At 41.8% G+C, this 144,179-nt stretch overlaps 2 protein-coding genes, 1 long non-coding RNA gene and 1 pseudogene across 6 annotated transcripts; 3 read left to right on the plus strand and 1 right to left on the minus strand.

The window, feature by feature from the left end:
* The first annotated feature begins 14,048 nt into the window (after positions 1-14,048).
* LOC147640586 (PH, RCC1 and FYVE domains-containing protein 1-like) lies at positions 14,049-65,299 on the plus strand. Of its 2 annotated transcripts, XM_086813236.1 has the most exons (6): positions 14,137-15,353; positions 16,681-16,778; positions 32,518-34,494; positions 34,929-35,066; positions 35,253-35,734; positions 64,354-65,299. In XM_086813236.1, exons 3-6 carry the CDS (start codon positions 32,551-32,553, stop codon positions 64,481-64,483), a joined length of 2,694 nt encoding a protein of 897 aa, XP_086669362.1. In that variant the 5' UTR covers positions 14,137-15,353; positions 16,681-16,778; positions 32,518-32,550; the 3' UTR covers positions 64,484-65,299. The 2 variants fall into 2 exon arrangements, with proteins under 2 accessions (XP_086669354.1, XP_086669362.1); XM_086813228.1 differs by lacking the exon at positions 16,681-16,778 and having other exon boundaries at positions 14,049-15,353.
* Positions 65,300-84,029: 18,730 nt separating this feature from the next.
* LOC147640587 (uncharacterized) lies at positions 84,030-87,695 on the plus strand (annotated as a pseudogene).
* Positions 87,696-119,057: 31,362 nt separating this feature from the next.
* Positions 119,058-123,077, plus strand: LOC147640588 (uncharacterized). Of its 3 annotated transcripts, none has more exons than XR_015268065.1 (8): positions 119,058-119,867; positions 120,147-121,218; positions 121,324-121,425; positions 121,532-121,597; positions 121,696-121,761; positions 121,872-122,286; positions 122,392-122,491; positions 122,581-122,693. XR_015268065.1 is itself a non-coding variant. In XM_086813261.1 (8 exons), the coding sequence occupies exons 1-7, from the start codon at positions 119,689-119,691 to the stop codon at positions 122,485-122,487; spliced, it is 1,926 nt and encodes a 641-aa protein (XP_086669387.1). In that variant the 5' UTR covers positions 119,058-119,688; the 3' UTR covers positions 122,488-122,491; positions 122,581-123,077. The 3 variants fall into 3 exon arrangements, 2 of the variants coding, with proteins under 2 accessions (XP_086669387.1, XP_086669375.1); XM_086813261.1 differs by having other exon boundaries at positions 121,872-122,216; positions 122,581-123,077; XM_086813249.1 differs by lacking the exon at positions 122,581-122,693 and having other exon boundaries at positions 122,392-122,571.
* A 2,987-nt stretch (positions 123,078-126,064) lies between these two features.
* Positions 126,065-126,820, minus strand: LOC147640589 (uncharacterized). Its single transcript, XR_015267368.1, has 2 exons — positions 126,635-126,820; positions 126,065-126,541 (listed from the first exon to the last, which is right to left on the minus strand). It is a non-coding gene; the product is annotated as an uncharacterized LOC147640589 (long non-coding RNA).
* Positions 126,821-144,179: the final 17,359 nt, after the last annotated feature.

Here is a 144,179-nt window from a genome sequence, read left to right on the forward strand (position 1 = left end):
TGTGTGACACACGCACTACTCATCACCTATTTCTATAAACATATCCCAATTAATTGACAATTAATCCCAATATGACATTTCTATAAACATATCCCAATTAATTGCCTTCTGTACAATTAATCCCAATATGAAACATTAATAGGCACAAACACAACATATATTCACCACTTGTTTCACTATGATGAGAGTATCATTATGTACACATCATCTAGCATGATGTGAGTTACCACTTGTTACACTCCAATGAGCATGGCGCATCAGTTGCATAAACCACTTGTTACACTTCGACCATGTGCAGTTGTCAAGCATAGTCCACTTGTTTCACTTTGACCACAATATAGTTGTCAAGGATGATACTACTTGTTACACTTTAACAACTTACACTTGTCAAGCATGGTCTCAAGCTATGCCAATACCACTAGGTAATCAGTATTTAATGTGGAGTCACCCACGATACCAATTCACTAGGATGGCACACTAGGATCCAGGCATCCCTGTACCGCTAAAGGATGGACATTATGTAACATCCCTCCTACTTAGGTAAGCAACTGACCTCAAATATTATTGTGAGCAAAGGAGATCAATTATCGTATACTATATAAATTCACGTATCTTCTCTAATTTATAACAAAAGACATTCAAGGACTTCTATGTGTAATAAATTCTAGTGTCCCATACCACCAGAAGTTATCCGGCACAAATCTAGAGATAACTATGCATTGGAATATTTCACACAGGATTAATCTCATGTCCCATACCACAAGACTAATTCATAGTGAAAAATTCATAAAGTATAGCTCAAAGTGGAAGGGCCAGCTCCTCCAAGAAGTTATACTTATGATGCATAAGAACTCTCCTTGAAATTTACAGAAAGTCTTAAATAAATTTATTATAAAGATAAACAAATGAATATGTTACCCTAAGAGTCGGAGTAGTAGTTGCGTTAGTCTTGTTCTTTATTATCATTGAGTCTAGGTGAGATAAGAAATATTAAATAAAACTTAATGATATAAAAATAAAATTCAAAAGTAAGAGAGTCTTACCTTGATGTATTATTGGTTACAAAATGGAAAAGTTCATAGAAATATAGAAATTATAACAATTTGTGAATAACTGAAAACATTATTATTTGGTAATTTGCATTTGAAGTTGAAATAACTTGAATAATAAATATGAAACTTAGCAATCAGAAGGTTAAGTCAAGCGTAAGAAGGTCTTACCTTACATATATTCGATTAAAATGATGTTCTACATTGAGACAAAATGAGAAAGTGATGCGAATGGATCAAATATAATTATTCTTCCAAACCTAACTAGGGTTATATTAAATTATGACCTTATAAGAAATAAAACTTATAGTAATATGGTTTGAAATTCCACGCATAAATATTTAAGCATGATCACTTTTGTAAGGATATAAATGAGAAGCTTGCTTGGAAAGTGTTCGAATCACTGTCTGAAAGATAAAGCATACATAGAAATATTAGAAGAATTATTTACTAACTTATAGAGGATAGAGGATAGCAACTTGCTTGCAAGTGTCGGATATCTTTATTACAAAATACATCATTAAAAGGACACAAATATCGCAAGCATATGTGACGTTTTAATTTGCCGATGATTAAAATTATGGAAAATGGAGAAACTTACTTGGGTTGGACTGCAAAATATCAATTAGAAGAAAACAAATAGACAACTAATAATTTTTATTTTATGCAAGTAATCAAATTACACAAGGTGAACACTTAACTGGTAAAATCATCGTAGATTTTGCATATACTAGTATGTAGGCTAGTTTGAATTCATAATATAATATCAATTTATAAAATTTAGGAAGTGTAGTTATTACTTAGCTTTCACCCAAAATTTATAAGAAGTTGGAAGCTCGTATGTCGAAGAATAAGTGGGAAGAATAATATTTGTTGATGTGGAAAAATCAACTAATAACCATGGATCCGAATATCTTCAAAAGCTCAAAAAATATTGCTAATGTAGAAAATAACTCCTTAACACCAAAATAAATCTAAGTAATAACTTGTTGAAGAGGCCATTAAAAGAGTTGAAAATTTGTCAAAGTAGATAAGCAAGGTAATAAATTCTTGATGCCAAGATAATACTAAATTTAAAGCCAATTGCAATGGAGTTGTGAAAATAAAATCACTCTTCAATAAATTTGCGGCTATTCGAACTTGGCATATAGATGAACTCTTCTTATGGGATTGATGATGTAAGAAACCTTAACTTTGTTGAATATGATTTGAGCTCACTGAAATCTTCAAAACTTATGGCCTCTTGGAAATTGAAAGCTTTAAGATTGTAAAAGCTTTAAGCTTACAATAAAGATAAAGACAATGCAATTTAATAATGCAAATAAATAAATGGAGACAGAAAACTTAGCTCTCAAAGCATTGAATTCGTCGTCCAATGGTTGGCTTAGATACCATCCTCCAAGAATTTTCCGAAAGCCGATACTTCTTTGATGCCGAAAATTTTATTATATGAGGCTTTCAATTTTCAAAAAAGATAAGAGAGCCTTTCTGAGAAAATTTTTTGCAGATCTTTAAAAAATATGAATTTGTTGAATTTTTCCCTTGAAGAGAGTCCCTTCTTCTTCCTTGAGATTCTTAGAAAACCTTTAAGTATAATCTTTGTAAGCTTATTTAAGCTTTTATAATCTTTATAACATAAAGCTTATTATAAATCAAGGCTTTTTATCACAATCAAAATTTAGCCCGTGTGCGGCTAGTGTAATAAGAAACATAAGATTCTATATATATATATATATATATATATATATATATATAGAGAGAGAGAGAGAGAGAGAGAGAGAGAGTTAGTATTAAGCTTTTTTTTTTAAGTCTACCCACGGTGTTGCACGCTTCATAAAGAAAAACGAAAAAAAACAGAAGAAAACTATCGTCTGTTTGAATTTATAGGAAGAGAGAAAGATTGGAGGAGGAAAATATATACATATGACTTTAATCTCCTCTTTTTTTTAAAAAAGTTAAAATTTTTTGGTTAAATATTTATAACAAAATCTTTGATAATCACCCACGGTTTGCACAGCACTAGGTGACTGGGAGAAAACCTTGCTTTAACCTTTGGGCAAAAGATTAATGGGAATTTGTTGTCCAATGGTTAACAACAAACCTTCTTTCAACCATAGAAAACCATAAACTTATTCTTCTTCAAATTAAGTTGAAAATTTACCAAAATCACTTTTACCTTTGTCTCTTTTACCTCTTTGTACACAAGTCTTTGACGGGCTTCAAGAAGCTTAAATTAATCCAAAGCTCTAATACCACTGTCCACTAGATCTTTTTGTACTTCTTGAAGAAATAATTAAAAGCACACAAATACAGCATTAAAAAAATTTAAGCAAAGACTTAAATCAAATTGATATCAAAGAGCATAGCATAGCATTAACAAGAGAGATAGAACAACATCACCATCAAGACAAGATTGGGTGTAATCTCCCCCCTCATGCGTGTAGCTCCACTTCCACGACATGAGTATTTTGAGAAATGTATTCCATAAAAATAGCCAAAGGAGCTAATAATAGTTGTGCGTACAATTTGGGCTTGCGTTTCCCACTTTTGGATTTTGTTTTACATATTATTAACCATATCAAAGTTCATAAGGTTTGTACATATCAAAACCTTTACCCAAATATAAATGCTAATGGGTCTTTACACAACATGAAATAACTTTGTGCACACTCGCACATATAATAACCTTGTGCACATTCGCACATTTAATAACCTTGTGCACATTCGCACATTCCATTAAGCTTATTTCTGCACACATTAAATCAAGCATATTTTTTTACGGTTATTAAGCATCGAAAATATGATAAAATATATACATGTAATAGCCACACAGTCATTGTTGATGCTCTTCAACCTCTCTGACTGGCCATCATGATGATTGACCTCTCAAGCCACCATCTCACCAGTGCTAATGTCCTCTAACCTCTCTAGCCACCATCACCACCGATGTCCTCTAACCTCTGCAGCCACCGTCATCACTGATGCCTTTTGACCTTCTTGGCCACCACCACCACGTCACTGACTTCTCTAACTACCATCATCACGATGCTCTTTAACCTTCCCAGCCACCATCACCATTGATGCTCTCTCACCTCCTTGGCCAACCACCACATTACCGCCTTCTCTGATGACTGCCATCCGGTCAAAGAAGTGAACCCCACCAACTTCTTCGACTGCCATCACATCTGATGCCCTCCGACCTCTTTGAAGGCCACTATCATTTTTAATGCCCACCGACTTCTTCTCCAACAGTCAACCTCTCCAACCATCAAGTCGAGTTAAATGTCACACTATAGAGTATACCATCTCCATGTAAGAGGATAGCCTAATTTGAGAAAATCAAAAGAACAACTTGAGGAAGTGATGACGACAGCAAGGGAAAGAGGTGAGAGTCAAGAGAACCAGCTTTGATACCAATTGTTAGGGTGGAGACAAAGGGAGCACAATAGACACAAATGATGCAGCAAGTAAGGAAAGATACAAAGAAGCACAATACTCAAAGTAGATTAATGAGAATGAGTGAAGTACAAGTGAAGTGACATGATAAGGTCACTTACACACTCACTCATAAGAGTGTGTACACATGCTTAGGGGGAAAAACCTCCTAAGGAGAGAAAAAGCGTCCGGCCCGTTATTAGCCTACATCCACATATCACTACCACATAAATGGCTACACCAACCTATTTTCCCTAGTGCCTCTTTCAAAGAAAACAAGCTTGAAGGTTTTAGCTCAAAAATTGGTAGCCCCCTCATGAAGGCCATAAAGAGAGGTGTTCAATCTAGCACTTTCCAATAATAGCATTATGACATACATTCTCATAAGCATAAAGGACATCTATCAATGTCTTCTTCTAGCAATTCCATATTCACCAAGAGCCATCTCATGTCAATATAAGGATACCATGCACTCGGGTGGCTACTCCTCATAATGGGGATTGTACAAACATAAGCTAGCAAGTGCCTAGATAATACAATTAATATGAGGGTGGAGGATTGATATCCAATCCCCCCCACGCACCCCCCCTTCAATGTCCACCTAAAGGTGGACTACCTATGTGATCAAATGCTGAGTCCATGAAGGTGAACCACCTTTCTATGTGATCCAATGTTGATTCAATGAAGGTGCCACTTTATCTATTCCCTGCTAAGGGCCTTTTTGAAGATGTCTACACAATTCTTTGTCATTGATCTTGATCTCCTTAAACATAATGAGCTCACACACAAAGTGATGCTAAATCTTGATGTGTTTTATGCAATCATGAGTGCAATCATGAAACGTAAGATTCTGAGTAATGTCCATGCAACTCTAGCCTCATCACATTTGGTTGTTGTCTTTAAGCTTCGTCTACACCACACCCATATCCTTTAGAATCCTCCTCGGTCACACAATGTCTTACATGATGTAAAGCAGGCAGCCAGCCTCTCTCAATGAGAGAGTAACTCCAAGAAATTCATCCTAAACTGTCAAAAAAACAATTCCATGTTTATTGAGCATATGGTGTCTAAATCATTGTCCAAATCATCCATCCAATTAGAGGCACAAAGGCCACTAATTTAATGTCTGGCCCTCAGCATATGTGATGCCATACTCCTAATGATTCTCTCGAGGCTTGTTTAAACTACTCAAAACACCAACAAAAATGTTGTCTAGTCTAGTATTACATAAGAAGATAAGATAACCAACCAACTTCTTATATAAGGTCTTGTCCAACACAAGGTGTAAAGTCTCTTTGACTTTAGATCAACCTTAGTCATGCCAAATACCATGAGTATTTCACCTATATATTTATACTGATAGATGAAAATGTTACTTGGCTTTTGCCAAACCTCAATCCCCAAATCATAATTGATAAACCAAAAATCACTCATCTCAAAAGCATGACTATGAGATGTTTTTCGTTGCTCAAAAGATAAAATTTTATATCTAAAGGGTGTAATAAATTAATACTCACAAAATCAGCATCAATCCTCTCATGGGGCCTATTTTAGCCTATATAGCGCCTTTCAAAACCTACTAACTTTTCTTTTAGAATTAAGAACCATAAGCCCTAGTGGCTCTTCACATATGACTCCTCCTTGAGGTTACCATTACGGAATCCCATTGAGGAAAGCTGATTTTACATCCATTTATGTAGCCACTCCTACATTGCTAATGCAAGGAGAGTGTAGATTGTGGTTATCCTAGCTATGTAATAAAAACCTTTAAGATGTGTACAACATTTATCAACTAGTCTTGTACTTTTTCAAAGTATTATCATACCTATATTCTTCCTTGTAAACCCACTTAGTGCTAATAACCTTGTGTCTCGGAGGGTGTTCCAAGCAAAACCTTCAACTTGTGCACAACCAGCCTTGTACTTTCCTAAAGTACTATCATACCTATATTTTTCCTTGTAAACCCACTAAGTGCTTATGTCTTAGAGGGTGGTCCCAAGTGTAGTTTTTGAGGAGGACAGTGATATTTCACTTACATTTACCATCCACTAATTCAAGACCCTTTGTACTTCAACAAAGATAATACGATCGTAAATCTTGAGTACATTTGACATGAAAGCATAGTTCACAAGATTCTTTTAAGCGTTGTTTTGTGGCTTTAACCTTCTCAATTTGTTAAGACACATCCTCATCTAGTTCTTCTATATACCACGCCGATTGGGTCATATGAGGCCAGTAGGCTAACTTGTAAAGCCTTAAACATGGCTCACATGCGAGTTAGGCCTTCTTCATGGATCCGGGTCTTAGCATGGTCCATAATTGTATATACAATGGTAGGAGGCTCTACAAATTGATCTGCATTCAAAATGATTTTCTCTACATTAGCCGTTGCACATAGATTCCATAATATTGCACACCATGCATGATAATTGGAGACCATTGGGTGAATTCTCTAATTGTATATATCTGTTGGCTGCTCCAAACATATGTCCCCTTTGAATATCATCATATTTACTAGGTGCATATAATTAGTTGTGGCACCTTTCTGCAAAGCTCTATAAGCATAAACAAGTTCAATGATGGCTAGTCCAAGGCATACCCTTGATATATATACATGAGTGACAAAGTGTGGCAAGCAAATGGAGGTATTGGTGGGTAGCATTGTGGTGCTGTAGCTCTAGATTAGGCAAGTGAGTTGCCACTTTGAAGATCAACTGATCCCTCTCTCCACATCCGCCCCCGACTAACTCTTCTAAGTCCCAACTTGTGAGCACTTGGGCACTTTTCTTTGCCAGCTCTTGCTACAAGCTTCTTATGTGATGATAGCATCTTTTTTGTTCATCTCAGCTACATACAAGGCATTGGTGGACCTTCTGTTGGCCTTGAGGTAGACGACCTCAACATGTTACTCTTGGAAAACTTACAAGGCCTTCTCTTTCTCAATCTAAAGTTCCACAATGTCTTTATCCTTTTTGTTCAAAATGACTTGGTTGGCCACCATGAGGTGGGTCATGACCCTATCTAGCTCTGCAAAAAACTTTAACGGTGCCTCTAAATGCATCCTTTCCATCTCCTCATGGTGGCAATTAATGCATCTTTGGATTTTAGGGTTTCCTAAATTTGAGCCTCTCGTAGTCCTATCTACTCTTGTAAAATGGGAATTTATTGTTTAGCTTCTATGGTCATCTATGCATGTGCTTTATGAAGTTGGCGTTGCTGAGCAGCAAAGTGCTAGATCAACTCGATACACCCTATTGCTTAGATGTCTAGTTGTCCAATTGTTACAATTAGAGCTTAGCTCTCAACAGGCTGGCATTTACATCCTTGGTAATCCATTCTGCTAGTTGCTCTTCATTGGGGAACAACAAACCCATGATTTGTTGTTCCACTGCTTGCACTCTCTCGAACTCTCCTTGGCCTTGTATTGTGCTTCTTATTGCCCCTATGCAGTGGTGATGGTTGCATGTGTGGTGTTGCAAAGGGGTCTTTTGTTTCCTTGCCCTTACCTTTTCATTGTGGTTGTGGTCTCAGGGATGGGGATCTCTCCATGTTAGAGTATCTCATTTTGATGTCATCACCAAATAAATTCCTCTAAATATGAGCTTCTTCGTCCTACCCTTTGATCCTAGAGACTCAACAATGTCTTGTGCTTCATCTTATTGATCATGGAGCCTTCTCAATAGTGTCTTGTGCTTCCTCTTCTACTCAGGCTTGCTTTGCCAGTGGGGGAGTGATTGTCTCGGTTTCTTTTCTCCCTTGTGATGCCTATGTGGAGGTCTACCCCTCTTAGGGTCTTTCTAGTGATGCAGGCAATCGTTGAAGTGCTTCTAACCCCAAATAAATAATTCTTCTCAAAAGGAGTCCTACCCCCAAGTATTTCCCTCCCAATGTTAATAATTTCTCATATTCTTATACTACTTCTATAAAATTTTGTACTGGCCTCTACATCTTGTTTAAAAGACCGCGGTGGTAGAGTTTAATAAGTACCCATGTGTCTACCTCTATAAAATGGTTAGGCTTGTAAAACAAGAAATATGTACAAATTTCCTAGCTGGTTGACGAGGTATGGTAGCCTAACATCAATCTAGTGAGGCATTGCCAACTTAGTGGGGCTAAATAAAGTTGTTCTTTCCACTGCTATGGCATTGTGTTTAATCCATGCATGGCTCCCTTTAGGCAACTTGCTCAGCCTCAAATAACCCTAAATTAATGCCTTAAACACCTCTAATCTCCTAATAAATAGAAGAAAAGTGAGAGAAGTTAATTGAAGCTTTAAACATATGTAAAAACATCCACTAATTAGGCTTTAAACTCCTAACCTAGCCACCATGGCTTCGATACCATGTGGAGAAAGCATGGATCTAGGCTAAGCTATGAAGGATCAAAGCTAATGAAATCCATTATTAAGAAGACTAATTAAAGATTAGGAGGAAAAACAAGACTTGTACAAAAAGAAGAAACTAATCACAAAATAGATAATGCAATGCTCTAATTAGAGATCCCAATTACATGATTTTATAGCTCTCAAAGAGATCCCAAACCACAAGTTATGTGCACCCTTGTGCCATCCATGTGTCAATAAATGTTCACACTCCATGTGCCACCTTGTGCTTTCCATGATTAGCATTGACTTCACCTTTTATAAATCAATCTTTGCATTAGGACCCTTAGTCTTTCTATTTCCTTTCTAATGTGCATGCTCTCCCCCATTGCTCTACACTTGCTGCACCCTCACACATTGCTATTTTGACACATTCCACATGATAGGGATCGAATTTAGAACCCTTTTTACCAAATAATCTCCCTTCATCACCTACAACCTTCAAAACAATAACTAACGATTGATTAGTTCCAAACCCAAGGATGGTTGGAGGCATATGATACACATAAGTACCTATTGGGACTACATGAAAGCACCTTATGTCATCCACATGACATATTAAAACTATGTCAAATAATCTATTAACATCTAGAGGCCATGTTAATATCACTACTTAATGATTTCACTATTGAGCAATCTTTCTATAGTAAATCAAACTGATATGGAGGATTTTGATCAATTCATGAGCACGACCAAGCCTCCACCACTACCACCTACACTTGGGGAGGAAGGAGAGGTAGTTCTCATAGATATTGCTATACATATACCCCCTACTAGACTATACATCCGCCACCCCCTAAAAAGAGTAACATAAATGTCGCTGACCATATCACTTCCTCCTATTCATTTTGAATTTCCCACTAACACTCTGCCCCAAGGAGTTACTGTCAATGGAGCTTATTGTGGACCCTTCAATTGAGGTGACATCCATTGCTTTATAAGATACACCTATGCTTTACGATCCTAATGATATTTAGTAAGCAATGCATGTGGCAAAATATGAAGAACTGATCTGCATAGGAAATCCAGTCCTAAAGAAATTTCAAAGTTTTGATGCACAGATCACACCTTTCAACCCCACAACAAGGAATGTGAGAGTGGGAAGAGCTGATGCCGTTATGGTAAGGACGGAGACCTTGTGGGAGAATATAGCATGGTGCACAAAGAAGGCCAACCCTAAACTACAAGATCTCTTAGAGATAAGGGTGGATCATCTACAACTACATATGATGGCATCGCCAACATCCAATTTAAACATGAGGGGGTTATTACATACTAGAGACAAATGATGATAACCCAAGGCTAGAAGATTTTGGACTACAACAAGACTGGCAGAAAGAATTATTAACCATACTAAAATATAATGAAGTGTACATGTATGCACCTCCACATATGCAAGTGATCTCGCCATACATGCCACTACGAAGAAGATTCAGTCGTGCAGCCTTTGTACAAGAGAAAAAGAGGGATTCCCACATGTGTTACAATTTTCCAATTTTTAATCGTGCAACTTTGATTTAGTAAGATCACAAAGGCAAAATTTGTTTCATCTCTATGTCAAAACTGGTAAAAGCGTGCTCTCAAAGTCGATGACCCTCATCAATGTGGATAGCCACCATGTCATTATATGGCATCTCTTTGGACACCCAAAGTGAAGTTATCATCACTACTTTGTACTCTCTTCCAAGCTGGAAAATAGTAATGCTTTTTTGTCATCTTCATCAATGTTGGCCCTTAAAGTAGTTAGTTGTTGGAGGAGGGAACATATGGTGCTAAGGTGCTCTTACAAGTTGGCCCCTTAACATATGGTGCTAAGGTGCTCTTACAAGTTGGCCCTTAAAGTAGTTAGTTGTTGGAGAAGGGAACGTATGGTGCTAAGGTGCTCTTACAAGCTGGAAAAGAGTACTGCTTTCTTGTCATCTTCATTAATGTTGGCCTTAGTTGTTGGAGGAGGGAACCTATGGTGCTAAGGTGCTCTTACGATGTGTGATATTCTTTCATTTTTAAACCATAATACTTTTGCTTTAGAAACACCTTTGAAGGAGGGAACCTATGGTGCTGGGGTGCTCTTACAATGTATGATGTTCTTTCATTTTTAAACCATAATACTTTTTCTTTAGAAACACCTTTGAATTGTTAATTTTGTTCGCAAATAGATTTTCAAGACTGTTTAGCAGTCTTGTCAAAGTCAACATGATGAGTAAGGTTGCCGGCAAGCCTTAGACCGATGTGTGCTAGTGCTTGGTCATTCTTCTCTATCCAGGCTCTCACTACATGCGCTCTACACCTTCACGCTTCTCTTCTATCCCATTGACAACACTCTAAACTCCATCTCTCATGAGCATGAGTCTGACTTTTGTTTGCCATGCTAGGAAATTGTTGCCAGAGAACTTCTCGAATGTGGTTGATCTAGGAAGGTCCATGGCTATGGACGGTGAGACTAAGTAAAATATACCATATTGAGGAGTGACTAAGCTAAGGAGCTGTCGGGAGAGGCTCAATTTGCAGAGCTGCACAGGTGGACGTAGCATCAGTAAGCATCATCAACATTAGTATTGGCAGCAAAGTTATGCAAAAACAAAGTGGTGTGAGGGCAAATGGGGCAGTATAGGCGGTAAACAAATGGCAACGGCAAGCAGTAGCACTGGAGCAAAGCGGCTGGTGGCGTTGGAGCAAAGCAGCAACAACATTGGTGTTAGTGGTTCAGTGCACACTCGTCGGTGTTAGTGGTTCAGTGCACACTCGTGTGCCCGAAAAATCTAACACGATGTCGTTGAGGGGCTTGACAGAGGGTGGTGCACCCAACACTAGTGCTACTTGAAAAAGTTGGTGGCAGCAGTGACAAGACGATAACTTTCAGGCTGCGTCAAGAAGGTGACAAGGCTCTAATACCATTTTTGATATCTTTAGGGTTAGCAGAGCAGATGCTATGGAGGTTGTAGGTGGAGAGCAGTTATATCTATAATGAGAGAAAGTAAGAGTGCAGTATTGGCTACTGTTAAAAGAAATTTATTACACATATAATGATGCTTTAATTAATGTTGTGTGTTAAGCAGCACTTTGGTACATGCTTTTATAAGCTATGAGCCTTATCTACCCTTTGGTACATGCTTTTATAGGTGTGAGGCTATAAAAGTGTTAATGAACACTTTGGTACATGCTTTTATAGGGTGTGAGCCTATAAAAGTGTTAATAAACACTTTGGTACATGCTTTTATGAGCTATGAGCCTTATCTTTCTCATCACACAAACTATGGGGCACTGACACATGTCTAACTAATGACATCACTGCTTACACACACAAACACTTATGTGGCTACAAGAGGTGGTTCAAATGTATTAACTCATTTACTCACATAAGTGAGTGTTCACACACATACACGTTGGACACACAAGGCAGGGACACATGCGACGGATGAGCACATAGGAGATGGACTTACAGGGTGGACACACACGAGATGGACATGCACACATACGACTTTGAATCCCAACAAGAAGATTACAAGACTCGATGAGAGGTAGTATGTGCATGTTAACCATAGGTGACACTACACTTGTCTCATATGAGTCGATGGTGGGATGAGCTGGTGGTGGACAAATTGGTGGATGGGTGAATCAACCAACAAATGAGTTGATGGATGGGATGAGTTGAGTTGGTGATGAGTGACTTGATGGATGGGATGAATGACTTGAGTCAGAGGTAGGTTAAGTTGATAACCAACTGACTAGGTGGTTGATTGAGTTGAGTTGGTAGAGTCAATTGAGTTAGTAGTGATGTGTTTCAATGGATGAGTGTGTTAGTGGATAGTCAAGTTGACAAAGATGGTTGAGTTGGGTGAGTAAGCAAGTAGGTGGGGGGTCTTTCTAGCCTATGTACACATATTTAGTGACACTATTCGACAAAAACAAGACTTTGAAGACACAATTGATCTTGAATAGGGCACTTCTTAGTTGGCAATTGAAATTCCTTTGCTCCTTGAGGGGAAACCAATTAATCATATCTAAACTGAGTCCCTTTTTTGGACAAGGTGCACATAATATAGAGCCATTCTCCTTTAAAATTGGTTATTTGATACTATAGTATATCACTTGGGCAACACCATTCTAGCGATGATTTGCTATGTCTTACATATGACCTTGAAGAGGAGAAGCGTTTACAAAAGGAAATGGTGCTTGTATGAGGAGCTCAAGCCAAGCACGAAGTGATGAATTGATTGAAACCTTATTTATACAGGTGTTGTGGGTGTAGTGTCATGTTACTCTTCAACATATTGTATTTTTAGTTATAGGGATTGTAATACAGTGCCACATTGAGCTTCACCATCAAAATTTGGCATGATATCTATCTATGGTTATTGAAATAGACAAAAATCATGTCTAACTAGGGATATATGATTTTACAACTGTAGCATTTGGGTTTCTCCCTTAAGTGATATGTGCTTTACAATTGTAGCATTCGAGTCTCTCCCTGAAGAAATGCATCCCAAAACTTGTTGGGTGAGTTTCATTGGATCTCCATGGAATAGATGGAGTTGATCAAGCGTGGAGTTACCACAATTGCACCGAATCAAGTGACTAGTTTACACATCACCCCTCTCACCTAAGGTGACTAGTTTACACATCACCCCTCTCACCTAAGGTGTTTGGATGTGCATAAGCAGTCATAAAGCATGGGGTTGAATTGATAGAGTTTACACACCTTGGACAACAGGCACAATGTGTGGGGTTGAATTGATAAGCTTGATCAAAGGAAATTGAATGATGGGGTTCGTGTGCTGCACATGTAATCAAGCTGACAGAGTTGGAAATATATATATATATTTTCTGGGTGAGGATTTGGTATTGAAATTAAGCCTTTTCAGCAACAATGGGTGCCCTTGGGTAGTGAGTTGACATGATTTGCCACTACACTACATAACCTGCAGGTTGAGTTAAAACTTCTTGGCCAGTTCTGGGCAGCATTCCTTGGTAATGCATTTGTTAAGCATGTCCTATAGTCAACATGTTGACTAGGATTGCAACATAAGTTTCTGAGCATGACTCATGAGATGTTTATAGAGAGATAGTGATCCAATGTCTCACATTTCATATTGGTGGCTTCCTGCTCGGGTGGGTGCCTCCATTTAAAAAAAAAAGAAAAATGCTTAGTGAGTTACCTTCCTTCGTAGAGTTTGACTAACGAGGAGGACTTGGGCGAACGGATCTCAAAAGAAATACAAAGCGGATTGAAACGGGGCTCGCTAAAATTCAGCGTCGCCCCTCTTATTTTTCTCGATTCTGACGCTCTGCAGAAAGACTAAAGGAGGGACAAACTTTTCTGTCTCCGCCATAGCCACAACAACAACAGAACCTCCGAAACAACAACAAGAAGTAGAAAGAAAGAGAGAGAGCTGTTACTGCCATATCCGCCGCCTCCTCTTTCGAAACAACGTTTCTTCTTTATGCTCTCGTCTTTTGTGCCCGTCTCGATCTTCACAGCAGGAGGAAAAATCGCCATATCCAGCCTTGGAGAATCCCCCACATCTCTCTCCATAGCTTCTCGCTTTCCAAGTCCAGAGCCATCATCATAGTTTCCGAAAAGCTTCCATCCATCAGTTCCCGTCCTTGGACTCTCCCCACCCTTCTTTCCCCTTTCCCCTTATCGTCTGCAGCCGCAGAAAGCAAGTGCTTCTCTTCTGCAGCATCGTGTCTTTTATAGGATCATATGCACAGCTGTTCTGCATCTAAAGCTCGGTAGATACCCGAACACTGTAGGAACCTGCAAGTGAAGAGGCGATTTGTCAAAGCTTATCAGGTAGTTTTGCAAGACAATACATCACGCTACAGCATCAGGTCGCCTTCATCGCCATTACAGAAGATCGCAGCAGGGAGGTGATCTGTAAGCAAGTTTTGGCGACTGAGCATGCCACAGGTTCTTGCCAGCTGGATAAAGATTAATTTGATGCATTTGCCTAGTTGTTTTTATGTCCCGCAACTAGAAATGCATAGATCTCGCGAGGTTCCATAGCTGCTGCAGATTGTCTCCTGCATCCAGCCTACATGTGATCTCATTAACTTGCATTTTACCTCTTTAATGTGATCCGTCTTCAAGCATGACCTTGAAAATCTTGGGATTCTGAAAGCATGCCCTTGAAGATCTCAAGACTCTGAAAAGAATTTTCTCTTTAACAGAGCCTCCCCTCTGCTACAGATCTTTTCAAACTGCTAGCCTTAGCATCCTCAGTGCAATGCGGGGCAACACATTTGCTGTATTCACCACACTGGTTTTAAGTCAATGACAGCTTGAACTAACAACTTTATTGTGGAAACCTGCACCTTCTGCAAAGAGGTCTCCTTTTAGAAATGCATTCCTTCTTTGTGCTGCAAACACCGATAAGATCAAGTCATATGATTGCTCAAGAGCGTGAAAACACGATCCAATCTGAGCCATCAAGTGGAGACAGTCCGTTTTGCTTCCTGGTGTACCGACTTCTACAAAAAATGAACAAGTGAGTAATCATCCAATCAACTTATTTTTCAAGCACTGTGATGTTAGTAGGGGCACTTGTAGATTGTGCAATTTCTGCTCCCCCCATGTCCATGTGTAGTTGCCTTTGAAGACATTGATAAAGACAACAATCCATTGTTGCCTTCGAAGACATCAACATGTTACCTTTGTAGACCGCTTGAACAAATCTTGCTTTCGAAAAAAAATTAGGCATTGTCATTTATGGAGTATACACACCGACTTGTAAAAGAGCTTCTTTGGAAAGTATTTCATGGTTTTGCATCAACAAAACTTTGTAGTGCCAGACATTTTTGGTGTTTCTTCTCTTTGTGAATATGGGCCCTTCTTGATACGGACATTTTGCCAAATATTGCTTTTGTTATGTTTTGGCTGGCCTCTGTATAATGTACCAACTAATGACATTTACTACAATCTGGTAAATGGGCATAGCGCTTAACAAAGTGTAAGATGAACACATGAGGCTGTCAAGTCTTGTTACATAAAAATGTTATGCATGTCAAATTATTATCTATGATGGGAATTCATATTGAAGGTGGTTGATGGGGTAGGAAGTAATCTGATTATGAATAATGCTCTAATCACAAGAGAATTGTTCTATGAATTCAAACTCGAAAGGTGAAGGTGAGCATGGTTTAATGGATGGTTGGGCATGACAGGAGTTGTTCCTTTTAAGTGTCCGTTCTCTGTAACTGGTCTGTCCCAACCTCCAACTTCCCTAAGCCTGATGCAACTGCATGAGAACTCTTACATATGGGCAATAACTCACAAAATGGTCTAGTCTAGAGCAGCAAGAAATCCATACAGATTTCAAACTCAAAGACGGATCCTACAAAGTTGTAAGGTTAGCAACTATCCACTGAAGCCTATACAAGGACTTGCTCCTTACAGGGCAAGATACCCTTCCTCTTTCTGCCATATGGTTCAGTTGTGGAAGTCTGAGGCTAAGTCTTATCAGTGCACTAAAACTAGCTAGGAGGTAGGGACCTTGGTGTTGGGATGCACATCACAGTTTGTTGCCTTCCCACTGTTTGAGACACGCTCCTCAGCATGTTGGCTTGCTTGTTTATATTCAGTTTTCTTTCAGCATAACAATAGGCAAGATGTGTTCATATGGTTAGTTTGTACATTGCTCACTATAAAGTTCATGTCTTGGCATTATCAATAGCATTTGTGCAACATTGGCGTCAGAGCAGATTGCTTTCCAATAAGTTCGGAAAAAGGGACACTGGGAACATCTTAAGAAAACAATCACATTTCATGCTATATTTCTCTATCTGGTACTGAAGGGGGAGCATTTTTATTTGTAGTGTTGCATGGGCTAGCGGAAGATGGATGATTAAGGATGCAATTGATTACTCTATTGAATTAACTTTTTGTAACATGCGGAAGCTTCATCGATGAATTGGTAACTTCAATGCTCAGAATTCAGCAATCATTCACGATGAATGTAACGCACAATACTGAAGGAGATGCGCAGAAAAGAGAGAGAGAGAGAGAGAGAGAGAGAGAGAGAGAGAGAGAGAGGTATTAACGTCTTCAAAAGGCCAAAATGACCTATGAGACCAAAAAGTTACATCATATCCATGAGGTACATCATCCTGTCAGAATACGCAGCGGAGATGATGACCAGATCTGGGAACACAAGAGCAAAAAACGCATGCAGAAAAACAGCACAAGAGAGAGAGAGATGTAGGCATGTAACTCTGCTCTGATATACACAAGAAGATCCCGAATATGATACAAATGTGGTATGGGGGCTGGGGGCCTATTTATATGCCCCCACATCAGCAGTCGGCCTGCTGTAGGCAGCCGACTGGACACAAGAAGCCTCACGACTGGATAAACACAGTCGGCCAGCATCAAGATGGGTCGGCCAGCAGCAGAAGAGTCCCACGACTCATGAGGTGCAATCGGCTATCTCACAGATGCAGTCGGCCAGGCTCAGGGTCCTCCTGCCACTACAGGGCTGCCTCCCAAGCCACAGAAAAAATGGGAAAAATAGGGGAAAAATGCGGAGAGTGGGGAAAAATGATAAAACACCTCATAAGGGCGGGCACACCCACAACAAAGGCCCTGGTGTATAAAACTGGACAGGAGATGACTTCTAACACCCCCTCTCAGCTCCTGGCTGTGAAACCAACCACAGGGAGCTGGGGTGCCGCCCGAGCAAGTCCTGAGAGAGCGACTTCGTGAAGAGGTCCACCGGACTGTCCTCCGTCGAACAGAACTCTAGCAAGATGTCATCAGCAACGATCTGTTCACGAACAAAGTGCCTCTGGATGACCATGGGTTCCTCCAGAGGAAGCCCAAACCTGCAGTGTAACCTCTGCATCCGCACCACCTCACAAGGAGCATGACAAGCAGCCCGATACTCTGCCTCTGTGCTCGACAAGGCAAAAGATGACTACTTCTCACTGCTCCATAAAACTGCTCCTGGGCCTGAAGTAGATCTCCTCGTGTCCGGATCTCCTCCCCAAACTGAGTCACTCCAACCGTGGAGTCTGACTCCATCCAACAATCCCCCGCCTGTGTACAAGAGTCCATGATCCTTCGCATGTCGCAGAAACCACAGGAAACGCAATCCTGCCTCCCAAAGAGTCATCTGCAACCATGAGCTCAACCGCCTCATCAGGAAGCTCCCGTCCAATCTGGTGTCCATCAACCAGATCAATGAACCATACAGCTTCTGAGTCAAAAAGGCATCATTCTGCTCACTAGGATCAACACCTGTTACGGTGCAAAAACAAGTCCCGGAAACCTGATGAAACCTGTCAACCACCCCCTCTGAATCCGGAACCACAAAGCCTGGAGAAACCACCTCCTTCTGCAAGTAAGCACGTGCCACCTGCCTGGCTTTCCGAAAGGTCCCCGTGGAAAGAACATCCTCAACTACCGGAGGTTCTTTGTCCCGAATATTACGAGACATCAGAGCATAAGTGTCCTGTTCAGCTTCCTCTGACTGACGAACACAAGAACTACCAACATCAGTACTGGAAAGTTCCTGCCAACTGCTGCCATCTACTGGCAAGCTATCCACCATCTGGTCCCGGAAAGCCCGCACCTGCAGTGTATCCACACTTAAGTGGCCATTACCAAACTGCCACTCATCACAAACCTGAGGACCTGGGTGAGAGAGTGCTGAAAGCTTGTAAACTCCATTCTCCACTCCGCCTTCCCAAACCACTTGGCCTGTTGCTTTGTCCCGGAGAGCAACAAAATGCTCATCAAACTCCACCCGTACGCGAGTCTTTGAAACCTGATGCACTGACAACAGATGAAAACCAAGTGCCGGAATATACAACACCTGGGAGGAATGCTTCCCCCCTCTGCCATCGGGAACTATCTCCATGCTGCCCTCACTGTGAACTGGGATAGTGGACGTATCCCCAGTAAGAATATGACCAGAAAGCCTGCAGAGATCCTGTAAACCGGAACGGGAAGGAGTCATGTGCCTGGAAGCACCACTATCGAGAATCCACTCCCGAGTATCCGTTGCGGAGAGTCCTCCAATCTCCTCCCTACCTGAAGAAAATGGAACATCGGTGTCCATCACCTCCAGGTGCACAAAAGCCGGAGTCTTCATGATTGCTGCTGAGTAATCTTCACCCTTGGTCTTCCGCTTGGGACACTGCCTCCAATAGTGGCCTTTCTCGCCACAATCATTACAGGTCCTCTTTGCCTTCAGTTTCTCGCGGTCAGCGTCGGACTTCTTCTCAGAAGACTTCTCCGACGAAGCCTTCCCTTTGCCCGAGTTACGGCCTTTCGACCGTTGGCCAGTTGAGGCCTCCGAACCTCCACCCTGAGGAGGGTTCGTGAATCGTTCCTCCTGGTCCAGGACCATGGGCACAAGCTCCTCCCACGTGATGGTGCTGAGCCTGCCACTGGTAATCAAAGACGAGTAAAATGCTGAGTGCGAAGAGGGCAAATGTGACAGCAACGTGATGGCCATGTCCTCTGACGATATCTGCTTCCCAGCCTGAAGAACTTCCTGCTGAAGAGCCTGCAGCTTGTTAATATGCTCCCGCATCGTCGACGACGTTTCAGGGCTCATAACCCGCATCTGTACTTCCAAGGAAATCCTCTTCATGGGCGATACCCTGTTGTAAAGTGAGGCCAAATGCTGCCATATACATCTGGCCAGCGTCATATGCTTTACATGATTGATTACCTGCGGTGTGCAGTTGAGAAAGATAAACGAATGGACCCTGGCGTTGACACGATCCCACATCTGTGTCTGAGCCTCCCGGTCCTTTCGGATCGACGGTAACTCCCCTTCCTCTACTTCCGGCCATGGAACACCAACAACGACGAAATCGGCAAGGTCGTAAGACTCCAGAACAGATTCCATCATCACCTTCCATATGCCGTAGTTGCTCCCGTCCAACTGACGGTCCACTGGGAACGTGGGGAGTGTAGGGATCTTCACATGTCTCTCAGCCATCTCAAACAGATATGCCATTGTGGGGATGTACTCTGAAAAGGGTGGGTGGGTGGCAACAAAGAAGAACTAAAACGTGCAAGTGGCTGTCCAGCAAATCAGCCCGCCTTCCTCTGGCTTCTCCTCTTCCCGAACAGTCCAAAACAGTCCACCAATCAGCCACAAAACAGTCCCCCTCTTGCTCACACAAATCCCAAGACCTATCTAGAGCCTAGGGCTCTGATACCATGTCAGAATACGCAGCGGAGATGATGACCAGATCTGGGAACACGAGAGCAAAAAACGCATGCAGAAAAACAGCACAAGAGAGAGAGAGAGATGTAGGCGTGTAACTCTGCTCTTATATACACAAGAAGATCCCGAATATGATACAAATGTGGTATGGGGGCCTATTTATATGCCCCCACATCAGCAGTCGGCCTGCTGTAGGCAGCCGACTGGACACAAGAAGCCTCACGACTGGATAAACACAGTCGGCCAGCATCAAGATGGATCGGCCAGCAGCAGAAGAGTCCCACGACTCATGAGGTGCAGTCGGCTATCTCACAGATGCAGTCGGCCAGGCTTAGGGTCCTCCTGCCACTACAGGGCTGCCTCCCAAGCCACAGAAAAAATGGGAAAAATGCAGAGAGTGGGGAAAAATGATAAAACACCTCATAAGGGCGGGCGCACCCACAACAAAGGCCCTGGTGTATAAAACTGGACAAGAGATGACTTCTAACACATCCTGGGTACAAAATAGTAATAAAGAAAGATAACAAAAAATCTAGAACTTTAAAATCTGATCTAGGTACATGAGCAGAGAGCTCTCATATCACCCTAATACATCCCTCATGGGTCGCTGTGACATGGTGCTCACGGTGGTAAAATTGAGCTGGCGTGAGAAGGTCTTGTGATGATGGCCCGGATCTTCTTGTGGTGGTGTGGCTGTGGGCGAGGGCCATGGGGTGTGGGGCATTGAGCTCTGCATAACTCAGTGGCTCTGTTGATTGTCACACCTCTCGGCCAAGCTCCTACACTAGCCTGTGGTCTGGGTATGATGGATGGATCGGCCCTCGGAGTGCTGGTATGGAAGAAGAGCCTACCTATTCTAGTATGTGACTGTCTGGAATAGAGCCTCTGTCACTATCGATGCAGCCCCCATCTCTGCCCGCACAATCTCATGTGGCACTGATGGTTTACTCCTAATCATGCGTGAGATCATCGCCAAGAGGACATTGTATTGGGTCGCAAATACCCTTTGTAGGGCCCCCACCACGAATGGTGTATTTGCTTTAAAATAAAGACTGAATCTTGACCTGCGCTTTTCACCTTGGTTGGAGCACTCCCCTTGGCTGTCCTGGCTGCAGCAACCCTTTGTGAATAATGAGATACCCAAAACTTAATTCATTGTTGGGTTTATATACCTCGTATTGATGCTGGTCGGCCAGCTCAACATAAGTTGGGCTGCTGAATATTCTCACGACTAGGTAAAAATGGCATTTAATGCACCTTTTTGCCATAGTTTCACACTGGACAGAGGCTGTCTAGGCTTGTGCATGGACTAGATGGTGTCCAGGCTGCTGGGCAGCCATGTGCAAACAGTGTGGGGCTGCCCCCGGCCCAGGGCCTTGTCGGCTGCCTGGCCAGGGCCCCTAGGGCCGGCTGACAGCCTGCCCAGCCCATGCTAGGGCTGGTGGGAACAGTATGGGGCCCTCGTGGCCCCTTGGGGTTGCCCCATGCCCACTACAGGAGTTCTAAGCTCTGTTCTGGGGTAGCCTTATAGGCTGGCCCCTTTCAACATGCAATCCTACATGCATCTATACAGATGTCCGGCATCCAATTGCAAACCAGATACACGGATCATCTGACATCATTCCAAAGGGAGACTCATAGTATGGATTGGCACTGCTTCATGTGCAGGACAATGACCTCGGACGCGTAGAGTGGAACCCTGGCTGACTTGTCTCGGATTGGGCTTACATGGGACTAGTTTCCACTCCAGGTCCTGCACCTTGTTCAGATATGTCTACGTGGCATCCAAGTGCAGGATGCACGTGACATCCCCTTCTGCTTAACTTGACGGAAGCTGCATAGCCTCCTAATAGTCTGTCAATAAAGCCGGATAGTCTTCAAAGAACTCTTTGTGAAGCCATAATACTTTGTGGGTCCCTTGGTCCAAAAACTTCGTGAGGAACTATCTTTGTCTTTGGCCTGAGCCATGCTTGAAGCAGTGCAAAAGAATATGTTTTGGAACCATTACTTTAGCTTCATCAACTATATCTGGTTTCGCTTCGTCTTTCACTTCTGAAGGGATTGGACCTGCATATGGTTTTAGCCAACTGACATGGAACACATCGTGCATAGTCCAACTCAGAGGTAGCTTCAACTTCATTGAAATCTCGTTAATTGTTCTTTGGATGGGAAAAGGCCCGAAGCTCTTGAACGATAACTTTGGGCATCGCTTGCCCACGTGTTTTAGTCTTTACTTCATGATCCGAAGATAAACCCAATCTCCTTCCGAGAACTTCACATTCCTTTGAGCTTTGTTGGCCTGTCAAGTGTAGGCCTCGTGCGCTTAAGCCAATCTGTCTTTCACCGACTCCAAAATTTCTTGGTAAGATTGTCATTCTGTTCGCTTCAGGTACTAAAGACGAGGTTCTGGTCAATAGTGACTAGAATGGTTTTCCACATGTTGCTTCATATGGAGTCTTGCCAATAGCTGAAGAAAATGAATCACTCAAAACAACTTGAACTAAAGGCAAATACGATTCCCACTTACCTTGCTGATCGTGGACATAACACTTTAGCACATCAAAGGCTAACTGGTTGTAGATCTTTGTCTGGCCATCAATGTGTGGGTGAAATACACTGGAAAAATTCAATTTAGCGTGAAAGTTATTAAACAATGCCCTTTAAAAATGACTAGTAAACTTAGTATCTCAAAGTAACACTATGGTCCTAGGGATCTTGCTAATTAGGTACTAATGCCGAATGAACAAATGGGCAACATCTTCGGTGGTCACATTGGCTCTGCATGGGATAAGCATAACAAATTTGCTAAATCTATCAACAAGTATTATACGTACTCGGATTGGGAGACAGATTCGTGACAAAGTCCATTGATATATCTTGGAAAGGTCCCTCGGGAAGTGGTAAAGGCTGTAGCAACCCTATCTTCTTCTTACGAGGAGCTTTCACTTTTTGACAAACGTCACACTGTTGCACGTGTAAATACATCTCGCCTAATTCTTGGCTAGTAATATTACCTTTCTAACTTCTCTAGGGTCGATTCATGCCCCGATGACCACCAGTGATGGCGTCATGGGCGTTGTGGAGAAGAGTTGTCCTGAACGACTTCATGACACAAAGCCGACCTTTGTAGAAAAGCCAACCATCGTGTATCAAAATTTGGCACGGTCCTGTGGCATCCAATGCTTGCTCCCACTGTGTACCGAATTTCTCGGTATCCGTGTATGTGTGCTTCATGTCGTCTAGTCTCGTACCAACAAGGTCGAGTCTAGTGGTCTAAATCAATGTTATCGTTCCCTTCCTGCTCAAAGCATTAGCCACTAGGTTGGCTTTTTCTGGAAGGTACTCGATCATACTACCAAATTGCTAGAAGATTAGGCTCTAGCGGTGCTAACGGTCACTCCATTCTGCACTTGGCATTGTTTGAATACAGCGTAATGCTTGATGGTCAGTGCGAACTTCAAAGTCACGGCCATAAAGGAAATGTTTCCAATGTTTCAAGGCCTGAATAATTGTTGAGCTCTTGATCGTAGACCGAGTAATTCTTTTGCACAGGCAGTACCTTACGAGACATGTAAGCTATTGGATGGCCATTTTGTTCTTACACACTTTCAATTGCGATGTTACTTGCATCAGTGATGATTACTTGGAACGGCTTGTCCCACGAGGCAAGCACTAGACAAGGCGCTTTTGACAAAGCCACCTTGAGATTCTTGAATGCCTCCAATGCTCGTGGAGTCATTCGGATCCGTTGCCTTCTACTCTTGACACCCTTTAGCAGATCGGTGAGATGTGCCGAGAGGTCACTATGTGGTACTTCCCAATTGACAATCTCGGCCACCTTGGTCGGATCAAGTCGGATGTCCTCGACATTGATAATGTATCTAAGGTAGTGAACCTCGAACAAATAAAATTCTGACTCCTCCTCATTGGCGTAGAGCTCGTTGCTTTCCAGCAACTTCAGGACTTTCTCCACATCAATGTCATGCAGCTCAACAGTAGTTGAAAATACGAGTATGTTGTCGAGAAATATGAACACACTTTCCTATTAAGTCCTTGAAAACACGTATCATCATGCGATTGAATGTGGCTGGGCGTTCGACAAGTCAAAAGGCATGACCACAAATTCATAGTGAGCCCATTCCTTACAGAAGCTGTCTTGGGAATGTCCCCCTCAACAATCCTCACCTGGTGGTACCCACTCTTTAAATCGAGTTTTGAGAACGCCTTGGCTTCATTCAACCTCTCGAGAATATAATCTATTCGAGGCATCGGGAACTTAAGTAACTTGATAGTCAACTTATTGAGTGCACGATAATCGACACAATCGAGAAGAACCATCCTTCTTCTTGACGAACCGGATCGGTGCTGCAAAGGCGACACACTGGGACGTATGAAGCCCGATAGTTCTTGGAGTTGGCGGTCCAACTCCGCTTCCATTGCCTTGGACAGGCTGTATGGAAACTTGTTCGGGGGATCCAAGCCTGGAAGGAGGTCTATCTTGTGGTCCTCGGGCTAGACAGGGGGAGTTGGGGAGGGAGATTAGCCCGAAGAAAGATCTTCTAGAACTTGTCATGGAGAGCTTGTTACTTCTCTGAAGCATTGGCCACCGTTTGGGCAGTCTTGATGTATATCATCGCACACTGTGCGCCTTTCTTGATTTCTTGTTTAGCCTGTAAGTGACTTATGAGAGGAAAGTTCGGCACACTTAATGGTCACTGGGGCTTTGGACACATTCCGGCTAATCTGGAAAGTGTGTCTGTTCCAATCGATATCTGGCTGGAACTTGTGAAACTAGTGAATTCCCAAAATTATGTCTGTCCCTCCTCCAAGAGGGGCAACCATAAAATCTTGCACCACAAACTCTATGCCCTGAATGACTAATTTAGCACCGTGAGCTTCAAACTTGATGCTCGTCGTCATGCCTGCACTAAAACCCTCAACTTTCTTGTCCACCGAAGTCGGGATGAAACGGGCTAACCGGGTGTCCGTGCTGCCACTGTCAAACAAGACAACGACTCTCTGGCCACCTGCGTAGCCAAAGGTCTCCAGCAATTCGTACGGTGAGGCGTCCCCTTACCTGGAACTACCACATTGGTTAGGCAAGCATGAAAACATCATGTAAATTCAATTGCAAGCAAGCACATAAAGATGCTATGCAATGCAGCTTTGGTATGGACAATCCTCGTTCATGAGACTATACCAAAATAGACGTGCTCCAGGCAAGTACACGAGGTACTAGACCCAATGGAACACCAATCCTCCAGGCATTTCTGGGCATGTACACATAGGCACAAGTCCCAACGGAAAGCCAAGTCCATAGTATCACATGAGTGGCATCAATCCCTGGCATATGCAACTGCCATGGACACCAGTCCAATGTGCATACATAATGAGAAAGCACGGACGGATCAATTGGGTGGCCAAATGGTGACACTAGGTTTATTGTCTTGTGGATGACTACCATAAGGTTATAAATTGCGCTGTCTTATAAGGTGAATTTAGGCATGTTCCTGGATTCATCTAGGTATATATATACACTCTACCACTGTTACAGGCTTCCCTAATGATGGCTACTCTCTTTCTCTCTTGAAGGTTGCCCATGAAGTATATTGGTTGTTGGGGACTGATTTGGAGACTTCCATCATGAAGAAATACTGAAGGCAAGGGTATTTAATCATTTTATTATGATTTCCAGTCCTTATACTTGTTGTACCAGCCCTTGTACCTACTGTACCAGCCATTGTACTTGCTGTACCTGTTGAACAGAGTGGTGTGCCTGCCCGAGTTAGGAGTAGTCTCCATTTTTCCTCATTTTTCCATTGTTTTCCCAGTTTTTGCTAGTCGTGGGGGACTTCTTGTGCCGGCTGACTGATCTGGTCCTCGTCGACCTATTTTCTCCTGGCCGACTGCCATGTTTTGCTGGCCGATTGGTTTTATTCAAGTTGTGGATATGTATGCAGCCTGTCAGCTGTTTTTGGGCTGGCCGACCAACAGCATAGGGTGGCACCCTTGCCCCCCACTTGTATTTTGTACCGGATCTTGTTTATATAGCAGAGTTTATACAGCTTCTCTCTCTCTCTACACTTCTGCATTTTCTTTCTCACAGTAGTTGTCTCATTTTCCGCTGTGCATTTCGACATGGTATCAGAGCCCTAGGTGGCTTGAAGCTTGGAGATAGTGAGAGCTTGAGGGTTTGCTGTTTTTTGGTGGTGAATGGAGAATTCTTGGGCTGTTCGGGACTTGGAGAACGGGCAGAAGGCGGCCATCACTGTTGGACAGCCACCTTGCATAGTGTTTGCAGCCTCTTCTTCATTTTTCCCCATCCGCCCTCCCTTAACAAGACATTGTGATCTCTTGAGATGGCAGATTTGATTGAGATGGTTGAGAAGCATGTGAAGATCCCCACTCTCCCGAGATTCTCGGTGGATCGACAGTTGGACGGGACTAACTATGGCATCTAGAAGGTAATGATGGAGTCTGTTTTGGAGTCCTATGACTTGGCTGATTTCATTATGGTTGGTGTTCCAAGCTCAGAGTTGGAGCATAGGGAGCTTTTACCTTCTACTAGGAAAGAACGGGAGGCTCAGGCACAGTTATGGGATTGTGTCAATGCTCGTGTGCGTTCTTTCATCTTCCTTAATTGCACACCCTAGGTGATTAATCATATCAAACACATGACGCTGGCCCGAGGGATTTGGTAGCACTTGGCTTCTCTGTATAACAAGGTATCACCCAAGAAGCGGATTTCCTTGGAAGTGTAGATGCGAGTGATGAATCTTGCAAAGTCTTCGACGATGCGGGAGCACATCAACAAACTCCAGGCTCTCCAGCAGGAGGTTCTTCAAGCTGGGAAGGAGATATCTTCAAAGGATATGGCCATGACTTTGCTGTCTCATTTGACCTCGCAGTATTCAACTTTCTATTCTTCTTTGATCACCAGTGGGACGCTCAACACCATCACGTGGGAGGAGCTTGTGCCTATGGTCGTGGACCAAGAAGAGCGGTTTACATCCATAGGGTGGAGGTTCTGAGGCCTTGATTGGCCAACGGTCGAAAGGATGCAACAACAAGAAGGACAAAGGGAAGTCTTCATCGGAGAAGTCTTCTGAGAAGAAGCCCGACTTAGAGCGTGATGCTTTGAAGGCCGAGTGGACTTGTAACCATTGTGGCTAGAAGGGTCACCATCGGAGGAAGTGTCCCTAGCGGAGTACTGAGAAGAGTGCTGATTCTTCAGCTGTAGCTGCAAAGACTCCAGCTTTTGTGCAGTTGGAGATTATGGACACAGATGCTTCATCTTCTTTGAGCAGGTAGGCAGTTGGTCTCACCGTCAGGGATACTCGGGAGTGGATTCTCGATAGTGGTGCTTCCGGGCACATGACTCCTTCCGAGAGTTATTACAAGATCTTCAAAGGCACACAGGTCACATCCTTATTGGTGACAAGTCCACTATTCCTATTCACAGTGAGGGTAGGTTGGAGATCGTTCTCGATGGCAGAGGGGGAAAGCATTCCTCCTAAGTTCTTTATGTCCCATTTCTTGGTTTTCATCTCTTGTCAGGGCATGAGGTTTGCAAGATTGGCATACGGGTGGAGTTTGATGAGCATTTTGTTGCTCTCTAGGACAAAGCAACAGGCCAGGTTGTTTGGGAAGGCGGAGTGGAGAATGGGATTTACAAACTCTCAGCACTCTCTCTTACAGGTTCTCAAGTTAGGTGATTTGTGGCAGTTTCGTCACGGCCACGGCCCACTTGACTGTGGATACGTTGCGGCGGGCTTTTCGGGACCGGATGGTGGATGGCTTGCCAGATGTTGGCAACAGGCAGGGACACTGTAGTTCTTGCATTCGTGGTAAGCAGCACAGTGAATCTTTTCCAAAGCAGGCTACTAGGCGGGCTTCAAAACCTTTGGAGTTGGTACACACTGACTTGTGTGGACCTATGCAGACCCCATCTTTGGGAGGTTCTTTGTATTTTATGCTGCATGTGGATGATTGTAGCAAGTTTACATGGGTTTATTTTCTTTCCTAGAAAGACCATGCCTTTGCTCGGTTTAAGGAGTGGCATGTTATGGTAGAGGAGGAGTCTGGATTGGAGGTGAAGGCTCTTCGGGCTGACAAAAGAGGGGAGTTCTCTTCTAATGCTTTTGTGCAGAACATGGCATCAAGCGGGAGCTGGCCAATACAGGTTTGCCTTCAGAGAATGGAGTAGTTGATAAGAACCGGATTGTGGTGGAGATGGCGAGGACGATGCTGGAGCATCGTGATCTTTCTCGTCCACTTTGGGGAGAGGCTGTGGCTACGACTGTCACCGTTCTCCCATGACTTTAGTACCTAAGATGACTCCATATGAGGCTTATTTTGGCAGGAAACCAGATGTCTCCCATTTCTGTGTGTTTGGGAGTGATGCCTATGTTCACATTCCAAAGAAGCAGAGGGGGAAGCTTGACTTGAATTCCCAGAAGCTTATATTTGTGGGATATAACTCTCTTTCCAAAGGCTACAGGCTATACGACCTAGAGCGGAACGAGGTTGTTGTCAGCAGGGATGTTGTCTTTGATGAGCATGTTCTAGCTTCCACTATTGATGAGCCACCACTTCTTGGAGAACCAAATGAGTCTGAGGATGATTCCTAGGCTATTGTTCCAACTAGCCAGCCTCAGTCAGTTGTAGAGGTGCTCGAGGCTGGAGATGAGTCGTAGCAGCAGGAGGCTCCGCATTCTGTTCAAGTACCAAAGTGGTTGTTGGATACCATTCGGGAGTCGGGTGTTACGGAGTATCCCTCCGAGTGGACCATAGAGGATGGACCTCGAAGATCGCACAGAGTTTTTGATAGAAGTCAATCAGAGGAGCTGCTACAGGTGAACTATGCTTTGATGTCTCGTTTCATTCAGGACAAAGAGCCCAGTTCCATTAAGGAAGCTCTTTGGAAAGCCATGCAAGTGGAACTTGAAGCCATTGAGAAGAATAACACTTGGGAGTTGGTTCCAAGGCCATCAAAACGGTCAGTCATTGGATGGCCGTGAGAGTGTTGTCATTGATCTCCCCTTCTTCCTTCTCGGTGTTCCTGACGGCTACGAGTTCCACTTTTAATGCACTCACCTCCTCCTTGAGTGCTATGTTCTCTTGTTCAAGGTCCGTGACCCGTGCTTCGAGGGCCATGATGTGCCGGTGTAGTTTGTTCTCCACCTCATTGAGGTTGGAATCGGATGTCTTCTTGTTCTCCTTGATTAGTGCCTTCATTGCCGTCTCGAGGGCCTCGAGTTTCTCTTAGAGACTCGGGGCCATTCCTCAAGATTACTATGCAGCCCTTCCCACAGGCAGGGAAGAGAGAGAGAGAGAGAGAGAGTTATGTTGCTGCCTTGGGGGCCTGAGGAAGGCTGGGTGGGAGGGGGAAGAGGGAGGCACAGGGGTTGTCGGGCGGCGTTGAAGGCTGGGTGGGAGGGGGAAGAGGGAGGCACAGGGGTTGTCGGGCGGCGTTGAAGGCTGGGTGGGAAGGGGAAGAGGGAGGCACAGGGGCTGTCGGGCGGCGAGGAAGGCTGGGTGGGAAGGGGAAGAGGGACAGGGAGAGAGAGAGAGAGAGAGAGGCGAACAATGAAGCGAAGGAAGAGAGAGAGAGAGAGAAGCGAAGAGAGAGGGCGGGTGGGGAGAGGGGGCGAAGAGAGAGGGCGAAGCGAACAGCAGAGAGACAAGCGAAGAGGGGCTACCGGACAGTAGCGAGAGAGAGATGCGGGAGAGAGGCGAACAGTGAAGCGAAGAGAGAGAGAGAGAGAGAGAGAGAGAGAGAGAGAGAGAGAGAGAGAGAGAGAGAGACGAACAACAGAGAGAGAAGCGAAGAGAGAGAGGGCGGGTGGGGAAGCGAAGCGAACAGCAGAGAGACAAGCCAGCAACGATCAAGGGGTTGTACAGCCAGCAGATGGGCTTCAAAACATATGCGTAAGAGAGAGAGAAAGAAAGAAAGAAAGTTGTATTAATGTCTTCAAAAGGCCAAAATGACCTATGAGACCAAAAGTTTACATCATATCCATGAGGTACATAATCCTGGGTACAAAATAGTAATAAAGAAAGATAACAAAAATCTAGAACTTTAAAATCTGATCTAGGTACATGAGCAGAGAGCTCTCATATCACCCTAATACATCCCTCATGGGCCGTTGTGACATGGTGCTCAAGGTGGTAAAATTGAGCTGGCGCGAGAAGGTCCTGCGATGATGGGAGATGATGGCCCGGATCTTCATGTGGTGGCGTGGCCGTGGGCGAGGGCCATGGGGTCTGGGGCATCGAGCTATGCATAACTCAGTGGCTTTGTCGAGTGTCGCACCTCTTGGCCAAGCTCCTACGCTAGCCTGTGGTCTGGGTATGATGGGTGGATCGGCCCTCGGAGTGCTGGTATGGAAGAAGTCAGTGAGAGCTCTCTGTGCTGGTCCTCGAGCAAGTACAGCTGATCTGGAAGAGAGAGAGAGTAAAGAAAGAAAGAAAGATATATTAAGTGTCTACTAAAGACCCAATGGGCCTATGAGACCAAAGTGATACAATAATGTCCATGGCATATCTCATCATGGAATGGAAATAAAACAGAAAGAAAACATAAACATAGCTTTCTCACTTAGGTGATACAAAACTGTCCATAGAAACTCATCAAAAGGCCCAAAGGGTCTAGGAGACCAAAATGATGTATATACAGTGTCCACGAAATCTCGTCGTGGATGAAAGAAAAAGCAACAGCAAACTAAAACTGAAAACTGAAAGTTAAGATCTCTTGCTCTAAGATTTACAAGATGAAAAATCTAGAGCATCCTATGCTAGATATAGGGTACAATAAGTGATGGGATATGGAGAGAGAGAGAGAGAGAGAGAGAGAGAGAGAGAGAGAGAGAATGCTAAACAGAGCTCAAGACAGATGATTGCACGACTCAACGATAGATTCTATTGATGTGATAGAAGTGATATTCACTCACCAAGTACAATGCTTTTGTAGGCTTGAAGCCTTATCTTTCGACCCATACAAATAACACACACTAATAAGTGTATGCCACTTGGCACACTTATCTTACCCACTCATGAGAGTGTGTTCGCACACTACTAGCACAATAAACCTTTAAGGGGGTTGTTCACACACACACACATACGGACACGCAATCAGGGGTTCACACATGAGGTGGGCACACTCGAGGCTCCGAATCCCAATATTTTCTGTGTACATAGATCCTAGCAAACATGGCCTCAAAAAGGTAACACCTTTGCCTATGACGTGTCCCTCAAACCTGATATTAGATGATTACAAAAGGGAATGAACTAGCCTTTTTATAGGCTCCCTAAATACTATATAGTCGGCCAGCTGGCCAACAGAGGACAAGCATAAAATGCAATATAATGCGAAACTGCTTAGAAATGCTCTCCATCTCCTTCTGACATCCTCCGGTAAAATATCTAGCTTTAAATTGGGTTATTTACTGCCTCAAAAGGTTCCTCATCACAATTTGAAACTGGGTATTAAGCATCTCCACAACATGTGACACATTTTCATTGAGAGCCCTTGTGAGTCACCGGTGGACTGCCAAGGGTTGTTAGCCTAGTTGTGCAAGTCTTGCACTATCAGGTCATGCCCGAACTTGAACCAATTGGCAATGTGTAATGAAGTATGGGGTGTTTACCAATGTCATAGACATCCGTCCATTGGTTGTGTGTGAACCCTGTGGTGCTGGGCACTAGCAACAACCATAGGAATGAGGGGATGTTGTGTAGGGGCATTTAGGTCCCATAATCCCCATCTTAGTCATTCAGGCTTGTTACCCCCTGCATTAATAGGCTGCGGCCTGCCTGTACCAATTCAGCGCATTCCATCTTTGGAAAATGCAGGTCTGTTCAGTCCTTGTCTTTGGGTAGATTCAACCCCAAACAGTTGTATTCATCACATATTTCAGCAATAAAGCAAATAGACCATCAGTGGTAGGGGAGATTTAGTGGGGATTGGGACCTAATCCTGTGTACTGTGTACCTGTCTCTCTTTATCTCTCTTTTCCCTCTCTTGCATGCAAAAATACACGAGGTTCTATCTGCAAAACTGACAAGAAAGATTCTCCAAGCTTTTGCATGTAGCAAGAAAGTAGGCCGATTTGGAGAAGCCTATCACAATCAAAGCAGTTAACTTGCTCCGTGCTCTTGGAGTGAAAGAAGGTGCCTTTTTATGTCTTCCACCAATGATATTGGGTAGCAACACTTGCTCCATGCAGTTGGAGTTTGCTTAGCAAGAAGTTATACTTGGAACCTTGTGGACCGGTTTTTCAGAAAATAAGCAGTCCTGAAATACAGCATTTAACCTACACAAGTTCAAATGCGTAATTCAACAGCATTCATGTGCATGCCTTCTATTGTAAAACAGATCTGATTGTGCTTCTTTGTATTGTGTTTTTGTCTCTGGTGAAAAATGTTGAGACTTTGAATTTATTTGTGCTGATACATGATATGGGTTTTGCAGATTTAAATCCTGGTTTTGATACTCAAGGTGCAGATGAGAGGTGAAACAGTTCGTGTAAGTGTTTCAAGTCAACCGAGCACCTCAAGCCAAGGCTCTGGGCAAGATGATTATGATACTCTTGGTTATGTTTTTATGTGGGGGGAAGGCATTGGAAATGGATTGCTTGGTGGTGGTATGCACAGACTCGGTACTGTTACAAGTACAAAATTAGATGCACTTTTTCCTAAAGCAGTGGGTTCAAGTGTTGTACTTGATGCACAGCAAATTGCTTGTGGAGGCAAACATGCAGCCTTGGTCACAAGACAGGGGGAAGTTTTCAGCTGGGGTGAAGAGTCTGGTGGCTGGCTTGGTCATGGAATTAACATGGATATTCCATATCCCAAGCTTGTGGATGCCCTTACCAGCTGTACTGTAGAGTTTGCTGCTTGTGGTGAGTATCATACTTGTGCTGTGACTCAGTCAGGAGATCTTTACACTTGGGGAGATGGTGCACATAAATTTGGATTATTAGGACATGGAAGAGATATTAGCCATTGGACGCCCAAAAGAATTAGCGGTTCCATAGAGGGGCTTCGTATATCTTCAGTTGCTTGTGGACCTTGGCACACAGCCTTAGTGACCTCTTCAGGTCAGCTCTTCACATTTGGTGATGGGACATTTGGGGTGCTTGGGCATGGAGATCGAAAGAGTATCTCTACTCCCAAGGAAATTGAGTCTTTAAAAGGTTTGAAAACGGTTAGAGCTGCTTGTGGAGTTTGGCATACAGCAGCGGTAGTTGAAGTCATGGTGGGTTATTCCAGCTCGAACAATTTCTTTTCGGGAAAGCTTTTCACTTGGGGTGATGGAGACAAGGGGCGCCTTGGCCACGAGGATAAGGAACAAAGGCTTGTTCCAACTTGTGTATCTGCTTTAATTGATTACAATTTTCGGCAAGTAGCATGTGGACACAGTTTAACTGTAGCATTAACAACATCAGGACATGTTTTTACCATTGGCAGTGCAGTTTATGGACAGCTGGGGGAACCTCGGGCTGATGGTAAGAGCCCCGTTCGTGTCGAAGGAAAGCTTTGGGATGCTGTTGTTGAGGAGATAGCATGTGGTGCACATCATGTTGCAGTCTTGACTTCAAAGTCAGAGGTGTACACCTGGGGACAAGGCGCAAACGGAAGGCTGGGACATGGAGACGTTGAGGACAAGAAATCTCCAGCACTAGTCGAAGCTTTGAAAGATAGACAGGTGAAAAGTATTGCTTGTGGCTCGAGCTTTACTGCAGCTATATGCCTACATAAGTGGGGAGCAGGCTCAGAACAGCCATTATGTGCAAGTTGTAGGCAACCTTTCAACTTTACCAGAAAACGTCATAAGTGCTATAATTGTGGTATTGTTATCTGCCATGCTTGTAGCTCTAAGAAGGCTTACAGAGCCTTGATTGCACCAAATCCAGACAAACCATACCGTGTTTGTGATCCTTGCTATCTAAAAGTAAGTCAAATGGTTGGTCACGAGGGTGCAGTTAGCAAGACATCAAAGAAGCAGCGCCAGGATGCCTTACAGGAGAAGGTTGACAAACCCAAACCAGAGATGAAAATGATTGCGCCTCAATCACAATTATCACTGATTCCTGGGTTGCAGATGGATATCAGAAACCAGCCAAGGCGTGGGAAAAAAACAGATTCTTCATCTAGTCGAGTTGCCCCAGCACCAGCTGGCTTGTTGACATGGGGACCGACTGGCATCATGTTGCCTTGTGACTCTACAAATGATTTGATGCTTCATGCAAGCATGTTGCAATCTAGAAGAGGCTCACCTAGAAGAGGTTCACGTTCAGTGTCCCCATTCTCAAGGCGAGCAAGCCCCCCTCGATCTACCACACCAACTCCAACTCTAAGGGGCCTTGTGTCTCCCAAGGTGATTGTGGAAGACTTGAAGAAGACAAATGAAGCTTTGAGCCAAGAAGTTCTTAAGCTTCGAACACAGGTATGGTTACTTCGACTTGGTGATTTTTTGATTCAAAATACATTTTTGGCTTTGTAGTATATTCAATTGAGATACAAGAACGTTTCCTAGTTTCTTCTTTATTCAGGATCCGCATTAGACTGTGCAAGTGCATTTAGTCCATGGTTATAAAGCATGGTTTCAAGTAGTAAACACTGTCGCTGTGAAAGGCAATGCCTAGATGTTGAGCTATCAAGTTTTTGCTTCAAATGCCACATTTGAAGGAAATTACCTAAGAAAAATTGTAGGTGGTAAGTTAATTTATTTGCTGTGACATCAAATCAACAATATAGTGTGGACATCAGAGCAGGTGCATGACTAAGTTTTGCTTGTTTGGTTCATCTGTTTATTCTATTGGCTGTGAGTACATTTTTTGGCTGGTTGCAATCTCTACCTTACTCTTTTTATAATCACAGATTGAAAACATGGCTTGTCAACATCATCTACGAGAGTCGGAGTTACAGAAAAAGGCGAATGATGCTCTTGCATTGGTTGCTGAAGAATCTGAGAAGTGCAAGGCTGCCAAAGAAGTCATCAAATCACTCACTGGGCAGGTTTATTTACAACATTCACATATATGTAAAAGTTTTTTACTTTTAGCAAGGTTGTGTGGAGTCAGTGCTTGAGTCCCAAGAGTAGCTTGCTTATTCTTGAATCGAACAATATTCACTATTTTGTTTTGGTGAGGTAGAACATTTTTTGAAACTGTTCATTTCGGAATGCTTGCATTTGGATTGCAGCTTAAGGCCTTGGCAGACAGACTGCCTGATGCACACCAGAATGTTGGAGTGCTGACATCTGATTCACATCACCCATCTAATGGTGTGCACTCCTCCTTTGCCGAAGGAGACTACCACTTACCAAAAATTAATATTCCAACTGCTGGTGTTGATGCTGCGGCAATGCCAAAGAAAGAATATGGGCAAGTTAGGGTGCAAAAGAATGATGTTTATGACGTTGCAAATGGTGCAGCTAGACATCATGCAGCTTTTGACAGGATGACCCCGTTGAGTGGCGTAGCTGGGGAGCAGACTGCGTTTGGCATAACAGCCAGCCTTGGCACTGCAGGAGGTCTGAAGCAGGATGAAGATGGGGTTAAGGATGGGTCTAGTTATGAGCAAGATACTGCCTCAGAGTGGGTTGAACAGGATGAATCAGGGGTGTATATCACACTTGTATCCCTTCCTAACGGTGGCAGAGACTTGAAAAGAGTAAGATTCAGGTATGTGCAACATTCTCATGCTATGAAAGTTGTGGGCTACAAAGGTACTTGTTAGAAGCTTATATAGAGATGAGGGAAATAATTTGTTTTTCAGTAACTGGAGAATTTTTCTGGTTTTTTTTTTTCAACTGGCCTTTTGGCCCAAGATCCTCCCATAGTTACCAATTTTTCACCACCCGTAGGCACTTATTTATCCACCCGTAGAGGCGATGCCGCCAAGGAAGCACCAAGGGGGGTTTTGAACCTGGGGCCTCTTGGTCCTAGGCAAACACCTTCACCACTTGAGCTATCACCTCATTGGCAGTTTTCTGGTTTTGAATTGGCTAACCTGTGATATCAGTAGTTTTAGCATTATTATGCTTGTATATTCCCTTACACTTGTTTTCTCCCTCTCTCTCTCTCTCTCTCTCTCTCTCTCTCTCTCATACACACACACACTCTCTTTTTGTAAAAACACTGTCTATATTAATGTACAGAGTGAAGCCCTGAAAGAGGGATCTTCACTATGATATGCATCTAGAAATAGTGAAAAAAAAATCAAACTGAGCTTGATCAATCTGTTGTAGCTGAGAGCTGTCATGCCAAGATTGTTGTAAAGATTGACGGAAGTAGAAATACTTATCAAATCTTTGACGAATGGAAAACCACTTGATTGCGGGCAACGCATATAGTCCATAGTGCCCAAAATCGCAGCCAGGCAATAAAGAGAGCATATTTATCCATTTGGTGTGCATATTTTCCAAACATCCAAAAGTTCTTGGAAAAGGTGATCCCAGGAAATCTTACTACAAGTAATCTAGAAAGTCTTCACAAGAAAGATCTACTGTTTGGACAGTACCGAAATAAATGCCGAACTGTTTCTTTCTGATGCCGCCAAGAAGGGCATTTAGTAGACACAATATGCATGTTTTCCAAAAATTCTCAAATGGGGATTACTCCAGCTAGCAATACATCTCTACATGAAAACTTTTTGCTTCAAATGTAAATTGCTGTCCCAGATCTTATGCAAATTTTACTTCCACCATTTTGCAGTTTGATGGATTCCCCAAAGATGATTAGCATAATCAGAAAACCATGGTTTTGGGAGAATCAATCGATACAATCTAGAAGCAGAGTTGTGATAAAGGGACTTTAGGAAATGGCCCATGTTACATTCTTTGCAAAGTGCAATCTTCAAGCCGCCCTTCAATAGGGTCATCCAATAACTCACCAAATGGCTGTAGCTGCACTCCAATTAGTGACCAAGTTGGTTTGCAATGCATGCCCAAATGCCAACGTTGCTGTGCTTCTGGAAAAGACATTACTCTTCCTTCATTGGTGATGACATCTTGACACAAGTAGATCCTCTTTTTGTGGACAGGAAGTATGCCTTTCTTGGAGAGCGCATAGCAAGTGGATAATCAAATGCTCGACTTCAATGTAGACTTTCTTGTCGTAGAGAATTTCCTATCTCTGGGGGTCGGCCTGACCAAAGAAGATATTGTAGAATCTTTTGCCAATCTTTAATCAGTCGAGTAGAATAAGGGCATCCAACAATTTTGCCAGTCACATGGCCTACCAAAATCTCCCAAGGAGTGAGCTCCCATTTACCAAATAGTCAACTTTAAAGTTTCGGCACATGTCAGAGATCATCAAAGTCCATGGTTGACTGTGTGCTTGGTCAGACCTTGGCCTCTTTGAGGAGGCGGAGGCGGTGGAAGAGGAAGTATCCCATGGCCGGAAAATGACCTCATCATGATCGCTCGGGTTCCTACTTGAGCGGTTGACACCCCTAATGGCTCTAAACATCTCATCGGCAATGTTTTGCGGCACTTCCTTGAAGGCAATGAAGGGTTAGGGTTAGGGTTTACACAAGTTCAAGCAGGCGTGGAAACCAAGATGCAGAGAGAACACGACTTCAGTATGCTTGATTGATAAAAAAGTGAAGTACAATAGCCACATAATAGTGACCCTAAAGATAAGTGTTCACATGTCCGGCCATAAATGTGCCGGGTGGACCAAAACACTTATAAACTGCATATAAGTGAAACTGAGCTAAACTGGGGGAAAAAACCTCCACTAACTGAAGTAAAAAGTGCCCCAGTAATCTACTGATGATCACTAGCACTCCTCTGGGTGCATACACAGCATAAAACCCAACAAACCCCCTTGGAGTGATATGTGATCACTGTACATCATCCACCAAAAGGAAACAAATTCAAAGCATTGCGGAATGCTTCAAATTTCGGACGTGGTAATGCCTTGGTGAAGATGTCTGCCACATTCTGATCTGTAGGACAGTAGATCAGACTGATATCTCCTGCCTGGAGTCTCTCCCGAACAAAATGATAGTGAATCTCAATGTGTTTCGTGCGAGCATGAAACACAGGACTCCTGGCCACAGCAATGGCACTCTGACTATCAGTATAGATAGGTGTAGGCTCCTCCACTGAAATATCCATATCAGTCATGAGACGACGCAGCCAAACACACTCAACAGTAGTAGTGTAGGCTGCTCTGTACTCTGCCTCACAAGACGAAGTGGCCACTGTGGTCTGTTTCTTGCTTAGCCAAGAAATGCATGAAGAGCCAAGAAAGAAACAATTTCCACTAGTGGAATGTCTGGTATCAAAATCACCAGCCCAATCTGAATCAATGTAAGCGTGTAACTGCATGTCACCTCCCTCAGGATAAAGCAATCCAAGAGACAAGGTACCCTGCAAATAACGGAATACACGCTTCATAGCTTGCCAATGTGACAACCGTGGGCTGTGCATGAATCTGCTCAACTGAGAGACTGCATACTGAATATCTGGCCTTGTATTACACAAGTAAATGAGGCACCCAACAGCCTGAGCATATGTAGTGGCATCAAAGGAAACACTGTCATCTTGTAGTGACAGTTTCATCCCAGGCTCCATAGGAGTACTAATAGGCTTGCAATCCTGAAATTTAAACTTCTCCAGAAGTTTAGCAACATAACGTGATTGCAACAACCCAATGCCTCTGTTATCCTGCACAAACTGTATGCCCAAATAGTAATGTACAAGGCCCAAGTCAGACATGTCAAATGTCTGTTGCAGTATCTCCTTAAAAGCTGCAATTTTGTCATCATTTGATCCCATGAGCAAGAGATCATCCACATAAAGACTGATGACCAGCAGATCTGTCTCTTCTTTCTTTACATACAGAGTGGCCTTTGATGGACTGTTCACAAATCCCTGAGTGAGTAGAAAAGCATCTATTTTTGCATACCAAGCTCGTGGAGCTTGTTTCAAACCATACAAGGCCTTTTTCAGCCTGCAAACTTTCCCCTCATGACCATGTTTTGCAAATCCCATGGATTGAAATACATAAACTTCCTCCTCGAGGTCCCCATGTAGGAATGCAGTCTTTATGTCCAACTGGTGAACAACCCAACCACGATGTGCAGCCAATGCAATGACACACCTAAGTGTCGACATACGGGATGTAGGAGCAAATGTCTCCTCATAATCAATGCCCTTCTTCTGTGCATAGCCCTTTGCAACTAGACGGGCTTTGTACCTGTCAATGGATCCATCTGCATGTCTTTTCAACTTATAGACCCATTTAGTACTAATTGCTTTCTTGCCTTTGGGCAGATCAACCAAATCCCATGTTTGATTCTTTTTAATAGAATCAAGCTCATCCTGCATGGCTTTGTTCCAATGCACATTATCTCGTGCATCCACAAATGAATCAGGCTCATCATCATCCTGTAAACTGGCTGCCATAACCAGATTCAAATCCATGATGTGTGCATGCTCATTGGTCCTTGTTTCCCTACGAGTACGACCAGCAAGAGGACCCTCTAAATGGCTGTCGTGTAATGTCCTCAAATACCATCTAGGTATGTGTCTGACCTGTGGTGCCTGCTGTCCCATATTTGGTTCAGCTTCTGGCTCATTTGGCTGCTGAATTTCTGCACCACCTACATCATTTGCTGGCTGTCCTGTACCCTCATGAGTTGGATCACCAACTGTGGAATGAAACTCCATGGGTAGTAGACCTTCAAACACATCATTTTCAGCCTGATTTGCCTCATAACCAGCCATGGATATTTCTGATTTTTCATCAAAAATCACATCCCGACTAGTGAATATCTTCCTGGATAGTGGGTCATATAACCTGTAGCCCTTGCTCTCACGGCTATACCCAACAAAAATGCATTTTGTGGCTTTATCATCCAGCTTCCTCCTCAACTCTTTGGGTATGTGTGCATATGCAAGACACCCAAAGATACGAAAATGCGATACAGAAGGCTTGCGGCCATGCCAAGCCTCAAAAGGAGTAATAGAAACCAATGCCTTTGTGGGACATCGATTCAAAATATGACAAGCACACATTACTGCTTCCACCCAAAAGATATGTGGTAGCCTTTTTGCCTTTAGCATACATCTGGCCATCTCCATGAGTGACCGATTCTTCCTTTCTGCAACCCCATTCTGCTGTGGAGTGTAAGGAGTAGTATACTGATGTTTTATACCTCTACTCCCAAGAAAGGAATTCAGCATATGTGACATATATTCCCCCCCATGTGACATATATTCCCCCCCTCGGTCAGAACGGAGAGTCTTCACCTTGCATCCTGACTCTGTCTCAGCAAGTGCTACAAAGGCCAAAAATGCATCATATACCTGTGATTTCTGTGTCAAAGGATAGACCCAGCATATACGAGAGAAGTCATCAATAAATGTTGCAAAATAAAAGCAACCACCTAATGACTTCGTCTGCATGGGACCACAAAGATCACTATGTATAAGTTGCAACTTTGCAGTTGCTCTTAGAGCCTGATCACGTGGGAAGGAAAACCTGTGCATTTTTCCCAAAATACATCCTTCACAAATGTGATCTGGAGGCTTCTCCATGAGAGGTAGATCTGTAAACATGTTATGTCGCTGCATAAGCATAAGACTACCAAAATTTACATGCCCCATGCGAGCATGCCATAACTCCGCATCAACCATAGCCGGAGTAAGAGTGAATGCATGATAAGCAGACTGATCCACTGGCTGAAATGCATCCAACTGATAAAGTCCATGACATAATGTACCAGTAAGCATCAAGGTCAAGGCATTAGCTTTGTCTCTGACCATGCATTTATCATCTTCAAAGTGGACTTGCATTCCACAATGTGCTAAAGAAGAAATGGACAACAAATTCTTCTTTATCCCTGGTACATATAAGGCATCTGTAAGGCGGAGAATGGAGCCATCAATGGCTGTGAGCTGAATCTCCCCAATGCCACGAACTGGATATGAAGCATTGTTGGCACACTGAACAGTTTTGCCAACAGGGGCAGGGCCAACATGACTAAACAAATCCCTGCGAGATGTGATATGCTTTGAGGCACCACTATCAAAATACCAAGTACATGCATGCTCTGTCAAACTGAGTGCCTGTGAAGACCAAGAGGCATCATAGCTGCATGTATAAAAACAGTAATCCCTGTCCTCAACAAAAGAAGCAGTCTCTGGAGGAGCTTTAGAAGCATCATTAACAGACATCCCAGCTTCCTTTGCCTTCTCTTTGGCAATCCTCTTCCTACATTCCGTGATGTAGTGACCTGGCTTCTTATAGTAATGACATTTGCCCTTCTTCTTGGGCTGTCCATCACTTTTCTTGGTATCCTGTGAAGAACCACCATCACCTGAGTTTTGATTTGCACTCTTTGGCTGAGTTTTTCCTTTCCCCTTTTGACCTGTAGTAAATGCTTGTTCAGCATTTGTGTTCATATTCATATTCTTCCTCATTTGCTCCTCTTGTAGTAAGAGAGCAACAAGTTCCTGATACTTTGTAACACGCGGAAGCTCTGGGTAGTCTTCTTTCAGCCCTAAACACTCTTGGAAACCTTCTGATGCAAAAAACGCACCATCTGATGCAAAAACGCAGGTAGAGAGAGAGTAGAGAGAGAGAGTGAGAAGTGCTGGAATTTCAGTATATACTATGGTACAAAAAGGTACATGTCTTTACAGCCCTTGGCTGCCCTCTTGAAAAGGTGATAACACACCTAAAACTTGCCCTAGACTAGGATCCTAATGACTCTCACCCCTAGTGGGTGGAATGATTAATGCTATGAGCACTGGGTGCCTTTTATAGAATTCTTGGACAAGGTAGGAGCTGGCCGACTGCTGGTCGGCCAGTTCTGAATTCATTAAATGGCTTTTCACTCAGCCGACTTGGTTATCTTGCATATTCCTTGATGCGCCTGCTGCCACCTGGCTTCCTGGTTCAGCCAACAGCTCCTGTACTCAGCCGACTGCTCCCTGGTGCTTCTCCAAGTCCAACCTGTCCACTACTGTATCTTGTGCTCCACAGTCTGACTCTATCTGGTTCATAGTCTTTATCTGCTTGCCCTTTCTGGATTTAGCCCTAGAAATGTCCATGGCATTGCTGATGCACATGACATCCCCCTCTGCTAAACTTGATGACGGGAATCCAACCTGCTCTTGGATGACTGTCATCATCCCAATCCTTTCCTGAAGTCCCTCTGTCATCTTCCATCCCTGGCAAACCTTTTTCTCTGAAAATCCGATCTGTTCTCCAAACCACTCTGTCTCTGATGAAGATCTATGCATCTGGTCTTCCTCTAGTCCACAATCCATTCCTGCCCTGGCTCTGAACACGGTCTTGGTTTGGAACTGAGCCTGGCACTCTCACATCACCCTTGGAGGATCAACCTCCCTTGGGACCGTTCCCTTAGAACCTATCTGGCTCACGGAACTGCCATCCCCATCTGGCACTGTGGAGCACCACCAACACACCTCTTGGGAGTTCTTCCCGATCTGTGTTCTTGCCTTGGGCTTCGAATCCGTGTACTTTCCTGTTCCTTGGACCTGTACACCATCATCTGGGACTGAATCAGTGTTTAGCTTTGCTGAGCCTGATGCTCTGATACCAATGTAACACGCGGAAGCTCTGGGTAGTCTTCTTTCAGCCCTAAACACTCTTGGAGACCTTCTGATGCAAAAAACGCACCATCTGATGCAAAAACGCAGGTAGAGAGAGAGTAGAGAGAGAGAGTGAGAAGTGCTGGAATTTCAGTATATACTATGGTACAAAAAGGTACATGTCTTTGCAGCCCTTGGCTGCCCTCTTGAAAAGGTGATAACACACCTAAAACTTGCCCTAGACTAGGATCCTAATGACTCTCACCCCTAGTGGGTGGAATGATTAATGCTATGAGCACTGGGTGCCTTTTATAGAATTCTTGGACAAGGTAGGAGCTGGCCGACTGCTGGTCGGCCAGTTCTGAATTCATTAAATGGCTTTTCACTCAGCCGACTTGGTTATCTTGCATATTCCTTGATGCGCCTGCTGCCACCTGGCTTCCTGGTTCAGCCGACGGCTCCTGTACTCAGCCGACTGCTCCCTGGTGCTTCTCCAAGTCCAACCTGTCCACTACTGTATCTTGTGCTCCACAGTCTGACTCTATTTGGTTCATAGTCTTTATCTGCTTGCCCTTTCTAGATTTAGCCCTAGAAATGTCCATGGCATTGCTGATGCACATGACATACTTGAGGGGTTCAACAGCATTCCTCATGCTGAGGTTCAAAGAGGTATGAAAAGCCAAGTAAGATCTTGGCAAAGAGTGCAAGATGGTGGACACAAGCTGTGTCTCAGGAATAATCTCATCCACATTGATGAGTTGTTCTCTCAAATCCTGCAGCTTGTTTAAGTGGCTAGACATATCATCTCCTTCATTCATTTTCTGATTTTCCAGCTCTCTTTTCAAAAATGAGATCCTAGCCTCATTACGAGCAGCATACATCTGCTCCAAAGTCACCCATGCATTCTGTGAAGAGCCAGCTGAACGAATATGAGGTATAATGGACCTCTGAACTGACAATGCAATGAGTGACAAAGCTTGTGCATCCCTGGCATCCCATGTCTTTTGAGCATTTGTTCTTTGAACAGGCAATGGCTGTCCTGGAGCCTGTACCTGTTGTCCTCGTCCACGAGCACCCCCTTGGGGAGGAGTCTCTGGAGCCAATGGACCTGGACGTGGTTCATCACCACTAACAAAATCCCAAAGACCTTTTGCGACAAGCACATTTTTCAGCATAAAACTCCACAAGGAGTAGTTCGTGCCATCCAATTTGTCTTCCTTAGACAAATATGTGAATACATCACTTTGCTGTTGATTTGCCATTATGCTTTACGCACAATGTTGTACCTGTTTACCAAAAAACCCAATAGCAGAAACCCTGATAATAACTGTACTCCACTGAATACAGTTCACCCAAATATGCCTGCACTCTCAATCCTCTGGATGTGCAGCTCAATGCACCAATGACTGAGTAGAGCAGCAAATGGCGTACACAATGCCAAAATGCCCCAAAAATGCCCAAATTTGCTGCACCCAAACTGTGCAAAAAACCTGTATATTTCCTTGCTAGAAAATCTGCCTGTTGTGCCTGTATATTTTCACAGAGAAAATAAAAATGCCCAAAAACTGAATTTTAATGCTTACCACTAAATGACTGAGTTGCTTGTGGTATTTCTGCAGGTACAGATCACCAAAGTGCAAGTACAGTTAACTGTACTTCACAGGACTGATGATGTGGAAGTACTGTGCAGGTAGCGCTTACTGTACGGGCAGGTACAGTACTGTGTTGGGCGAGCAGGAGCAGGTACACGTCAGGTACAGAATGCGCAGGTTTGTACAGTCGCCAGGTACGCAGCACTGAATGCTGCACGGTTCTCTGCGCAGGTGACGGTTGGCGCTGACTGTACGGAAGCAAGTCGATTGAGTACTCAAGGCGACCAGCGTTGACAAGAGCTGGTACTGATGCTGACAGCAGCGAACAGGTACTACAGGCTGCAGGCGGCGATTTGCTGGCGGCGCTTACTGTACGGGGCTGGTACACGTGCGCTGACAGGTACAGAATGCTGTACGGCGCTGTCAGGTACGGAATGCTGTACGGCGCACAGTTGTAGCTGAAGGCGGCGCAGACTAGGTGTACGGGCAGCAGATGCTGAGACTGCAGTACGGCGCACAACACTGGCAGTGTACGGGCAGGGCAGAGCAAGCTTCAATGCTCTGATACCAATTGAAGGCAATGAAGGGTTAGGGTTAGGGTTTACACAAGTTCAAGCAGGCGTGGAAACCAAGATGCAGAGAGAACACGACTTCAGTATGCTTGATTGATAAAAAAGTGAAGTACAATAGCCACATAATAGTGACCCTAAAGATAAGTGTTCACATGTCCGGCCATAAATGTGCCGGGTGGACCAAAACACTTATAAACTGCATATAAGTGAAACTGAGCTAAACTGGGGAAAAAACCTCCACTAACTGAAGTAAAAAGTGCCCCAGTAATCTACTGATGATCACTAGCACTCCTCTGGGTGCATACACAGCATAAAACCCAACATTCCTTGCATGGTGCCACTTCCCTCCCCACCTTTGCAATGTGCTCCTGAAGCCTAGTGAGGCAGCTCACACAAGGCTTGCCACAATATTTGCACGTCCACCTATAGCAGTGGAGCATATTGCAGTGACGAAGGCTGCCTTGTCAAAGGAGTTTGAGATCACCAATTTAGGCTTACTCCACTTCTGCTTGGGATTGGAGATCTGGTAGACTCAGAGGGGGTTCTTTATCTCTCAGCAGCGGTATGTCCATGAGTTGCTTGAGGCCTTTAGGATAGAGAACTGCAAGCCTATCACGTCACCAATGGACCCGAACACAAAGCTTACAGTGAATGATTCTTGTGAGACAGTTGATACCTATTTGTATTGGAAGCTAGTTGGTTCATTGATCTGGTTGTTGAACAACAGATTGGACTTGAGCTTTCCTGTGGGGCTGTTGAGCTCGTTTATGCAGACGTCGTTGAAGTCTCATTGGGACGCAAGATTGCGGATCTTGCGGTATCTATAGGGTACGAAGGATCTTGGACTCTTCTATGACACTGGAGGTGAAACAAAGGACAGAGTTCGACACAACCCAAAACATTTTTTTCAACTCTCTATTCCTCCATAAAACATTCATTCCATTCCTCAAAGGCATCCTCACCATCACCAAAAAATATCTCAGCTTCCTCTTTCATCATCTATGGCTTGATCCTCAAACCACTCCCTGGATGCATCTTTTAACAACAAGCCCACCATCCTTAGCTTATAGGCATCATCATTCCTATTATTGTTCAAAGCCACTAATTCAATCCTCCTTAGAAACTATTGCACCTAGTAGCTCAGTGGCGGTAGAGAGCTCAGTTTGACCACCTTCCATGTGAGCACCACCTCGGTACTGTGCATGTGTGAAGATGGTGGGCTACAACCACCAGCGTAGCTGTTTCCAAGATCAAGAAGACTGAGCTTAAAAGAATGGTGTAAGGTGAGTAGCGGGGGCACTAGTTGAAGGTTGTAGAAGTGCATGATGCTATTGTCTTAAAGCTAGTGGACAGCCAGTGATGTGAAATTTACTATAGTCATAGTTCTTTGGAGGTCCTGGCCTTGTGTCGAGCAGTTGCTCTGTAGTGAACTTGTATTAATTCTAGAAGTAATACATTAACAAAGAGAAATGTTACTATTCACTTCATCTCTGTGTACTCTCTGCAATGTGTTAAATGGGAATGTTGTGTCTCTGTTGTTTTAGGAAACATGTTGTGTACCCGAGAGAGAGAGAGAGAGAGAGAGAGTTACATAGTCGAGTGAGAGCAGAGTGTGAGTGTGTGAAGTTCTAAAGATGAGTTGCGTTTTGAATGTCCCCATGACCACTCTAGAGTTGGTGTTTGAATCTAGAAGCTCTGGCGGGTGGCTACACATCTCCCACGGCATTGCCTGACTAGCAAAGCCCCGAGCTTCACGGGCAGCTGCCAACTTAGACGTGGCGATTGAGAAGTAGCTTAAGTGATGACAGTAGTGATTGGACCACGTCAACTAAGCAGCAGCAAGGAGTGCGGCATTGACAACAAAGAGAAATGCGGCGATGGAAGAGCAATGTGGTGACGACAAAACAGGGTGAGGGTTTGCTGACGAGCTAGGGATTTTTTGTGGACGGGCATGGAGGCACTTGCAGCTGAGAACTACCGGCTGTGCCCAAGGGGAGTGGGAAGCTCAGAGAGAGGCAGAACCTTAGAGGAGGAGAGAGAAAGAAAGAAAGAAAGCTGTATTAACGTCTACTAGAGGCCGAACTCGACCTATGAGACAAATCAATGTACAACTGTCAATGTCTTCTGGATGTCCAGAAAAGAAAAAACAAAATGAACATGAAATAAACTATGAAAGTGCTAAGCTAGTGGGGGGGGGGGTGTGATGGATGGAGCACTACTGCTAGAGGCTCAGTATGCAACCTATATGCATAGGGTATACAAGAATGCAATGCAGATCTGTCTAGCTCCAACCAGTACCATAATGAGGGTTTTGATCAAAACTGTATCAAGGAGGGATTGTCCTCAATGGTCATGACCAAAAGGCCACATCTTAGCAGCTACTCAGCTCTACACGCTCACATACAAGGGCAGATCCGCTTAATGAATCAAGCCATCTTAAGGCCTCTCCTTTATGCCAGTTTGAACCTCCAAACAAGATCTGGACGAACTTTCCAGATCAAACCAGTGTGGTGCAACAGCAGGAAGTCCTATAATAGGCTTCAAAGATCTAAAAATCATGATGCAGCGGTAGTTATTCCTTTTTCATTAACTGCAATATCTATGATCTAGTTTAGACTCTAGAGACCTAAACAACAAAGGTGGTGTGTTAAATGTGCATCTTCGGTGGTAGAGGCTGACTGGGTGTAATCCAAGTCTCTTGAGTGCGCTGCCATAAATCGTGCTGAAGGACTCTGTTCCTCTCACTGTGAGAGAGCTAGATGTGTGGTGCATGTATATCATACTGGAAAGGTGGCAGGTGATCTATGTCGAGACCATGTTGAGTGAGCCACTGTATCATCTGTGAATACCATGATCTCCTATCTCCACTCTCTGCGAGCTGTCTACTAAAGACCCAATGGGCCTATGAGACCAAAGTGATACAATAATGTCGATGGCATATCTCATCATGGATAAAATATAACAAATCAAAACTATCTCATTGGAGTGATACCAAACTTTCCATTGAAATCTCGTCATGGAATACATGGAGCATGAAACATGAAACATGAAACATGAGAGGAGCATCAACCCCCAACAGATGGATACCACTCTCCAAAATATTAGGCATGGAGCGAATGAGTATGGCTGAGAGGTCCCCTTAGCTACGTCACGTGGAAAGGTAGGTCGATGGCGATGAAGCATGTCTTGGATCTAGAGCTGATGAGGGGATCATGGCTGACGTCTGCCCTAGGGGGTCGGGGACATTGGGCACACTGTAAGCAAAGGCACAGTCTACGAGATCCATTATATGGTTGTCCTCCTCTTGGGTTCGGAAGAAGTTGGCGATGGTTGGTTGGCGAGGGAGGGGTCAGAGTGGCTGGGGCCGAAGATCTCTCAAGAAAGTGTTTGTGTGTTTGCCAAGCTTGAGCAAGAAGAGTCCTAGGCAACACTGGTTCGGGAAGTCAATGATCTTGGAAAGTGGGCCAAATCCAATAGACAGTGGAACCTCTTGTGGATCGCATGGTATATTGGGCAGTGACATATTTAATGCTCCTCTGTCTCAACCTCTGTGTGGCAGAACATGCCATATCCTTTCCTCCCTAGGTCCTCATATGAGCTCCCCGGCTTTGAAGACGTGCTCTACACTCTTTGTCTCCACTCTAAGATGGTGGGATGAAACTTTTATATAGCTAATCGCAATCCGCATGGCATGGGACATGTGAACACTTAGGTAGCCCGGTTGCTGGATGAATACATCCTCAATGAGCATGAGGAAGTGATCTCCATAGAAGTGCATCTTTGGAAGCGAGAGAGAGAGAGAGAGAGAGAGAGAGAGAGAGAGAGAGAGAGATTAAGTGTGTACTAAAGACCCAATGGGCCTATGAGACCAAAGTGATACGATAATGTCCATGGCATATCTCATCATGGAATCGAAAATAAAAACAGAAAGAAAACATAAACATAGCTATCTCACCGGGGTGATACAAAACTGTCCATGGAAACTCATCATGGAATACTAAGAACATAGAAACGTGAGAGCAGCACCAGCTCCGAGTAGATGGTATACCACTCCACAAAATATCAAGCATGGAGCTAATGAGTATGGCTGAGAGAGAGAGAGAGAGAGAGAGAGAGAGAGAGAGAGAGAGAGAGAGAGAGATTTTCACGTCTATAGAAGGCCACAATGACATATGAGGCAAATACATAATTGCAAGACCATGTTGGTCTTTAGCTGAATCTATGGTCCATAAAAGAAAAATATCCTACTAATCTACTAGTAAAGCTGCAATGTCAAGTATCAATTAAAATCATCATCGTTGAACATCACATGGTATTTATTTTTTCTTGGGGTGTGGCTTGGGTTTCTCTTTCCTGAAATCCTCCCTAGCCTTAGCCCCCGCCTCGCCTTGCTTTCTACGCTTTCCCCCCCACCCCCCCTCCTCCCTCTGTACCCTCTTCCTTGTCAAGTGCTTTTAGCTTTCGGGAAATTCTCTTTGGCAGACTCAACAACTTTTGGTCTTGAACCCCTAGGAGGACTCCATGGTAGCTACTTCGTCATCCTTGACCAAGGTCACCGTCCCTTGTCTCTCTTTTTCAGAAGTGGACCTCCAGCTCCTTTCTTCGACAATCGCTTCTTTGGAGACTTCCACCTTGGTATGCAAGATTGTGGGTAGCCGCTCGGCGCACGGATAGTTCAGGGATTTGTTATAGGGAAGCCTTCTGGGCGCGCCTGGGAATATCATTGATATTCATCCCTTGGGATGTGGCTACTATCAAGTTGAGTTCGATTTGCTTGCAGCTTCGGACAGAGTCATGCAATAGAGCCCTGTTGCACTGCGTACGGCCTAGGCCTTCTTTGAGAGGTGGCAGTAGGGCTTTGACTTTGCATCCGATCCTTTGGCTGGCGTCTCAGGCTTTCGGTGACAGACTCCTTTCCAAGTCATAGGAAGGAATACCTTCCTATCGTCCTGGTGATAGGTGGTGCTATCGGGAGATGAAGAGTACTTAACTTTGTGCAAAATAGGGTCTTCCCAAAGGCATGCAAGCGATATAGCGTGAGGCACTGACTGCGGAGAGGCTATGCAGATACGAAGGGATGGAATTCGAGTCGTCCAAGCAAGAACCGAAGCGGGGGTTGAGCCCGGTGCAAGAGGGGTGAAGCGTTGGCCCGAGGTAGAACCGTCGGCTGACTTCTAGAGCAGAGCAGCGCCGCGCTGCCAACAGGTGCGCGCAGCACCAAGCTGGTAGGATACAAGAGGATACAGTTACGTCAGAGAACCGTAACGAGCGTTTATTTCAGCGGTCCCCCGACAGTAATGCCCCCCCCCTCCCCCCCCCCCCCAAAAAAAAACACCACCCTTGAGGAATCCCATCTGGATACCGTTACCTCGTCGAGATCCCTCTCCAAGCTATCAATTTCTCGAGAAGCTCTCTAACCCTTCAGAGCCTTTGGCAGGCCCAACCTCACAACCCCCACCTCCCCTTCCTTCGCAGGCAAACCTTTCCCTCCCTAGTCCCCCCCCCCCCCCCGCCCCCCGGGCGCCCGTGAGGGCAAAAGGATGGAAGGACCAGATATACGAGAGATCAGAGTAAAACCACACAGCATGAAATATGTGAGTGAATATATATAAAAAGGTGAGTGCAAATATGTACAAGAGCCCTCATATGAGAGGTGACTCTGAGCAAAAAGAAGACCAGTGCTGAAGCAAAGGAGGACGTCGTCAAGGCAGTGGAGATGGTCAGGAGGAGGAGCGATAGCCTTGAAATTCGTGATTTTGGAAGGAAAAAGTTTTTCTCATGGGGAACATTTCACCAACAAATACATGTTTCAAGCTGCAAGCAAAGTAGAAAAAGTGTTTCATACTGTCACCAATTGGCCGACCATTTGGTCCATTCCTAGTTTTTGCGTCTCGTTCACTTGAGGCCAGGCCGGTGTCTCATGTGAAGAGGCCAGTATTTTGCTGACATGGACGGGAGCCAGACTGGTGCCACCCGTGTGTTAGCAGGATGGTGTCGTATGGACGGGAGCCAGACCAGTGCCACCCGTGTATGACCTGGACTGTGTTCGATCCATGGGACTGTCACGCCATGGAAGAGCCAGTATTCGTGCCGTGTTTCACCTATGGGACTGTCACACCATAGGGAAACTCGTGCCTGGAACTGTGTCTTACCTATGGGACTGTCACTCCATAGGAAGACCAGGTTTTTATGTTTAATGTTGTGCCAGTTTTGTGCCGACAGATATTTTGTACATGTTCCATGAACGGGAGATATGTCCATGTTACTATTTGCACATGCACACATGATTTGCATGCTTGAAACTGTTTTCGCATGACATGTATTTGTGTGTTTGCCTGCTTGACGTGTTACTTACTGAGCGGGGACGCCTGCCAGTGAGTCGTGAAGTCTGCCCTGTATTCTGACAAGTTTCAGTGCATGTGAACAGGTGGTAAGTATATGGTACTTGTTGTTTTAATATTTAAATTCTAACCCCTTTGTTTTATAAGGTTAGGGGTTCACACTTATTTAAAAGTGGGCACCCCCTTTGGGCACCCACTTAGGGGCCAAGGTGGGGAGCCTCACTTTTAAGTGAGTGTGGGGGTGGGCATGGTCACCAACCCCCACTAATCCCCCACATGCATGCGTGGGTATCACCAAGATTAACTCCACCTTAATTTTATTAAAAAGAAATCTCTCTTTCAAGCATGGAAATGGATCGCTTCTTCCTGGCGTTGCTTCATCACCCTTCGTAAGCTTCCTGGCGGCTGGAGTTTGCTACGCTTGCTGCTGTACGGCTGCTCATCCAATAGGCGGCTGCCTGCCCTGCACAAAGACGGCAGCACCCACTACTCAGCCTGCTGCGCCTGTCTCCCTACAAGCTGGTTGCAACTACCTCCAACGGGCAACACCCTCTGCTCTGCCAGCTGCGCCTGCCCCTCTACAGGCGACTGAACCTGCTGCTGCAGGCGGCTGTCTTCCATCTCCTCCTTACTGCTGCGCCTGCCCCTCTACAGGCGACTGAATACTGCTGCTGGTGGCTGCGTTGAAACTTGCAGGGGACTGCTTATACTGCTGCTGGCTGCGCCTACCTTCCCTGCAGGCGCCTACACCACCTCCTCCTCGAAGCCAGGTGGCTGTGTTGCTCCATCTACAGCAAACAGCTGCGCATACTCCACCTCCTCTCCTGCAGGCAGTTGTGCTCTCTCAACAAGGTGGTTGCTCCCTCTGTCCAGCAGGCTGCAGGAGGCTATATCTTTCTACAGGCCACTACTCCCCTCGACGTGCTGTTGCATCTTGGTGTTCGTCGCTAGTAACTGCACACATGGGTATTGGTTTCCTATCAACCATCCACAAGTAAGTGATTTTCAGATTTGAGTAAAGTATTATATGTTTAAATCTGATAAAAGATTCATTCCTCTACGGCCACACCCGTTCGGTGCCGGGTTGTCCAAGCTGTATTGGCAAACCTTGGTCCAAAGGTGCTGAGATCGGGAGAGCCAGGCGTTAGTACGAGAGCGCCTGTTTGTGCGTGGTCTCGGAACACCAGTGAGGCGCTCTCCGCGGAGTCCAGTGAAAGCACAGGACCGTAGCGATTGGGCCACACTAGTGGTCGTTCTGCTTCGAGTTTCTTCATCGAAATCCGAGCCTATTTGTTTGGTACTGTTTTCATATGTACATGGACATTATCTGGTTCTCAGAACCCATGGAGCATTGTATTCATTAAATACTCCCAATAAATATATCATATATTGAGGGCGGGGTCGGCCCGTTCCGGCCCCAGTGCTGGTGTCCATCTTTCCATTTCTGTTCATTTAAATTTCAAGTTGTTTTAAGTTGTCCATTTCAAATTTGTGGTTTTAAAGTTGTGCTATTAAGCGTGTGGGTGTCCAACGGAGTCTTTCCCACCTGACGGGATCGGTTTCATTGGTATCAGAGCACGGTTGTTTCCCTCTTCCTAGTGGGGAAACGAACCTGTGTACTGGACATCCCGCTTTTAGCAAACTTTGAACACAATGGACAGCCAAGGCAACCCTTTGGAAGTACCAAATTCGAGGGGTCCCTCTAGTGCTTCTCGTGGGTCTGATGCCCTGCGTGGTAGGCACAAGCCCCTTGAAAGGGTTCTTGATAGTGAATCCAAGGGTCAACTGTCTCCAGGAAAGACAGTTATGCTTGAACAAGACCCTGATGCTATGAAAGCTGAAATGGAACATATGAGAAAACTTTTGCAGGCTCAAGAGCAAGAATTGAAGTTTTTGCATGAAGATCCACATCTGCAAAGTGCTATTGAAGCCAGGAAGGCTGATGCTATGGTTGATGTAACCTTTGAATCAATGGCTCGTGAAGTGGGCAAGAAACCAAGGGAGTTGGCACTTGCCTATCTCCTTCGCAAAGGTGATATCAAAGAGGGGGATGACGGAGAGCTAAAATTCAGAAATCCACCTCGTTTGAAGCATGGAGATCCCGCATCCCAGAGGCTGAAATCTTTTATGCAAAAGGAAGAGGTGACTGTCACCTCTCGACATGCATCTTCTCCCCAAGGCACTAAGCCTGATAGATATATGTATGCCAGTGCTCATGGAGGGCACGAAAGTCACATGCATGCAAGATATGTATCTCATGGTGACAGGTCTGCTTCCAGAAAAATTTTGCCTTCTGAGTTGTCTCATGGAGAGACTATGCCATATGCAGGTAAGTCACATGCATCTGAGCTTCGAGTTCGTGGAGCACATGCCACCGTGCCCCATGAAGCTTCTTTGACGGCCCATGGAGCCCATGCAGACAGGGCTACCCCGTTGGATAAGGGGAAAAGAAAAAGAGGAGACCATGAGCCTCATGCCAGGAAGCTCAAGGAATTCAAAGCAGGTGATAAATCTGTCAAATTTGATGTCTTTCATGGTGAACATGATGCCTCTAAGGTGTTAGCGTTTGTGGCACAGTTCGACATTGCTTTTAGCGATGAGGACTTTACAGAAAAGTCGAAGGTGCGCCATGCTAGCATGTTTCTAAAAGGGACTGCTGCCCATTGGTGGATCACCGAAAAGATCACCAAGGATCCCATCTCTACTTGGAAGGAATTCAAAGATAGATTTTATGCTCAGTTCTTGCCACCCAACGCGGAGCAAACTCTCACTCAAAAGTGGGATAGGCTGGAACAAAAAGATAATGAGAGTGTGCAACAGTATGTTAACAAATTCTGGAAAGTGTTGCTGGAAGTGACTCCCTTCATGCTAATCACTGAGGATGAAAGAAAGAGGAAGTTTCGTTCTGGATTGCAACCTGCATATAGATCGGGTATTGAATTGCACCCAAAACATACGTTGCAACAACTCACAGCTTCTGCCCTTGCTACAGAGCAATTGGTGCTCAACATCAAGGAGGATCAAGGAGGTTCCAAGGCGAAGGACAAGGCTGCCCCAAATCAGCAAAAGGGCGGACAGCCATCTAAAAAGAACTTCCGGGAGCCTTACAAGGGTGGTAAAGCTGAAAATTACACATCCAAAGAACAGGGCCCAAGAAAGAACAAATTTGGATTAACCCCGGAGCAAAGAGAGCAATATGCTAAGGATGGAAAATGCTTTTCTTGTGGTAGCAAAGACCACATGTTTCGGCAATGCCCAGATCGCAAACCAAAGCACGAGGACAAGCACACCAAAGCAAATGTTCATGCAGTTCCTGATGTGCAAGGTAATACAGGTCATGATGCAAAAGAGCGTATGGTTTGCAAGGCTTGGGGGCAAATCAAGGATCAGCCCGCACTCTTTATGTTTGATGACTGTGCAACTGACAATTTCATCTCTATGCAAATGGCAGCTGCATTGGGTATTGAGGTTGAAAACATGGGACCTCAGATTGAAGCCGAAGCTGCATTTATTGGCAAAGAGGTGCAGGTTACCCCTTTGATTGGGAAGTTGCGTATCCATATACAGGGTTACCTTGATAATGAGCATTTCTTAGTTGCTCCTCTGAATGGATGTGATGTATTGTTGGGCAAGCCGTGGCACCATAGGCTTGAGCCCCGCAAAGACTACAAGTCCAATATGATTTCTTTTATGCATAAAGGCCGCATGCATTTTATTGATGCTGGCAAAGAAGGGGATTCTATTCCAGTTGTATCACACATCCAAATTAATAAAGCAATGAAAAAGAGTCTTTCAGCGTACTTGGTTTTTGTGCGTGATAGTCTTGTGCCAAATCAACAAAATGTGGATGCTATGTCTAATGATAGGCTGAATTTTCTTAATGCATTCAAAGACTGTTTTGCTGACTCGTTACCAGGTGAATTACCTCCCCAAAGGCCCGAAGATCACCGCATAGATCTTGTGCCAGGTAGTTCTCCACCTAACAAACCCGCATACCGAGTGAGTGCTGCACAACAAGAAGAAATTATGAAGCAGGTAAACGAGCTTTTAGAGAAAGGTTTGGTTCAGCCCAGTTTCTCACCTTACTGCTCTCCTGTGCTTCTAGTTCAAAAGAAGGATGGATCATTCCGTATGTGTGTGGACTATAGAGCTTTGAACAAGCTTACCATCAAGAACAGATTTCCTATTCCACGTATTGATGATATCTTGGATAAGCTTGATGGTTCAGCTTGCTTTAGCAGACTTGATTTGAAGAGTGGTTATCACCAGATTCGCGTGGTGCCACAAGATGTCCATAAGACTGCATTCAGGACAGCCTTCGGACTATATGAATTCTTGGTAATGCCTTTTGGTCTCACCAATGCTCCTGCTACTTTTAATCGTATGATGGATAGGATATTCCGACCCCATCGCAAGTTTACAGGAGTCTTCTTTGATGATATCTTGGTTTTCTCCAAGAATGAGCAGGAACACAGAACTCATTTGGTCACAGTGTTCGAAGAGTTGCGGAAGCATAAACTTTTCGTCAATGCCAAGAAAAGTGAGTTTTTCCTTTCAGAGATTCATTATCTGGGACATATTGTATCCAAGGATGGAGTTACAATGGATCCTGCAAAGATAGAAACTATTCGGAATTGGCCCGAATTGCAAAACGTACATCAAGTACGTAGTTTTCTGGGATTATGTTCATACTACAGGCGTTTCATAAGGCATTTTGCTATGATTGCCACTCCTCTACATGATCTCACTAAGAAGAAAACTGTTTTCAAATGGACTTCAAAGGAACAGGATGCTTTCTTGCAGCTCAAGCATGCGATCATATGTGGTCCAGTATTGATTGTTCCTGACTTGCACAAGTCATTCGTGGTTGAATGTGATGCTTGTGGTGATTGCATAGGAGCTATCCTAAATCAAGAAGGGCATGCAGTTGCATACGAGAGCCGTCGTTTGCATGATGCTGAGCTTCATATGGATATCTATGAGAAAGAGCTCTTGGCTGTAATTCATGCCTTAAAGATTTGGAAACACTATCTTCTTGGGGCTGAATTTGTAGTCAAGACAGATCATCAAAGCTTGAGATACTTTCTATCTCAAACCAAGCTTTCAGAGAAGCAGATGAGAATGGCAAATTTTCTTTCCATGTTTCATTTTCAGATTGTGCATACTCCAGGAAAGAAAAATGTGGTGGCCGATGCACTATCTAGGAGGCCTTATATTGCTGCAGTCTCAGTGGCCTCTCATGGAGATCTATCTGCTATGAGAGATTTGTATCATTTGGATGCTGATTTTTGCCATATATGGACTGATTTGATGGCTGGTCATTCACATGCCTCTTATGTTATCAACGAGGGTTATCTCATGAAGGATAATTGCCTATGTGTGGTGAAGGATTTGCGTCCAAAGGTTATGAACGAATGTCACGCTCCACCTTATGCTGGTCATAGAGGTATTATGCCTACTACTCGCATGATTCAGAGGTATTTCTTTTGGCCAAGCATGCGTAAAGACATTGAGGCTTATGTGCGTGCATGTATTACTTGCCAAAAGGTGAAATTTGATAGGCAAAAGCCTCCAGGTTTGCTTCAGCCATTGCCTATTCCCTCGCAACCTTGGGAAAGTATCACGATGGATTTTATTATGGATTTGCCTAGATCCCAGCATGGGAATGATGCTATTTGGACTATTGTGGACAGGTTTAGCAAGCAAGCTCACTTCTTGCCCGTCAAGAAAACCATTAAAGCTGATCATATGGTAAAGCTTTTTCTTGCTAATATTTTCAAGCATCATGGTATGCCTAAATCCATTGTTGGGGATAGAGATCCCAGGACTACAAGCCTATTTTGGAGGGCTTTATTTGATAATATGGGTACTAAGCTTGAGTTTTCATCAGCTTATCATCCCCAAACGGATGGCCAAAGTGAAGCTGCAAATTCAACTGTGTTGGATTTATTGAAATGTTATGTGGCAGATCAAAAGAGTGCATGGGAGAAGTATCTTCCACTTGTTGAGTTTGCCTACAACAATACAATCCATGCTTCCACAGGAAAGGCTCCGTTTGAGATTATTTATGGCAGAGTGGTCTTGCCACCCATCCTTCGTACCAAGGATGAGATCTTTGCAGCTGATGAATATGTTCGTGACTTGGATGTTGCCTTTGGTCAGGTCCGGACAGCCATTGCGAGATCTCAGGATAAGCATAAAATGGCTGCTGACAAGCATAGAAGGGACATGGAAGTCAAAGAAGGTGATTGGGTATTGCTGAAATTTGAGAAGGCTAGGCTTCGGAAGAGGCCAGGACGAGAAGGATCATATCCTAAGCTTTCTCCTCGCTATTATGGACCCTTCAAGGTGATTCACAAGATCAATGAAGTATCCTACAGGCTTGCTTTACCTAGTCATTGGAAGATTCACAATGCTTTTCATGTGAGTCTATTTCGGAAATATGTGGGGCCAGATCCTGATGAGCCTGTCACAGAAGATCCGCCAGAAATTGAAGAGCTTGAGGAGATCCTCCAGCCAGAACAGATTGTTTTTCACAAGGAGAGAAAGCTACCTGCAGGAAAGCTTTCCAGGAGATACCTTGTGAAGTTTAAGAATTATTTGCCTATTGATGCCAAATGGGTAAATGAGGATTATTTTGCAGATTATCCGCAATTGTTGCAGGCATATCTTGAGGCTTTTAAGTTGAGGTCAACTCTTTAGAAGCCCGGGGGGATGTCACCAATTGGCCGACCATTTGGTCCATTCCTAGTTTTTGCGTCTCGTTCACTTGAGGCCAGGCCGGTGTCTCATGTGAAGAGGCCAGTATTTTGCTGACATGGACGGGAGCCAGACTGGTGCCACCCGTGTGTTAGCAGGATGGTGTCGTATGGACGGGAGCCAGACCAGTGCCACCCGTGTATGACCTGGACTGTGTTCGATCCATGGGACTGTCACGCCATGGAAGAGCCAGTATTCGTGCCGTGTTTCACCTATGGGACTGTCACACCATAGGGAAACTCGTGCCTGGAACTGTGTCTTACCTATGGGACTGTCACTCCATAGGAAGACCAGGTTTTTATGTTTAATGTCGTGCCAGTTCTGTGCCGACAGATATTTTGTACATGTTCCATGAACGGGAGATATGTCCATGTTACTATTTGCACATGCACACATGATTTGCATGCTTGAAACTGTTTTCGCATGACATGTATTTGTGTGTTTGCCTGCTTGACGTGTTACTTACTGAGCGGGGACGCCTGCCAGTGAGTCGTGAAGTCTGCCCTGTATTCTGACAAGTTTCAGTGCATGTGAACAGGTGGTAAGTATATGGTACTTGTTGTTTTAATATTTAAATTCTAACCCCTTTGTTTTATAAGGTTAGGGGTTCACACTTATTTAAAAGTGGGCACCCCCTTTGGGCACCCACTTAGGGGCCAAGGTGGGGAGCCTCACTTTTAAGTGAGTGTGGGGGTGGGCATGGTCACCAACCCCCACTAATCCCCCACATGCATGCGTGGGTATCACCAAGATTAACTCCACCTTAATTTTATTAAAAAGAAATCTCTCTTTCAAGCGTGGAAATGGATCGCTTCTTCCTGGCGTTGCTTCATCACCCTTCGTAAGCTTCCTGGCGGCTGGAGTTTGCTACGCTTGCTGCTGTACGGCTGCTCATCCAATAGGCGGCTGCCTGCCCTGCACAAAGACGGCAGCACCCACTACTCAGCCTGCTGCACCTGCCTTCCCTACAAGCTGGTTGCAACTACCTCCAACGGGCAACACCCTCTGCTCTGCCAGCTGCGCCTGCCCCTCTACAGGCGACTGAACCTGCTGCTGCAGGCGGCTGTCTTCCATCTCCTCCTTACTGCTGCGCCTGCCCCTCTACAGGCGACTGAATACTGCTGCTGGTGGCTGCGTTGAAACTTGCAGGGGACTGCTTATACTGCTGCTGGCTGCGCCTACCTTCCCTGCAGGCGCCTACACCACCTCCTCCTCGAAGCCAGGTGGCTGTGTTGCTCCATCTACAGCAAACAGCTGCGCATACTCCACCTCCTCTCCTGCAGGCAGTTGTGCTCTCTCAACAAGGTGGTTGCTCCCTCTGTCCAGCAGGCTGCAGGAGGCTATATCTTTCTACAGGCCACTACTCCCCTCGACGTGCTGTTGCATCTTGGTGTTCGTCGCTAGTAACTGCACACATGGGTATTGGTTTCCTATCAACCATCCACAAGTAAGTGATTTTCAGATTTGAGTAAAGTATTATATGTTTAAATCTGATAAAAGATTCATTCCTCTACGGCCACACCCGTTCGGTGCCGGGTTGTCCAAGCTGTATTGGCAAACCTCGGTCCAAAGGTGCTGAGATCGGGAGAGCCAGGCGTTAGTACGAGAGCGCCTGTTTGTGCGTGGTCTCGGAACACCAGTGAGGCGCTCTCCGCGGAGTCCAGTGAAAGCACAGGACCGTAGCGATTGGGCCACACTAGTGGTCGTTCTGCTTCGAGTTTCTTCATCGAAATCCGAGCCTATTTGTTTGGTACTGTTTTCATATGTACATGGACATTATCTGGTTCTCAGAACCCATGGAGCATTGTATTCATTAAATACTCCCAATAAATATATCATATATTGAGGGGGGGGTCGGCCCGTTCCGGCCCCAGTGCTGGTGTCCATCTTTCCATTTCTGTTCATTTAAATTTCAAGTTGTTTTAAGTTGTCCATTTCAAATTTGTGGTTTTAAAGTTGTGCTATTAAGCGTGTGGGTGTCCAACGGAGTCTTTCCCACCTGACGGGATCAGTTTCACATACCTCGAGTCGTCCATTCCCCTAACTATGCCATGGAACCGTACTTTATGGAACTAAAAGAATAAATACTTATTACGAAGGCTCGTGTCGATGTGTGGCAAAGCACTCTGAGGTGATAGTGGCGGCGGAAAAAGGTAACGTCGATGACAATGATGGTGGTGCAGTCTTTGATGACACGGGTGCTGCGTACGTGAAGCAGAGAGGGCTGCCATCCCGAGTGGTGCAAGCTCTAGTGACACGGGTGCTGCGTACCTGAAGCAGAGGGCCGCTGTCCTGATGTGTAGCAGAGAGGGCTGCTGTCCCGATGTAGCAAAGAGGACTGTTGTCCCAAAGTAGCAGAGAGGGCTGCTGTCCCAAGGGCTGTGCCAAAACGCACAAGATATGCTGGATGTGAGCCCTGATGTATGCGCTGAAGAAGGCTGAGATAAATGCTGATATAAACCCTGACGTAAGCCTGATGTAAGCGTAGATGTGGGCTGATGTGAGCTGCAGCAAAACGCAGATGTCCGCTGAAGCAAAACGCTGATGTATAAACGCTGATATATGCTCTTGTGTAGGCGCTGACATATGCTGAGGTGAAATGCAGATGTGAGCAGAAGAAGCCCTGACGTAAGCGCCAGAAAACAGCCTGATGTTGGCTGATGTGAGCCCTGAAGTAGGCGGCCTGGACCAGCAGAGGAAAACGCAGATGAGAGCCTTTGCTTGTAGGCGGCCAGATGGTACCAGATATTGCGATGAAGTGGTACACTGATGATGAGGTATGGGCAATGCTATTTATAGTAAAGGGGGGTGCTCGGTTGTCACCATAAAGGTGTAGGCCAGCAGCCAAGACAAAAACCCCAAAAAGTATGAAATATAAAATAACTAAAAAGTCCCTTTTTAAGGCTGGAAAAGTGCTGTTTCTTCAAAACCCCCCCCCAAACACCACCACCCCCCCCCTCCCTTTCCCCCTTTTCACGTGCATGCGGGTGTTGGGGTAGCAAATTGACTATAGCATTCTTACAATGCCTTCCCATCGATCGAGCTGGAATGTTTGAGGAGACGCTGGCTTCCATTTGTATTTGTGTGGGGTAGCCAGTTAGTTATAGCTTCTTCTGATGCCCTCCCATCGAAGAAGCTGGAATGTTCCAAGAGATGCTGGCTCCCATTCGTATTTGTGTGGTGTTATATCACTCTAGACCGTCCACCCCAGAGAGGTGTGCGATGATCTTCTACTTCCCACTGAGTGCAGCTTTGAGCATGGAGTCATTGTGGCATCTTCCAGAGTTTGGACGCAGCCCCGGGAGCCTGTGTTTCTCTAGATCTGACAGGAGTACCGGCCCTAACCTATCCCAGAGATTAGATCTGTTCTATGGAGATGAGTGGACTTGTGGTCATGGTGGCATGATTGGTATTTTGGCAGGCACTACCTTCTCCGATCGTGCATTTGTTATTCTCTCCATAGAGGACCCCTGGAGGTAGGACATACATTTGAGTACCCAGATCCCAGATAGCCTCATCCAGGACTTGAGATTTGTAGCAGGATAGAGGAGATTTGGGAGAGGCTAGATTTTCACTCTGGAGCAACCGCAGGCGCCTTGGATGCAAGCCTAGTTTATTACAGGAGGCAGCGCAGTGGAGATTGGCTGGCTGGCTTCCGAGAGCAAGGGAGGAGCATTCGCTGGGGTCTAGCTTCTCCACGATAGCTTCAAGAGAGTGCACCAGATAGCCCGTGGATTGAGAGTCAGCTGGATGCCGTCCATGCATAGCTTAGATCCATAGAGGAGTGGAGGGTGGAGTACAGATACCATGCCACAGCCTCCTTTCGGATGCAGGCAGGAGGCAGGGTCACTGGGGATTTCTTTGAGATTGTAGGCCCACAGAGGTGGAGAGATGGTATCCATAGGTTACGAGTCCAGGATGGATCCATTGTTATAGACCCCCCCATGTGAGAGCCATTGCCACAGATTTCTTCAGGTCTCTTCTCACGGATCCCCCTATGTCCTCACAGGTGCTGGACCTTCCTGCGAGAGGGGTGGTCCTTCATGCTCTCTGGACCTTCCTGCTGACCCCCTTGGCGGAGGTTGTGACCGTAGTACCTAGGTGCAAATGCCTAGGAGAGGACAAGCTTCTAGTCTCCATATTTCTTCGTCACTAGGATCTCATGGAAGGCAGTCTCAGAGCTGCCTTCATTGAGATAATAATGGTCATGGAAGCCATGCCCGAGAGGTTGTCGGAGGGATTGATCCACTTGATTCCCAAGGAGGGTGGTGACAGATTGGAGATTCGGTAGTGGAGATCCATCACCCTCCTAGGGACTGCTTACAAAATTCTAGCTAAGGCCATCAACCGATGACTGCAACCCTTCCTCCACGACTTGATACATGGTACACAGATGGGTTTCGTTTAGGATTGGAGCATTCTAGACAAATCTTTACTTTCTGGGAGGCGACTGCTTCGGCCAGGAGGATGCCTCAACATGATCTTATTGTTCCCGTCCTTGATTTCGAGAAAGCCTATGAAAAAGTAGATTGGGGCTTTTTGGAGGGAACGATGTGCAGGATGGGATTTTCGGATTAGTGGTCCAAGATGTTTCGGGACTCTATTTGGCTTCACCCAAAGTTCTTATTCAGGGAGCTAGAGGTGACGGATGTTTGCTTTCTCGCTCGGTTCAGCAAGGTTGCTCCGGGGACTCCGTCTTCCCATCTGCGCACCCTTGTCACATGTCACATGCTATGCGCAGATGGGAAGACGGAAGTCGGGGCAAGCGTTGAGCCAACCCAAAATCCACAAGACTTGTGCCAGTTGATCTACCCTCCGGATGCACGACACAAGATCTCTATCACCTTGGCGAATCTCTGGAGGTTCCCCTCGTCCCCTCGTAGGTATGTTGATGTGTCGTCGGTGAGCTTGGAATCAAGCATGTCACATGCTATGCGCATCGCGATTGCTCAGCTCACAGTATCCTCCCAGTGCCTCGAAGTAAAGATTGGGACAGCTGAGAACATCCCACCGCCTCCGAGTAGAGACCGGGGTGGGTGCACTAAGGAGTCAAAGAGCCAACGCTTAGTGCGAGTTTCCTGAAATTGTTCTTGGAAGCATTGTCTCTTCAAACGGGCTGGGAGGCATGCTTATGCTAATCTTTCAGTGGCAGCAGTAGTCATACTGAACATGGGGCGTGGAAATGTGATTCCAAGGTATACATATCTTGGCACAGTCTCCACTCGCGCCGCTCTGTATGGGAAGGATAGCCGGGAGGTGGTCCGGTAGTAGGTGTTAAATACCATCACTTTCATTTTGCCCAAATTGTCCGTAAGGTCTCTCCCTGCAAAATCTGTCCAAAGCATCTAGGTGTTTTTGCAATCCCTATGAATCTGAGATGAGAACAATGTCATCGGCGTATAGCAATATGGTCTGGCCAAAGGTGGTCCTGTACCTTCAAAGCTGTCCACAAAGGTGTTGGTGGGAGCGAATAGCCTTGCTTTATCCTAATAATGTTATATATGTTTCCCGAGAGATCACAGATGGCCCATCACTCCCTCATATAGTGACATCACAGTCCAAATCATATCATGTGGTAATTGGAGCTCCTGCAAGTGTCAGGATGTAGGGACCAAATCAAAAGCTTTGCGGAAATCCCCAAAGGAACAATACACATGCTTCCGTGGTGATTGTGCTTCCTCTATGGTAGCCCGCAGAGCGAATATATGGTGCAATGTAGAGAATTCTCTCCTGAAACCTGCCTGACTAGCTGCCTTGTGACCCAGATACTCTGCAAGAGAGATAATTATGTCCTCAAGCACCGCCCCATAGATCTTGATCAATCTCTGACAATCTGATGGCATCATCCTGGAAATCATACATTTGCACTTGCCTCCCTGCTGTCCGAGCATTGAAGCCCCCTAGTAAGAGTATGTCCCCTTGCAGGGAGAACTCTGCAATGTCAACAAATAGATTATGTATTGCTCTCTTGCCAGGCCTCGCGGGTCGCATCCAGATAAACCGTGCTTCGTCATCCCATCTTTCCATTTTGAGCATCTGTTGCTTATGGTGTCTAAAGAGGCATGCCAGCCCCCCTAATCGTGCACCCCTCTAGTGTTGTATGTTTGTTTCCTGAAGGTATCCTGTGACATCAGGTAGCCTGCTTTCAGGGCTTTGGTTAGTTTCTGTATAAAAGACTACATATCTATCTGTTTGTCTCTTTAAACCCCCCTAAATCTGACCAAAGAGTTCTATTGCAATTCCAAACTGCCATTTCGCATCTTTGGTCTCATAGGCCCCATGCCATCATGCGGGGCATCTATCTATGATGATCACTTGCAGTTTTCCCTACTCAAATACTGTCTTGTGGCCTTCTGTATGTGACTTATGCATGTGCACAAGCATGACATGATTTTATCCATCTGTTCATTTTTGTGGAAAGTGATTATTTTGAGGAATACTGCTCATACATTCCTTCTCTTGCAGTAGAAGGCGCTTCACTGAAAAACAGGCAGAGCTATGGTGGGCAGAGAATCGAGCAAGAGTGTTTGAAAAGTATAATGTGAAAAGTATGGACAAATCGACCATCTTTGAGTCTAGGACAGGAAGGGATTGATTATTCATCTGCCATTTGAATCCAACTTTCAATGCTTATACCAGCAAGTAATGCATCACTTTGAAGGTTTGGAAAAATTGTCGCCTTGTGTAGAAGCTCTTGCTGAAGTAATGCAATGCCAACAAAGCTGGTCATTGTATGATTGAAAGGAGCAGCTAGCTACAGGGCCATCAGATTTTAGAGCTTATGAAAGGGGTTTTTTCCAAGCAGGATGTTGTTTTGATTCAGGGAATGGGAATGATGACAGTTTGCTCAGGGGAAAGAATGTGTTCACTGCCTTTGGAGCATTATTTACTGGAGCGGCTTGGATTTCCTGTTGAATGCAAGAAGCAGGAGACTGATATACTGCTTGCTTGAGGCATGGAAGAAGATAGGTCTTGGTGCTTAAACAGTGGGTTGTAGCAATCCGTAGATATCATCATACAGCATGTAGTCTACAAGAAAAAAATTGAGTTTTTGTTTTCAGTTATGATTTTATTCAATCACACGATATCTTTGTATAAAAATTCCGAGAATAGCAGTAAAAGAGGTATGCATGTATATCATTGCCAGTGTTCATGACTGGGTATGTATTCGCCTCGGTATACACAGGAAGAAGTTGCACTTCAAGCAAGATCATGTGCGAGTCCAATCTTACCATTTTAGGTCTTATTCCTATGTGGTAAGCTGTGCATTGTATGAGCTGAGACAGCACATGGACAAGCTAATAATAGTTGGTTATGTAGAGCTTTTGACCTCTTCTATAAAGGTCGAAGCTGTTAAACGTGTGGGCATGCAAACGAACATGTTTTGTAATGACGAATCATAAATTAGCGAGAATACATTGCAAATGTGCACAGTTCACAGTCAAGCAGTATACCAAAAAAATGCTTTGCGCGTGGCGCTTGCGCGAGAAATAGATTTACTTATACTAGCAGGGTTTTGTCGTGGCAAGTAGATGGATGAGCAAAGCAAGGATCCTCTTGAAACACACCAGCAATTTCAGTGTGAAACATCTGATAATGGTTTTTCAGTGCAGAGTAAAATAGCTCCCTACCTCGTGTTCTTTTTTGTGAAGCACACTTTTTTGTTGTGAAATGACGGATTCATTAATTTGCATTTTGAGAGGTTAGTGCCCAATCAGCGTGTATAGGACTGACGGGGTATATGTTTTTTTTGGCAAGAGGATGTTTTAATGTAAGGCCACATGTCTATAGCTGAGCTAGAAGCTACACGGCTCTCAGACAACTGTCCGGAGTCGGGGCTTGAACCCACGACCTCGTGATTAGGGTGGGTCGTGATGAGCTGAGCCACTATGGCAAGTGCTTGCTGACATTTATCATGCCTTTGAGGTGGGCATACAAGAATGTGCATTCGTCATGCCAAAACAGCTTGGCAAAACTTCAAAGGAAAGATGTATCTTTTTTCTTGGGGGATAAAAGATACTGCTTTTACTTGCGTTCCTCTTGAAAAGTATCAACAAAAAAAAAATGATTACTCCACTTTTTTCTTAATGAGGTTGATCAACATAGAAGCCAATGGAAAAAAATGATTACTCCACTTTTTTCTTAATGAGGTTGATCAACATAGAAGCCAAAGGTTGCCACTAGTATTTACACAACCTACACACTGTGCGCATACACGTTTGGTGTGCATATTCAAGCTTTTTCATTTGGTGTGCATTAATTAATTGCATGAATGCAGCTAATTAAATATAATACATTATGGTTTCACATTAATGAATGCAGCTAATTAATATAATATATTATGGTTTCACATTATTGTGCAAATAAATTGAGTGACAAATATTACAGAATTATTAATTTTCAAATTGAGAGCATCAAATAGAATTCGACAAAGCAATCGAAATACTGAAAAAGCCTTTGCGTTCATCGATGAGAGAATTTATTGTCTGAGAAGTTCAAAACACCAAAAAATCAAAACAACACCATAAGATTTTATTGATGAGCCAATTTACATGTGGTATGACAACTCAAAACCACCACGAAACCAAAACAACACCATAAACAAAACCATATTTGAAGCGAACCAGAGGAAACACCCTTCTTCCTCAGTGAGATCGACATATGTACAAACAGATGGTGACAATGGAACAAAGTCATCACCTTATACAATGGCTTTTTTGAAATTATGTGTTCTTTTTGCCACGCAAACAAATATGATGTATTGTAATTTGGCTGTGAATAGATTGAGTTCACCAATGAGAGATCTTTATTTGAATGTAAAGCTAAATGAGGATTACCCAAAGTGCCCATGAACAAGTTGGGACACTACTTTGAGAGCAATATGTGCTACCCATTTAATACAAAGGAAAACATGAAACTGTAACCTTAGATGGGGGTGGAGTCAGCAGCATAGTCACCAAGAGGTGGAGTCAACATAATCACCAATATTTAGAGTCAGTATAATCTTGGTGGTGGAGTCAACATTGATGGAGTCAAGAGTCACCAAGATCTGGAGTCAACATAATGTTGGTGGTGGAGTCAACATTGGTGGAGCCAACATAAAATCACTAAGAGCTACTAGGAATCATGGGAAAGCTCACCACCTCGTAGAAATAAGCATGATGGTGAATCTAGCTAATGGAGTGAACATAATCTTGGTGGCAGAGTCAACATTAATGGAGCTAACATAATCACCAAGAGCTACTAGGAGTCATGGGAAAGCTCACCGCCGCTAGTAGAAATAAGCATGATGGTGAATCTAGCTAATGGAGTGAACATAATGTTGGTGGTGGAGTCAAAATTAATGGAGCCAACATAATCACCAAGGGCTACTAGGAATCATGGGAAAGCTCACCACCTAGTAGAAATAAGCATGATGGTGAAGCTAGCTAATAGAAACATAAACAAACTTATGGGAGTCCTTAAAGAAATAAAAATGAACACTATTTGGAATGAATTTTTAACACTCATATTTGGTAGAATACTTCCAAATAATGGAGGGGATCTTATGATGGAAGGACTCATATATGCATGATGTAAAGCCTGCACATGATTGGGACACCAATTATATTTACATCTGAAAAGGTGATTAAACCTAAAAAGTTAATCTAAAGATATGGAAGACTCAGTTGATGGATGGTGGAAATCTTGCAAAAGAAAATTTAAAACCACCACTCGAACCACTTTGGTCAACATTTTCTAATATTCCAATAGTTCTCGATAGTAAGGAGGATAAGGAGCTCAAATATGTGCTAGATAGTGAGAACAAGGAGCCCAAATATGTGCCTTTTCAAAGTGTGATGACTCTAGGATTGGATTAAATTTTGGCCACCACAAACACTCCCTTGTGAAAACTTAAAAGAAAAATTCTAGAACAAATGGCCTCCCTCCATATACATGCTTAGCTCTGTGTAGCTCTCCTTAAGGTAACCCACCAATAACAAAGAATCAAGAAAGGGAAGGGATTATTTTTTCTAGGACATTCCTTTTGTTAATAACACCACACCTCTAAGATGTGTTGCCAAAAAAAATCTATAGCAAATTTCCTCCCTCCCTATACATGCATAGCTCCGTAGGTCTCCTCAAGCCAAGTCAGGATGCATCCAAAAGAGGAGAGGGATTATTTTTTCTAGGAAATTCCTTTTATTGATAGTGCACACCTCTAAGATGTGCTCCCTTCCAAAAATAAAAACCAAAGAAAGACCTAGCATCATTCCTATGGACTCTCATCTCCATTGGCTATAGTATGATACCTATATTAAATAATGGAAAGTTGACGTCAATTTTGTTTTAAAGGCCACACAAAGTGATGTAGAGCCTTTGGGCTTAGAACAAATAAACTCTCCAATCATTGGCTCAACAATGTCAAATATGAAGGTAGAGAGAGAGTCCAACTGAAAAATCTTTCAAAAGATAAAAAATAATGAATATCTAAGGTAAAGTTCCCAATTGTTGTAAGTCCTACAACATTGGGGATAGAGTAGTTCACGATAAAAAGTTGAAAGTAGTCCAAGTGGAAAGCTATATACCTCTTTTCATGGTCCTATTAAGGTCAAAGAAGTCTATTTGGCTTGGCCCAAAGAGGACCCCAAGTAAGTATCATTGCTAAGGCATCATTCTAGATCATGAAAATAATTGGATAGCTTTATTAACAAAAATTGAAGATGTCTTTACATGTAAGTGCCAAAGTGGTAAAACATACTATTCTTATCATAAAAGGTATAAGGCTATGCACATAACATGCACATAAAGAACACACTCTATGAATCTCTATGACTCCAAAATATAAAATAAAGGGTTAAAGATGAGATTCAAAAGGTCATAGTCATGATGACTATGAACTCTACAAACTTTAAAATATGGTAAAACATACTATTCTTATCATAAAAGGTATAAGCCGGTGAACACACTCTATGAATCAAAAATATAAAATGAAGGGCTAAAGATGAGATTCAAAAGGTCATGAGTCATAATGAATATGAGCTTCAAAAGCTCAGTCATTAATGAACTCTACAAACTTTAAAATATGGTAGAACATAATATTCTTATCATAAAAGGTATAAGCTGGTGCACACAAAGAACACACTCTATGAATGTCTATGAAGCACTAGGTGACTTGCGAAGGATCCTAGAGGGTGCTGACCATATGGTGCTCGAGCTCTGGGTCATCGAAGATACCCACACGTACGTCGAGGAAAATATTGGAACAAGGAGTAAGAGTTATTTTCTGAATTCGGGCATGGATTTGGTTGATTGACCTTGCTGGTTCTCAACGGATGAGTCCATGGCTCTTTAATATGGATCTGTTGGTTGATCTTGCTGATATTCAACGGAGACTCCATTTTTGTTAAAGTGAATACTTGCCGGTTACTATGAGCTAGGAACTATCGAAAAGGCCCCTGAGTGGACAAGGGGTGAGCGTTCTGGTTGCCAATGATGCCATAGGTACACCGATGAAGGAATGTTTGAAAATAAGGATTCAACTGGATAATTAGAGGATTATGATTAGTGATACTATGGTTTCATTAAATGATCGTTTTAAAGACTATTGAATCTGTGAAAAAGGCAATTTCATATTGGGTGTGTAAGTGTGGGTGTGTAAGTGGTGTGACTAGTTTTAAGTTTGCATGAATATCCGGCTAGGGGGCCTGGGAACTCTTTTCCCTGGTACCCGGGACAACCTAACCAAATTCTTAATTCGATCCCATCACTACAATGGTTGGGCGGTTGGCTAATCCATGGGACTGGGCTGGACTGATGGGTCCCTAAATTGAGACTCAATTCTGTTCTGGTTCGATAGATGAAGTAAATCCCAGACAAAAATTGTTCTATGGAAAAGAATCAACGGGTGTGCCTCTCAATGAGGAAAAAAGTGTTGGTCTCTATGATCCAAGTACAATCTTTTCCCTGATCTGACTATGGGACTTACGGGTTTGGTCAGATTAGTTCAGTTAGTTAAGGCTTTTGACTATGTCAGAGAAAAGTTATCCTTGAGGAATCGCCCGTGCTTTCCGAGCAAGGGAAGTTTTTCCGGGTTCGGTTTTGGAAGAACTGATGGATTAGTCTCTTGTCCGGATATCCGTGGGGGTGAGGCCCCGAGCGTGGGACCCTACCCCACGCAAGAAGTGCTACTTCCGCTGCTAGCACCCCTGAATTCGTTGCACGGGGTGGGGATAGGGACCTCACAGTTTAGCTACTCGTAAGTTTTATGAATAATGTGGACTTGTGTTTCATTACCTTGGGTAAGCATAATGAGAAGATTGAAGTGAGCACGGAGCTTAACAAAGAGGCTTGTTTTCTTAACTAGCATAAAAATGATAGGTTTTACATTAAATGCTATGTCATATATTAAGTGCTTGTATGCCTAGGGTAGCTTGCATAAGTTGTTTTTTTGATCACATTAAACACTTACTTAGGGTTTAATTTTCTCTCACATGCCATATAAATATGGCTAGTATTATTGGAGTGGAGATCAATGTACAACACACACATAGATGCAACAAGCAAGGAGAGATAGATGGAAGCATAACACTCAAAGTAGATTGACGAGAATGAGTGAAGTACAAGTGAAGTGACATGACAAGGTCAATTACACACTCATAAGAATGTGTACATATTCTTGGTAGAAAAAACTTCCTAAAGAGGAAAAAAGTACCTCGGTCCATTATTAGCCTACGTCGACACATCACTACCATATAAATGCTACAAACCCCCTATAGTGATGATGTAAACATATACAAGGCATGTGACTGATCAATCCCCAAATGGAATAGGCCTAAAGCTTTGCAAAAAGCTTCAAACTTCTCTTGTGTGAGAAAGCCTTTGTGAACACATAAGCCATGATAATCTCTCTTGTAAATAATGAGCCTCTCCCTAATATAATGATAATGCACCTTAATGTGCTTTGTACAAGCATGAAATGAGTTCCTTGCAATGGCTGATGCACTATGGCTATCAGTGAAGATGGAAGTCGGGGACTGCTATCTAACACTAGCATCTGCCAAAAGGTGTCTGAGCCATACACACTCTCCATAGTCGCTATAAAAACTACCATGTACTCAGCTTGATAGCTTAAAAAGTAGAAACTATTTTCTTTTTGAGCCATGATATGCATGAATCACCAAGGTGAAAGTAAAAGTCACTATTGGTGGTGACACTCGCATGTTATAACATCTAGCCCAATCAAGCAGATGCAGTTGAGCATCACCCACCTTAGCATAGAATAAGCCACTAGATTGAGAGCCCTATAAGTATTTAAATACTCGCTTAGTAGCCTGCCAATGCTTACTTCTAGGACTGAGCATCCTATAAGTATTTGAATACTTGGATTGCAGTTTGCTAATTCTTACTTTTGGGACTTTGTAGAAAATTTGCTCAGCTCTACTTTGAGACCTCAAACTGGATGTCTAGCCTCGTATTACATAGATAGATGAGGCACCCAATAGCCTGCTAATAAAGTGATGTATTAAATGGTTGACCTACATCTTGGAGACTAAGCCTACCACTTGTCTCTATTGGTGTAGCAACTAGCTTATAGTCTTCAAGACCAAACCGTGTAAGTAGTCTCTATATGTACTTTGATTGTAATATCATAATATTGTCATCATGCTGCATAAATTGTATGTCTAAATAATAATGTAATGAGCCCAAATATGCCAATATGTCTAATGAAGAGGAACATGTTTCCTTTGAGGAAGCACATTGGATCATGCAAGATGAGTACAACCCAATCCTCAAAAAGGACAACTTGGTATTTAGCATATTTGCCTTAAGGTAAAAAATCCATTGGTACAAAGTGGGTTTATAAGCTAAAGCATAAAGTTGATGGTATTGTTGATCTCTATAAGACAAGGGTTGTTACAAAGAGTTATACTCAAGGGCATAGCTTGTGATGAGACCTTTGCATCCATGTCTTGAATGACTACGATCATTGGCAGTGTATCATGTTTGGAATGTATATCAGTTGGATATCAAGAAGACTCTCTTAAATGGTGACTTATATGAGAAGGTTTATGTATCTTAGCCTTATGGTTTTGTTGTAAAGAGGAAATAATCTAAAGTATGCACATTAAGAAAAGTGTTATATCGTCTTAAGCAGGCTCCCAGAGCATGGTATGAGAAGATAAATGTAGTATACTTGGTTGGAAATTATTTTTGCAACAGTTCAACTGAGAGTACTCTCAATCTAAAGAGAAGTAAAGATTGTTTTTTAGTCATCATTTTGTACATTGATAACATGCTACTCATAGGCCCTAATGAGAAGAAAATTTCAGACTTTGAGGCTGAATTACATGCGTCATTTGAGATTTTTCCTGCTGAAACAAAAAAAAAACATCCTTACTAATTGAGTCAATTCTTGTTTCAATTCTATAATATGTTTTATGATGACAGAAAATACTAGCTTTGCAAATGAGAACATTAATCCAAATTTGGGGATTCCAATTAATCCGCCTTCAACAACATATGGAGACACACAAATTCTTAGTAATAACAGTAGTAGAAATGGTGCATGTAAAAGAACATATGATACTTACCATCTTCATTTGGACATACAATCTGAGTACCAGCCTTTGAAGAAACGAAATAAGAGATTTTTTTTAATGTTATGAGCAAAAAGAGAAAATGAGGAATAATGGAGAGCGTCATTTGGACTTGTGGACTGATGGGTCAGGAGGACTGATGGGTCAATGTATCCCAAGGATCCATTTACAAATGCACCACCTCCATTTTACAACATTACAAACCTACTACACTTCACGGGTGATGGTTCACAAGGTTTGCTAGGTTATGCCCAACACTTGGAAACAAAAGCGATGGTTGTAGAACAGCAGGGGAATTTTTTACAGAGATAGAGAACACTGAAATAAAAAAACTAAATGGGTTCTATGTAGAGAAGCTGATGGCAAACAAAGAAACAATTCAAGACTTGGAGAAAAAGATTAATGCTTTAAGGAGAAAGGACACATCACTAGGGCCATGTAAAAAAAGAAGGCAACTTTGCAACATAGAGAAAATGAAAGTTGGAAGTGGAGGGATGAAGAAGCGAGTATAGGTTGTAAGGTAATGTTAACTCTTGTTTCATATATATTTCTCTTTTTAGATTAGGTTCTTTGTTTGAAACTAGATATAAGTAATCAGATTTGGTGTTATTCTATTTTTAAATCTTTTCTTCATCCAGAGTCCAAGGTACATTCCGAAGCTGGAGTACATTACACTCATTTGGTACCAAAAGGAATAGTGGAAGAGATGTTGTATCAAAAGAAGTTTCAAAAAATCAATGAGAAGCATGTGTCTTCTTTTAAGAACAAGAACCAGCTCGATGCAACTCAGGTGCAAGCAATGCTGGATGAGACTGGCATCTCTCAAAAAGCATATAGTATACTATTTAAGGCACTAGTAGAGAAATGTCAAAGTAAGAGGCATAAAGGTTCGTTACTTCCAAAACCAATGAAAGTAAAGTCTGCATGCCAACATGTGAACTCAGAGGCGTTTTAGCCAATATATATTGAAGCAACATTCGTTGGCTAAAGACAAAGGTGCTCTTTAACTAGCACAACAATATTTTCTTTGATCTTGAAGCTTTGCAAAGGTATGGAGTTCAGTTCTTTGAGATTAGTCAAGAAGAACGTAAAGGAGTTCTAAAATTTGTTTTAAAACTGGATGAGTGTGAGATTTTAAAGAACAGAAAAATGGAGAGGGTTACTATCACTCTAATGAATAGGGCCTTAGACACATCAATTACAAAAGATGATGCAAGATATTTCAGTGTTCAATCGGAGAATAACATATTGCCACTTGGATCTTTTGAGGTATCTTCTTTATCATTGAATATGACTGTGTATTACGTTGAAATAATTTAAACACGAAACTTGTATTAAACATGAGCTTCTTCCTAATGACACAGGTGGATAAAGAAGACTTTGAAATTTTACATTGGGTGTTTCATCAAACTATAATTCCATCACTGATTAGTGAGAAAAGAAATAGAAGGGCCCTTCATGTGCCTGGCTTCGGTGACCATAAAGTGGAATGGCACATGGCAGGTGATTTAAAGACTCTAAAATGCATGTATAACATAAGCAAAGGTGAAAATGCAAAGAGTCCATGTCTATATTGTTAGAATTCATGGTGCTCATGCTAGATCAACTATGTGGAGGAGAGAGACTCACAAAATACAAGAAAATATCTTGCTTATTAAGTTACTCAAATACAACTAGGCTTCTTGCTCCATACAAAATGCCTTCTAGCTCCACCTTTAAATAGGTGAGCTAGTGGACCATAAGTCCATTCACACACACACCCTTCTCTTCACCTTTTACATAACCTTAGTCTCTTAATACCCCCCTCAATACCAACTATGAAAGAAAATTGGAATAGGTGGTATTGGACATAGGTTGCCTTTATAACATTAGGCGTACAAGGTTAGGAATATAGGTGTGGTTACATTGAGATTTAAAACAATTTCTCAGTGGAGTTAGAGGCTGATACAAAGCTAGCCTCTAACTCTTTGTTAGGACATTTAGTAGTGATAGGTCCCGTTTGTTTACACTTGTTACATTTCATTTTGTTGGGATATTTGATCCAACAATTATTTGCCAAATGACCCACCTTTTTGCAATGGGCACATCTTACTTTGATCACTTGATGTGACAAAGCTTGTTCGATATTCGATGAAGTGGTTGCATTTAAAGATTTAGCTCCTCCCTTTGGCCTCTTTTCTTCATAAAGACAAGATTAAATGACTCCTTCAAGGGTGGGATTAGGTATGTTTTTTAGGGTGGTGACTAAGGTGGGGTACACCTTCTTGACTGCTTTTAGCAAAACAGCCACTGCATCATCTTTATCCATTCTCGCATTCACTGATGCAAGTTGAGCCATAAGGCCCTTCAAGTGAGAGATGAAGGCTCCAATGCCGTCTCCCTCTTTGAGTTCCAAGCTGAAAAATTTAATTTTAAGTGAGATCTTGGAATTCTTACCACGAGCTCCATAGAGCTTATCAAGCTCATCCCATTTCTCCTGCATGATGATGGCTTGTGCCCTCTTATTACCTTCAATATCTTCAGCCTTAGTTTGATCAATAACCTTAGTGCCAGAGATGAATGGCTAAAAACCTTTGGACATCATCTTGTACACTTGACAAGGACTTGCCAAGTGTGGAAGCCCTCTCCTGAGAACTTCTTAATTTGGGTGTTGTCCTTTGACATTGGGTATTGAAGGAGATTACTAGAGAGTAATGGGCTGATTTATGAAGAAGAAAAACCAAAAAATTTTGATATTTTGGCTTAAGTAGAAAGAGAAAGGCTTATGAGAGTGCAACAACCCTTAATCAAGCCAAGGATGTTGCATAAAAAAGGAGATTAAGATGGTTAAGCTTATGGTTTAGCACTTAGGGTTTGTCCCCAACCACTAATTCTGATGGGGAAAGCTTCATTAGTGTCAATGAACACTTTGTTTGGTGATTAAGATCACCATTAGTGTTTAAAAAATACGATTAATGCTTAAGAGCACATTTCTAGCATCTAATGATACTTGCATTGGTGATTAGATTCACCATTAGTGTTTAAGAACACTCTTAGTGTTTAAAAAACTTTGGAATGACTCCCCTCTATTGGATTAGTAGCCTTATTAGTATTAATCAACACTATTAGTGCTTATAAGCACACTTTGAAAAGCTTTGTGCACTTGAAGATGATGTTGATGATGGAGCTTGATGAGAATGAGGCTCATGAATACCTCATGGTGTATGGCCACCGCTTCAAGCTCAAAAATAGGATCAGCAACAAGCCCTCACAAGAGCACTTAGGTGATTAGAGTAAAGAAGAGGAGATTAGTGAAAGAGAATCACTATTAAAACAAGCTTGAGCAAGCTTTCATGGAGAAGTGAAACAGTAGGCGCCTGGTTTTTCTCTTATTGCGAGAGCATGGAGCAGCCATTAGGGCTAAAAATGAAGTTGTAGACTCTTGAGGCTATGGGCTTCAAAAGCCCTAAGCCCACGCAGCCTATTATGCGCTGCAGATGTCGAATTCATGTATGACATTGACGGCAGCTAGGAACTGCGTCGGCCTGCGCAGGCGGCAATGTCGCAATGGAGAGAGGGCGATTCGGCTGATGAGCTGTACGAAAATGTCCACCCGGATGTCCTCTTCACTTTCTTAGTTTTTGAGAGCTCCCCAAGATTTTTCCTCCCCACGAGCTGCTAGAGCTCCTCCACTGGCAGGAGGTTCAGCTCCACACAAGACAAAAGTGATAAATTTGACCTATTCTACAAAAGGCCCAATCAACCAAAGCTCTGATACCATGTTAGAATTCGTGGTGCTCATGCTAGATCAACTATGTGGAGGAGAGAGACTCACAAAATACAAGAAAATATCTTGCTTATTAAGTTGCTCAAATACAACTAGGCTTCTTGCTCCATACAAAATGCCTTCTAGCTCCACCTTTAAATAGGTGAGCTAGTGGACCATAAGTCCATTCACACACACACCCTTCTCTTCCCCTTTTACATAACCTTAGTCTCTTAATATATATTGCATGTTAAGTGCCAAGACTTTAGATCGTGTACTATGGAACAAAGCTCTTGACTGGTTTGAGAAGAGTCCAATGGGAATTCGGGTACGTTTCTCAACATACCACTCGTGCCGGACATTTAAAAGGTTGGACGCATTAATGACGCGTCAATATGGTATGTACTATGTGCTCACTCCTCTCCTTTCTTACATGTGTTTATTTTTTTCACCTTTGAGTCTCTGACAAAATAGCAAGAGCCAAACGCCGTCGCTGCTACATCCATCGTCCTCTGAGTCTCCGACTACATTAGCCTCCTCAATGCCCCCCAAACTGAGCCAAATGCCATCGGCCTCTACATCCATTTGCAGGTATTTCAAAGTTCTTTTAGACCCTCTATTAATGTTTTGTTGTCTGTTTTGTGAATGTTGATAATAGTGTCTGTACAAAGCACTCAGGGTTTCATTGGGTCCTTCTGGTCCCATATCACTTAATATACTAACCCCCTTGGCTCACGTTGCCCATAAGTCTAGTACCAAGCAATTAGCAAGTCTCTTAGTACTAACCCTCTTGTGGAATGTTGCCCATGGGTTCAAACCCTGCAGGCACAAACCTTGCACAATGTTGGTCATGGGGTCAGTATAAAGCGATTAATAGGCCTATGAATTTTTGTTTAATTGATTCTCGCCTGGTACCGACCCCACTGTGATATCTTGTGGTCATGAGGTCAGTACCAAGCAATTCAAAGGCCTATGGGTTTTTGTCTGTGCATATCGCTTGGTACCGATCATATATTTTATTGTTTTTTACATATAAGCATGGGCTGAACTAAGTTCTCAACAAAGACAACATCTCTACTTGCCGAATCCGCCTTGTGACTAGATGGTAGAGTCTGTATACCCTTTGCTTTTTGAGTTTCTTTCTAAGTTGTATCTCACAAAATACATTTTATTGCCTATCCATAGGTATACTAGTTTAATTTTGCTGTACTTTTCTTGTAAGAGAACTACAACCAACTCATCAAATGTAAGGGAAAACCAGGGGCATTGGGGTTACCATTCATCATAAGCCAAAGTGTGGATACAAAACCCTAGTATGAATACGATAAAGTTATAAGAATAGTAAACACCAATGAACTATCCAAATAGTCCTCATAAATACATGCAAAAACCTGGTATGAATACAATAAAGCTATTATAAGTATAGTAGTTAATTGTACTTTATTGGGTTAGTTATATATGTAGAGATGAAACTAGTGTGAAATGTAGTGATTTAGAGGCCTCTAGAGTGATCTGAGAGGGTTTCCAGTGGCATGGTATGAATATGGTAAAGTTGTAAGAATAGCAGACACTAATCAACTATCCAGATAGGCCACATCAATACATGTAAGCTACTCTCTGAAATCTTTGATCCTTGTGAGAAACTCATTCATTAGGTCTCCCTCATTCATATGCTTAGACTCTAACTTCTTACCCAAGCAGGCCACATATGCCTCATTATGCACATGGTAAAGCATAACAAGCATATCCTAGGCCTACTTAGTAGTTTTACATAAGAAATAATGTTCCATTTCACAGAAAGTACCACCAACATATGTACCTTTGTATCCTTGCCATCCCACCTGTCTTATTTTAATGTGAAAGGTGCGGATGTGGAGGTCGGAGTTGTATATGAACTAGTCTCACCATCCAAAGTACTAGACTTCTAGGCTCAGTCTCTAACATTGCTTGCCATTTTAACTTGCTAATAATGATTCTCTGACATAAAGTGCAAATACCTCAACAACGCTACAAGTACTATCAATGTCCTTTGAATGCAAGTACTATCAACTCCCACTAAATGCAAGTATTGCAAATGCTCACTAAATGTAACCGAGATGGTTCCTATTGCTGCTACTAAGCAGATCACTAATGACGAAGAGACCTGTCTCAAACCTGTAAAGTGTATGAAAAATGACACTGTAGAGTGTAGAAATGTTATTGGGGCAAGGATGCAAAAGTCGATGACGATGATGATGAGCTCAAAGATACAATCTTGATGACGACCCTGTAACACTTATGGCATATGCACACAATGTTTACATACCAAATTCATGCTACTGCACTATAGCATAAATTTGCTACTGCACTGCAATATCAATTTGTTGCTACACTGCAGTATAAATTTGCCACTGCAACACCTAAATTTGAACAAAGATAGTTTAAAATCACACACTCCTCTCACATGTCTACGAGAATCTTATTGCATATAATGGGCCTTGAAATGCACCCAAAACGGCTCAAAATTATCAATTTTTTTGTTAGTAAAGTTAAGTGTTAATGAAGTTAACATAACACTATAGGTTATACCTTCTCCACCTAAAGAGGATAGCTCAACTTGAGACAGTCAGAAGAGTAGCTCGAGGAGGTGATGATGATAGAAAAGCATGTAGGCAAGATCCAAGAGAACTAGCTCTAATACCAACTATTAGAGTTGAGAGACAAAAGTAACAATACACATACACAGATGCACACATATGTAACAAGTAAGCATAGGTGTAGGGAATCATAACACTCAAAGTAGATTGATGAGAATAAGTGAAGTGCAAGTGAAATGACATGATAAAGTCACTTACACACTCAAGAAGAGTTATAGAGAAGCCAACACTCAAAGTAGATTGAGGAGAATAAGTGAAGCATAATTGAAGTGATATGATAAGGTCACTTACACACTCACTCATAATAGTGAGTGTACACATTAAGGGAAAAAGACTAGGAAGAAAAATTTACCCTGGTCCATTATTAGCCTACATCCCCGCTAATCACTTCCATATAAATGGCTATAGTAGTAGGTGGCAGTAAGGTTATTAGTAAATTGATCCATGAACCTACTGACAAAGAGGGGTTCATTACCATGGATGTAAGAAACCAAGTTGTAAGACACCCGTTCATCATCCAAATCAAGGAGCTACATTATAATTGGCTGATGTGCTCTTCCATAAGAGTGTGTACACATGCTTGAGATAAAAGACCTAAGGGCGAAAAAAGGATCATGGCCCATTATTAGCATCTACATCCACACATCCCTACCATATAAATGGATATAGTAGTAGGTGGTAGTAAGGTTATTGGTGAATTGATCCATGTACTTGAGAAAGAGGGGGCCATTGCCAATCAATATAGCAAACCAAGTTGCAAGACACCCACTCATTCATCCAAATCAAGGAGTTACCATCACAAATGGACTAATATGCCATTCCATATAATCGAAGGCAAATCTTAGGTCAGATGAATGCCTTAAGAGTGTATGTCCTAGATCTACCTCAGAGTCTTGATTATTGAAGATGAAGTGGAGGTTCTCTCTATTTGTGAACTTGGCCTTGGACAAAAATCTTGTAAATTGAAGAGTTACTCTCCATGCTTGTAAGAGCAAAGATGATCAATGTTTTACCCTTGTCATTGTCACTTTGCAAGTGGCAGGTTATTCTATTTTGTAAGTATGAGCATCTGTTGGCCCTACCAGCCTCTAATTTACACACTGGATGGTGGCCATGTGTGGCTAGATGGTTAGTAGACATCTTAAATAAACTTGGCACCATACCAAGTAGGATGCATGCTAGTGTATGCTAATGCCAGCAGTCACTAAGACAACCTCAAATGAATCCGAAAGCTGCACAAGTCTATGTTGTAGTCCAAAGAAAAACAAACACAAATTTACCCTTGAGAAAAAAAGATTGAGTTTAGAGAAAAACTATAGTATGTCCTTCAAACAAAATTTAGTATGGGCCCTTGGGGCTAGTCACCTTCAAGTTCGAGGGGTGCCAATAGTGTGCATCTCCATGTAAAGAGGTTCATAGTGCATGTCCAAAGTGTTTTTCAGCACTATATCCGAAGTCATAAATGTTTGTATTGCCTATTGGTACTCACATAAATCTATACTCGTGCACTAAATAAACGTTTGTATTGCCTAATAATACTCACACATATACTAGATGTGAGTCGTGCGTTAGTGCAGTGGTAATGAAGGAGTTTGAAAGTCCTTAGGTGAGGGGTTCAAATGTTCCCGTGTACAAGCAGCAATAGCATCTAGTGTGTGTGTGAGTAGGGTATTTTAAAGGGGAAAAAAAAAAGACTACTAGTACTCACACAAAGAAAATATCTTCTTTTGACACGTATGAGTATCGTGCGTGCATGTATTCAAACGGTCTTGGACTTTGAGATCATGATGTAAATACAGACAAAACATGTTCAGCATCCAAGCAAAAATTGGAATCGTAGAAAGATAGCTTCTCCTTGCGTTCGTGTACAGTGTTTTAGCAACATCCACGAGGGGGGGAGAGAGAGAGAGAGAGAGAGAGAGCGCACTTACAATGGCGCCTCCAATTCAAAGAGACAAGAAGGCACACACACCAATTCAAATTAGAGGCAGTTTATTGATGATTTTCAAGGCTAACGTTGCGCTCTGTGTGTGTGTGTGTGTGTGTGTGTGTGTCTACCTCTACAGACGTTCATGTGTCTAGTGCTGCTGCTGCGAGGTACTCTTGCAGTGAGCAATAGCGGCTTGTATGCCGGTCAATTGCTCTTCCCTTGAGCTATCGACGTGTCTAATTACTCTAAGCTGTCCGGCATGTCTAATTGGTGTTATATTATGATGTTGGATGATCTCATTGGGGGCCGGACTTCCTGCATCGCGACGATATTTGACAGACGAATCCACCACCCCCTCATGAAGGGTCATCTGTTTGCAATCGTTGAACATGAACATCCCCTTCGAAAACAAGGTCTCCCACTTGCAGAAGCTTTGTAGTTTCAACGACTTTTGGCAACTGTAATTATTCGCTCCATTAACGCCTCCGCTGATCGATGAGGCCGGGACGTTGTTGTTGCGAGTGGTCGTCGAATCATTGATTCCAACCGCCTTCAGCTTCGAATTCGATTTCATCTCGCTGCAAAATACCAACCCTAAACAGCTGGTTAATCTTCTGGTCTACATCTGAACCGAAAGCAAGCCTTCCTGCACAATAGCTAGCTTTATGTAAGTGCATGAACTTTGCATGCAGTGAACGTTTTTAACTTAACTATACTTGACTGAAGCTCATATTAAAAGTTTACTATTTCCGGTGAATGCATGTGAGAGAGAGAGCGCTAGCTTTATTAATAAAGTGTGTAATGACCTTTTATACCATACAAGCCAAAGGTCTTAAACCATTTCACAGTACTATAAAAGAAAATACAAAACCCTACTAATCAATTTGGGTAGATGTGTTGTCAAGGGGATTATCAAGTTTAACATGTGGGGGCCTTATAGCTTTTGGGCTTATGAAAATCAGTAATGAGGGCTCATCCATCACAAAAGTGGATCAACTACTCTTTGTACAGGCAAGAATTCAAGTACTCAAGGAGCTTGAAGGATTCTCTCTTACACTCAAAGTAAAACTAGTGGTAAAAGTGAAGGGATGAACAACTCAAGGTAGAATTAAATGGAGCTTGGGATAGCTGAATTGTTGATGGTGTGAAAGAAAAAGCACAGGTATGGAGGCTTCTATATACCAAAGATTATTATGAGTAATTACAGTGAAAACGTCCCTCTAAAAGGCATGTGAAAGATTACATTTTTTAAAAGTGGTGCCAAATCTTAAACTACATAGTTTCAATTCAAATAAGCAAGTTGTTCGAACTCAAGTATTTGTTTGCCAAACATAAAACTCCAAAAAAGGGTTATGTGAACTTTTAATCAAAGGTTTCATAAATTTAATTGTGAAACTTTTTAAGGGATACAATAATATGTTCTTGACATCAATATTCATAGTTTTGAGTTTTTCCATATCTTTATCTTAATCGTTTGAATATAACTCGAATATAACCATAGTAGCAATCTTGGTCCTTTAAAAGGTATACCATAGCTCAAGGGGGCGTGCAAGCATGTATTTAAAATACCATTTCTTTAACACAAATGCCCCACCAACCCCCCCCAATTCTTGTATACATGTTTGGAGTTTGAATTAGTGCAATGCTACATATGTATAAAGTGGAACCCCCCACCCACCGAGTACCATGGAAAGTGAGAAGGAGACTTTTATACCTCCATGCTGTATTTTTGGGGATTAGTTTTTAAAGCTTTATGTCGTAAATGTTTCAATAGTCTTTATCAAAACTGCCAATGAACGGTTGATAATTACGTGTCTTTATGATGTCACTACGCCGTGAAAAAACACTTTTGCTAGCAGAAAGGGTGTTATGCCATCAGACCACACCTAATGCCTTCCAAAATGCACATCTTGTTGTTGTAACCAGTTAAAATGAAGTTTAAAGCAATGCTGAACAAATAATGTGTCATGCTTTTTTATTATCAAAAATGTAGAAATGTATCTCCTTTATCATGTGGTTATCCTCTTTGTTGTGATGTATATAACAATAGTGCACTGATCATTATACCAATGCATTGATTGGATTTCATTTTTCTCTTTGAACGTGTCGTTCTCAGCAAAATCCATAGCCGAAACTATAGCATCCTCTAGGAAGTTCCTCAAACATTCTCTAAACAACTCTGTTTTACCATCTATACCTAAAATTGTGCACAATGAACGTTTTAGTATGTTGCTACAATAAGTTCCCGATTCTACAAATAGGAAACTCCTTATGAGACAATACCTTTTGATTTTATTTTTTTCTTGTTTGTTCAGACTAGCATCCATATCTTCAAATAACTTAATAACACTATTCATGTTTCTACCCTTCGGCACAATTTCATTGCCCTAACACCATAGTTTTTACATTTTCCCATAATGTAATCCAGCTTATGAATCATGCTATTGGGTGGCCTTGGACGGACATAGACAAGCTTCCCATAGTTGTGTCCCCATTGAATGCATGATGAGATGCTGTATAACTGCCTCATATTGTACAAGGATAGCAAATCTCACAAACACGTTTGCAACTTGGTCCATGTAATCCAAATACCTCCATACGAGGCCGGTTCATGGCTTCCTTTAAGTATAGCATTTGAACATAGATAATGCAATAGCACGTGTTCATATCCTTCAACTTGCACACAAAGAATTGTTTCAACTTCTCAAAACAATGTTGCCCAACTTTGGCCTTTGATAACATTGACTTGAATCTCATATAAAGCTCAAAGGATGGCACGTACGCGCGAGGATGGTGACATTGATGAGCGAGAGACAAAGAAAATCTACAGAGCAGTTTCTCAGTGCTGGCGCAAACAAACAAACCGGCTTTTTGAGGGCTTTCAAACAAAGATTTTACAACAGCTCCTCCGTCATCCAACGCTCTCAGTGTCGCAGCACATGTCAGAGACAGTTGAGAGACTCATTTTCTCTAACATTTGTCATACATTATCTGAGGTGAAGACACCCCATTCAAATAACGAGTTGTTTTTAAAGCGGGCTATTGTCGTGGCATGCCTCAATGGCGCATTTGGTGTTGACAATCAAATGAGTGGTAGAGAAGTTGCCAAGGCTTTAGGAGTTCATTGAAGGAATGTCATTGCGGCCAATTTTTGGCTGCAACATGAAGCGGAGGAAGGGTCACTTCCCTTGGATTCTTGTCACCGTCAATTGCATAGGGCAAGCACCATCACCAATGAAATCAGGGAAATCATGTTTCAGTTTTGGTCGGTGGAAACTCGCATCTCCCCAAACAAGAAAGATGTTGTTCGAAAGAGGATAGGCAAGAGTGCACATGTACTGCATCCAGTGCATCTACTCGATTTGCCTCAGGTATATCACTATGTTGAGAGTGCATCTACTCAATTTGCCTCAGGTATATCACTATGTTGAGAGTGTGTTGTAAGAGCTACAGAGTTGCTCGCATATGATTGATAGTGTATCCGGTTATGCTCTTCTATACGATACTGATTTCTAAATGTCAGTGGTTTAGAGTGCTACAGTACTAAAATTTTGTATGATAGGGCATTAGAGTGCTTTACCATGCTTCCAAATGTTTGCAAGTGCCTCACAGTGCATTACAATGCTTAACCATGCACTATAGTGCTTTACGAAGCTTTACAATTGATTTTAGATGCTTTTGAGTGCTTCATGGTGATTCCAAGAAATTCCAAGTCATGAGTGCATCTTAGTGCTTCTGAGCATTTTCAGACCACTTCTGAGTGCCCGACAGTGCACTATATTGCTTAACCATGCTTTATAGTGCTTGACATACTTCTTCAAGTGATCACAAGTGCTTCTAAGTGGTTCATAGTTGTTCCAAGTAATTTTATGTCATTCCAAGTGCATCTAAATGTTTATGTGTGCTTCTAAGTGCCTTTTGTTGCTTCTGAGTGCTTAATAGTGCTTCAAAAAGCTGCCAGGTGCCTGAGAGTTCTTCCAAATGCTTCCAAGTGCTTATGCTCGTAATGGCTTAACAGAGCTTCAGAAGTGATAACAGGAGCTTCTAACTGCTTCCAAGTGCTTGTAAGTGCTTGTAAGTGCTTCCAAGTGCATCTAAATGTTTCTGTGTGCTTCTAAGTACCTTTTGTTGCTTCTGAGTGCTTAATAGTGCTTCAAAAAGTTGCCAGGTGCCTGAGAGTTCTTCCAAATGCTTCCAAGTGCTTAAGCTTGTAATGGCTTAACAGAGCTTTAGAAGAGCTTCTAACTGCTTCCAAGTGCTTGTAAGTGCTTCCAAGTGCATCTAAATGTTTCTGTGTGCTTCTAAGTGCCTTTTGTTGCTTTTGAGTGCGTAATAGTGCTTCAAAAAGCTGCCAGGTGCCTGAGAGTTCTTCCAAATGCTTCCAAGTGCTTATGCTCGTAATGGCTTAACAGAGCTTCAGAAGTGATAACAGGAGCTTCTAAGTGCTTCCAAGTGCTTGTAAGTGCTTGTAAGTGCTTGCTTGCTAGTGCTTGCTAGTGCTTCTAAGTGCTTCCAAGTGCTTCCAAGTGCTTCTAGTGCTTGCTAGTGCTTCTATGTGCTTCTAAGTGTGCTTCCATGTGCTTCTAAGTGCTTCCAAGTGCTTGCTAGTGGTTCCAAGTGTTTGCTAGTGGTTCTAAGTGCTTCCAAGTGCTTCTAAGTGCTTGCTAGTGATTCCATGTGTCTCTAAGTGCTTCCATGTGTCTCTAAGTGCTTCCATGTGCTTCTAAGTGCTTCCAAGTGCTTCCACATGCTTTACTTGCTTCTAAGTGTTTGCTAGTGTTTCCAAGTGCTTCTAAGTGCTTCCAAGAAATTCCATGTTATTCGAAGTTCATCTAAATGGATCCTCAAAGAGTGCTTTATAGTGCTTTACAACCATTTACAAGTGCTGCCAGGTGCAGAAAGTGCTACTAAGTGCGTCTAAGAGCTTTACCCAATGAGTGTCATAGCTTTACACTGATTAAAAGTGCGTCATAATACTTACCAATGCTATAGGTTGCTTCAGAATGATTTATAATGCTTGATAGTGTGTCTAAATTTGTCTTCTTTGTCACAAAGGGACTTCTATATGTGGTTCCAAGTGGCTCATCCTAACATAAGGATCTCCCTCAGATGTTTTGAGGGTCTAAAGCCATACTTCATATGCAAGTTGAAGGACCGCAACACTTGTTGCTGTGAATACCATGTGCAGCTTGTCTACTTCAAGGAAGCTCTTAATCAGATGCGCGAGGGAAGATATGGGCTACATGGCCGGCCATGCAGTTGTTGCAGATGCCTTGTTTGCAGTTCTCATGATGGAACAGCACAATGCGCGGTCTCCAATGCCACATTTCCAAGCTTGACAGACCTGTGGGAGTCTGTATTGTGCCCAAAACCCATTGACTATGCTTATCACCGTAGACAATGTCTTTTGGGTACATGCCAACGTTGTGGCATTAAACAGATCTCCTTGTGTCCACATGAAAAAGCGATGACATCTCTATGATGATTGTCAAGCTTTTTGACGACGTTCCTACATAGGAAGTGGATGAGAACGGTCAAGCAAAAACTCAGAAAGATCTTGTTGTTCGCCAAGTCAGCCCAAGGACTTTCACTTCCTTGCTTTAAAGCAAATTGGGAAACTTCATCAAACACAATTATAAGTACAGATGGCAAGCTGAACAATTCAAAGAGTGTTTGGATAAATTTCCAGATGATGTAGTGGTGTCGGTAGTGGATTTTGCAGAGAATTACTCCTTCAAGGTGCATAATGAAATTCAATCAATGCATTGGTATTCAACTCAGGTGACAATCTTGGTCCACATTTCGTACCTGCGTGATGTGCTTGGTACCATTCGGAAGACAAGCCACTTCTACATCTCTGATGACAAAATCCACGACACTTTGTTTGTGCAGCACTGCTTTATTTTGCACAATGAGTGGCTGAAAGCTCAAGGATGCAGTGTCAAGCGACACTGGGTGTGGTCTGATGGCGTTGCTTCACAATTCAAAGCAAGGCGCCCTTTCTATTTTGTAGCCCGATACTTCAATATGACAGGTATTGAGATGATGCATAGTTTCTTCGCATCCGGCCATGGGAAGGGCGAGCACGATGGGGTTGGTGTGGTGCTCAAAAGAGCTCTCACACAGGAGCAGCTGAAATCTGACGGATGGGTGTTACATAACGCTTCAAGTGTGGTGGCATTCCTCAACGCAACCCTCAGGAAAGAATGTCCATTGACAGGGAAGAAAGTCGATCGTAGATTCTGGGAGGTCAAGCTCGGTGATGTAGACAGAGATAGAGAGTGGGATTGCATGCGGATTAAAGGGTCTCGATCCTTCCACTCTGTCAATGGCTACAGTCAATCAGATATGCACGGGCTATGGTGTAGACCATTGTCCTACTTTTGCCATGCGTGCATGAAAGGCCAATGGAGGAGATGTGTAAACAAGGACCACGTTGAGAGGTGGTAGTATTTGCGAATACAACCAACTCTCAATGTTCAAAACGATGGAGAAGCATCCAGCGATGATGAGTTACCAGGAGCCCCCATGTATGCTGGTCACCATGACGACCTAAGTGATGCCTTGATGGTTGGCCAGAACTTCGCACTGAATGCAGAAGAGCCAGTGCAGACTTCTACATCTTGAAGTGCACTAAAACCAAGCGCTTGATCATCAAATCTGAAAAGGATGAATGGCATAACTGTATTCAAAAGAACTCATTTGTCGTTGAGGGACTCTTCTACGACAAGGTAAATGGCCAAGATGACACCTACGTTCTTTTGGATGACAAGCCCCTTGCTTTTATCTACTCCCACCTGCTGCGATGCATCAGGTTTTCGATGTGCTCGGTAGAAGGTGAGCCTAATGTATATGAATTGTCAAATGATGTATTTGAACAAATCTATAATAGCATGCCCCCAGAGGAGAAGTTGTAAGTTCTAACTTTCAAGCTAGCACAATGCGTCCTCCTAAGAAGCACTATTTCGCACGTTCAACTCTTTGATAGCACTTTCAGTAGTAGACAAGCACTTTAAGACCACTTGACAAGCACTTCTAGTACCTACACAAGCACTTCTAGGATCTACACAAGCACTTTCAGATTACTTGAAAAGCACTTTAAGTACCTAGACAAGCACTTTAAGTAACTAGACAAGCACTTTCAGACCACTTGACCAGCACTTCTCAAACAATTGAAGTACCTACACAAGCACTTGACAAGCACTTGGAGGCCACATGGTAAGCACCTGTCAGGTACTTTTAGTACCTAGACAAGCATTCCATACCACTTGACAAGCGCTTTATGCACCTTGACAAACACTTTCAGATTACCTGACCACCAGCAGTTAGCCAGCACTTTCTAGTACCTAGACAAGCACATGTTTAGTACTTTCAGACCACTTGAGAAATTCTTGTCAAGCACTTCAGTACTACCTGGACAAGCACTTTTAGTATCTAGACAAGCACTTTCAAACCACTTGACAAGCACTTTTAGTGTCTAGACTAGCACTTTTAAACCACTTGACAAGCACTTCAGTACCTAGACAAGCACTTTCAAACCATCACTTTCTTAAGAGTCCACAAAATGCAACCACAGTATAAACTAAAGAAAATGACACCAGATTGATACAAAATTGTTCCAAGGTCAAAACCATTTTTGTTTGTATATATGTCAAGGAGTGTTGGAAGTTAGCCACACAATAAAGGCACGGTGTCAGAGTACATTAAGCTACACAGTAAGGGCATGGTGTCATGGCAGTGAAGGGCCTACAGGTAGTCCTTTGTACAATGGAAAAAATGCCAGCAAAAGCACTTCTAATTTGCTGTTTTACTCTTTGGGGACGCTTATACTTTCTTTCTTTAGGATCCAAGTTGGGGGCTTCAATTTCTTTCATTTCCTCAATATTGTTCCGCACGATTCTCCAATTCGACCGTTGCAAGGCATCATCCCTGACATCAAAAGGGCACTCTCTGACAGTTTTTGCTCTGTTAGCACTTTCTTCCCACTGCAACACAAAGTCAGCCACATCCTGTTTCAAAAAATTTTCCCACTACCCCTCAGTCTGCTTCTCCACTTCAGGAAGGATCACATAGCATGCAGGATCATTAGAGTACATTTTATACAATGAGTCATCTAGCACAAGTGTATTTGTCTTATTGAATTTCGGGAAAAGATGCCAGAAGGTATCCAGGTTTTTCAAGAACATTGGCCTAGGAGGATTATCAAAGCGCCAAGTGCAAACATGGCAAGCGACAGCCATCCACTTATGCATTTCTTGGCTTGAGGCAGGCACTTATCCATGGCTATCTCCAATTCCTTGCCTCTGTGGGGGAGTTCCACACAAATATCTCTACAACCTGACTCAACACAAGTAAGAACACCTCTGCATCCTGCCGTACGTAATAGGTGATGTTCTCATCCTCACGGACTTTGGAAAAGTACAGCGTTGAGACATTTGGGAGAATCTTTGTCCTGCGCTTATCGTGCACGCACAAAAGAACCTTGTTGAAGTCAACAATGACTGCCAGGTATCGAGAGTCATTGAAGCGTCGAAATTGATAGCGTGGAGGACAGTGCTCAATGTGCTCTACCTCATCAGTGGGTGGTAGGGTTTTCGAGCCAACAACTTGAATTTTAACTACATGCACAACAATTAAGATGGTTAGGACACGCACAGACACTGAGACAAAGGACTTATATATTATATTGCCGCAAAATAATGCGGCTTGCATGAGCAAAAAGCTACAAAGCACATGGCAGATAATAAACATCGGCCGCATGTTTGCTTGACAGCAGCTGGCCACCACAGGCCACACAAGATCCACCAATGAGGACAGTGTCAGCACCTAGGACAGACTTGGCAGAGGCGGGGTAGGCACTAGAAGGGCTCTCCCCTCTCTCTTCAAGAAAGTGCATGCCTCCTTCACGAAGGAGGCTTGTCTCCTCAGCTCACATAACACATGCTCCATTTCCTCAACCGAGGCCTGCACATAATGAAAAACAACCAGCCATCACAACTTTTAAGCATGTGTAAGTGGTTTGAGCACCTGTCAGTGGTCTGTGCAGTGCCCTAAGGTCTAAGCACCAGTGAGTGGTCTAAGCACTTGAAAGTGGTCTAAGCACTTGCAAATGATGCAACCACTTGCAAGTGGCTCTTCCAAGTGTTCTAAGCACCTATTAAAGGTCTTAGAAATTGTATGTGCTTTGTGCTTTTGCTAGTGTTTTAAGCACTTGCAAACAAGTGGTATGAGCACTTGAAAGCGGTATGAACACTTGCAAGTGGTCTTGAACTTTGCTAGTGGCTCTTCCAAGTGTTCTAAGCACCTATTAAAGGTCTTAGAAATTGTATGTGCTTTGTGCTTTTGCTAGTGTTTTAAGCACTTGCACACAAGTGGTATGAGCACTTGAAAGCGGTATGAACACTTGCAAGTGGTATGAGCACTTGAAAGCGGTATGAACACTTGCAAGTGGTCTTGAACTTCGCTAGTAGCCTAGGCACTTGCAAGTGGTATGAACACTTGCAAGTGGTCTTAGAACTTGCAAAAGGCATGAACACTTACAAGTGGCCTTAGCACTTGCAAGTGGTATGACCACTTGCAAAAGGTATGACCACTTGCAACAAGTGGTCTTAGCACCTTCAAGTGGTCTAAGCACTTGCAAGTGGTATGAGCACTTGAAAGTGGTATGAACACTTGCAAGTGGTCTTGAACTTTGCTAGTGGCTTAGGCACTTGCAAGTGGTATGAACACTTGCAAGTGATCTTAGAACTTGCAAAAGGCATGAACACTTACAAGTGGCCTTAGCACTTGCAAGTGGTATGACCACTTGCAAAAGGTATGACCACTTGCAAGTGGTCTTAGCACCTTCAAGTGGTCTAAGCACTCGTTAAACTTCTAAGAACTTGCATGATTTCTATGCACTTGCTAGTGATGTAAGCACTTACAGTGGTATAACACTTGCAAGTGGTCACAGCACTTGCAAGTGGTCTCAATACTTATGAGTGGTCTATGAACTCGATGACCTCTAAGCACTTGTTGCCAAGTGATGCAAGTGAAACAAGCACTTGTAATAAGTGGTGTAAATGCTACTTTCAAGTTCTTAAATCACTTCCAAGTGCATATATCACTTGCAAGTGCTTGGACCACTACTTAAAGGATAGAAAAATGCTTGAGTTTTCAAAAGTACCTGCATAGTGGACACCTCCTCCTTCATCTCTGCACAGCAGACGTCACAGCACCAGAAGCCACTGATACCACCCTCTCCAGCACTCCTATCTCAGCTTCCTTCTTTAGAATGAGAGCTTCATTTTCTAGGGGAGATTCTTTTAATATCTCCATGTCTGCTCTAAGTCTCTCCATCTCTACTATAATCGGGGCATAGGCCGAATAGGTGTCTTCGTTGCGTAGCCACAGATCCCTCTTCTCTGCTAAGACCAATTTAGCAGAACCAACCTTCGCTTCAGCAATATGGGCCTGCCCATCAAGATCTTCAGCAATTCTACCTAACCATTCTATGTATAGGAGCTGGGATGCAACCTCAGTCGGTTTTGCAAGGTGATTAGACACTGTCAAGGCGTAGGAGTCAACAGCATGCTCTGTTTGTCCATATAAGATAGAAACACCGTAATCGGACATGAACTTCCTCACTTTGCGATTCAAACCTCCCCGTTGAGCCTTCACATTCTCCAAGACCATACCACCCACCATAACCCATGCAATCTTGTGACTTTCGAGTTGAGCTTTAGCAGCTGCACAATTCTCAAAGGTAAACCCCCTAGCAAACTTTGTCATTAGTTCCCCATTAGAGGGAGCAGCCTGGTACACTTTCTGATATAAAAGACGGCAAGCGTCGTATAGGTGATTCTGCACCATATGCAGGAAGACCTTTGTCTTCTTCTTTTCGAGAACTTTGAAGACAGTCAGCCACTCCTCAGGTGGCAAATCCTCGATAGTAAGGTCTTTGGGGAGCTTGCCCTCCATGCTCAAGCCGTACTTAGCATGCAACTCTGTTGAGTAGCAAAAACGGGAGAGCTTTACGTACTCAGATGATGCTGTCAATAAGAGAACAAGCAAACGTTAGTTCTCAGGGGGAGCATGCATTGACAAGGAAACAATGTGCAAACAAAAGCCAATGGAGGAGATATGTAAGAAGGATATGTGCATGCAGCAGACATGGAAGACGAGCACAATACTTTTTCGAGCGAACTTTCCTATTGGGGGGCTACATGTTGTCTGGGAAGCTTCACCTTGCTCTGGCATCGGTGAAGGGGTCTGCACGACTGAGTCAGCATCCACAAAGGGTCTCTTGCACCTCCTAGGGGGGTGTTCTTCTTGGGGGTGGAATCACTCATCTCTGTGCACACGGCTGTGAAACGGTGAAACCGTGAGTGATGCGAGGCAGCAAAGGGATGAATGGGCAGGAAGCTCGCTTGGTGAGAGGGAATGCAGGAACGGAGCAGAGGGAGAAGAGGAGTAGAGGTAGAAGGGGACACGCGCGACAGGCCAAATCAATGTATGCTTAAAAGAGGGTGGCCCGTTTCCTTTTCATGATGGCCCACTATTTTCCATATTAAGAGAAGGGAGGCACCAAATCATTGCATGCTTTGAAGAGGGGGGCCCAATGAATTTTATGATAGCCCACTATTTTCTATATTACTAATTTTAAAAACACTAAACTTCCCTCCTTTTAGGGGCTATTGGTGGTACCACCAAAAGGTGAAAAAAGTGGTACCACCTATACATGCTTTCACCCATGCATTATGTTTAAAGCACTATGCGTTATAAGCACTATGCGTTATACAAGCCTTATGCAAGCCATTACGCAAGCCTTGTATAAAGCATTATGCATGAGGCCTTATGCATAAGGCTTATGCATAAAGCACTATGCATAAGGCCTTAAGCATGAGGCCTTAAACATAAAACTATGCATGAGGCCTTATGCATAAAGCACTATGCATAAGGCCTTAAGCATGAGGCCTTAAGTATAAAGCTATGCATGAGGCCTTATGCATAGGGCTTATGCATAAAGCACTATGCGTAAGGCCTTAAGCATAAAACTATGCATGAGGCCTTATGCATAAAGCTTAATGCATAAGGCTTATGCATAAAGCTTATGCATGAGGCCTTATGCAGCTTATGCATTAGGCCTTAAGCATGAGGCCTTATGCATAAAGCTTATGCATGAGGGCTTATGCATAAATCTTATGCATGAGGCCTTATGCATAAAGCATGCATGAGAATTATGCATAAAGCATTATGCATAAAGCTTATGCGCAAACCTACAAAACAAATCCCCAGCACCCAAGGGTGCAATAATAATAGAGGAAAGAGAGGAAAGATATGAAAGCACTTACCTCTTTTTCGTGATGTTGAAAGAGAGGATTAAAGGACCTACAAAACCAGCAAAAGGGTGAGAGCTTATGCGCAAACCTACAAAACAAATCCCTAGCACCCAAGGGTACAATAATAATAGAGGAAAGATATGAAAGCACTTACCTCTTTTTCGTGATGTTGAAAGAGAGGATTAGAGGACCTACAAAACCAACAAAAGGGTGAGGAAAAGATAAGTAATGCATACATACAAAAGCTTATGTAAGCTATGCCGCTATGCAAGCCCCTTGTTGCAAGCCCTAAGCCTTATGCAAGCTATGCTAAAGCTTATGCATAAAGCATGCATGAGGCCTTATGCATAAAGCTTTAAGCATAATGCTTTATGCATGAGGCCTTATGCACAATAAAGCTTTAAGCATAATGCTTTATGCATGAGGCCTTATGCATAAAGCTTATGCATAAAGCATTATGCATTAGGCTTATGCATAAGGCCTTAAGCATGAGGCCTTAAAAGCATAAAACTATGCATGAGGCTTATGCATAAAGCTTATACATTTAGCATGCATAAAGCTTATGCGCAAACCTACAAAACAAATCCCCGGCACCCAAGGGTGCAATAATAATAGAGGAAAGATAGAAAAGCACTTACCTCTTTTTCGTGATGTTGAAAGAGAGGATTAGAGGACCTACAAAATCAACAAAAGGGTGAGGAAAGGATTAGTAATGCATACATATAAAAGCTTATGCAAGCTATGCTAAGCCTTATGCAAGCTATGCCGCTATGCAAGCCTTATGCAAGCTATGCTAAAGCTTATGCATAAAGCATGTATGAGGCCTTATGCATAAAGCTTTAAGCATAAAGCTTTAAGCATAAAGCTATGCATGAGGCCTTATGCATAAAGCATTACGCATAAGGCTTATGCAAGCATGCATGAGACCTTATGCATAAAGCACTATGCACGCCACGCTAGCCTAAACTAAACCGTACCCTAGCACTATGCATTAAGCATGCATGTGTAGCTTAATGCATGCATAGATTAAGCTCTATGCATAGAGCTCTATGCGTAGAGCTTAATCTATGCATAGATCTCTATGCATTATGAATGCATGCATAGAGCTTAATCTATGTATTAAGCTCTACAAATAGATCTTAATGTGTAGATTAAGCTCTATGATTAGAGCTCTATTTATAGATTAAGCTCTATGCATAGAGGACCTACAAAACAAAACCCCTCTTTTTGGTAGATAAAAATAGAGGAAAGAGAGGATAAAAAGATAGGAAAAAGAGGAAAGATAGGAAAGCACTTACCTCTTTTTGGTGATGTTGAAAAAGAAGATTAGAAGACCTACAAAACCAACAAAAGGGTGAGGAAAGGATTAGTAATGCATATATACAAAAGCCCTAAGAACCTAATGCATACATAAAAATCGAAAAGAGAGGAAAGAGAAAAAAGCATTTAGCCCTTTTTGGTGAAGTTGAAAGAGAGGATTAGAAGACCTACAAAACAAAACAAAAAGTTGAGAAAAGAATTAGTAATACAAAATCCTAAAAGTGTGAATAGCATGGATACACAAGGAGGTTTAAGCCTTATGCATAAGGAGGTTTAAGTATGAGCCTCTTATGCATAAGCCTCTTAGGCTTATGCATAAGAAAGAGAGAGATTAGAACTATACATTGCTATATGCAGTGCTATATAGTGGTATAGTGCCGATATACTATGCTATACATAGTAGTATATAGTGGTATAGTGCTATATACAGTAATAAAGTGCTACTACCTAGTGCTATATAGTGGTATGGTGCTGTTATATGGTGCTTTCAGCAAATTCTAGTTAGTAGTAAGTGGTTGTCCATTACAAGGAATAACTCAGTCTCACTACTGATATATGGCAGCCAATGGCTTGTGGTTGACATATAGCATCAATAGACTACAGAAGCTAAGGCCTATGCAGTATCCAATGGCATGTAGTGAGTATGAAAAAGAGTATAGTGGGTTACCTGTGGCTTATCAAGATAATGCACATGGTTTACTATGTATTGCTTTACTTCAATTCATTGATGAACATCCGTCTTGCTCGTATCTACTCTGTCTAGAATTCGCTGAACCAGATTTCTCATATTAATGCTTAAAATGTCATTGCATTGTTGACATTTGCTGTCCTACTCTTAGCTGTATATAGATTTCTCTTATGTATGTTTAATATTTTGGAAACGTAATTATGCATGTTTAGGGCCTTCCATTTCCTCTATTGCATTTACCAGCATGTTCAAACTACTTTGTTTAACAAAGAGTTTATCGTTTAATCTTGGATTCTTCACTATTTGTAAGGAGTTCCTAAGGGCTAAAATTAATTAATTCAAATTAGACTATAATTTTTATGCATGTGAATTAGGATTTTCTCTTCTACAATTTTTGTGCATGTGCATTAGGATTTTCTCTCCTACAAGTTTTGTGCATGTGCATAGGATTTTCTCTCCTATAAATTTTATGCATGTGCATGTGCTTTATGATTTTATCTCCTTTAATTTTGATTTAAAACTAGACTATTAATGCCAATCTTAAGGTTTAATTAATTCATCTTAGCTAACCTGAGCTTGGACTAATCTAGGTACAAAATAACATTATTGTATATGGTACCTAAAATAATTAATTCTTTAATTAAATCTAAGACAAATGTGTTAGATAAGGATCAAATAATTCTCTATTTCAGGATATATGTAGAACTCTTATCCCATATTGAAAAAGTAATAGAAAACTTTATCGTAATCTAATCTAATTTATATCACTATGAGAAAAAAAGGGTCAATTTGGGCTATTAAAACCTTTTTTGGTCATATAGCCTTTATAAAATCTTACCCTAAGGTGCTATAATCCTACCTAGATGTTGCGTAATAATAAAATTGATAATTAATAGTTTATATATTTAATTTTAATTAAGATAATTAACGTGCTCCAATAAAAGTAAGTGCATCTACAAGCCCTTTAATTTGAATTAAGAGTATTATCGTGCTCCAATAAAAGAAATTCCCTTTAATATTTAATAAGTAATCATTGATACACAGCTTATTCCTTTGCATATTATGCAACTCTTGCTTTAACTAGCATAGGGAAAACACTATTTTCAATGGTATATGGTCTCGAAGAAGTAGTACCCACATAATTTAGGGTTCCAAGTTTGGGGTAGCAATTTTTACCAAATTGTCTCTCGAGGAGTGAGAGAGCAGTGCATTCAACTCTAGGTGAAAAGGGGCTCCGTGTCTATGAACATTATCGAGTGACACTAATTTTTTCCCCACAACGTGGTAAAATACCTTTTATGGATCATAATGCTAAATATTAGATTTTTGTAGTTGGAGATTTTATATTATTATTAACTCAACTCGCAGATGGGCCTGCATCTAGGAAAGCTGAGGTAGACATGGCCTTACCACATTTTTGTAAACCCAAAAAATATAAAATTTTAAACTTACTGGTCCTCTGATGGTGTGAAATTACCCAAAGCTATCAATGGTTTTAGATTGAAGCTCTACTTTAGAGCTTGCATTAGTTCCCTCATTTGTTATTTCTATGAGTGTTTGCATGATATGTCATGTGTTATCATGCACGCTTTGATTTTAAAGAAGAATGATCTGACATTAAATATTTTATTCAAAGATGGGATTTTCATTTAGTGTTTTTGCCTCCATGTCGTCTCAATTTTTTATTTCTTTAATTTTGGTGCTCATGACTAAAAATGCGAATTGCAATTTTGTATTTCTTTAATTTTGATGCTCATGAGACTATGCATGCAGTTTTTGTCGGTGGATCTCTCAATTGTCCTTTTATTTTCCTCTATCACATTATTATAGAGTTTTCATTCTAGCTTTTAAACTATAAGATTCTTTTGAGAGATAAAAAACCAAGTATCAAGGGCTCTACTCTACTCATCTAGTGGCCCAAAATTCTTAATAAACATATGATCCTTAAATTCTTTCTAATTATTCGGGATCGCCTTGTCCTTTTTAATATTCCTCCACCAACAAATGAGCCACATCCTGTAAATTAAATGCAAAAAATGAGACTTTGAAACTTGACCCACTGCTTGATTTTAACCCTTTCGACCATCTTCATAAAATAAAGCCATTTCTATAGCTTTGGATAGAGTTTGACACTTCTCACAACGTACTAATGGTCGAAGGTTAATTTACGAACGTGTAAGAAATCTAAAAAAATTTACAAAAATTTCATAGCACCTCTCGATACTTGTTTGCATACTTCTTCGCTTGCTCGCTATCTACTCTACAAGCTTTCTTGCTTGCGATGTCTTCTCTCTAGGATTTCTCGCTCTCATACTTTAGGTTTCTTTGCTTGCTTCTACACTAATGGTGGAGTTTGAGAAGATTTCTACCATCCTAGATGTGAATATCAATTCCACTAGGGGTTTGGATAAAGCATGTATATATATGGTTATTGCAGTTTGTCTCCATTTGATGGGCAATTGCAATGCTAGTTCCTCTACAACATAACAATTGGAAATTGCAATGCATATGGTTGTTGCAATTTTTCTCCATTCCACTGACAATTCCAATGCCAGTCCCTCTATATCATTAAAAAATGACAATTATGCTGACAAGTGTGCAAAAGAATGGAGTAGTAAAGACTGTTTGTAGTCAACCTTGGATACATATCAAAGGTTTTTCATGTTATGACCCTTACACGTGGGACTTACATGTGGAAACATGTGGTATGCGTACACACCAATACGTGGGATTTACACTCCAGTAATGCGTGGGACACGTGGGTGTTACATGGGAAAACCAATGTGGCGGCATACTATTGCACATCACTGTTTATATTAATAAGTGTGAATGGGTAACGTTTGTGGGTGATAGTTGTAGGTTGAAGACCAAGTGATTTGTAGAATGGGGTTACCAACGTGAGGACACAGGGGGCATGTGAGTATGGTGTGTGGTCGGTAAGGTAAACATTAGATGCTCGGGGTTACTTGTATAATTTATGGTTGGGTGGTTAAACATGGTATGCCGAGCTAGGTTTGTTTTAGCAAATTTTGAGTTCTTCTTCTTCTCTCTCATGTTTTTGCATCATGAAACTAGTTTTTCAGAGAGGGAGGTTGCCCTACATGGAGGCCTAACATTTGGTATCGGAGATTAGGCTTGCCTAGCTGTAGGTTTGAGCATGGAGATCAACAATTCGTTGTGGTTGTTCGTTTTTTTTAAAATCCGTCTGTCATCGGCCGTCTGTCACGGGCCAGATTTTCATCGCTCCTTGCTTCTGTTCCGTTATTTTGTTCGTTGTTATCATTTGCTGCTGCTACTATTGATGTGTTGATATCGCCTGCAAGGTGTGGTGGCTAGGCACAAGCATCTTTGTGTGGTGCTTATGATCTCTTATAAAGGCTCTCGCGATCCTACTTCAACGCACAGCACGCCAAGCCTACAATTTTTTTTACAAAAAAAAAGCTTATTATAAAAAAACAAAGAGAGAAATCCTAAGCTTCTATATTTTAAAGGTTTCAAGAGGTAGTTCCTATGCAGTTCATCTTGGGAAGAAAATTTATCCTTCTGGTGGTCCATTTCTTGTAGCACCCACTATACGAAGCTATAGGTCTACATGACTTGTATTCTTTGACTTCGACATCCTTACAACCAGGGGGCTCACTTATCCTTTCTCTTTTATTTTCTGTCATTTGGTGCTTCTTGCATATTATTGGTTTAAAAATGGAATCCGATCACTATACCCCAGAATCACTGGAATCTATCCCTCTTCACCAACAAATGCATGATTTGCAGGAGAAAATGAATTTATTTATGAATGATATCCGCACTTGATAACACCTAGATTACCTCACTTGACTTTGGATACCCATCCCCTTGGGTAATCATGAGGGTACACCAAAAAAGGGAGTAAAGACAAAACTTGCACTAAAGGATTTGAAACCTCCAAAGTACACTGGCACTTTATCTTCTTGCACAGTTGATGCAGTAGATCAATGGCTTTCTAAGAAAGAACAATGCTGTACCTTATGTGATATCACAAATGAGCACATTAGAATCTAGCATGCTGCATTTAATTTACAGGATGTGGCTCATTGTTGGTGGAGGAATATTAAAAAGGACAAGGCAATCCCGAATAATTAGAAAGAATTTAAGGATCATATGTTTATTAAGAATTTTGGGCCACTAGATGAGCAGAGTAGAGCCCTTGATACTTGGTTTTTTATCTCTCAAAAGAATCTTATAGTTTAGAAGTATGCAAACAAGTATCGAGAGGTGCTTATGAATTTTTTGTAAATTTTTTTAGATTTCTTACAGGTTCGTAAATTAACCTTCGACCATTAGTATGTTGTGAGAAGTGTCAAACTCTATCCAAAGCTATAGAAATGGCTTTATTTTATGAAGATGGTCGAAAGGGTTAAAATCAAGCAGTGGGTCAAGTTTCAAAGTCTCATTTTTTGCATTTAATTTATAGGATGTGGCTCATTGTTGGTGGAGGAATAGTAAAAAGGATAAGGCGATCCCGAATAATTAGAAAGAATTTAAGGATCATATGTTTATTAAGAATTTTGGGCCACTAGATGAGCAGAGTAGAGCCATTGATACTTGGTTTTTTATCTCTCAAAAGAATCTTATAGTTTAGAAGTATGCAAACAAGTATCGAGAGGTGCTTATGAAATTTTTGTAAATTTTTTTAGATTTCTTACAGGTTCGTAAATTAACCTTCGACCATTAGTAGGTTGTGAGAAGTGTCAAACTCTATCCAAAGCTATAGAAATGGCATTATTTTATGAAGATGGTTGAAAGGGTTAAAATCAAGCAGTGGGTCAAGTTTCAAAGTCTCATTTTATGCGATCTACTTATGAAGCTTCGAGATACAGTAGTGGGAAAACGGAAAAAACCTCTATGTCTAGTGTACATTCCTCTACAAAGACTCTTGCTAAAGTCAAGAGAAATGTGTCAATGAAGAATGATTGTATATCTTCTCTCACTCCAGAACAATTTGAGAAACCAAAAAATGAAGGCTTATGCTATGCTAGTATGGGCAAGCATTAAAGACGTGATTTCCCATTGAAGAAGCAGCGCATAGCTGCAAATATAACCACTAAGCCTATAGATTCAGATCACAAGGATAATCTAGAGGAAGATTTTTTGGATGATACTCTAGAATAGACACCCCAACATTCTACTAGAATACTCTTAGTGACAATTGAGAAACAGGTACCCATGGCTACTTACAGATAGAGTCTTATCTTCACAGGATAGTTACAGTTACCAGTTTTCGGTTACAAAACTTATTGTAATGAAGGGTTCAATTGAAGAGAAATCAATGAAGGTATTCTTCGATATGAGCTCTAGCCATAATGTGGTTAGTTCTGTCAAGAAATTAAAGTTGAAGACTCAACCATCACCATATTAGTACACAGTTGAGCTAACAGATGAAGAAGGAACATAGGTTTGGGACCAACAGGTTGTAGGCCAATCCTACTTTGAGGAGCTCAACTTTGATATTACTCGCTAGCACATTTTGATGTTATGCTAGGGAACGAATGGCATGCATGGAAGAAGCCTCTCGTCGACTTCGTAACACATGTCTATCAATTTATGCATGAGGGGAGGATGCATCACATTAAAGGTGAGCTAGGTCTACCCAAGAATGCATTGATTAATGCTACACAAATGCCTTAAATATCTTGTAAGTCTCTTATTTTAGGTTGGGTTCAAAAAGTTCCAAGTGTTGTAGACACACATGAAAGTGGAACTCCAACTTGTAATGTTACCAAATCTTTGCAAGAGAAAATTTTCTGATGTTTTCAAATCTAACCCACCCTCTTCTTTGCTTCCGCACAAAAATGATGAGCATGGAATAGAGCTTGTTCCCTGTGCAACTGTAGTCAATATACCTCGGTACCATATGAGTTTAGTAGAGGAGAACGAGGTGTTGAAGGTGATTGAGTAGTACCTAGAGAAAGGACTCATTTGCCCTAGTTTCTCACCGTTCCCTTCTCCAATTTTGCTAGTTAAGAAGAAAGATAGTTTTTATTGAATGTATATAGATTATAGAGCCTTAAATAGACTTACTGTAAAACATCGATATCCAATGCCAAGGATTGACGATTTGATAGATGCTCTAGGTGGAGCTAAAATCTTCAGTAAGAGAGATTTCCAAAGTGGATATCATCATATTCATATTAAAGATAAAGATGTATCCAAAACTACATTTCGTACTTGTTTTGATCATTATGAGTACCTTGTAATGTCATTTGGGCTTACTAATGCACCAGCCACATTTATGCTGTTAATGAATGTTGTCTTTAGGTCAATCTCATGGGTAAATTTGTGGTGGATTTTATTGATGACATTTTGGTTTATAGTAAATTTTTACTAGAGCACAAACCACACTTGTTTATCATATTTGGCGTGCTCAGGGAAAATGTGTTGTATGCCAATAAACAAAAGACTTTCATATGTCAAGAGAAACTTGAGTATTTGGGACACATTGTATCGGCTCTAGACATAAAGATGAATTCAAAGAAAGTAGCAATAATCTTGGCTTGGCATGTTCCACAAGATATTACTGTGCTAAGATCTTTCTTAGGCTATCTCATTTTTATAGAAAGTTTATTATTTTCTATTGTGAAATAGTAGCGCCATTGATTGACTTGTTTTGTAAGTTATCGTTGTTTATGTCTAGACTGACATTTGATAATAAAATTTTGATAAATTAAAGCAGGCGGTTGCAATTGCACCTGTATTGAAGATTGTGAATATGTCATTACCTTTTATCTTTGAGACAGATGCTAGTAGCATTGCCATTGGAGCCAAGAGGCCGACCAGTGGCTTTTGAAAGTAAGAAACTTAGGAGTTCACAACGCAAGTGGCCTAGACATGAGCTTGAATTGTATGCAGCTATACATGCACTCAAGGCGTGGAGGCATTACTTATATGGAGCTGAGTTTAAGGTATACACAGATGATGATACATTGAAATATTTTTGTAACCAGCCGGATTTAAGAGGTCTTCAAGCAAGATGGGTAGAATTAATGCAAGAGTTTCACATAGAAATCTTGTATAGACAAGGAAAAGAAAATTTTGTTATCGATACATTGTCTCGTATAATGTATCAGATGAGTTTCAGTATAGTTGAGAATGAGACCATTCATAGAATACATGAAGCTCAAAAGACGGATTCGTATGTTCAATCGTTATGGAATAAGACTAGCCAAGTAGATGAGAAATCAGCCTCATTTGATTTATTGCCTGGTAAACGTAGATTTACCATTGAGAATGGAATTCTCAAGAGGAACAGTAAGATATGCATTCTAGACTCGGATAATTTGAGGGTATTAGTGACCCGATAATGTCATGATAATCTATGCGCTAGACACCTGGAATTAAGAAAACCATTAAGCTAATTAAACATTTCTATTGGTGGCCACAATTAAAGAAACATATTAATCATTATTTGACACAATTTACAGTGTCACGTTACTAAATTCAAACATGTGAAGTCACCCAGATTGTTACATCCATTGCCTAATCCAGAGAGGAAATGGTAGAGTATTTTCATGGATTTCATTATGGGTTTACCTAAAACCAAGAAAGGTTACAATGCTATCTTTGTCATTGTGGATAGATTCTCTAAGAGATGGTACATTTTGTTCCTACTATGAAAAAAGTTAAAGCTTCGCAAGTAGCAGAATTATTTATTGCCAATGTGTTTAGATTACATGGCTTGCCAAAATCCATTGTGTTGGATAGAGATCCATGGTTTACAGGTAATTTTTGCCAGCATGTTTTTAGTAAACTTGGCACGCAACTCTACATGAGTAGCGGTTATCATCCAAGTCTTGGAGGATATGTTGAGAGCTTATGTCAAGGAACATAGAGCGATTGGAAAAAGTATTTACCTTTATTGGAGTTTGTATATAATTTGTGCAAGCATTCCTCTGAAAACATTTCTTTGTTTGAATTGAATTATGAGTATAATCCATTGATGCCTCATAAGACTCCCGGTGTAACTGAATTTATGTCTCAGATGTAGTTAAATTTAGCTAGAGCTCAAGGTTATATCCATCGGGCTATGGATCAAGTGGTTAAGTATACTAATCCCATGAAGATAGCCTTGTTCTTTTAAAGAGAGGGAGAAAGTATTTCTACTTATTCCTCGGAGGATTGAGATGCTGCGTGTAGGTAAATCTATTAAGTTGTTGCCTAGATATTATGGGCCATGGATGATTTTGAAACAAGTCAGAGATGTGTCTTATAAGTTAGACTTACATAAGACTATCTTGTAAACCAAGTATTTCATGTGAGTCGATTGAAGTGTTATCTTCATAACGGTGATAATTTCGTTGATTGTATGATTGCATTACAGGAACCTAATCAAGAAGATCATGGGCTAGAACAAATCTTGGAACGAAGAGAAAGATGATTGAAAAATCAAACTCTTTGGGAGTTCCTTATAAAATGGAAAGAACATCCCTTGAAAGATGTAACTTGGGAAACGGAGTTTCAGTTTTGTAAATGTTATCCTCAGTTTGTCATTAAGGATGATGATTCCTAAAAGGGGAAAAGAATGTTACGCCCCTTACATGTGGGACTTACACGTGGCAACACATGGGGTGCGTACACAATGATACGCGGGATTGCATGCTAGTAAAGTGTGGGACATGTGGTGGGCATTGCATGGGAAAACCAATGGTGGCATACTATTGCACATCACTACTTATATTAATAAGTGTGAATGGGTAACGGTTGTAGGCCAAAGACCCAGTGATGTGTAGCATGGGGGTACATCAGGGACATAGGGGGCGCATAAGTATGGTGTCATAGCCAATAAGGTACACACTGGATGTCCGAGGTCCTTGGTATATATAATGGTTGTATGGTTGAACACAATATGCCAAGCTAGGTTTGTTTTAGCTAATTTTGATTTCTTCTTCTTCTGTCTCATGTTTTTGCATGAAGCTAGTTTTTCAAAGAGTGAGGTTGCCTTGCATAGAGGCTTGACATTTCACTTACCCATTGAAAGATCCTTCCTACTTCTGAGGAGCTTTTTTGGGTCCAAGGGAAATGCCAAAGAGTATAAGATAGCTAATCACTCCAATCTGGTGTGAACAGGCTACATTTAACTATTTTGACAAAGATGTTGATGCTCACCCATATTTCAACATACATAACTAAGAAGGATGTAGGGATTTTTCTGCTAGCATTAATGAAGGGAAAGAAATCTCATGGGTTACCCTTATGCACCATCATTTTAAGGTTTTTGACAAAGATTTTGATGCTCACCCATAAGACAACATACATGACTAATAAGGGTGTTGATGCGCTCACCCATAAGACAATAGACATGGATAAGAAGAATGTGGGGATTTATCTAAACTGATGATGGACAAAGGGAAAGTAATCTCATGGGTTACCCTTATGAATAATTAGCTTATGGTAGAGTTGAAGTATCTAAACCCCAAAATTGGAAAAATGGAGTACCTCCTTATCTGTATTTATTGTACTAAGTATTCTTACAAACCCAAACAAGTACCACCTCAAAAAAAAAAGTACCTCTAGAAACTATTGGTGTAAGAGAAGAATAGTTTGCCCCACAAAAAGGTAAATATTGGTATCATAAAGATTATTCAAGTAGAAAAGACCATAGCAAAGAAAGCAAAGCATCTACAAAAAAAAAGAAGCAACATCAGAGCATCTTTCCCCATAGAGAAACTAGCTACCAACAATAATCAAAGAGATGCGAACCAATCAAGATAAGGAAAAACAACTATAATTATGGTTTCCCAATCATCTTTTATTTTTCATTAAGAGATTAATGTAGCTACACTTGATTCAAGACATCTATCACTATATTGAGCATTGTGCTTTTGTAAGTCAACAATATCATGAACTACCTTCTTACACCCTCAGAGGAACAAGTGAATTTCATAATTCCATGTCCCAAGGGCAAAGCTATCATAGCAAACACACACGGACACATGGCCAAACAGGACATGTTCACACAAGAAACTGCTACAGATTTTATGGATTGGATGATTCAATGGATGGAGCAAGAGTTAATGTGTTCCATAGAAGAACTGCACATGTTACAACACATCCCTTCTACATCAAGAGCTTCAGCCAAATATGCTTGGGCCTAACTAATGGATGATGAGGACAGTAAATGAATGAAAATACTACTAAACATGCGAAGGAATAACTTACTAACAAATCTAATGTGTCCCGTTTCCCAAATGCAATCAATAGAAGTCGGTGCCAAGTCAATGAAGCAATTTGATGCTTGCCAAGCCTTCTCACCCCCTTACCAATTTTTGAGTCATTTTCTCATTGAATGAGTCTCATATTACTAATGAACCCTCTGGAAAGAACTTCACTTACAACCCCATCAGATTCTCCATCGTGATTCTATAGAAACACGGCCCCATGATTTCTGACCCCCAAAATCATGTCACATAGTATTTTCCCACATTCATCTAGGAAGCCATACATTATTCGTAAAATGTATCATGAGCCACTTTTTTCCCTAACATGGCCATGATTTTGACACCTTCAGAATCACGCCACAAGGAGGAATGAGCCAAAACTAATCTATTCTGAGTCCTTAGTATGTGTTTTGACTAGTAAGGTTAGATTTACATGATTTTTATGCTTCTCCTTTGACGTCGTGACTCACGAGCGTGATCCTGGCCATTGTTGATGTGATCATGACCATTGTTTACATGATCATGCTAATTGGTTTGCGTGATCACAGTCTACATTCTAAGGCCAATGATATGTTGCCATGTGTCACATACATTAAACTTTTAGTCTCGTTGTGATCCCCCTTGGCTGCTTCTTCTATTTTGCATTATTCTCTCTATTTTCAAAGTTTTCATCTTCCTTTGCATTCGACTACGCATGCACCTGCTTGCTGTGTCTGCACACCATCTAATTACACCGACCAATAGCCTTCATTAGGTAGGACATCATGATCACTACTTCTTTTATTATTGCTTCTTGATTAATTATCAAACTCTGGTAAGTCATTTGTAAGCCGGCAAGTCGAGGGTAGGTTACACTCAAGAAATCATCTTTTTTCATCTTCTGTATAAAAACTTCTCCTTCCCTAGATGCACATCCACTAACTATCCCATTTCTTAACACTCTCCTCGTCCCTCACATCTTTTAAAAAATGTAGTTTCCAAAACCCATGATTATGCAGTCTACATAACAATGGCCCCAACAAACATGAGTGCATAACCACGATCCATGTAACATGTCAAAAAAAATCACCATTCTATGACATTGAAGATGCCAATGGCTCTCCTTCATGTACAACCATGATTCTGTAGTCTATGGACTCACGGCATGGTGCGACATCACCAGTCACGATGCCATGTCACCAATCACGATGCCACATCACCAATCACAATGCCATGTCACCAATTATGCCTCTTGAGTCACAACTTGTGTGATGACTACCATGTCATCAATCAAATTTGACCAATTAGGGCTCTATCTTCCTTTGCACAAATAACTAATTGGAAGGTAACCACTTATTTGCTTGCCTCTACTAGTTACACAATGAAAAAGCCACACTATATCATTATCGTGATACTACAATATGTGGAATCACGGCACATGATTGACATGTCACTAATCATGCTGCCATATGGGTCACCAATCATGGTTACTAAATTGGTGTGAATGCCACAACATCTCTACACAATCATGACACCAACCCATGACTATATGTACATAATCATGAACATTCACTCTTTATGCACAACTCCAATTATTAACCCTTGATCCTGCTCCAATGATTTACTGCTAAAAGAGAGTAAAAATGTGACAATTGTAAGGCCGTGATTCTAGAGTCTACTAAATCACGGCCATGACTCTAAATCCAGAGAGCTATAATTCATTTCCCACTACCCTCACAGTAACACACCATTTTAATATGTAAAATCTCACCAAAATGCCATCTATCTAGGACCACTCATGGGCCAGTGCCACATTACCATCATTAGCCACACCGAGATGGTGGACAAGAAGAAGGTTTACTTTCACTATTATTCACCCCAATGCATGCAGTTAGTGATTAACAACCGAGCTAAAGGATGAGTTTCTAGCATCATACCAACAGGGCTCCAAGAGAGGCATGGTCACAAGTACTGATGAAACTAAGAGGCTCATCCTAATCACAAAGAGTTTATTAGACCCACATCCTTCTCCAAAAATTTGGATTTCTTTCACATATCTGCCCACCCAATAAGGTCAACAATATTGGAGCTGAGTTTGCTGATCTAAAGGATTATCCCAAGTTGGAGAAGGCTTGCAGGGTTGCATCCACGATTATGCAAGTTAAGCTAGTGGACTGCCATTTATAACAGGGTGTACATGCGTAAAGTCTATAGTTTGCATAAGGGGGGAAAAGATGATTGGGCAAGCATCCACTAGCTTAACTTGCATCCACGATTATGCAAGTTAAGCTAGTGGACTGCCGTTTATAACAGGGTGTACATGCGTAAAGTCTATAGTTTGCATAAGGGGGAAAAAGATGATTGGGCAAGCATGATCCACATGGATTTCATGAACTACCTCAGTAAGCATGGCAACAAGGTGGTGAAAACGTACATCCTCACATAGGTTTGAGCCATGCTATAGGGAACCTACCACTCTTGCTGATGGGCATGAAAGTATAGCCGAAGAAGTTGCAAGACCTCCACAAGAACCTACCACTCTGGAAGTGTAAGAAGAAGCCACTCTACCCAGTGTGCCACTCTAAGAGCCTGTAATGTTGAGCGAGGCACAAAGCCAAAAAGTAAGCCAACCTATGCCACAACATCCAACCCAATTTGTACCTCCTTGGGATTCAGGGGACCCATTCAAATTAGAGGAGCTAATCACCCGAGTTCAAACCTAGCCAAGCTTGTATAGAACCATGCTCTTCCAAGAAGCACGCTCAAGAGAGCATTCAAGTAAGTCTTGGAGAGGAGGTAGACATTGTAGCAAAACGCCAAAAGCGGGAGAAAGAACAAAAAGAAGAGAGTTTTAAGCTGCTCCTACTATAATTATAGAACATGGATATACCACACCCAAGTGAGTCATAGTCCATGAGCTTAAAAAAGGCCTTCTCCATTGCTTGAAATTGAAATATAGTAGGGTGGATGAATACCTCAAGTAGGGTGAGCATGAAGATTATGAAATGGAAGCATACATCTCCGACCTTAGCATCCTCTCTACCCAGATGATGGAGCACAACTTTCATATGCATGCTTTTGCCAACCATTTGCTCAAGCACTATAAAAAGCTTATTGATTGGTAGAGATGGATCATGTCACTAAGGAGGCTAAGCAAAGGAAAAGAGAAATAACAGATTGCCAACCATGCCCTCACCACACATGTCCAGGCACAACTTGAGCAACTAGAATCCTAGAAGCAGGTGCTCGCAAAAAAAAAAACACGCCAAACACAACTACAAATCCAAGGAAAGAGCCTTACAGAGAAGCAAAAAACCGAGGTGCCTGAGTTGTAGGCAAGGATACACACTCAACTACTAGATGTACAAACAAAGCTCACCAATGCAAAGGATGATTTTCAAACCCTAGAAAAGCAATTCGAAGAGAAAGATAAAGAGCTAAAGGCTATGGAGATGGGGCTTAAAACATAAATGGTAGCCTTAGAAGGATAGTTGACGGTGCAGGCTAAGGAAATGTATGAAATAATCTCGAGAACTACGAGATCTAGGCCAAATATCTCAAGGACACCCTGTAGAGCTAACAAACAGAAAGGGTAACAATGTTAGAAAGCCATCATAAGTAGTCTCCCACTTAAATGAATAGATTCTAGCTACCTATTTAGTGACAGCACAACAAGATTATTGCAAGCTGATGTGGTGGTCCTCACCAAGGAAAAGGATGCCCTAGTGCTACTGAATCAATAGCTCCAGGAGGCCCGTCAACAAAGGGAGATATAAGTAGCCAAGGAATTGGTGGTTGACCATGAGGCGCAAGTCATTATCCTCTAGTAATAACAACTCCATTCGCACAAGGAACCCGCCCATGTAGCACAAGAGGATGACATATTTATTAAACTAATGGATAGGGCAACCCCTCTAGCTAAACTTCCAATGGTTCCTTGGGCCCCTAACCAAACCTTTTCCTTGTTTTCTTCTTCACTAACCCTCTCTCTTTGCCAATATAACATTAATCTTAGTGAGTAACTAACTTAGGGGGATTTGGCAATTATCCAACAAAACACTATATGCTATATTGATCCTACCATAATCATGGTTATATTCTAGAGGGCCCTCAAACTCTTGAACGAGGGTCACACTATGTATATTTACCCATTACACCCCATTGTACTTAACTTTAAATCTTGGTGTAGGTTGCTAATTGACTCAATTAACTTTAATGAGGGGGATGAACTCCAAAAACTAATGAAACCCTCTAATATAAATTCTTTTATAGCTCCCATCCCTAAGATACAAACCAACCTTGATTGGATGCTATAGCTCGGATGGGTAGAGACTTGGAATACTCACCACTACCTAATTCTCCTTAATAGAAAATCCTATCATCCTTACGGTATCTTAAAACTTTTGATCTTATTTGTGCACATCTAAACAACTTATTAACATCATTAGTCTATGATTTTGACCAAGTGCACATTGAATACCCCTCATTCCATGAGGAAGAGGACTTTTATACTCTTCATGATTTCTTTCACAAAAAGACCATAACCACCTTTTGATGATGGGGATAGGGATAGAAGAGAAAAAGAAGAGGACAACACCTACCCGGTGTTTAGTCCAATAACCTCTTATTTATCTAACATTTATGGTACTAAGACTAAAGAGCACCACTAAAACTGAGAGAAACTTTCATCATCTTCCTTTGATTTTCCAACTAACACTCTCGACCTCGAGAAACTCGTGGACGGCTAGCCAGAGACGGAGGCTCCCACACAACAACAAGGTCCTGATGTGGCGGGTTCCACCTTCAACACTCCCCTTGATCTCTTGTCTCTAGAATATAAGCAAATCATCACCATGAGCAAGAATCCTTTACTTAAGCCTTCTCTTGCGTGTCAAGCCCTCTTGCAGATTACTCCTTTCGACCTCACCACTCCAATACAGGTAGAAGCTAATGTAATAGGGACACAACTTGCTAATTTACCATACCCATACCCTTGGGTGGGAGACAGACCAGAAGCACAAGAACTAGAGCAGTTGGCTCATCCCGAGACAGTGTGGTCCAACATGGCAAAAGGATTAAGGCTTACCAACCCATGGCTTACTAATTTGCTCGAGATATGCATCATCACATTCATGATCGCTCACGCTTATAAGAGGTGACATCAGAAGCATTCAGTAGAGTCATGGGGGGGGAGGGTATGAAGAAATACTTACGGATGTTGATGGCCAAGTTTGGTATCCACTTGACCTGGAGATTGCCATTCCTTGTTTGCCATCAAGGAATATGCTGATGTATAAAGAGCATCTCCACGGCACCTTCACGTTGACCCATTCCACAAAAGGTGTGCTCACAATGCCCACTTCATCTATAAATTGCCTCACTTCGAGCGCACAACCTCTTCGACACTCTCAACACAAAGGTAGTTCATGCTGCATGGATAGCACGCTATCCTTGATCCTGCAATAGTGGCCATTGTGTGGTTCTTCAAACTAATCATCCTTCTTATTGACATTCAGGACGATTATGTCCATAGCTATAACCATGATGGGATGTTCTTTAACCTCAACAAAGGGCCTTCTGACAATGGCATTATGTACTACTACTATCATCAGCTACACTTTTTTCCCTTGTACATGCATACCATTTTTAAAGATATGATTGATACCAACTTCCGGAGGTCATCCTATTTTCTTTGCCAAACCCTTCATGTCCTCCAAAAAAACAAGAGTTTCTACAAAGAGTATCTAAGGCAACATGACCTATGGAAATAGACAAAGATTGCATCGAGCTGACAACTGAGGAATATAAAGCTAAAGTTCTAGTGGACATGGCCATATAATGCCAGGAAGATCTCAAATGGCTTGAAGGTATAGGGAAGAGTTGACCGCCCAAGGCTTGCCATAAGTTAGCAGAAATGGCATGCCCAGCCTATGAGCCCACCAATTTTTACTGCTCTACATTAGAGTCCACAATAGCTCAAATTGCAAATAGAAGAAAATGCTTACTTCTTTGGGATGGAGCACATTGCATATCCCAAAAACCATCCCACAAGAAGAGCATGGAGAACTAGAAGACTTCCTTAAGAAGCTGAAGCACTTAGAGAAGCATAAAGGAAACCAAAAAGATTTAGACAACTCCAAAGAAGGGGAGGAAGAAGAGGACAAGGACAAAAAGGGGAAAGATGACAAAGAGCCTGAAGAGGACAAAGACAAGGATGGCCAAGGGTCAGGAGGTCAAAGACCAGATCTAGAGATAGAGAAAGATTCCCACACCTAGATAGCAAGATAAGGAATACCAGCTAGAAAGAGGCAAAGGCCACCAGTCTAACAAGTCTACACACCAGTCTGATAGGTCTTTTAAAAACTCCATGCACATTTAGAATTGATCAACGCTCCAAGATGTGAACTTGGGTGGAAAATGTAGTCTTAGACAGCTTGTCCTTACTTAGAGTGAGTCAAATGGGTATCTTAAGGTGGTAACTTTCTTCTTAAAGATGTCCTAGGATCTACAATGTCTTGGGGGTGGAAACGACATTTGGTTGACTTATCCTCATCCAAAGTGAGTTAAATGGGTATCTAAGGGCGAGAACTTTCTTCTTGAGGGTGCTTTGAGGTCTATGTATTCATGGGGTAGAAAATGCTAGCCTGGAAATGGGTATTTGGTTGACTTTTCCTTGCCTAAAGTGAGTCCTTACTTGTCTTAGATGGCTTGTCCTTGCTTAAAGCGAGTCAAATCGGTATCTTAAGGTGGTAACTTGCTTCTTAACACTATTTTGGTGATAGGATCAAAAACTGTCCATGAACATATTTATGTCCTGTTTACTAACCAACTTTATGGAGTTATTTAGAACACATGGATAGTGAAAGTCAAAGGTTTCCTTTTTTTATATCTTCAAGTACGTAGTGAAGGAAAATTGGGGTTTTTTGGGATCACATTGGTTACCTCTAAGCTTTTCAATTTCATAAGAATTTAAAGGCCAAATTATGGGCTTAATGCAGAGCTGTTTGGACTATATTTTGGATCAAAGGCTTTAGTTTGCCAATTTTTGATTACTTTCCAAAGTTTTTGGATATGTATTGCTTCACAAACATATATATGGTGTAATACAATCCATCTTAGGCTAAAAAATCAAATTAAAACTCTAAATTTTTTGTCTTAATGAAAATTCTAAGGTATTTAGCTATCTTAAAAAAATAACTTTGAGGATTTTTATAACTAATCAAACAATCATCGACTAGGACCAAATCTTGCACCCATGTTCTGTACAACGTTATGCTTTGTTGGTGCATTTTGTGAGAGCTAATCACATATACACCTATCCTTTTAGGCACTTTGTTTTAGATGAAAGTTTATAAATTTTGAACCATATTTATGACTTTAGAATAAGAGACTACTTCACACATTTTGAAACATCTCATAAGGCTTTAAGTGAAATATCTAGTCATTTTATATAATAATAAACACTATTTTCATAAGTTTCATACTAGATGATCCAACTATAAACAAGGGTTCATATACACTCTTTTATTATTAATGCAGTTTTGAAAGTTGAGACCATCGCCTTATGTTCTAACTAAATTTAAATATTTAGATATGTATTCTTAATCAATTACTTTAGTGGAGACATTGATTTATTTTTATAGCTAAAGGAAATCACCATATAAGCTCACATTATCGTCGTATTTTAGGTGTCAAAGACTCGACAACTAAAAAGAGATTCTAATAAGTAAATTTAATTAAATTAATTATTAATACAATATTTTTTTAATAATCTCTTAAATATTATTTAAGGTTTAGGAGAAATTTATAATGAGTCGAGATCCTTTTTTTATTGCATGTAGGAACCTACTTTGTAAATTTGTAACGTGTTTGGATTATAGTGCTGGATATACCTCTACTTATGTACATGCCTTAGAAGAGAAATGCTAAAATACCACTCCCATTCATAAGATTTTTAGCAAACCCCTGAAAAGACATATTTATGTCCTACTAAGCTACCAAACTAGTGTTAAAGATGTCTTGGGATCTACAATGGCTTGGGGCTAGAAATAGTACTTATAAATTCTTGGAAAAGGGCCATTGGTTAACTTATCCTCGTCCAAAGTGAATTAAATGGGTATCTAAGGGCGAGAACTTTCTTTGAGGGTGTTTTGAGGTCTATGTAGGGGTGGGAAAAGTTACCTTGGAAATAGGTTTCTGGTTGACTTGTCCTTACCTAAAGTGAGTCCAATGGGTGTTTGAGGATGAGGATTTCTTCTTAGATATATTTTTAGGGTTTACATAATAATACCTTAGGTAGAAAATGTACTAACAAACACTTAAAATGGGTCTTTGGTTATCTTATCCTTACCCAGAGTGAGTCAAATGGGTGTTTAAAGGTGGAAGCTTGGTTCCTAGGGTGTCTTGATGTCTACTAGTCCTTTGAGAAAAAAAAGCATTCATGAATGTAAAAAACAAATCTTTTGTCAACTTGTCCTCTCCCGAAGTGAATCAATTGAGGGTGTAAACTTGGGTCTTAAGGATATCTTGGGGTTTTACTTAGCCTTTTGGCTCAAAGATGCTAGGAAATGGGTTTTTAGTCGACTTGTCCTTTCCTAAAGGATAAGGGTGGGAAATAGATTCTTGAGGTCTACGTAGTCCTTTAGGTAGAAAATGTACTTGAAAATGAGACTTTAGTTGCTTTGTGCTCATCCAAATTGAGTTATGAGTATGGGGGGGACTTGCTTTTTAAGGATGTGCTTTTTAATGATGTCCTTTGGGTCTACAAAATCTTGAAGATAGAAAAAGTATGAGTTTTTGGTTAACTTATGCTCTCCCAAAGTGGGTCAAATGGGTCTTGAGGGTGGCAAATTGCTTCTTTGAGGTATCTTGAGCTCTCAATAGTCTCAATCATTGAGGTAGAAAAAGTACTCATGGATACTAAAAAATGTGTATTTGGTTGACTTGCACTCAGCTAAAGTGAAAAAAATAGATATATGAGGGTTGGAACTAGCTTATTAAGGATGTTTTGATGTCTTGGGGTCTGCCTAGTCCTTGGGGTAGATGTTTTAAAACACATTTTTGGTTTACTTCTCCTTGCTCAAAGTGAGTTAATTGGGTGTCTAGGATGGAAACTTGGTTCTTAAGGGCGTCTTTAACTTTAATGTAGTCCTTGTAGTAGTGGAAAAAGTACTCATAGATTCTTGGAAACATGTCTTTGGTCAACTTATCCTTAAAGTGAGTTGAATGGCTATTTTCAAGTGGAAATGTGCTACTTACGGATGTCTTAGGGTCTAAGTATTCCTTTTGCGATAGAAAAAATGCTATTTTCACGTGGAAACGTGCTACTTAAGGATGCCTTAGGGTCTAAATGGCCTAACTAGTCCTTGTGGTGGAAAAAATGCTCACAAATGCTCAAAAAATAACAATCTTTCGTTAATTTATCCTCTCCCAAGGTGATTAAATGGGGATCTAAGGGCGGGAACTTTCTTTTTGAGGTTGTCTTGAGGTATACATACTCCTTAGGGTAGAAAAAGTAAATATAGATGCTTGAAAATGGATCTTTGTTGACCAAAAATGAGTTAAATTGGTATTTGAGGGTGGAAATTTTGCTTCTTAAGGGTGTCTTAAGGTCTACATAGTCCTTGGGGTAGAAAAAAGACTTATGGACACTCTATGTGATTGACTTGCGCTCACCCAAACAAGTTGAGTGGGGATGTAAGGGTGGGAACTTGATTCTTAAAGATGTTTAGAAGTCAATATGGATGCTAAAACATGGATATTTTCTTAACTTATCCTTGCCTAAATAAGTGAGTCAAATGGGTCTCTAAGGGTATGAGCTTGGAGTGGAAAAAGTACTCACAGACCCTTCAAAAAAATTATTTAGTGAGCTTGTCACTGCCAAAAGCGAGTCAAATGGGCATCTTAGGGTGCAAACTTTCTTTAAATTGATGTCTTGATGTCTACATAGTCTTGGGATGAAGAAAACATTCATGGGCACTCAAAAGTGGGTCTTTGGTCAACTTGTACTCGCCTAAATTAAGTCGAATGGGTATTTGAGGGAAAGGACTTGCTTATTAAAATGTCTTGGGGTTTAGTAGTCCTTGGGGTAGAAATAAACACCCAAGAATGCTGAAAAATAGGTCTATGGTCAACTTGTCCTTGCCCAAAGTGAGTTAAATGGGTATTTGAGGGTGTAAACTTTGTTCTTAAGAGTGGCTTCAGGGTGGAAAAGTACTCATAGACGCTAAAAATTATGTTTTTTAGAGACTTATCTTTGACCAAAATGAGTCAAATAATAGTGCTTCCAACTCTAAACCTTAAACCCTTTACATCTTAAATCCTAAGCCTTAAACCATGAATCATAAACCCTGCTAAATCCTAGGCCTTAGACCCTAGATTATGGACCCTAAATCATAAACCCTAAACCCTAGAACTTAAACCCTAACCCTAAACAATAAACCCAAGACTCTAAATCTTAAAGCATAAACCTTAGAGCCTAGAACCTAAGCCTTGAATCTTAGACCCTATAAACCCTAAATCCTACGTTGTGAAACATAAATCTTACAGCCTAAATCATGAACCCTAAAACCTAAATCCTATAGGCTAAATCATGAACCCTAGAACCTAAACACTAATAAATAGTAAACAATAGAACCTAAACCCTAATAAATAGTAAACCTACACCCTAATAAATAGTAAATAATAGATCCTATACCTAATAAATAGTAAACCTTAAATCCTAGACCCTAGGACATATGCTCCAAAACCATAACCTTAGAATTTGAATCCCAGATTCTCAAGTCCTAAATCCTAAATGCTAAACCCCAAACCTTAAATCCTCAACCAAAAAAAACTAAACTTTAAATCCTAAACCCTTAACCCTAGAATCTAAATCTTAGATCCTAAACCTTAAATCCTAGGATATGAATCCTACACCTTAAATCCTAGGATATAAATCCTAAACCTTAAATCCTAGGATATGAATCCTAAACCTAAATCGTAGATCCTAAATCCTAAACCCTAGATCATAAATCGTAGATCCTAAATCCTAAACCCTAGATCATAAACCCTAAACCCTAGATCCTAAATCCTAAACCCTAGATCCTAAACCTTTAATTCTAGAACCTTAGTCCTAGACCCTAGATCCTAAACCTTTAATTCTAGAACCTTAGTCCTAGACCCTAAACCCTAAAACCCAATCTCTAAAGCCTAAAAATTGTATTCAAGAAACCTTAACCCTAAAGCCCAAAACCTAAAACCCAAAGCTTAAACTGCGAAATGTGAAACCCAAAACCAAAACCACAAACCTTGATTTCCACCCAGTCTTTAGAAAAGCTTTGCTATATTACAAACCCATAAACCATGTAATACTGCTTGCAAAATATTCTCCTAATCACAACAATCACAATAACCCTCACAAATTGTAAGGGTTAATCGTGAGAAACATAAAACTATGAGGATTATTATTATTATTATTATTTTTAAAAGTTTGGCGTTAGAGAAGACGGGCTTAGTACCCATGGGACCCCCCTTATCCCACAAATCAGGGGCAAGGCACATCAATCGGGTAGCCAGCAGGGTTCGAACCCATAACCTGGGTTTTGACAACGAATCACCTTAACAACTGAGCTACAGCCCGATGAAACTTTGATTGAATATAAAAAGTCCTTGCTATTCTACCTCACCATATGAGTGAGTTGTTGTAGTGCATGCACATGCGCATGTGTGTACACACATGTGTAAGTCATGAAAGTAATAGCTTCCCCTTGAAAAACTTTTGATGACTTGAATTGTGAGAGCTCACTTTGAAAAACTATAAATTCCCCAATATCTCTTGACAGGTCAAAGAAAACTCTATTCTTGCATGATTCTTTTAGGAAATTATTGTATCTAGTTCCAATTATAGGAAAGTAACCTCATGATAATTGCTATAATAAAATGTTTAGTCTTTTATTGCATGAAGAAAGAAATAGGAATAACAATATAACACCATAATGATGACAATAATCATATCAAAAATCACATCAATGAATGGGACTTTAATAATAAGAATACTAATAAAGGCAATGTCAATGGCATGGAAGTTTTGATGTCACTCCCAATGCCCATGACAATGATTTTGACTATGAATCACAAATGATATGGGAAATTTAGCAACTATAATAATAGAGCAATGGATGAAAAATTTTATTTTACAACCACAATAATAATATGGTAGTGGTATTAATAATTAAACTTTCACTTACAATAACAACATAAATAAGAGAATATAACTAGTGGTAGTTATAATCAGTAACACCATGTAAGTACAAAATAGACATCAAAACATAGCCCAAAGGCCATTAGAAAAAAGTAATTTTAACATAAGTTAATGTAACAAAGTCGTGTGTGCTTAGTCTAACCCATTCTTTAAAGAAAATTTTGACAAATTATTGTCCCTACTTCTTAATACAAGAGAGAAACCCCAAGATAATTACTTTTTCAAAGATTGTTTAATTTTCTATTACATGAACAAAATCATTTCATTTGGGTCATTGAACTAAAGAGACTTTGCAAACTATACCATGATAAAGTGATACAAGGCGATTTCTTGTAGTGTTGCTGATAATAGTGATTTTATTTTCAGATGGCAATAATGTCAGCATTATGACCTTTTATCATGATAACTTCTCACTAGAAAATGTATGCCTTCTTTTTTATAAGACTAAAAACTTATTTCTTAAAATTAGAAAAATAGGTCACCCGCATATGCACGTGCATGCACGCAAATGTGAGTGTCCCTGTGTGCACACATAGACACTCACATATTCATGCATGCACGTGTATGCTTATGTGTGTGCCTGCACACACACACACACACACACACACACACACACACACACACATAGAGAGAGAGAGAGATGACACGTATGAGTCGTCATAGAAAACATCATCAATATCTCAAAAGTACTATATGAAAAGTTCTTAATAGAAGACTTGATTGTCTAGCTCCATCACATTGAATAAGTACTTCTTGTTAAATTTCATTTAACTGGCATAAGTAAATGAGCAAAGCCAAGTTTAAATTCATTTGTGGTATAATATATTTCACTTGCACCATCCTAGAAAAAGGGTAGGGATGCACTTTTTGTTGACACACCCAACGAATTAGTTGTAATATGCACTCTTTTAATAGACAAGGTCTCCTACCTTTCCCTCATTTTATCGTATTGCTCTAATGGTATACCAAAAAAAAAAAGCATGTTTGAATATGGTTTTCTTAAGTGTGGTCCTATTAACATGCTATTGATTAAAAGCAAACTGTAGGTTTTAGCATATTCACAACATGCTAGTGGCACCCGTGTTCACAATTGTCCTTCACATGGTCTTACTTGTTGCAGGCTTGTGAATTCATTTCCTTTAAGATATAAAAGTTCAACCTAAAATTGCTTCATATAGTACCTCTCAAAATGATAAGTACAGTTTTTTGACTTTGGAGTTGAACATTTGTGGGCATAGAGCATTACCGTAAAGTCTAGAAGTATGTTGAGTCTAACATATTTGCTTATGTTGTAGATAGGTCATTAAACTCAAGGGACCTTAAAGATCTAGCTTATTGTGAGCTTTTAAGTGCATGTTACATTACATCTAAGGTAGAGAGAGGGGCTTTAAAAAAAAAAAAAAAGACAGCTTGCTTGCATTTGGGATCCCTATATATTTGAAGCTTTTTTTGTGACTACCTAGCTTTTTAGAGTACTCTCGTTTGCTTTTGTCGCACATCCTTTTGCTTTTGTAATATATATTTTGGCTTTTTAATATTTTTGTGGAAGCGTCGGCTATGCCACCACATCGACGAGCACATCCAGCGTCCACAATTGAGCGCAGCAGTCCTACATGTGGAGGACTAGGGTTGCTGCTACAGCCTTTCAGAATTCTGTGAAGTGTCCACTCTCTCGGTATAGACAGAAAGGCCGGAAGAGGGCAGGCCAACTGGCCTTACGAAAGAAAAAAGCGATGGGAAAAAAGCAGAAAGCAACGATGGAGCTGCGAAGAGGAGATGAGGGTGTTTCAGATGGTCTAGCCTGTTGCGGAGAAAAGGGATACTGTAGCAATCTTCTTGACAAGACACCCACAAGTGGGCTCTGTTCCCCTCATGTTCCACAGTGAATTGATTTGCCCGTATTGTGATTCGAGCTTTTCCGCCATAACCGTGGTCTGCATTGTCTGGCAGTGGCATTGATTAAGCTTGAAGAACCCTTGGCCTTTCCTCGCTTTGCAATCCTGCTTTGCTAGATTTGGAAGTTTTTTGGATGGTCGCCCAGATCGCCCAATTCAGTTGCATTCTCTGCACATAATGTCTGCGCAGAAGTTTGTTGTAATGGTAGAATTGGGCCTGCTGTCATAGCTTTTCTACTCGTCATCATCTTTTTGGGCTTTTCTCGCCCGGTAGAACATGAGTCACCGTGTTCCAGATTTGGATGCTAATCACGGGCGATCATTTGGGTTTAATGATTTGGATATCCGCTTTGGGAAAGGAGACGCTGGCTCCCCTGCTTTTAGTCACTCGGCTGTTTGCTCTGAGCACGATGAAGGTGATCTACCAGAGCACAGAAAGCAAGCCAGCTCCCATGTGTAAGTGTTAGTTCTCTGTGTTGCTAGTTTATTCTACATGAAGTCAGGGTTTGTGCTGGGTTCTTTTCCTTAAGCCAAGGTTTTAACCCTATGCAAGTTCTAATCAACTATGCTCAAGCAAGGGTTTAAAATGTTATTAACTTTGTCATCACGCCCTTTCATTGAGGACTGCAGGGGTAAATTCTTCTGTCCAGAACGTCAATCTGGATGTAGGTGATCATAGATTGAGTCTCTATTTTCAAGCAGTTCGTTATGCCTAAGCCTTTTTCTTGTCTTCAGGCCAGAGAATGTGTTTAACCATGTACCCTGGATGGAGAGGGAAAGCGAGAAGAACAACAAGCATGCATGCTCTATGGGGCGAGTGTCTGTGCCAGCACTAGAAGTCCCTCTAAGACATTTGCCGTTTCAAGATGATGAGATGCTCTCCTGGCTATTGGAGGATAGCCTTGATAAAAATTACTGCTCAGAGCCGCTCTTTGAACGGGCACTCAATGCTCCTTCACATGTCCACAATTCGTTTTCTGGCCGAACTTTGAGAGAGGGTGAGAAGCTCCCAGCAATCGGCCTTCCATTTCAGCCAGCTGTGCTCTCTCACTCCAACATGGGGGGCAGAACACTCACCTCAGACACGGCCATGGCAATGGGTGCGCTCCGAGTTGCAGGCCTTTTTCCTCAAGCCGGAGGTGAGTCCCTCCGTAGAGTTCGTATCATGGGACAGCCTTCTGATCCTAGAGAAACTCATGATGCTCCAGCTCCTAAAGCTACTGGCGCTCTCCATGTGCCCCCCAATGCTTTAAACAGCCATTCGGCCTTCAGTTTTCCTTCTCAACATGTTACTAAACAGAGTGCATTGAATTTTTCCCTTTTCTCTCATCCTGTGGCTGCCTCAAAGACCAGCTTGCAGATTATTGGTACCTCTAGTGATCCTTCCAACATGGAAAGAACAAGGCAACCTTTCATTCCTCATGGAAACGAAGGATTGTCGTCTTCTGTGGTGGGATTTACTGCCACTGCTTCTATGACGGGCTTGAGTTCCCCTGTAGAGTCGGACTTGAGCCACCAGAGTAAGGGGAAAAAACAAAGAACCATCAGTAGAACACAACGAAAGTGCCTGCCTCCCATGCTATCAGTAAGCCATGAGAATAATGCAGGGAAAGAGAAGGTAGAACTCAATACTCGTTTTAAAATGAATGCTGCAATTGGATCTGAGATTTTTGAGACAGTGGCTGTCACTTCGACATCTCCTTCGGGAGGGTCAGGCAACAGCTCTGAGAAGAGTGCTAAAGAAACAAATGCTTCTAGCTGCAAGAGGAAATTGCATCCTGCTGAAGAATCCGAGTGTGAGAGTAAGGTCAGTAATCTTTGTCCAAGAAGTGCAAGATAAGAGGAATGTAGAGGCTCCATGGGGATGTTTGGAATGGGCCGCTTCTTTGCTCATCTATAGGAACCCTTGTAGGATGCTGAAGAAGTAGCAGCCAGCCAGAAGCAGCCAGCATCGGGTCGTCCAAGCTCGGCAAAGAGGACTAGGGCTGCAGAGATACACAATCAATCGGAAAGAGTGAGTGAAGATGAAGATGGCTGTGACCCCTCATATTCTAGATTTTGTTTTGCAAGGTAGCTTTAATTTGGATATGATATTTAATTACTGCTCATTCAAAGTGCAGAGGCGGCGAAATAAGATAAACGACAGGATGAAGGCCTTGCAAGAACTTATTCCCAACGCAAACAAGGTGGGCCTTTTTTTCCCCAGGTCTCTTTTTTTGATTTCATGTCTCTCTATTGGAATGTGGGACCTTCCTTTCATGGATTTCTGTTTGTGCATATGCAGACTGACAAGGCTTCCATGTTGGATGAGGCTATAGAATATGTGAAGACACTACAAGCACAGCTCCAGGTTTTAGACTAAGCAGTTTTTTGGTTAGGCAAGGTGGAGCATTGATTCTTTTGATTCATCTATGTCAAGGAGTTTTTTTGATTACTACATTTGGTTGCTTCCTGCGACAGTTGATGTCCATGAGAACTGGGGTGGTCGTCCCTTCTGTGATGACGCCACCTGGGATGCAGTATCCTTCAATACGACAAAGGCTAGTCTCGTCACACACAAATATGGGAATAGGAGTGAGCATGGGACTTGCAATGGGCATGGGCATGGTGGATGCTTCTGCTACTGGTGTCGGTGCGGGTCGTGCTGTTGTGGCCATGTCTCCTTTTCTTGGGCAACCTGTTCCTGGACCTGCATACCATGTCGCCGGATACCAACATAATGGCTTGTCTTCAATCGTTCATGAGGCACAAGGTCATATGCATATGAATGAGGGGCACAATTTGTTATCAACTCATCAGTTTCAGGTATTGCTAAACTATGAACCTCTTTATGGCGCTCAACAGCAATGCAGATGGATGCCAAACCATTCTGAGGGTATATGAATGCAATCAAAGTTCTTTTCTAAGTGTAGCTTCAGTTTATTTCTAACCTGATGGTGCAACATAGTTTGGGTTGCTGATTGATGATGGTTGTATGCAGCCGTTGCATTTGAACATGCAAATGAGTTCAGACATGTATAGGGCCTTCATGCAGCAGCATCAGACACAGGAAAACCTCACCGGCAAAGAACCTTAATGAGGTGTTTTCTTTTGGGGTTTCTATTCTTTCAATTTGGTGGTTTTTTATTCCCTTTAGTGTGATTGAGATACTTAAGGTACGTTGGTGCAGGAAAGTTACTGGACACGATCCATTTTGTTCCAATTGTAGATGGAGAGAATTCTTGTGTTGGCCAACAGAGTGTACATTTATCAAGATAGACGTAGAATTTTTCTCTGGCTGATGCACATGATACTGAAGCAAATGATGGGGTTGGGAATGCTACTCTAATTGAGCTTAGTGGAGGTCCCTCCTTGTGTATGATACCCAAATCAGTCCTGCAGTGCATCGTGATACAAAGCGGTGTAAAGAGAATAGAACTTGTCATTTTCTGCCCCCGCCATGTAAATATCTGATATTTCACTGTTGAGATGAGTATGATGCAATGCCAGAGTGCGGTTGAGAGAGGATACCATTTTATTGTAGCGTACTTGTAAATCTGTAGATGTGTAATCAATCAGGTACTTGGCCATAGTGGACACACGTTCAAATGATTCAAAGTTTTGTAACGTGGATGAGCAGGCTGATTCCAGCTGGAGTCGTCGATACAAGGAAAATGACCTTAAATATCTCATGTTTGCGTGAATGCAGTGTTTGAGCCTTCTGGACATATGAGCATAGCCACGCCTACTTTGAAAGCTGAAGTGTTCCTGCCCGCTAAACGTTAATTTTTATACCTAAGCTTTGATTCGTAAAATATTTGATATTTCAACAGGTTGATGTTTGTTTTGGTGGCACACGCTTTAAAAATTTTAATTGGACATGGATTTCATTGAAAAATCCCATAGCCTTGAGTACATGTCTCGCCTAGAGCATGAGGAAGTGGACCAAGTCCTAAAAGAACAGAGGGCATTGTCTCTAAATACGTTGAGTTCTCCAAAGATGGCGAAAGAGGAAGAAGAACCGTGTCAAGGGTAAGGGTATTGGAGGGCATTAAGAGTAGTGAAAGAGGAGATATTGTGGCAATGAGAATCAAAAGTATCCACGGATGATATATTGTGGCAATGAGAATCACGGGGGTGGGGAAAGGATGGGATTTGAGAGGAGGCAATGGGAGGAGTTGGTAAACAAGAGAGACTTAGTGGATGGATCCGTGTTTTGAATATATTGTCTAGACTGGATTGAGTGTATTTTGGGGATAAGGCCAGATGGCTACCACATACTCTTAAGCTCTTACCTATATGATCGCTTTCTGTTAAGGTGGAGGAGCCGGGAGGACACTCTTTGGTGGGGAAATGGTACAATGAAACTGGTGATTAATAACTCTCTTTTGAAGGATGCATTATTTATTGAACTTACACATAATGCCATGCACAGGATGGGTCCAAGGGGTAATGTCCCCAATAATTGGGCAAAAATTTGTTGAGGAGATGCAAGAAGGGGTTGGGAGGGAGCACTACAGAAAGGTTGAGAGGCTCTGGGACCACTCAATTTAAAAAAGACAGGGTTCTTCATTGGATCAAGCTGAGTGGAAACAATTCAGTTAGTGTCAAGCTCAACCTTGAGGTTTTGGAGACCCAAAGGGCTCAAACAAGCAAAATTTTGTCTAGAAATTTGATATTTATACTTCCACAAAGTCAAACTTGCAAATATTTCTTGAAGTCCCTCAAAGACAAACAGATTAAGGAGGCCAATGGTCAGGTGAAGAGGGTGACAATTAGGGACCCCTATAATATGGCTGGGAATGTGAAATATGCTAAGCTTGAGTGAAGATACATCCAACAAAAGGGTACAAGTAGAGAACTGCTTTCTCAACATTTTGGAGAGAGAGATCACTCCTGACTAGGCTAAATGGGTTGAAAGGCCTATTGAGCAGGGAAGAGATAGTCAGTCACCTTGGTGGGATAGCTTGCTAGTGGAATTCTTTGCAGAGTTTTGGCCCCAGTTATACAAAGCAAGTGACACTCACCCTTAACAGGGCCTTTAGTCTAGGCAAATTGGAGATGACGTAATCAAGCTTCTCCTTGAGCAAACTGCTTGTGAGACTTTTTCTCATTGGAGACCCATCACTTTGCTCACTATTATATACAAGATATTGGCCAAAATTTTTGCTTTGAGGCTGATCCCTTTGTTACAGTCGTGCATCTCCAACCAAGAGGCAGCATGGGTTCATAAAAGGCAGATCCATATATGACAGCATTCAGTGCTGGCAGGTAAAGAAACTGCTCTTCAAACAAAAATGTATCATGTAGCAATAGAGTTGGTACAACTGGTATGATTCTCCATTCAACCGGTGCAGCTCCACATTCAGCTAGTACAAGAAGTACATGGGCTTGTATAATAGGTACAATGGTTGGTAGAACAAGTACAAGGGTTGGTACAAGTAGTACAATGGCTAGTACAAGTACAATGGCTAGAACAATAGGCACAATGGTTGGTATAGCACGTACAGTGGCATAATAAAATGATTAAATACCCTTGCCTTCAGTATTTCTTCGCGATGGAAGCCTTGAAAACAGTCCCCAACAGCTGATATACTTCATGGGAAGCCTGAGAGAGAGAGAGAGAGAGAGAGAGAGAGAGAAGCCAGCATTAGGGCAGCTTGTAATGGTGGTAGAGAGCCATAACCTTGGAGTAGAGAACCACCACGAATAGAGACGAGTTGCCAACATGGAAGAGGCTAGTTTGCAGCAGTAGAGTCTCTCTAAATGAAGACAGAGGGCTCCAATTTATAGATTTGGACCTCCCGTGAGCGAAAATGGCAAGAGAAGGCTATAATGACAAGTGGAGAGCCACACAATAGCTGAAGAGAGGGCTCCAATTTATAGGTTTGGGTCTCCCATGAGCTAAAATGGCAAGAGAAGGCTATAATGGCAAGTGGAGAGTTACACAATAGCTGAAGTGACAAGTGTGAGCCCACTTGTCTCACTTTGATCCACTTTCTTGCTACATGTGAGATGGGTCCTCCCATGATCTTTACCTTTAAAAATATCCCAATTGGTAGCCCATTTGTCATAGGTACTTTGGCAACTCTTGGTATTTACTCAATTCAGACTTAATGACGCGAACATAATTTCCATTGGAATCGAGCCAAAAAAAGCAACTCTCCTAAATTTTAGGAGTGTGATCCTTTGTATTCAAGGGTAATCCCCCACCCATTCCCAAAGCTTGTTCTGCCATAGTACATCAACTCCCTGTTTCTACTTGGCTGGGAAAAATTCCCTTGTTGAGGCCTAAAGCCAGATCCATTTACCATGCTTTAGTCAAAATTGAAGTGAATTTTAAGCATGCAAACAGGATGGAAATGGAACCTCGAATGGGGACCCATGCATTCTGCACAAGAGATGGAGGGATCTATGGTACATGGAACTACTAGTCAGAGTGTAAACCTTTTTGTAAACGGTGATGATAAGCTCCAAAAGAAAAACATAAGCTCAGGGAAATGTTGTAGATGTAGGAATTCTAAAGAAGATTCATGGCATGTTTTTTTTGGGGTTGTTGAAACGTAGAAACCAAAGTACGATAGACAAATTGTCGCCCTAACACCACTGTAAATCAACAAAGAAGATAGACAAAAAGGAGCTAGAGTGCTCCTACACAAAAACAATGACACCTGTTGGCCCCAAAGCTTGGCGCCCCTTTCGGTATTTCTTTATTCACATTCAAGGAAGAGTTCAATTGAATACATCATGGCCAAACATGGCTTATACATATGGGTTCTCTTAGCATAGAGGCTTCACGCTGCCCTGTGCTCAAAACACCACAGTGTACTTCACCTCTAATCTGCCAAGAAGGTACATCCACGAGGCCCTGAAAACGAAGCCGATTGGCCCATGCACATTGCCATAAAATAGCCCACGAACCCTTTCAAAAACATTCTGAATTGCTCTTGTTTCTGCCCTCTTCGGTTGTAAATCCCTCCTCTCACAAGGGACCAAGAGTAGCACTCCCAAACAGCCTTAGAGCCAGACGAAAGAGGAACTTTAGTCTGTGTGCATCTGACACCGCCCACCAGGCTCTAAAAAGAGAGAGAGAGAGATTCAGACCTGCGCCACCTGTCCTGCAGCCGCCTCTAGCCCTGGCCGCCACCTTGCTGTCCAGTAGGAAAGCACCTACACGTGTGCTACTGCCTGACCCATAGCAAAGAGAGAGAAAAATCCCGTTTGAGTGTTGCAGCGCAGCCCACCAGCCTGGTTCACTTCCCTACAGCCCGCCAGTCGCCAAAGAGAAAGGAAACAGCCTGTGTTGATTCTGTTCAGCCCTGTGCTTTCCTGCAGCCCACAAGGAGAGAGAGAGAGAGAGTAAAAGATCCTGCGCGTGTAGCTTCAGTCGGCCCTTCCAAGAGAGAAAAGCACGTATCTCCTGCTCTCTCCCACTCTCTCCCCCCCCCCCCCCCCCCCAAAAAAAAAAGAGTTTTTTTTCCCTACCGCCCCCCCCCCCCCCCTCCCCCCGGCCCCCCTCCCCCCGGCCCTCCCTCCAAAAGGGGCCACGATCCTCTCCAAAGGTATTCCTTTGGTTTAAAGGTTTTTAAAACCTTTGTCCTCTTCAAACATTTGTGTCCCCCCCACATGGGGTTATAAAAGGGAAACTTAATAATAATACCTAGAGTCCTCTTGACCCCAAGTGTGCACATTTAATAAATGTTCTACACACTTGTGTCCTATACACTGACCACCATGCCCAATGTTCGGATATGCTGTACAAATACACAGGGTCATGACATACCCCCCTCTTGAAAAATGGCAAGTATCCTTGATTGCATCTTGGTGATACAACAAGACATCCAAGCGGAACCACAGTGATAAAACGAAAGCTTCCTATACAGCAAAATATCAGCCATGTGATCCAACTGAAAGTGAAAAGTATAATATGGCAAGATCAGCATCCCAATCTCTCTGAGTCATACATATGTAGCAACATTCATTGCAAACCAATGGTATAGTAATAGTTCAAGTTGTATACCACTGTGAACCATACATAATCGCAGCATCCAATGTGACTAGTACACATATATCATAGGAGTCCCTTAAGCAGATGTACTGTCAGCTGTCAGTACCTTTGGGTGGGACAAAATCTGCACTAAGCGACCTCTAGATGACATCTGAGCCTGTCTGTAACAAGGGAGCGGAGGTGCTACCCCCCTCTTGAGCATCAAGAAATGCTCTAGACCTATGCTCTGCTAAACCTGAATGAGCCGTAGTAAGAGTCGGCTCCAACTCGAAGCCATCAAGATAAAGCTGCAATACCTGAGGTGAATCTACTAAGTCACCCCCCTCCATCCACTTTGCAACCATTGGTGAATAGTTCTTGAACTTCACAAGATAGCAACGGGAAACTTTACCTCGTACCTTTCTTTCATTGTGTGCCAGTATCTGCTTTGGAATAAGAATCTCATCAAGTTCCTCTACTTCTGGTTGAGGCTCATCTGATACATCCTCAGGCACATCCCCTCGAAAAGGTCTAAGAAGGCTCACATGGAATGCATTGTGAATCCTCCAATGGTCTGGTTGCTTCAAACATAGGCCACCTCACCGATCTTTTCCAATACCTGAAAAGGTCCATAGTAGTGCATGCTCAACTTAGGGAATAAGCACTCTTTACCCTTCATCTTCTTGAGCTTGGCTTTCTCAAAACGCAAAAGAATCCAATCACCCACTGCAAACTCTAATGCACGCTTGCGAACGATCTGCTGATTTCTTTTGCTTTTGTTGAGTTCCTTGGAGTGCCAACTTAACTCTCTTGTAAGATTCATCCATACTCTCCACATACTGGTCAGCCTGAAAGATCTTATCCTTTTTGTGCAAAATGGGTAGTACCTTCTTCCCTCCTCCTACGATCTCAAACGACGCCTTGCCCGTTGAGGTATGGACGGTGTTGTTATAAGCAAACTCCAAAGGAAGATACTTTTCCCATTGTTGCTTGTGCTCTAACACATAGCACTTGAGAAGATCTAACATTGTGGAATTAGCCTCTTCTGACTGCCCATCTGTATGTGGATGAAACGATGATGAAAACTTGAGAGTTGTACCCATGTTTTCAAACAACCCTCTCCAAAATAAACTCATCATCCGTGGATCACGGCCACTGATGATAGACGAAGGCATGCCATGATACTTGAATATGTTCACCATGAACAACTTCACCATGTAATCTACTTTGATCTTCTTACGCACGAGAATGAAATGAGCCTGTTTTCTGAACCTAGATATGATAGTCCAAATGCCATCATTCTTTTGACAATCAAACTTTGCCTTCTGGCATATGATGCATGCCCTAACAAAAGCATCAACATCCCTTTTCAAGGCCGGCCGATAAAAGAACGCCTCAATTGACTTTACCGTGGCCTCAATGCCCCTATGATTATGTGATGCGTTCCGTCAGTTTCGGCCGTTTTTGGTGGAGCATGACTTTCAATCATAACCTTGAGCTGTAATTTCTTTGTAACACACAGTCTACTATGCATTAACAAAAATCCATCCCTGATAGTATAACGATCGTGCCACTGACCTCATATACTTAGACCCTCCTAAATCCTCATCCTGCGCATACTGCTGATAAGCAAGTGAAACTACTGAGACCTGTGGCTTGTATAACAAAGCATCTCCGACAACATTCTTTTTGCCTTCCATATGCATAATCTGAAAGTGGAATATAGACAAAAAGTTGGCCCATCTCATATGCTTCTCAGAAAGCTTAGTTTGCATGAGGAAATATCACAAGGTCTGATGATTTGTCTGCACAATGAAATCAACCCCAAGCAAATAGTGTTTCATGTAGAAAGAGCATGAATTAGAACCAACATCTCTTTCTCATAGACCTGTAAATGCTTCTCGGCACCCAAAAAAATGCGACTCTCATAATCTATCACATGTCCTTCCTGCATGAGAACTACCCCAATGCTATTCCCACATGCGTCACACTGGACAACAAAAGCCTTTCGGAGATCTGGTAGTACCAATATGGGATCCGAAGTAAGCTTTTCCTTAAGCTTCTTAAAGGCTGCAATTTCCCAAGTAGCCCATCGAAACACAGTTCCCTTCTTTGCCAAAGCATGAAGGGGCGAAGCAATCTCAGCAAAATATCATATGTACCGCCTGTAACACAATCCCAAAAAACTGTGCACATCATGCATGGTCCTCAAATATGGCCAATTAAGAATTGCTTCTACTTTCGAAGGATCCATACGGACTCTTTCTTTGGATACAATGTGCCCCAAGAAATGTATTTCCTCCAAGAAGAATTCACTCTTCTTGCCATTTATGATGACCAACCTATGCTTTTGGAGTTCCTCAAACACTATGGCCAAATGTTCCCTATGCTCCTCCTCTGAGCGTGAATGCACAATCATATCATCAAAGAATGTGACCACAAACGCTCAATGAGGCCAGAAAATCATGTCCATCATCCTATTAAAGGTGGTAGGATCATTTGTCAAGCCAAAGGGCATGACCAAGAACTCATATAGCCCAAAGGTGGTCTGAAATGCTCTCTTATGCACATCCTCGGGTCTAATGTAGATCTGGTGATACTCGCTTTTCAAGTCTATCCGACTAAAGACTGTAGAGCCCTGTACGCGGTTTTAAATGTCATCAATCCTCAGAATAGGGAATCGATTCTTGATGGTATTCTTGTTTAGCACCCTGTAATCTATACACATGCACCAAGAACCATCTTTCTTTTGCACCAAGAGCACAGGTGAGTTAAAAGGAAAGGAGCTTGGTTGAATTATCCCCTTTTTCAACAACTCATGTACCTAGCTCATGATTTCTTCTTATTGGGTTGCACTAACTCGGTACGGTGGTCTATTTGGCACCCCTGAATAAGATCAATAGCATGATCTTCTGGCCTGGAAGCTCTCCTGGCAATGACTCAGAAAAGTAATCTTGGTACTCACGTAGGAAATCGATTGGTCATGTCTTTATCTAAAATAGACAAATTAGATTGAGGTTCATCGTTTTGCATCCTTAACAAAAACCAAGTACGCAAAAAGGTGCTTTTTCATTATTGATGAAATGGCCGAAGCCGATACAATAGAAATGGATTCCCCTTTAAGCTTTACATCCAAAATGTGCTCTTTCCCTCTATGAGTCAAAGTAATCTTCCTGTTATACGTATCCACCACCGCATGTACCCTATGGCACCATGGCATACCCAACAAAACATCACACCCATCAAGTGGCATGATATAAAACTCCTCATTGTTAAGATAACCCTACACATGAAGCCTCAACTTCCCAATGATAGGGGTAACGGGTTCTGCATACCTAGGACAAGCCATATTTTCCTCATACATAGCCCCCATCTCCTCTATAGGGATCCTCGATTTGCCAACCAAATCTGGTGAGATAAAGTTGGTGGCTCTAGCACATATGTCAAAGAAAATCAAAGTAGCCTGATCTCTGCCCTTGCCCCATGCTCTACACAACTCTGTCTCCTCACCACTAGGCTGTTCCCCAACAAGATCAAGAACTAACCCTGCAGCAGCAGAAGGCTTTGGTTTCTTAGGCTTGGGCTCCTCTTTAGTGTCAGAGTCCTTGTTAGAATTACACTTAGGAAAATTGAAAGACATATGTCCCTCTTCAATACAGAAAAAACAATTCTTGGCCTCCCATAAAGCTTGCTTCTCCTCAGGACTTCTCTTAGGCATGGGTAACATTTTAAGCTGCTTCTTTGCAACCACTGTTGCATCTTGAGGTGCATGCCTTGACTTCTCAGCCATGTGCTTCCCTGCAGCCCACAAGTCACCCGAGAGAGAGAGAGAGAGAGAGAGAGAGAGAGAGAGAGAGTGAGAGAGAGAGAGAGAGAGAGAGAGTAAAAGTTCTTGCATGTGTAGCTTTAGCCGGCCCTTCCAATAGAGAAAAGCACGTATCTCCTACAGCCCGTCTCTCTCTCAAAAAAAGGAGTTTTTTTTCCTATGCCAAAAATAACTTAAACCCCCCCTCCAAGGGGCCACGATCCTCTCCAAAGGTATTCGTTTGGTTTAAAGGTTTTTGAAACCTTTGTCCTCTTCAAACATTTGTGTCCCCCCCACATGGGGTTTTTGAAACCTTTGTCCTCTTCAAACATTTGTGTCCCCCCCACATGGGGTTATAAAAGGGAAACTTAATAATAATACCTAGAGTCCTCTTGACCCCAAGTGTGCACATTTAATAAATGTTATGCACACTTATGTCCTACACATTGACTACCATGCCCAATGTTTGGATACGTTGTACAAATACACAGGGTCGTTTGTGACAGTTGTCCTACTAAGAGGGATGTGGAGTCAATTGGGGAGATGGGCTGTTTTGGGAGCAAGGGTGACATGGTCATGTTGGTTACTAGACAAAGCTGTTGGTCCTGTGAAGGAGAGCAACATCATTTTGGGAATGATAAGGTTTACCATCTTGTGGAAAATCTGGTGCTCTAGAAATCATCTCTTGTACACAAGAGACATGAGAAGGGGATTAGAGTTTGGACATAGTGTACGTATTTAATTTAAGTGTAAAGTCAATTATGAAGCCTTATTGTAATATAATAGCTTAAATAATGTGGGTTATGAGGTAGAAAGGATTGTGCACAACCCTGTGGTGGGTAGGCCATAGCTTGTATTCAAGGTCAAGGGTAGAGTGTATAGAAATGTCCTTCAAAAAAATGCAGAAGGTGGCATTTTCCTCTATCATCATTGTCCTCAGAGAGCTTGGGTTTGGCAACAAATAAGAGTCTCAGTAGTACTGTTAGTTTCTATGTGATGATTGTATTGTAATGTTGACTAATGGCCTCAACTGAGGTGTGAAATGTAACTTATTTTGTTCATATTTCTAATATAGATATAAGCTTCCCAAAAAAGGGAAAAAAGAAACAAATTTTAGCATGCTAGTTTAGAATTAAGCTATAATGCTTTGTGCATATAGTTTCGCATTTTTTTTTGTAGGTTTAAAATGCATAGAATGAGGGAGACGAAGAACAAGGACGATGCAAAGATTTGAGATTATTGCAAACCTAAGCATGTGGATTTTAAAGAGTACACACATAGATTACACATATAGATCCTTGCATAATCTCCAATTACTTTACCTGCTTTAGTTTATTTACGCAAATCAATGTGGCCAACCACAATTAGTCTAAAAGAACCCAGGTATGTATAGGTTGGATTATGCAGTTTTTTAAATTTAAATCACCAACATTCCCAGGATTTACTAGAGTTTGCATGACCAACATTCCTAAGACCTTACTAAATAGTGATCTGTGTGATAGGAGTCGAGTGGCCACCGCTGTAAAAAGTAGACCAATGTATATGTTTCTACTCTAGTTATAAATATAAATATAATTATATTCCCAAAAAAGGAAAAGAAACACAAGGCTATCCTAAAATATAATTACTTGCTAACAAAGGAGTAACACTCCTCATACGAGGCACCCCAAACAACAACGAGCATGCGTGAGCGAGCTAGAGGAAGACAAAGCAAGTGGGAAGGCTAGAGGCCATCATGACAATGCTATACAATGACAAAACAAATGCTCCTCTCTCTCTCTCTCTCTCTCTCTCTCTCTCTCTCTCACACACACACACACACACACACACACACACACACACACACCCTGTGAACACACACAAGATTCAAGTCGTGCCCTTGCACATACTTAAGTATGTCTATTGCCTCTTCGAACACTCATACACAGAAGAGATAATTATGATGCGCTATGTTATTGGTCTAAGTGCAACACAATGACAAAACAAATGCTCCTTTCTCTCTCTCTCTCTCTCTCTCTCTCTCTCTTACACACACACACCCCATGTGCACACTCACAAGATTGCACGTACTTAAGTATGTCTATTGTCACTTTGAACACTCATACACACAATAGATAATTATGATCCACTATTGTCACTTTGAACACTCATACACAATAGATAATTATGATCCACTATGGCATTGGTCTTTATGCTATACAATGATGAAACAAGTGCTCTCTCTCTCTCTCTCTCTCTCTCTCACACACACACACACACACACACACACACACATAAACACACACCCCATGTGCACACAAGATCCAAGCCGTAATACACACAATAGATAATTACGATGCACTAAGATATTAGTCTATTTGCAACAAAATTACAAAGATTGTAATGAGGTTCAACCAGTGGCACATCTATATGCGAATTTTAACCAACACAACTTTCATCAACCAAAAATAAGTGTCGTCATTGATGATGATCTCCCGTGACCTTGTCATATCAACGATCTCGAGCCATCTCCAAATCAATCGCCCTCAGGATAATCACCTCACCATAATCTGGCAAGACACTTAACATGGACAAAGAACTTGCTCAACTAATGAAGACCTTGTTATGGCATTATAGAAATGAATGCAAAATAGTCACAAACCAAATAACAATCTCGGACATGATCTTACTCAATTTGCATCCACCACATGTGCACACACACCACATATGGGTTCATGCATATAACATCACCAATCAAAGATCTAAAGAGGTGAATGTCATCCAATATAGCATCAACAAACTGTTTTGATTACACAACTAAAACATAGTGATAGTGAAACCATAACAAAAGGTAGCAAGCCGCAAACAAAATGTTATCTTAAATGCATGAAACCAAATGTCATAGTGCAATTGAAATATGGTGCAACAAAATGAACAGGCGAGCTGCTCACTAGTCATATGGAGAGACCCCTACCAAAACATCCACCTCATCTTCGGCAGTCTCAAATGTCCCCACCCTAACACCTAGTTGCCTCTTCTTCTCCTCACTGAGAATATCCCAATGTGGGTGAGGCGTCGGCTCAAAGATTACTCCACCAAATAGCAAGTCTAAGAAAACAATATCGGCCACCCAACTGACCGGTCTACCATTGCAGACATACTCTCTGACCTTAGGACAAAATGTCCTTTAAAAAATCATGTACCTGAGTGTGCATGGAGTTTTTATGTCCACAAGAAAAGTCTCTACCTGTGGCCACATAGTCCCCCACAATGGCCAAACAATGGTAATCCCTACTAGATGCAACAAAGTTCTGTTTGTGTGCACCAACAAAAATGAATGTGCACATCCTCTTGGCAACACGAGTGCTGCCATCACACCCTATAACATCAAAACAACCATTCTTCAAAGCATATTAAACAATAAGCCAAGGCAACGTGGCCGAGAGAGAGAGAGAGAGAGAGAGAGAGAGAGAGAGAGAGAGAGAGAGAGAGAGAGAGAGAGAGAGAGAGCATGGGAGAATGGAGAGAGAAGGGCATAATATAGTAATGTGTGTAAGGGAAAGAGAGAGAGAGAGAGATATTACAACCATGTGTATAATGGTAAAAAGACAGAATAGAGAGAGAGAGGCATGGAGGGAGAGATCATGGATTCATGAAGAGAGAAAAGTGACGTTTAAGTCATGTGAAAGATTGTGAAAAGAGCAGAGCTGGGCATATGGAGAGAGAGTGAGAGAGAGCATGGAGAGCGAGCATGGTGAGGATCATTACCTAATAAGGAGCCATCATCCTCATCATCAAGTAAGGAAGTCTCCTTTTCACTCCTCTCTTGTCTTTTTCCTCTTCGATCCATGTCTTTGGACTGGCGCCCTTTGGACAAAACACATAATCCTCAACTAATATGCAAACGTTTTAGAATACATAATAATGCTAGGTGAATTCCCCTCTTGGAATACCATACACTCCTCTGGTTGCTTTATTTGCCTCCAATAGTGAGAGAGAGCATGGAGAGCGAGCATGGTGAGGATCATTACCTAATAAGGAGCCATCATCCTCATCATCAAGTAGGGAAGTCTTCTTTTCACTCCTCTCTTGTCTTTTTCCTCTTCGATCCATGTCTTTGGACTGGCGCCCTTTGGAAAAAACACATAATCCTCAACTAATATGCAAACGTTTTAGAATACATAATAATGCTAGGTGAATTCCCCTCTTGGAATACCATACACTCCTCTGGTTGCTTTATTTGCCTCCAATAGTGAGACAACCAAAGAACCTTTGTCTTCGTTGAAACTTGTGGACAAATAGCTAGTAGATTAATCTTTTCTAATATGGCATAGCTTTGAGCATCCCATTTGAGTGAAAGCACTCTTTGCCACCAACCATCACCGAGGTTGGTGATCCACAATATTTAATATCTTTTTCCAAACACACACATGTAATTAATTATACATTAAACAATAAAGTAAACACAACTACATTGAAGAATTGTCAAGCTTACCTTCCCAAATTTGTCACTATATTTCCTTTTGTGAGGTCATCAAGCTTTTTTACCTCCTATCTCTTAAACTCTTCTGTAGATAGAGAGGGGCAAAGGGGATCCAACTTTTTATGGATTTTTTTGTTCATTTGAACCTAAAGGAAAAGTATGAAGAACATTCAACGTAAAACCCAAAAAACATCCAATGGCTTATGATGACAATAGTCTAAAGAACCATACATTATAAACTAGCCGAGCTGGGTATCTCCTTGTCGAAGGAAACCAAGGCTCGACACCCGTGGTATTCTTTCTCTTGATTCTCATTATCAAATCAACATCTTCGGGAGACAACTCCTTAAGATAATCCTTTAGATTAGCAGTGCATATATTAAACGTATTCACCAACTCATCTCGAAGAGATGTAGCAACCAAAGCATGTGTGTTAAGACTACATGCAAAATCTCAAGTTAGTCCAAATCGTAAAAATCAACATAATTTTCAATAATCAACAAGTAATAAGACACTTACAAATTCTTGCATTGGAAGCAAGAAAGAAGAGCAATCTTGCTCACTTTCCTTGGATCAATGATTGTAGAAAGCACATGCACATGCTTCTAGACTATGAAGGATTCTCTCGTTGGCACAAAATGACCCCCATCCAAGCCGTGGTTTGATGATTACCCTCCCAAACATAAAACATATGATTGGACAAATGTTTCAAGCAAGGACACAAGCTCATCTCATCTTCAAACTCCGTGTTCACATGTAGCCAAATGGGATCCCAAGTAGCCATAATCTCGGCAGTCACCAAACTCAAAGCAATTAAGCACCCTAGTTTTTTTTAGAATATCCTCTCCCATAAGGAAGCATGCGACACAATGGAATGGGTGGACACTCAAACCAACTAAGCACCCTAGTTTTTTTAAGAATATCCTCCCCCTCAACCATGGACATACCACTCTCATCATTCACAACATTATCACTCAAAGCTTCTGGTCGCAAAAAACATACGGGACGATCTGGAGTTGAGCTTCATTCTCATCAACAATCTAGTCATTCTCACCATCTCTACCCAACCCATCATTAACCTCATACACCTCAATAGTAGGCTCATCTTGTGGCTCTTCCACCACCGTCTCAAGTGTTGATCTCCCACCTCTTCTTCCTCTTTGGGAGCTAGTCCTAAGGCTTGATGTGGCACTAAAACAACATTAGAGACAAGCACACAAGAAAAATTGGCTGTGTTTTCAGGGCCTCGTGGATGAACCTTCTTGGCAGATTAAAGGTGAAGTACAATGTGGTGTTTTGAGCATAGGGCAGCATGAAGCCTCTATGCTAAGAGGACCAAGGGACTGGCATTTTGGACATGCATATGTATAAGCCATGCTTGGTCATGATGTATTCAATTGAAATCTTCCTTGAATGTGAATAAAGAAATACCAAAAGGGGCGCCAAGCTTTGGGGCTAATAGGTGTCGTTGTTTTTGTGTAGGAGCACTCTAGCTCCCTTTTGTCTGTCTTCTTTGTTGATTTACAGCTATGTTAGGGTGACAGTTTGTCTACTGCACTTTGATTTCTACTAAAGGTCGGTTTCAAGGTTCCATTTCCAGGACAATCACCAACTTTCCCAAGGGGGTGAGCTCGTGGTTGTCTCAAGGAAAGTCGCTGCTATAAATTTCAGCAAGATGTCTGATCAAGAAGAAGACTATGACTATGAGGAAGAGGAAGAGGAGTCATCCACCACTAAGAGGACTGCATTCTGAGGATATACATGAAAAGGACATGTTGCAACAGATGCACGTTATGAGGATGTAACGTAGCCAAAAGAGATGCCAAGTAAAGAGGAAGAGGATGCCCAATTTAAAGCCCTATTGGTAGGGGTAGTGGATGTGCTCATGCAGCTCCTGCAAAGTGAGAAGTTTGCTGAATTTATGAGGGCCCCTTCTGAGCCTAAGAAAAAGAAGAAAACGTTGCGTTCTAGGAACCCACCTTAGGTCAATAGTGGTGCTATCCCACAGGATCTTGCTTATGGACAATTTTCCAACATGCAGAACACTTATGGTGCTAACCCATAGAATTCCTTTTTTGGGCAGCCACCTATTCCGCAACAATCTTTGCATCCACACTATTTTGGCGGAGGTTCTGTGTTCCAATCTATGACTAGGGGTTATCCTCAAGGAGGCATGGGAATGCAAGTGAATTTTGGTGCTAGTTTTTAGCTTGGAATGCACGACAGCATGTATTGTGGTATGCAGCCCGGAATGCAAGGAAATATGTATGGGGGCATGCAGCCCGGAATGCTTAGTGGGATTGCTGTCCGCTCTGTGTATTTTGGAGGGAGACCTTGTCCAAATAGAGAACGCTCATGTGTGTTTAATTGGGAGAAAAGCATGGTGGCCCACACAAAACGTTGTATTAGGTCACCTTTCCATGAAGAGCACAAGATGTTATGTAGAAAATGGAGAAATGCTTGTTCAGAAGTGGCAGCTACAAATTGTAAATATGCCTTGCAATAGTGGTGGAGGAAGGGACATGTTGTTGAGAGCGAATTGGCATCACTTGAAACATGGATTGCTTGGTGGGAGGTCCGAGGAGCAGCACATTGGAGTTCATGGTTTCTGACTCAAACAAAACAACGATGTGGTGCATTAATTAATCATTCAAGAGCGACTCTTGAGATAGGTGTACTAGCACCATGCTTCTGGGGGTGTCGTGTCTACCATGAATCCACAATTTCACTTGGTGGAGTGTGAGAGGGGTTTGTATGGTTTTGTACTTCTACAAGCACACATTGCTAGAATGTGGACACAACATGGGTCATAGCTCCCCTTGATCTAGCACTTGAATTGTGGCTTGTTTGCTGAAGGAGCAAATCTCTCATTGGTTGAGGTGGCCGGTCTTGAAAGGGTCGGCTTCTTGTTGGAAATAGATAAAGCCACTACCAGAATGAGTACAAGAGGGTGACAACGAGCGTGGGATCGATACCAAACGTCCTAAGCTCATTTTGACCTAAGTATTCAGGTGCAAAGGTGGTGCGATAGCGTTCAAAGCTTACTAAAGAATTTCAAGAGAATGTGCAAAAGGGATGCTCACTTATTGCTACCATTGCAAGAGAAGATATTGTCATATGTAATGAGTGTCACATGTTTCATGTGAGCACTGAAGCTCATGCAACTGGGGTGCATTATGTGGTGACACTCGCAAAGGTTCCAGCCTGCTCATGTCATGATTTTCAGAAGAGGGAAGAAAAACATGAGGCGTACCTCCCCTGCAAACACATGTATTATGTGTATTTTCAGGTTTTGAATCTAGATACATATGTCCATGAATTCATGCACCAATCAGCCCTTCACAAAGGTAGAGTTATTCTAGGCACTTTCCGATCGTCTCGTTACCATGCAAACCTCAGTGTGCTATGAGATATTGTCCCTTGATTGCAAGCTCTAACTAGATTAGGAGATGCCATATAACCCTATGCCTCTAGAATTTTCTTCTGCCTGGGCATGGCGCATGGGGGGTGCCTGCAAGCTTTGGTTGGTATTGTTTGCTAGCTAGGGTTGCGGCCTGCTTCTTTTTGTAGGCAAAAATATAATTATGGAATTTTGGTAAACATGCTATGATATAATACCTCCAATGTTCTTTCCTTGGTATTCTTTCTTGGCAAGTGTCTTTTTCTTTGTTTAGGGCACATGGACAATCTAACAATGTTCATGTGTGAGAAGATTGGGACGGAAAAGACCGCAAACATAAAATTTGCTTTAAAGAGTGTTAAAAATATTGAAAGCTTTCTTTTGGAATTTGGTTCAAACTCTACTTGCCATCATTTTCACATGTGGGAATGTCTCTTTTAATTCTTCTTTGACTATCTAATAATATACAAGAGTGAAGAACAATAATGCAGTGACATGCACAGTTTTCCTTTTGCACACTTGCTCGAGGCAAGGCTTGGCTCGTTCATGCGGTTGCTCGTAAAATGGGCATCCTCTCCTCATACTACGAACCAATCCAAAATGACAATCACTCTAGCATTTTCCTTGAGGTCACTTGGCTTCTTGATTAGGTTTTCCATGTTGAGAGGGTATTGGTTTCTTGGCCTGACTCACCATAGGTCTCTAAGGAAAGTGTGGGTGTGAAAAGTCCTTCAACCCACAAGCAATCTCTTGGAAGGAGGAACCCGCACGTCCTGGAAGTGAAAGACCTTAAATGAGCTTGCATCATTGTTGTGTAAAAATATGTAAGAAGTGAAACAACAATAGTGCAAGCCAAGGCTACCAATGTATTTGAGGTGTGGGAATTATTCAATGTTTTGAAATACAAGAATGACAAAACCTTGGGTCATGGGTGCTTTCACCTATCAATTAAAGCCCAAGAGAAATATGACACGGTGATTGGAGATACTTACTACTACAACACAAAGTTCTAGATTGTTAACAATTATGTAGGGATGAGGATAAATTTCAAGCTCCCACTATGGATTGATTCCAATGGCTTACAGTGGTACCATTGCCCGTGTAGAGGTTTGCCGAGAGAGATAAGAGTGGAAATGAAAAAGGGGCTAATTGAACCAGCACTAATAGCTTGTGTGCAAGGCTCTTAAAACTAAAGTAGAAGCTCCCCTTTGGTGTCAAAAGGCACTATTTTGACTGATAATGAATAGCTTTCATGTTTAAGAACACGCTTAGTGCTTACAAACACCCTCGGGAGCTTAATGGCAAGCTTGATGTAGAGGTAGTCAAGAAGTCTTGAGTGAATGGACTCTTATGATGAAGCCCACCTTCAATGCTTGAGTTCCAAGCCTGAGAACAAGCTTTTTTTCTTGAAGAAATTTAAGTGATTAACTTCACTTTTGATAAGGGTTAGTGTTTAAAAGCACTTAGAGTTGAAACTTAGAGCTTACAAGCTCTTTGGTTATGGTGAACTGTTGTACCTTTTCTCAGTAAAACATAGCTCTCGCGGCCTATAGAGGGGGGGTAGAATGTGGCAAACCCTCTTAGAGAAATGAGAGAGAACCAGGCGGAATGAAGGAGAACCAGTCGCTCGGTTGAGCCATGTAGCCAGAATTTCACCCTGAGGTGAGGAAGAAGCTCACTAGAACCACACGCTTATTCTCTCCTTTTTTGGTCACTCGAAGCCCTCCACCGAAAAAGAACGGCCTGAGTTGTAGCTTGTGTGGATAAGATTTAGTGATATCTTATCCACTAATATCTCCCTAATGACCCACTAATGATGCTTGGTTCTCATTTAGTTATGTAAGAGGAAGCTTAATGAAGATCTACCATGCTTTGATACCATGATAAAATGTGGAACAAGCCTTGCTTAGAATGGAAACGTATGCAAGGAGAGAGAGGGATAAACATGTACAAGAAATAAAATCTTGCTTATAAGTTGCTCAAAATACAACTGAGGCACTCTCCCTTATGAAGTATTTGGCCTTATGTGCCTTTATATAGGCACATAAGGCCAAAATACAACTAAGGCACTCTCCCTTATGAAGTATTTGGCCTTATGTGCCTTTATATAGGCACCTTGCCAACATGGAGGATAAGGATCCCCTTTTGGCCATGTTCACACACTCACACACCTCTTATAGCACCCATTTACATGTGACATTCTCAACAACAAACATATGCACGCCCAAATTTGCAACTAATTGTTGGAAGAATTTTGCAAAAAAAATTATGATTTTTTTTAACAAGAAAAAAAGAATGAAGCAAATGCAAGAATTTGAACAAAACTTAAACATGCAAATTAAAAAAACACCCATTCAGTCAGTTTCCCAATTATTTCCAACTTTAATGAGCTTGGTCTATCTGATCACATAATTTCGAATGGTTAGTTTTTATCTTGCTCATATTTGTGAGCTATATACTCTATACCTATACTAGAGCATGGCTCCGTTGTCTAGTCTTCTTTTCTCAATGATTACTTACTACTATAATACTTTAGTTTGATATTGTGCATCTCTAGTCTTCTTTTCTCAATGATTTCTTACTACTATAATACTTTAGTTTGATATTGTGCATCTTTAGCATCCCATTTGAGTTCTTGTGTAGAAGGAACCGGTGTAGGCAGTACACTGCCACAAGAAACCTTGCAACTTAGTATCTAAAAGAGCATAGCCAAATCTTGAGTACTATTCTCCAAGCACATCAATTTGGAACATCCACACTCTAGATGGAGATACGAAGAAAAACAATAATTGTTCAACTTTATTCTCTTTGTCTAATTTGAATTAATAAGGAATACAACATCTTGCTGTTATATTCTTTTTTTTTAATTATAGCTTTCATGTTGTATGATTGGTTTCCTTGATAAATAGACAAATAATGATCCAATGTAGTATGTAGCCTATTTGACAGTGTGCTAAATCTAATCTAAGTCATCTCTAAGCTATCTGACCTTATAGGCCACCATCATCTAATGATGATGCGGATACATGATGCCAAGTGTGCTATTGCCCGAGCTGCTCAACCAACCATGGCTACTCCTCATAATGGGGGGCATACGAGCATGAGATAGTTGGTGCCTAAACGATAGAATATGAGGGTGGAGCATTGATTTTCATCCACCCTCACTAATTAAAGGTGTGAACTACCTCTATTTCTGGATGTCTAAGTCAATAAAAATATTGCACTATTTTCTCCCTAAGAGCCGTTGTGAAGATGTTTGCATAATTCTCTATCATCCTCTATCTTTACCTCCTTGAACATGATGAGCATCCACATAAAGTGATACTAAATATCGATGTGTTTCATGCAAGCATCAAGCACAAGATCCAACCAATGGTTGTAGCTTTGGTTGTCACATTACATCATTGTTGTAGAGGCTGCTTGTGTAGCACCAATCTACTACAATGCCTCACTGATACAAGCATGCAGCTCTGTACAACCATTATTGATGAGAGTGTAACAGTATTTCTTATTGATCTAGAACCAAGAGAAAAAAAATACCCTTGTTAATGAAATACATCCTAAACCAAGAGAAAAACAATACCCTTGTTAATGAAATACATCCTAAACCAAGAGAAAAACAATACCCTATTACTATGAGTGCATAAATCACATGTGCAATCTAAGTCATGAAAGCCATTGAGAGCCTTGCCGACACATCATAGGGTGATGTGGTACTCCTGAGTATACCCTTGGTATCTTGGATGTATCTCAACACGCACATGCCTGGTTTTTGATGATTTTCTTGGGACTTCTTAGAGAACCTTGTCAAAATACCAATAATAGTATCACATAAATACTACCAAACTAGCTTTCTATACCTATTTTCTAAAGATTTTCTTGGGGCTTATTAGATAACCTTGTCAAAATACCAACAATTATAATAATGTTTAGCACAAATATTACCAACTAGCTTTCTATAAGGTCTCACCCACAAGGTCTGGACAACTTTATATCAACCACCATCGAAGGTACCAAACTACCTTACACTTTTCGTGCCAAATTCCTTGAGTATCTCATATGCATATTTTCTACTAAGAGATAAAAATGTTACCTAGCTTCTACCGAGCTTCAATCCCCAAAATAACAATACAGTAGCCTAAGATAATTCATCTCAAACTTTTCACTAAGCATCTAAACCTTCCATTTTACGTACGCTTATATCTACCCTTCACTATATATCATTATCCCTTATTTTTATATTATCATTAATTATTTAGAATACTTAAAGATAATTACTTTCCCCATTATTTTCTCATCAAAACATAATCCCAATGAATTTTCCATTAATCCTAAAACATTTCCATCATTTGCCAGACTTTTATAATTTTTGACACTTTTGACAATTTTATCGTTGTTCACACCGCTTAGCTCATGTTGAGCTCGTTGAATTTATCTTTTCAAAATTACAACACTTATTCACATTTGGATATACATTTATCTTTGAACAATGATACAAGATTAATACATGACCAATGATACAAGGTTAATTCATTTATTCCCATAGGCCTAAACTTTAATGACATTGAAGGGTCACTACATGTCATGGGCCAGCAGTTATTAGGCACTCAAATCCCAAATTTTGAACATTCCTACATGTGAGTTTTAGATCTCTAAGAAATATTAGCATTTCTTTGAGTGATTATCCCTAATTAAAAGTAAGAATTCATGGATTTAAAGGCTAATGTAGCACTATACTCAAGTGAATTCACATAGATTTGAAGGATGGATTCACTAAAGAACAAAAATTAATGGAGAAAAGCATTCAATATTTAGTGTGTAAAATGTATAATCATCAAGATTATTTATTTAAACTTGCTTAAGGACTCAAATCTATGAAGATTTCTATGATGGTTTTAATGTTAATTCCATGGGAGGGTAAACAATGAAGAAGGTTATATTCTTGTTGTTAGTTTTGGCTCATTATTTTATTCTATCACTAAAATATTATCTTTATTGGTTGTTGGAACAAGATATTTTTTTTGCCAAGAACATTCCCTAAGAGTACCATTTTTTGGTGCACACAACACTAGGGAAACACTACAATCAATAGTCAAGAAAGCATTAATAGAAAGTTCCCAAAGAAGGATTTAATG

This window comes from Cibotium barometz, chromosome 2 (genome assembly GCF_041138505.1).
Source record: "Cibotium barometz isolate CiBa-2024 chromosome 2, ASM4113850v1, whole genome shotgun sequence".
Taxonomy (NCBI): domain Eukaryota; kingdom Viridiplantae; phylum Streptophyta; class Polypodiopsida; order Cyatheales; family Cibotiaceae; genus Cibotium; species Cibotium barometz.

Coding starts and splice junctions, on each gene's coding strand:
- LOC147640586 (XM_086813228.1), top strand. CDS start 32,551: ATGAGAGGTGAAACAGTTCGTGTAAGTGTTTCAAGTCAACCGAGCACC. Junction 34,495..34,928: donor TTCTTAAGCTTCGAACACAG/GTATGGTTACTT, acceptor TTATAATCACAG/ATTGAAAACATGGCTTGTCA. Junction 35,735..64,353: donor TTGAAAAGAGTAAGATTCAG/GTATGTGCAACA, acceptor CTTCTCTTGCAG/TAGAAGGCGCTTCACTGAAA.
- LOC147640588 (XM_086813249.1), top strand. CDS start 119,689: ATGAGTCACCGTGTTCCAGATTTGGATGCTAATCACGGGCGATCATTT. Junction 121,426..121,531: donor TACACAATCAATCGGAAAGA/GTGAGTGAAGAT, acceptor TTCAAAGTGCAG/AGGCGGCGAAATAAGATAAA. Junction 122,287..122,391: donor GATGCCAAACCATTCTGAGG/GTATATGAATGC, acceptor GGTTGTATGCAG/CCGTTGCATTTGAACATGCA.